At 42.0% G+C, this 127,810-nt stretch overlaps 4 protein-coding genes across 13 annotated transcripts; 1 reads left to right on the top strand and 3 right to left on the bottom strand.

Moving 5' to 3' along the window:
• Window positions 1-4,698: 4,698 nt before the first annotated feature.
• Window positions 4,699-7,623, bottom strand: nfil3-6 (nuclear factor, interleukin 3 regulated, member 6). The gene is made up of 2 exons (XM_044050023.1): window positions 7,364-7,623; window positions 4,699-6,587 (listed from the first exon to the last, which is right to left on the bottom strand). The coding sequence occupies exon 2, from the start codon at window positions 6,499-6,501 to the stop codon at window positions 5,278-5,280; it is 1,224 nt and encodes a 407-aa protein (XP_043905958.1). The 5' UTR covers window positions 6,502-6,587; window positions 7,364-7,623; the 3' UTR covers window positions 4,699-5,277.
• An 18,056-nt stretch (window positions 7,624-25,679) lies between these two features.
• LOC122784768 lies at window positions 25,680-32,768 on the bottom strand. Of its 3 annotated transcripts, none has more exons than XM_044050101.1 (4): window positions 32,699-32,768; window positions 29,017-31,269; window positions 26,570-26,667; window positions 25,680-25,967 (listed from the first exon to the last, which is right to left on the bottom strand). In XM_044050101.1, exons 2-4 carry the CDS (start codon window positions 31,214-31,216, stop codon window positions 25,866-25,868), a joined length of 2,400 nt encoding a protein of 799 aa, XP_043906036.1. In that variant the 5' UTR covers window positions 31,217-31,269; window positions 32,699-32,768; the 3' UTR covers window positions 25,680-25,865. The 3 variants fall into 3 exon arrangements, with proteins under 3 accessions (XP_043906036.1, XP_043906037.1, XP_043906038.1); XM_044050102.1 differs by having other exon boundaries at window positions 26,582-26,667; window positions 32,699-32,767; XM_044050103.1 differs by having other exon boundaries at window positions 25,680-25,964; window positions 26,582-26,667; window positions 32,699-32,767.
• A 983-nt stretch (window positions 32,769-33,751) lies between these two features.
• Window positions 33,752-57,362, bottom strand: LOC122785188 (paralemmin-2-like). 3 transcript variants are annotated; one of them, XM_044050873.1, is made up of 8 exons: window positions 57,280-57,362; window positions 42,151-42,213; window positions 40,979-41,059; window positions 39,243-39,361; window positions 38,384-38,525; window positions 37,733-37,757; window positions 37,013-37,105; window positions 33,752-35,767 (listed from the first exon to the last, which is right to left on the bottom strand). In XM_044050873.1, exons 2-8 carry the CDS (start codon window positions 42,211-42,213, stop codon window positions 34,890-34,892), a joined length of 1,401 nt encoding a protein of 466 aa, XP_043906808.1. In that variant the 5' UTR covers window positions 57,280-57,362; the 3' UTR covers window positions 33,752-34,889. The 3 variants fall into 3 exon arrangements, with proteins under 3 accessions (XP_043906808.1, XP_043906806.1, XP_043906809.1); XM_044050871.1 differs by lacking the exon at window positions 57,280-57,362 and adding an exon at window positions 49,356-49,653; XM_044050874.1 differs by lacking the exon at window positions 57,280-57,362 and adding an exon at window positions 49,356-49,653 and having other exon boundaries at window positions 37,013-37,093.
• On the top strand, window positions 41,036-110,232 carry plppr2a (phospholipid phosphatase related 2a). 6 transcript variants are annotated; one of them, XM_044050877.1, is made up of 9 exons: window positions 41,036-41,110; window positions 62,568-62,747; window positions 67,750-67,871; window positions 88,021-88,209; window positions 101,008-101,128; window positions 101,679-101,929; window positions 105,097-105,273; window positions 106,443-106,570; window positions 108,354-110,232. In XM_044050877.1, exons 3-9 carry the CDS (start codon window positions 67,803-67,805, stop codon window positions 108,460-108,462), a joined length of 1,044 nt encoding a protein of 347 aa, XP_043906812.1. In that variant the 5' UTR covers window positions 41,036-41,110; window positions 62,568-62,747; window positions 67,750-67,802; the 3' UTR covers window positions 108,463-110,232. The 6 variants fall into 6 exon arrangements, with proteins under 6 accessions (XP_043906812.1, XP_043906815.1, XP_043906813.1 ...); XM_044050880.1 differs by lacking the exon at window positions 41,036-41,110 and adding an exon at window positions 62,261-62,427 and having other exon boundaries at window positions 106,443-106,586; window positions 108,354-108,456; XM_044050878.1 differs by lacking the exon at window positions 41,036-41,110 and adding an exon at window positions 62,261-62,427 and having other exon boundaries at window positions 106,443-106,586; window positions 108,100-108,422.
• The last annotated feature ends 17,578 nt before the right edge of the window (window positions 110,233-127,810 follow it).

Below are 127,810 nucleotides of genomic sequence, written 5' to 3'. Positions count from 1 at the left end.
TATGTTAGTAGGTCAGCTGTTGCATAACAGGACGCTTTGGCTGCCTAGTCACGTTTTTTGTTTCTCTCTCTCTTGGCCCCCTCCCTCTCTCTCTTCTGCCTCAAATCCCGTTGCAGGAGGGGAGACGCAGGGGGAGGAGAGAAGGCCTGAGGGGGGAGGGGCTACAGGCTGCAAGCCATACTCCATACTCAGTCATACATGCCCATTAAAATAAAACTTTTAAATACTGTATAAAAGCAGCAATGGGGCCTCAGCAGACTTCATCCAAAACAACAACATGTGACTTTAAAGTTACTTTAGTCAGTTTCATTTTTCACTTTGTCTTCCTGACTTTAATGTTAAAAGTCAGATTTTAGTCACGTAAACACGTCTAAAATTTAGCTAGTCTTAGTCGGACTAACATACCTGGATTATGTGATTCATAGTCTGATTACTCCTGCATATATACGCTTAGTCAGACTGGAGTCAGACTTGGCGTTCTGTACATGCATCAAAATATCCTCCACGGTCTTTGACCCGGAAGTAGAAGGAGACGACGTCTCAACTGCAGTGTCGGCGTCTTTCTTCGGACAACTCAGCAACTATCTAATCTAATCTGTATTACGATCGACATGCACAGCAGGTGCGAAACATACAGAACCGCAGCACCATCCATCTCACCATTCGCTGACTGTTTTTCATTGACGTAAATGTCAACAGGAAACTGATTCAATACTAGCTTATATAGAGCGATGCTGCGCCACTTATGGAGGCGGAGTCAGACGTACACGGCCAATAAATCTCCGCACGTACACTCGGACACGGCCATTTGTCCAATTGCCTGTCTTAGTTGGTCGACGCCCTTCGCTCGATTAAACTGTGCATGTAAACGTATTGATACTAGCGCTTCAGTAATATTTTGTAAGAGCATTTACGGGGTCAACTGTTTTTGTAAGTGCTAGGTTGAAAAACCCCGGTATTCCCCTTTAAGTTCAGCCAAAGACTGGTAACTGGTGAAGTTAGCCTGGGTTGGTCCACAGGTCATCTAACGGCACAGACAGCTCACTTAATGCAATAAAAAACTAAATATTTAGTATTAGGGCCAGAGTGAGAAAAAAAATTCAGACTTGGAGAATAAAGTCGTAAATTTACGAGAATAAAGTCGTAATATTCTAACCTGTTGTTTTAGAAGAGGAGAGTTGTTAAAATCATGGCCGTGGGAGCATTTCGTGGAATTGTGCTTTAGAATAGGTTTCACAAACAAGGAGGTACTTAAACTTTTGGCACATAAGCATCACACTGTCATAAGTATCAGGACTTTAAAAAGTATGTGCAAAATACTCAATCATCAATCAATAATGACAACACTTCCTATAGAGTTTTGTAGCAGAGATAAAAGTCTACACGTGTGTACAGTATTTTAGTTATGTATCTCCACTGGATTTTTAAATAATGTTTCTCTGCATATGTGTGTGTGAGCAGGTGTTTTAGCTGTTTTCTACCCCATGACCCTTAACCCCCAGGTTATTGTTTGATATATCATTTGAATGTGAAGAAAGAACATCTGTCATCATCAAGTTGGGTCGCAGATGACTTCATTTTCATGGTTTGATTAAGTCCAGGGACTATGTTTTTTTTGTTGTTGAAAATATAACACATCTTGTGACCCCGCCTCTTTCAGTGTCTTACCTCAAGTGATCCTAACCCCTAATTTGGTTGCAATTAAATGTGCTTCAGTATAATGACATGGATGGACGCAAATGATTCCTAAACTCTAATGCGTCTCCACTTTGATCATTATATATCGTTATATGTTGTTATATGCTGTCTTTTATAATATTATTCTAATACATTACCTGACAGGAACTGACTTATTGTGTCCTCGGCAAAAGATCAAATCCTGCGACGCGCACACACGCAAGAAGTCTGTCTGACGTGCGTGAGCGTCTTCCATTGTATTCCTGCAACGAGCCGAAGCTGCTTCTGTCACACAGAGTTAATTAAGCTCGTCAAACTAGCTCCTCGAGACGGAATACAAACATATCGTTCAACTGAGGAATGTGTGTGTGTGTGTGTGTGTGTGTGTGTGTGTGTGTGTGTGTGTGTGTGTGAGCTCGGAGGAGACTCAGACTCAGGCTGAGTGTTTGTCTGTCAATGCTGACGAGTGTAGCACACGCAGAGACTCGTACCTGGAGTCCTGCTTTGGGATTATTTCTGCAATTGTTGCACTTATTTGGAAATGCTGCAACTGTGCAGGTGTTTTCCACTCGAGCTATGAAGTCACAGTAGCTGGTTGGCGTTAGTGGAGCCATTCTGTGTCTTTCTACCGTCCGTTAAATCCATCATTTAGTCTCTTTGTCAGTCCAAACAGCTGTTATCATCTTTTGTGTACACATATGTACACGTAATAATAATTTGACTTCCCTGTCTCGTTATCTGAGTGCAGTGCATCATGTAAATGTACTGACTGAGGCTACTCCGTGTGTCTGCACAGCTGTCTCCCCGCGTGCCGCTGAGGCTCAGTTCTGCTGGGTGTCTCAGCAGATCACTGAGGTGTTTAAACTGGTTTAAGCTTTCAAGGTTTACGTCTGCTCTATCGATGCGTTCATTATCTCCTCTTAGTTTCAATGCTCGTGTGGAGGTAAAGAACGGTGTGTGCTAAGAGAGCAATTGGTTCATCTCCCACGTTTAAGCCCATTATTGTGAAACTAGTGTTTGTGGTGAACACGTTTGACTTAATTGCAACAATTATTCAGTGTAATTGAGTTGTTTTTGAAGGACTTTTTCACCTTTGGCACTGCTGCGCTCGAGTCTGTTGAATACACTTCATTTGTTACCTTTTTTATATTCTTGATTCAGTAATGTGTACAATGTCCTTTAATTTGTAGGGCTGGGCAATTTAGCCAGAAATATCATCACAATAAAAAAAGATTTTAATCAATTAACATAGTTAATTTCTCCATGGTGGAGGATCAAGTGATGGATGGACGAAAGATTGAGTTTCACTCTCAAATGACAGTTAACTGTTTTAATTTTAATATCATATCAAAGTGTGTTTGCACAGTGCATAAACATTATATAAACTGAACCTCTGTTGTGTATTATCAAAGAGAATCACATCGCGACAGGATTGAATCAGTCCAGATTTGTGCCATCATTTCATTCATCTTTGCCTTTCTCCGCCATTCATTCAGAATCCACACCATCGGAGGGTAACCCCCCGAATGTGGAGCTAAATACGGATTCCCATTCCTTCACATCTCTTTGTTTCCGTCTGTGTCTCGAGGAGCAGAAGCATTGGCCGTGAACTTGGATCCCCCTCCCCCTCCGTAAACATACATAAACACTGACTCTCACTCTCTGCACCACTCCCTCTCTTCTTGCACCCCGTCCTTATCCTTGTCCCCACCCCGTACCCGATGTTTTTTTTCCCCCCCTTCCAGCTATGTCTGCGAGCGTTTCCATGGCAACTGGCACACTGCCTGCCTAGCAACAGGCATTATCCCTTTCATTGGAAGCAAAAGGGGGGGATGCGTGTGTTATTTGGGGGTGCATGGGTGTGCGCGAGGACAGCAGCGTGTTGCCGTGGCTTCATTAAATCAGGCTCCCCTCTTCTTCTTCTTCTTCTTCTTCTTCTCTCAGCTTCACACCTGCAGCATCTGCCTCGCCTCTATCTTTCTACTGAGCTTTCTGTTCCACCACAGACTAGAATATGTAAAGTCTCAGGAATCACAAGCAAAAAAAAACAGCATTCATGTTGTTAAATTTTGTAATCCGGTCACGTAGGTTTCATCTATTTTTGTCTCGGGGTGTCTTTTCATTCAGCTCTTTATTTTATGACATTAGCAGATGAGAGCATCATCGCTGTCGCAGAAAAAATGATGACACACATGTATTTGATAATTAACCATAACCAAATAATTGTTTTATTATGAAATTAGATAATTGAATTGTATAAGTGGGTGAGATTCTCTCCCGGAGACTGCTGCAGTCTTATTAAACTGCAGGATGAAATAAAAATTGCAGTGATCTACAGCATGATTTGGGCTCCAGAGCCAAACTTAAAATCCTGTCTTTGTCGCCCCCTGCTGACGCCATATTAAAAATAAACAAATTAGATAACAGCAGATTTACAACAGTTCAGGGAATTGAATATAAATTGTCAAACTGTCTTTACGAAGCATAAAAGGTGGACGCGTGGATCTGATAAACTGACGTGTTGAGTTCTTCGCCTGCAGCGGAGAGAATTAAGGCTGTTATTCTATGTTTGGACGGGTTTTATAAGGACAGACGAGTTAGAGTTAGAGACACACCCTCACCCTCTGTTTCTGTCTGTGAAAAACCTGCCAAGTGCACGTCTCCATTTCTCACTGCCAGAATTTGTCAACACTTATCCGTCAAACCTGACCCCACCCTCATTCTGTAGCAGCATCTCATGGAGACAAATAGGAACAATGTGACCTTTGCTTCACACAATGGAGATTCTAATAAACGTGGACATTTCCATCCTTGAGTGTTTAAAAGCATAATTCAGAGAGTTAATATTATTCACTGAAATAATTACTAGTTTGGGTCAGAATCAGTGGCAGCTTTCAAAAGACTTTCCTTCCTCTTAAATGCAAACACTTTTCTGACTTCTACAAGTTAATCCAATTTGTCGTCATGAGTAAACCGGACCGCTCTTTCCTCGGGTAATAATCGACCTCACCACCACGGACGTGAATGTGTCAAATGTATTTTATTTTTAATATGAAAACACAGAGAGAGTAAATCAGACAACAGTAATGAGATAAGTTTAAACTGCACGGCATGAACGCAGACAAACGGTGAATGTCAATCACATGAAATACAGTGTGTTTCCTACAGGGAAGTCAAATGATGACAAACATGATGTGATGCAGTTTCTGAGGTGAACAAGCTCAGTCTTTGACACCTCACACACTGTCTGGGGTTGTAATAGGCAAATATCAGCTGTGGGAAACTTGTCCAGTAAAATCTAATTACTAAGCTCATCCATCATGATGTTCTGACAGCCTGGAGCTGCCGTCTGCGAGGATATTATGCAAACAGGTTCCATTGCGCTGTGTGCTTTTAGTTGTCACAGTGTAAGACTGTTTTTTTTTTTAACATTCTACTCCTCACTGATTAAGTAGCAGTCGAGATTAAGCCGTTGTTTTTGATAGCAGGTTAAGAGACGACGGTCGTCTGCAGACGTTTAATCGCGGTGTAGTCAAAAATATGAGGTCACAGCAACAACACACAGACTGTTTTTTAGATTTAGAAAGTCCATGTGAGTCCTCAGTTGACTTTGGACATGAGCTGTTCTGTGAAAAGCCTCTTGAGCTGAGCCACTTCCTCACTGAGAGACGTGAGCTGGGACTTGAGGTGTGTGTTCTCATGCTGATACTGAAACTCTTGCTGTCCCGGTGCGGGGCGAGGCTGGAGGCCGTAGCCGGTGGCTGAGGCGTTGCTGTACTGAGGAGACTGTCTCCCTTTTCTGCCCTCGGCCCCTTCCAGCTGCTGGAGCCATGAGCCTTGGGCGCATTGTCTTGCTCCCATTTCCCCCAAAACCTGTCCTTTGACGGTCTCTCTCGGGACGTCTTGTCCCGCTGTGGACAGCACGGGGCTGCGTCTGGCACCGTGACTGTCCCCTGCCACGTCGAACCCGTCGCCACTTCCCGGCGTCTTGAAACGCAGCTTGTGAGGCAGGGTTTTCATCACGTCGGCTTGGTCCGGCTTTCCTCCGGCGAGTCCTGCTGTGTGGTGGACATCAGCCGGGGAGTGGTGGAGGTCGTAGCCCAGGTCCTCTGCTCTTTGCGGTGATAATTTCCCTTGCTCGCTCAGCCGGTCTTCAAAGAAGACGGGGCTGCCCACGCTGGACCCGCCTGGTGTAGAGAATCCAGAGTCCTCTGACATGGGACCGGTGTCTCTGGAGACTCGGGTCAGCTGGCCTGTCTGGTTGTTGTTGGGGTAAGAGGCTGAGGAGCTGGGGAGGCCTACGTCGCCACTGTGGAGATGATAGTGTGGAGTCAAGTTTTGAGTGTTGTGCTGAGAAGCGGCAGTGAGAGGCAAGATGGGAGCGTTGGACGGGTCTTTGACCAGTCCGAAACGGAACTTCAGGGCGAGGAGCTCCGCCCTGAGGCGAGCGTTCTCCTCGAGCAGAGCCAGAACACGGCTCTCCAGGACCATGTCATTCATGCGGCGCTTTTCTCGCGAGCGCTTCGCCGCCTCGTTGTTCTTTCTCCTCTTGTCCCAGTAGCCATCGTCCTTTTTGTCTTGAGGTATGAACTCGCGCTTGCGTCGGACGCTGGAAGAAGGACTCTCTTTGCGTTTGATGGCAGTTGTGCGACCGAGGAGGGAACAAGCCAGCAAGCTGCCGGAGGTCATGATGCACACGGCCTCGTCTGTGAAGGACCGCGACCCGGCTCGTCCTCTTGCACCTCCACCTGGACTCACTGCACGGGGAGTTTCCAGCGTCTGGAGCATGGCCGCTTCCCGCTGGGACTCCTCCTCCTCAAACATCACAACGTCAAGAGGTCCTCACTGTGTGTGGTGCTGACTGCTCAATGCAGGATTCCTGGTGAGCAAAGATGCAGCAACAGTGCCACCTAGTGATCAAAGGGATGGAATCAAAGGGGAGAGGATGGATTTTAGTGGTTACGCAAGAGCTATTACAACACTATTATGTAACACCATTACATCTCTCCGGTGAAAAGCAGAGCATTGCTTAACTCGAATATGGGACAGTGTGTGCACGAATGCAATCCTCATCAGCCAAACAAGGCTCCGCAGCTGCTCGTTAAATACAAACCTCTGTGCTAATGTGACTTTAACCTGCTCAGATCTTAACCTACATGTGTATTTAGTTCAGTTTGAGACCTCATCATCATCATCATCAAACATTCATGAGTTCAGCTTTAATCTGTATAATACATATACATGACTAAATAACTACATAAAAACACACGTTTCCTCAGCTCTGACACTTAAACCCTTTCGGAACATGTTGACCTGACCTCCAATCCACATCACTAATTTTAGACTCACGCGCATCAGTCTGACATACATTCACCCGGTCTAGAGTTGCAGCTCTACGCTCGGCGTGACCTATATTTATATAATTTATACAAACTGGAAACTTAGTGTACGAACACGAGGGAATGATGAATTGATACCTTTGATACCTTTGAACAGACCATCATCTCAAACTATAGTCAAGGAGTTTAAAGTCAATTTAAACTTTAGATATCAGAGAATGTTAAATGTGTGTTTTTTTTTAAAAAAAACAAACAACAAAAAAACAAACATTCTCTGTTGTTATTAATTAGCACAATAATAATACGTTGTCCGTCGTTTCAAAGAGAATAATAGAAAGCATCGTTACCTGTGAAGACTGATGACTTCTGTCCGCGTGTTTATTTTTAAATGTAGTTTGAATTCTCTCTCTCTCTGTATGTGTGTGTGTGGGGGGGTCTCTTCTTCTGTGGCGTTTGTCTCCGCGCCCTCACTTCATATCAGTGCGTCAGTGTGTCGCACCTCCTCTCTGCTCCACTTGGAATGCTGCACCTCCTATTTGTAACGTCGAGTTCAGGCCGGGACGGAGTCTATCCTCGTATGAACCAACAGCGCTCTCTTCCTCCCTCTCTCTCTGTATGTGTGTGTGTGAGAAAGCGCCTCCTTCTGTGACTCACCCCCTCCATTAACCCCGCCCGCTCCTATCGGCTTTCACAACATCGCTGTTCATCATCATCATCATCATCATCACCAACATCATCTGACCTCACTCGCCCCGCCCCCTCTGACAGCATAATCCTGCCATAACAATTAGATAATGTTGCGCCTCTTGTTTCTCCGCAGATGCTGTGACATTTCTTATACTTTTTGAACCTTCATTTGAATGCAGTGATCAGTGATCAGTGATCACCCTCAGATTCATACATTCATCACATTCATCAGCTTTGAAACTTCATGACTCAACCAATTCAGGTTCTTTTGTGGACATGTATGCTTATAGGTAACTGTACGCCCTACACACACACACCATATAATTCCAGAACATTACATTGAACAACATTCATTCTCCAGGAAACCCGTAACCCTTACCTTAACCATTACAACTAATTGCCTAACCCTTACCCTTAAAGCAGTATCCTTAATCCTCAAAAAGCCCATTAAAGTTAAAGTTAAAGTGTGGAGCAGCCAAAATGTCCTCACAAGGTCAATATGTCATCACAAAGATTAGTTTGTTTGACAGTTAGTCCACACAGCTTATTTACGACACACGCACTCACACACAAACTTTAACTGCAATAATCACACCATGTGATTTGAACAAATCAAAGGTGTTGCATTTTTTTATATAGTTAGTTTAGTTGAATAATGATGTTGTAATAATACTCTTTTAAAAAACCCAAAGGTTTCAAAGTGCTTCACAAACACACATTAAAAGACATAAAAACAGAAATGTAAACTGTAATAAAATAAATAAATTAAAAAAAAATATATATATATATATATTCATATTTACTGTATATAGTTTTACACCCAATGTTTAAAAAACGTATGTGGAAAAGCTAAATTGGAACAGGAAGAGCAGGCAGTTTGGTGTCTCAGCAAAGATGAGTTTATTAAATAAAAGTGATGTTTATGTGAGGTCGTTGTGGATTTGTGTTATTGGAATTTTATTACAAGTTTTACAGGGAGGAGCCAAAGGTATTATAAAGCCTTAATATTCTGTTGTGAGACACAGTAAAAGGATTTGTCGGAAATGCACTGTACTGTTTTTCGTAATAACAGAAAATGATTTATTTTTATTTTTAGTTTCATAATGTTTTGTTTTGTTATTTCTGTATCACAATGCACCACTGTAGTAGAACACAAGCAGTGCCACAATGCATGAGCTTAATTTATTTTAGCGCTTTCATTGTGCTAATGAAGTATTTACGTTAATAAACTACTAAAGCAAGGGATCGTTTGACAGGGGGCAGTGACAATGTTGAGAAAGCATGAGGTGAACAAACGGGAGGAACTGGAATGGAGGTTCCATTACAGGTTCATCTGGTCACAAACTGTATGTCACAAACAGGGTTAAGACCTTTTTCAGGAAATTACAAAACATCCTATTTACACACCTCATCTTTTCTCTCTAAAGCCAGATTCAAAAGAAACATTTCAACCCTCGACTGCACAGTTATACACTGTATTCTTAGGGGACATATGAACACTTATCTTTAAGGCTTATCTGGAATGCTGCTACACAAACATGATGCAATGTGTCGTTTATGAATCGTCTAATTCAGTTTAAACACAAAACCACACGTCTAATACAGATTTAAAACCAGATTTAAACAGCACTTCTGTGGCTTGCGGATGTCAGCGGTCCTCGCCTGTATCAGTTGTATCCAGAGTTGCATTACACAACATCTGACTCATTGTTACCCTCAGTGTGTGTGTGTGTGTGACTGGTGCATAGCAGTGTTTTTGCTTTAGAAAGACGGCACCGGAGCGTTCAGGTCCTGTTCAGACCTGGCGTTTAAATGTGTCTCCTGTGACCGCCTCGTCGTTCACATACACACTGACATTATGACTATTTACAAGAACAAAATGATCTTTTTAACGTATTTGACTGTACACACGCGTCTGCTGCATATCCAGCTTTTAGAAAAAGTCTTATTTTCCTCTCTGAAGCCAACCTGGAAGCAACAATATATCAAATGCAAACCAGAATATTAAACAAAATGAGATTAGCCAACTTCTCCCTTGATTGATAACATCAGTAAATCATTTCTTCGTCAGTAGATCCTGAAGTCAATTTTGTAAACTATGTTCCCGTTTTGACAAAAATAACTGAGAATTCATGGCACATATGAGTGTGATTGACAGCTGGTATTGCTGGTATATTGATCGATCTTGTGGCACATATGTGAACCCTCCTGAGCCAGTGCCTGTACAGTAGATGCTCCGAGCTATTTTGATAAACGATTTTTCATGATTAAAACGAGATTTCCGATTGTTTAAGCTTCTTAAATGTGAGTATTTTCTTCATTTCTTTGCTCTGGATGACAAAGTAACCATTAAAAGTGAATCATTTAGTAAAATAATCGTTTGTTGCAGCTCTACATGCTTTTCTGCCTTTCAGCAAAGCCCCGCGAGTCTTCATTCAATGTTAGTTGAGTTTTACAGAAAGTAAGCAGGGGATTAATTGGATTGTCTGGCATTATAACATTTGATAGACTTGTCAGTCGGCCTGGCTCGTCTGAATCTGCGACTTCTAATATGAAAGGAAGATATGACACTTTATTGAATTCAAAGGGTTTCATTATCTTCGTATGGAAATGGTCCATGCAGCGGTTTCCCTTGCTTCCAGTCATTATGGTGGATTAGTGGTTAGCACTGGCCGTGGGTAACACTGTTGCCTCACAGCAAGAATGAGCGGTGTTTGATTGAGCGACCTGGCTGCTGTCATATTTACTGTACTAACACAGGAGCAGTAACCAACAAAGAAGGGATGATCAAATCAAAATTGCAATTTGAAACAACGCAAATAGCAAATCACAAAGGCTGCAATTTAAGTATTTAGTTTTTTCCTCTATCATCTCTTGAAATAACAAAACGTAACTCATACAATTGTGCAAAGGATTCATGTTCACAAGTTTCAAAAGTATTGTATGGCATATGTATTTATTCATAGTCACTGTTTGACTAGAAAACAGTTTTTGCAAATCAAATTGCAATTGGAATAAATTCTGTATTTCACAGAAAGCCCACGGGACTTATTTAAAAATCTCAAATATTATACAGAAAGTCTGTCCAGACTACACGTGATTCATTTCTAAATCAGTTGTCACTAAAAAAAACAACCCACCATGATAATGAGATTAAACTTCAGTCATTTCCAAAAAACTCTTGATGTGTCAAAATGTTCCGATTAACATTCACTGTGGAACTTTCAAGTAGCCTTGTATTTTTCTTTGTTTGAAAAAGGTTGGAAATATTCACCAATCATGAGTGCAATCACATTGTAAAAGCCCATTTCATAATAATAATAGACCTTTGAAATCACAGATGCGGTGATTCTGTGGTCACATATATGATGCGCTCAAAAGAGGAAAACAGTGCCGTGTGAGTCTGGCTCGTGCCTTTTCTTTTTTTTTGTACTGTGCACAATAATAGAGCGATGCTTATCTGATCCCCGGAGCAGCGCGCATATGATAGAAGCTTAGCGACGTCACTGAGCTGCACCGCATTTATTGTAACTCTCTCTTTGTGCAGCCACAACTTCACGCTGTCCACGAAAGCTGCTCAAAGTGCTTTAAATGACGTGTCATTCGGGCTTAATTACCTCCTTGGATCACTGGCAATGTCACAAACAGCAAACACACCCTGCTGTGGTGCACTGATGTTGTTTTTAGGGCAATAATGTGCCGTGAAAGGCCAGGCCTGTGCCTGTAGACACACTCTGACATGACTGATGGGGAAATTACATTAGAAGTGAGTTGCCTTTGTAACCCAGTGGAGTGTGTTGTGCTGTCAAAGTGCCAAACGGTCTCTTTGTATAAAGAAACCAGCACTGAGTGAAAGCATGAACGATACTAAAACTGAAAGCTGCACTGTGTAACCTTTGGGGATTTGTGTTAGTGTCCTCTGCACCTATAATTCTGTTTGGTCTTTGTGAACAGAAACAGATCTGACTGAGGGAGCATTTGTGTGTATACAGCAGGATCTCTGGGGCGGGTGGGGACAGAAGAATTCACTTTTCGTGGACACTTCTTTGTGTTTTCAGTCATGCTCCAACCTGCTTTCGTCTCACTTTACCAGTGCAACGTACTTCTGCCCCCATTTGTCCTGACATAAAACAAATCACTTTGTTTTTTTTATTTTATATAAAATAAACTGCCCTGATCTGCCCTGTCCTGCCCTGTCCTGCCCTGATCTGCCCTTCCCGCGCTGTGCTTGATGTTGCCGGGCGTTATGAGATGGAAGCATAATGAGAAACACGGAGAGAATCGTACGGAGGTGTTAGGCTTTATCAGCATCGTGTGAACTCTTGACTGCAGTGTAAACCAGGGGTGTCAAAGTTAGAAAATACAAATACAAATATGCTCAAACAAAAAAGGAGTGATGGATTCATTGATATTATTATCTACTTCTCTGCTGGTTCTAAAGCAGGCAGCCACTTTTCATTTAAATCATTTACAATCATTCTTTGAAAATTGAGACTTCTGAGGCAGTGGGAGGATGTAAAGTAAGCCAGGAATATATTAGTGCTGTCAAAATGAACACATTCATCACTGTGATTCATTTCGGGCCTGTTTCTAGCTTAGTGGGGGACCTGTGTGACACGCTGTTTGTGTGTTTTGATGGAGAGATTTCTAACATTTTAGATGATCCGCAAAAGTCCGTCATGGTAACCTCGCAAACATCTGAAGTTAAACCGATTTAAAGAAGAAAAAGAAAAGATAATAAAAGGAAAATAACAATCCTGTTTACTTTTGAAAGTACGAACACATCCCAAAACAATATAATAAAGAAACAAAGTGGGCCAAGCACAAGATCAACAGGAAATAAAGAAGGTTATTACTTGGAGTAAAAAACAATCTGTTAATTCATTCATAACCAAAGAACAATCTGTGAATTATCTGACATTTTATCGTGATAGAATTGATTTATAAACCTTTTTTTTTTTTGCTGTTTCATTTCAAATCATAATATACCAATATTCATTATGTAGCAGCAGCCGCAGCATTATTTTGTTTACTTCCTGTAGCGGCTGACCTTTGACCATGAACGCCACCACACTATTGAAAGAGGAAAGCGCCGTGATGTGTCTCCACACCCACTCTGACTAAAGATAAATGTGGACAATGATGCAGCTCAAGTCTACGATAAATGAGCGCTGGAGTGAGAGAAATCGTTGCAGTCATTTACGCTGAGAAGTGTCTTTTGTACGTTCTTTTAATGAAGTCTCTCAAGTTTGGCCTCGAGAGAGAGAATCATCACAAGAGAGTGTCTATGTTCAAAGATGTTATTTAACATTAAAGATGTTTCGTTTGTGCTCATTTGACATTAATTACACTGTTACAATTGTTGCATGTGTAAAATAGAGTTCAATGAGGTGCTTTTTATTTCCGTAATAGGCGATTTCCACATGTCAGTTTGATTTATGCAACAGGAAGTGAGTTTCATCACGCACCAGTTCAACTTTTGAAATGTGTGTGTTACACATCGACTTGAGCAAAGAATAGATTTCAAAAAAGGACACAAACAACAAAGGTCAAATGACTTCCATCCTTGTTTGGAAAGATAGGAGACAAATCCAGATCAGTGATTCTTTCAAGTGCATTGACACTTTCCTCACACTGACACTGTTACAAAGCACCAGTGAGGATGGCGCTGCAGTCAGTGGACAACAACACGAGTTCAACCAGTTCAAGTTGAATTCTTGAAATTCTATCGCAGGCTCTTATGGAACGGCTCACCTTGCAGCCTTGACCTGCAGTGAAAATAGGGCAGAAAAACCCTTTAAACCCCGGAGCATGTGCTCCACACTGCACAAACGTCTCGTGTCTCAAGGCAGTGTGAGTTTCAGCCACGCCAGAAGCTTAAAAGCTGTGAACAACACCGACACTGAGAAAACTATTTATATAAATCAAGTGAGAAGTTGGCCGTTTTCTTTCAAACGCAATTTAAGACGTTAAGTAATACCAGCCTGTTGCAATTCAGATTTTATACTTCTATTAGAGTTAATATTTTGATCCATGCCACATTAGTTTATTACACACTGAAGTTTATCATCAATATCTGTCAGGGAATCTCAGACTTATATGCGTATAATTAGAAGTAAATCATTAAAGCTTCTGCAGCAAAGCTCCATCACCATTGTGTAATATCAGAGGTAATAGATCTCCGGGTTTGGACGATTTATTTGAAATTCATGACTGATGTGAAAACCCCGGCTGTAAACACAGCTGTTTCCATCACAAACACTTAAAGTCTCTCTCAGAATCATATTTCACAGTATGGTTTTATCATCGCGGCTTCTTTCATCGTCCATCAGCTCCTGGGTGAATTATATGTGCAGCAGCAGGATGGACATCAATAATGATGAGACTGTTTACACCAGGTGACCACGTCTGATCAAAAAACGAGTCCGGCACAAATGTGTTAGCCAGAGTTACGTAAATGTTCCCTGTGGGGAAGGAGAAGCTGCGGCTGAGCTTAAAATACACCGTGAAGTCGACGACCACAAGGGAAGTCCAGAGAGGAGGACAGGGGTGGGAGGAGGCCGTCACTCTGCTGACACACTTAGCTGCTGCCTGAGGAAGGTGACGTGGGCGGCCATCCATTGCCTTGAGCTTAATGTCACCTGTCAGAACGACAGAGTCTTATTTTGTTTACTTTTTCCCTCTATATTTTGTTTCCTCCTTTGAAATGTCCTGTGAGCGCTTTCATGTTTTACTTTGTCATCGATTAGAAGAAAAGTCCCCGGCGTGGTGACACAGTGTGCGGCCTCATTACACCTGTCACGTAACGTTACCTAATGTAATAAGTGGTGTTGTGAAAGAACAGACGAGCTGTTGTGGAGTTTAAATACGGCTTTTCATCCACGTTTACCACGTTAAAAAAAAAATTAAGATCTGCTGATCTTTTGAGTTCCATCTCACGCTGCTCTTGTTAGATGTTTTATTTGACTGACAAATGGAGGAAAAAAACAACAACAACAAACATCAGAAGCTTTTTAAAAATGTTTTCTTTCCTCTCGTTAGAGTCGAATGAGAAGACGCCATGTTCCCCGTCTGTGTCAGATATTAAACAACAGACGAAGAGGAATCACTCACCTGGCTCTGTTTTAAGGTAACATGAAAACACACAAAGTCGTAGTTCAGGGATAGTCAATTATGATTTAAGAAGAAAACTTTCCTCCATGGATCCACAGGACCATCATGTTAAAGATGCTTTATCATTTAGTTATACATTACAATTCATTCATATATATTGAAGTCAGTGTATCTGTATCTGCACTGTGTGAAGTCAAGGACGCTGTAATTCAATGCCATTTAAACAATGTTTAATTTTTGAACTGCCAAATGTAGTGGGTAGCATTTATAAATGTTTTTTTTTGCTTAGTTTCATAGCACGTCCACCGTCTCAGAGCAGATGAGACTCAGCAGTTTCGAGCTTCCTAAGGGAAGAATGAACATGAAATTAAAACTCAATGACATGTCGGTTCTGGCTCCGCCTATTACTAACCCCTGGTGTAGTGTGAATTAAAACTCCTCCGCTCACTCCTTCCTTTGTCGACCTCCATAAAGCAAGACCCTTATGTAAAATGATGTAAAAGCCTTATTCTTAGACTATAGCCAAAGAATGTTTTCTTTTTTTACACTTATGTAAACATATTCATGTAAAAATATATAAAATCTCTGACAATAAACCCTGCTAAATATTACACAATGGACATTTAATACTAGCAAAATACAGCACACATTAGAGAATAAACACTTATCTGTACTAGATTAATTACTGTATTGTCATTGTAAGGATATAAAACAAAATTCAGAATGCGATACTTACGATCTTTCGATTTCAGTGCCGATGTATGCATTTGAGAGAGCTAATTAAGTTAAAATAACAATATATTGCACAATAACACTGTGGTCAGCACATGGAGGTGCTGTATCGTCTCATGTTGGGAGGTTTTTAAAGTTCATTGCTCAGTGTGATTACGGCTCGGGGGGAACAAACGGCTCAGGAATGGCGTGGTGCGTGTTTTTAATGGATCTGTGTCTCTTGCCAGAGGGCTTAACCGTTCATAAAGGGCGACGGGCTGGATGAGAGAGAGTCTTTGACGATGTTACGTGACTCCTGCAGCCAGCGACAGGTGATGATGTCGTTTTTTGAGGGCGTCCTAACACGCGACCCTCATAACAATGTAACCTGTAGTGAGACTTATTTGTAATCTTGTATTTTTGTAATCTTAATTAAGATTAATGAGCTGGTGGTATAGTTTCATATGTTTGTATGGATGCTAAGTCTTTTATTCTATCTTGTTGACGCTCCCTTTACTTCCACATGTTTACATTTACAATGCAGCTAAAGAGAAAGTCCTGGTCATGAATCACCACAGCTGCAGCTCCAGCAGCCTCCATCTAATGCCCATACACATGAAAGATGTATTGCAGTATCTATAAATAGGCGATGACTCAGATTGTTTGACTTGGGGGGGGTTGTTTTATAACAAGCTGTGCATGTGTTTTTTTGAAGATTGGCTTCTTGATCGATCGTCGATCGGCCGATCCTCGCCTGTTTGACCTCAGTCGGCTCCAAACTCTACCAGCAGCCATGTGACGCTGCTTTTTCTTTTCATTGAACCTCCATCAAATAGTGTCAACACAGAAGCCACCAGCTGCTCTGCTCTGTAATCAGACAGAATGTCAGCATCATTTGAGCTCTGGCTTGCGACACATCCAGGGAAAACATTTGGAAAGGAACTCAGACTGACTGTGAAGCAGAAGCCAAGAAGCCTTAGACCTGCTTCCCTACTCATGCTTCTATTCTTGGGATCTGAAAATGTCGTCACGCTGTTGCCACAGCAACCACTTTTGATGATTTTGGGCTGGGTGGGTGGGTGGGGTAGCTTATGAAATGCTCCTAAAGCAAATGACATATATTAGAGGGGACTTGTCTCTGGAGAGTGTGAGAGGATGAACAGGTTGTAACGTTTAAAAAGGAATGACATAGATATAAAGTCATATGTCTGCTCAGATCTGTCAGAGTAACTGACACCAGAGAGGACGGAGACAGACTCCTTGTGACATAGTCATTCTCCTGTTTACCCAGAATTCAGAGCAGTCATGATCCGATTAGTCCCATCTCCTCTCAACATGACAGCCCCAGGTGGCTTTTCTCTGTGTGGACTGTCTATGTCCCGACTGTGTCTCCAAGGGTTTTCCCTGAGCAGTCGGGTTAGGTTAAAGCTGCAATACGCACATTTATTGTCGTTGATGTTATTATTCTGCCTTTGGACAGAAACGGTGTCATTTTTTTGTATGCTGTGTTTTCAGATTTGCATTTGAAAATGGGCTCTGCCAAGCAAAACTATCAGACCTCACCATGTGCGTAAATGTGAATGCCATCTTCAGTTTGACCTTTGACCCAATGAATTTATGATGGTACTCAAAAGGTAGCCTTTAATCGGGGCAGAGAAAAAACACTAAAACCCTCCGCTTTGTCTGACCTCCTACTTTTGAGTATTTAACTTAATTCACCATGAATACACAATAGTGTCAGCATTATCAGTTCATAACGTGTCTGAATGTTAGTTAACGGAGACGTGCACCTGACTTGACACATTGCAGCATGAGGACGTGCCTTAGGTGTCGGAGATAAATACCGTAACATATTGGCTTTGTTGTCAGGAGGATGACATGATCGCGCAGGGGTTGGGACAATTTAATTTGGACAACAAAGAGTGTAAACACAAGTTCAGAGATGTTATGTAAAATGTGGTTATGTAAAGCCTGCTGTGCGGTTGCATAATGTGTTTATAATCAGAGGGTAGCACCGATATAGATGCCCCACTTTCGTGTTCCTTGCGGTATGACAGTGACACAGTGTCTTGAGAGCTCAGGGTCATCGCGTCTGGCCGAGGGTTTCATGTTGTTGAACGGCAGCCACGACAACAGAGCTCATTTACTATGACGAGGAGGAGGTGTGTGTTTTATTTTGTTGCAGCTGTTTGTGGTGTGAGTTTGTTAGTTTGTTAATCTCTCCTTCTGAAACACCGTCTATAAACCTTGTCACGCAGAGTAAACACTGAGAAACAACGCTGTCACATCTCCTTCTAACCCACAGGCTTTGTGCGTATAATCCGTCAGTGTGCCACTACACAAATCACATGAGACGCTCGTGTTTTCCTCTTTTTTTCTTTCTGTGTTTCATAATCTTTGGAGGATTTTTATGCAGCTCCAAATTGATGCGTAGTTTTATTTCACAATGCCACTCGCAGCAGCAGTTAAACAGGTTAGACAGTCGGGATGTAAACAACTCTACGTTCATCACAGACATAATTAAGACAGTCTCTCTCCGTTGTTAGTCAATGGTAAAATTTGTGACTTTTCCTCTAGTATCAAAAGTAATAACCCAGCCGAGTAAATGCAGTACACCCAAGACCGATAAACAACAGTGTTTATCTGTCTGTCCTTTCAGATTTGGCACAAATATTGACTTAGACTTGAGGGTGAACTGTTTAGCTTGTGAATTCCTCATCTTAAAGAATGCGTCGAGAGCTTCTTTTCAAATGTGGCTCAAATGTTCACGCGTGGATTAACTGCGCAGACGTATGTCGTCAAAGGTGTGGATCTCAGTGGCCTCACAAAACACGTTGAACACATTGAACCTTGAACATTCAAAACGTCCACGTTAAGAGGCACGGGCTGCTGATGGAGGGGGCGGAGTCACGTTACTCAACACCGCACACAATCCGAGCGATTGCCCCACTCTTTAAAAACATGTTGTCACTAAATGCAGCTCATATTTGAGGCATGATATGAATGTTGAGACCGGTTGCCGGGCAGATTCCTGTAAGAGTATGTAAGAAAAGCTGGTCTGCAGAGACCGACGTGCTTATTTTGTTTCCACTTTAAAACAATGTCATGTCAGTGATGCACACTATACCCTGTTTCTGTTACTAAGGACAACATAATGTTCCCCAAAATTGAAGCTAAACCCCACCTCCTTCATGTTAGCACATCAGACAATGACCAAAATAAAAAGACAAACCGTTTCAGTATTTATTGATAAGTGACTGTGCCAAATGTGCCTGCATCACCTATTTTTGAGATTGTTTTACCTTCATTTTGGGGAAGTAGAGTCAGTGTATAGTCAGTGTACCAGGTAATAATGTCTTTGCATTGCAGCGTACAGTTACAGGTGGAACGTAAATCCAACAGAGCAGACGTTGATGTTCATGTTAACTGACACGACCTTCCCACAGTGAGCAAATCAACTTCTTGGTGGATTTCACTTGTGAACAGGGCTTTTGTTAGTGATGCAGTTACAAAACCAACCTTGTGGTTTGTTAAAAAAAGTAAATAATCATCTACTGAGGGTTCTTTCATTTCGATGAAACGCTTGCATAATGAAATTCATATCAGTCGAACAGTCTGAGCGGCTTCCTCTGCACTTCCTCTGGAACATCGCGACCTTTCGTTTATTCCACGTCTTGTTTGGTAAAGTTTGCGTCGGGCTGACCTTGGTCAGAAAGGAGCTGCAACCTCGGCTGTTCAAGCTCCTGTGACCGAGTCATGTTTCCTGAACTCCCCACTGAAAACTCGCGCACATTAGATGATGAAATGTTTTGTAAAGCACTCGGGAAGGATGGTCAGGCAACTTAATCACCCGCAAATTATGATCCGACAAGGAGAAGGACTAATGTCTGACTCTGTCATTATCATTAAACTGATGTTAATGAAAATGAATGCCCATAATAATAAGAAAGTTACACTGCTCCTAAAAATCCAAGGGCAAAACTCTGCTACCATGAACAGACCGTGAACTTTTTTATTCTGTCATGAGACTTAGATTCATTCTAATGTAAGAACTATGCTGCCTGTATTTTCCCGTTTATGTAACTTGCAATAAGCACTTAATCATAACACTTGAATCCAATTTAATATTGGAAATATTTTTTAAATTTGTTTTGATTAATTTCCACGACAAATACAAAAGTGAATTGTTTTTTTTTTGTTTTTTTTAACAGTTAACATTTTTTTCAGTTCAACATTCACTGAGGCTCTGTTTCCCGTATGTTTATATAACCGTAGACTGCGTCCTAATCACAGCAGTGCTGTATATGGTGGATTGAAGAGCTCGAGCAAATCTTTTGAAATCCCGAAATAGAACGGGGAGGCAGTTCCGCAGCGAGGCCGCGAGCGAGGCAAACCCTGCAAAAGGGCTTTTGAATTGTTGGCTGAACGGGCTTTACTTGGACTGATGCTCCGAGCCAAGGAATCAGGCCAGCGAGTCCAGAGATGGAAGAGAGACATAAAAGATTAGAATCTTATTTCAGTAAGGAGGATTTATCCCTGGGTGACCACCGAAGGTCCCTGTGGCCTTAGATCACCCTGCCCGACCACTGACCTGGAAACAATGATATTAGATAATGTTTTATCAAACCATTACAGGCTGTAACTCAGGCAGCAACAGTGAGTGCAATGTATCTAATTATAAAATCGTCTTTAGCTAAAATTATCAATGATACTTCATGTGCAGGTTTGGAAAAACAAGGATTTCATAGAAAAGCCAGTGGTTAGGAGCTCAGTCAGGAGGATATTCCACCACACTTTGCTTTGAAGCTCTGTGGAAAAATCAAAGTCAGTGCCCTGGAGAGGATTTGGAGAATTGGTGGATGTCATATTTGTATAATGCATTTATGGGTTTATGTCGAGCAGTTTAAAGAATTCTAACTTTAACCATTTCACCAACTTCAAGGCTACTAATGAGATTAAATATTACTGGACAAATAAGTACATTTACTTCCACTAAAGTGATAATTACCCTCATTATTGCCAGTGTTGTTTCAAAGCGGATGTTTTCTGTAGACACAGTAACCACGCTAACCACACATCCACTGTCCTTTGGAAAACAAACAATTCCCCTTTTTCCCTCCACAGAGGAGAATCCCTCTTCCGGACGTGAAACACATGTTGTGCGTAAACGAGCAGATCAACAACAAAATTGTGTTATACGTCATACAATTATGACAATAATGATGATATTTGATAATGCACCACAGTACACATACAGCAATAATAGCATTACAGTTAGCAGAGACGGACACAGCATTTATAAGACGAATAAAACCGGTCCGAGCACAGAACCTTGTGGGTTACCATGACAAACTTTGTTTCCTGAAACGTCTCAGGAGTCGTTGCATGATGGTGAGCTAGTTCGGGCGACATAGCTGCGGTAAGTGCAGTCTTCAAAGGTCACGACCTCTGAAGGGTTGGTCATGATGCTGTTTAACAAACTGACCCTAGATCCAAGTGTAGGCTAATAATACATTTATCCTTTAGCGTGAACTTCCTTTTTAAGATACTTTAATATAATAAAGTCTGTTATGTGGTTTGTCCACGTTGTTGCTCTAAGTTACAGCAAAGATCATATGACACAGTCACTCTCACTCTGTGTTTGGCTACACAATAGACAGCTGAAATGTAATTAGATAAGTATGAATTTGTTTAAGTTCCTTAGGGAAATAAAATATAAAAAAATCTTATTTGAAAATAATTGTGTTTTCCAGTGAGTGAGAGCAAGAGAAAACCTATGACAAAGACACAACAGTGATACGTCTCATTGTGCAAGACTGCTTGATATCATTGCGTAGTGTTGTAGGATCATGGAATTAGACAATTGAGTTTTCATTGTGCAAGAAGAGAGAGAAGGAGGGAGGGCGGGAGGGAGGGAGGGAGGAGAGTGAAACGGAATAGAGGGGTTTGTTGAGGACAATGGCTCAACTTATCTGAGCAGTCTGAGCTCTGTTTATTCTGTCTTTACCTCATCCTCTCGCTACCCAATGTTTATTCATTCATTTCACATCAGTAATAGGAGCAGAGGCACGGGCAAGTTCCACAGCCACAACATGTCCACTGTGGAATGTCCTCTACTGTATATGGACACTTTATGAAAACACACTTGAGAGGAGGGAGAGTATTTTTATGAGATGATGGAACTCACCGAGTGAGCACAAGGACTCCTTTGTCAAAAACCACCTATCATTTATCAAACATGTTTTTTCCTCGTCCTAGTTTCCTAGAAGTTTGAAATGAAAGCGCGTGTAGTGGCTCGCACTGTTGCCTTGCAGCGAAAAGACCCAGGTTTGTGACCCGGTCTGACTGAGGACCTTCCATTCACTCACGCCTGTCCTATTGAGAGTCCTATTGACCTAATCCCCATATTGCATGTATTTGGACAGTGGAATGTTCTTCAGCTATGAGCAGTTGTGATCCTTTTTATTTTTATTTATCTTTTCCCAGATTTTTCCTGATGGAGTCCACTGGGGGCAATATAGAATGTCCTATTAACAATGAGCAATGGGGATTGGGTACCTTGCTCAGGGGTACCCCCAGGTATTCGCCTGGCGGGGACTCGGTCCGGCAACCTTCTGGTCATAAGCCAAGTTCTCCGTACAGTAAAATTAAACACACAGAGTAACTAGAAGTATAAAATACTTCCTTTGTCCTGGAGGTTGTAGCAGAGTCATTTATGCAGATGACATTGTCTCTAAATTCAGCATCAGTGTGAAAGTGAGCGGCGGTTTGTCTCTGACTTTGTGACCTGTACCAGGTGTGTCCTTCCTTTTTGGTCCAGTGTCAGCCGGGACTGGCTCCATTTCCTCCTGCGTCCCTCAAACAACAGGCAGTACAAACGATGAGAAGTCTCTGCTGTACCTGTACCGCGGGTGGTTTTCTTTGGCACACGTCTCATCTTCAGCTCTGTGTGACGCGACTTTGCTCGTTGGATTGTGGATGGGGACTCGCTCTGGAGCCCGGAGAGAGTTCCTCGATGACGGGTCCTGCCGATGGGGAGTCAAGTGGGAGGGAAGAATGAGTCATCCATCATCTGTCCTTTTATAGATTCAGGTTCTTGCCTCTGGTGCAGAAGCGAATCAAACCCCCGGGACGATGTCTGAGCTGTCACCGTTCTACTCTGTCATCAGGACCCACAGACAGACAGACAGACAGACAGACAGACAGAGTCTCTGTGTCTGAGCTCCATTTTAATATTTCACTGCTGTTTTTGTTTACTTCTCTGTGTTGTTTTAAATATTTTAACTGCCAACAGTTAGACTGAATGAGACAACAACGACTTAGATAATAAAGGGTGTCTCTTTGCAATTTTCACACAAGATATCTTATCAACTGCCTTTGTAATGCATTTTTTAAATTGTAAAGAGACTTGTTTGGACACCCTGTATAGAAAACACAGTGAAGCTTTGAACAGCAGCTTTTATTGTGACCTGTTTATACGGATTCTCGTGAACGGCTCTATCTGAAACATCTCAAGACGTCACCACCCATGTGTTACTGCAGGAAATGCTCCACTTCTGTGAAGTCAGTGACTAATTACAGGAAAAGTGACTGATGTTACACAACTACTGCAGGCCCACAGTACTGTCACAACATGCATATGTTTACCCTTCAATGAAATGACCTCTTTGTACAGTAACAGCATCTCTGAGCGTCTCTTTTACTCCAACAAAGAGTTCAACAGACGTTTTTTTTTACTTTGATTAAAGCTATTTATTTCCTGTAATCATGTCCACAAGAGTACACCGTTGCTTTACTGTCGTTCTGTAATACTTTCCTCAAGTTTTTAAGGCTATAGCGCCCTCTTCTGTTGATTAGAAAACACACTCCAAAGATGTTAAATAACATGTTTTTTTTATTACAAATTTAACAAACCACAGCCTTTTTCATCAATCAAATAATATTACAGCGTTCACACAATGACACAGCACGACAAATGCACACTGTTGTAATACTGCTTTAGTCATTTGATAATATTAAATGGAAGGAGTTTATACACACTCATTTTCAACTATTAAGCCTTTGTTGCATAATTTTTTGTTTATTTTTCCTTTACAATAATGTATATAATTTAGTTTAAATGTGCTGCATAAATAAATAGCTACAAATACACATACTTTTTTTCACATACACATACACATACTTAATTTCTTTAACCCTATAGACTGTATATGCAGGAAGTCACAAATTCAGTGAATTCAGATGCCACTGGCTGCAAAAAGAATTAGTTTGAATGGAAGTCTATGGGAAAATGAGCTTACTTCTCACTTGATCTATAGTGTCAGTAAATCTTTTCCTGAGGAGTTAATGGTCTCCTTCACTAATTATAGCTCAATTACAATTTTTGTAAATGATGTTCCCATTCAAAGGAAAATAGATAATAAACAGAATACATATGAGTGGACACCAGTGTGATTGACAGCTGGTATCCAGGTCAAACAGGAGCCTGGTTGCAGGTGACCTCTGTGAGTGTCTGATTTTAAACAACTAAATAACTTGGTGATGTCAGATAGCAAATCTCAAAGCCTCCAAAAGGGAGTTCACATGTTTCTAAATTCACAGAAATGCCTCGACATTTAATCGAGATACACTTATGGCCATCGTTTGGGAGTTCTTGCAGCTTGTTCTTGACACGTCATCTGGGCACAAGTGGACGTGGTTAATGTGGGAATGTCTTCTCAGGAGTTTTACACTTGAGTTTCTCATGAAGTATGACGTGTCCTGACCAGAACTAACTCTGTTCTTGCCATTTCGAGATTAAGAACACATGTCTCTGTTCTTTCTGAGTACGTACAGACCTTTAGACTAATCCGCTCTCATGCCAGCACAAGACTTCCAGGTGTCTTCTCTGATTCCTTCAGCCTGACTTCATGTTCCATCACTCGCAGATCAGTCACAGGACAGTCAACGCGCTGCTCCTTTATCTTTTTAAATGAGTTGTCATTGAGATGAATGAGCATGCGTGGTCGTCTCTTAACGGCGTGAGATGAGAGGAGATGCTGAGGATAAAGATAGATGTCCCTCATTACAGTAAATGCTCAAACTGTGAATTTGTAAGCCTTCAATCCTCGAGTGATTCATCCTCAGGGTTTGATTTGCCAGATTCAAAAATATCAGTTTGAAGATGGCCGTTGAAAATAAATATAAGTATTCTTTCTCATCAGATCAGTTCTCAAAACTCACGGTAAATATTGACATGTGGGATTGAGGGAGGCCATCTTGACACAAGACCTTGGCAAAGAACTGCAGCCCGTTAACGCCGGTGCTTCTAAGCCAGGACGAGCAGAATCAGAGTCCTGCCTCCTTTGGCAGAGTCACCGTTGTGGACAGATGGTTCCCAGACAGACTAAGCTGTTTGACTCGGACTGTTAAGATTAGATAACAAACTCTCACTTGTAGATATGATCACAGGTCAATTCATAAATCTTCAAAATGCTCTCTGATGCTTCATTTACCATGGATAGATTCTTTGTTGATTTGTGAATGAAACAGTCAGACAGTTGAATTCACAGTGACTTTTCTTCCAAAACATAGGAATAAAAAAGACCTGTGTTTACTCTACGACTTCCTTTGGGTGCTTCCAGAGGTCAGTCACTTTAATAAAGCCAAATATTGGTGTCTCACGACCTCAGTATGGTAAAAGAGTGTGACCCAGTCTGTTGTTTTATAGCCGTGACGCTCTGGCAGCACTTCTCACTCCACGAGCAACTTTCTTCATTTAGAAAGTCATTTAAAGTTGCCCTTTACGCCCCTAATGATAACCGTTTCCACCACAGGAGATGTCGGCTCAAGCAAATATAGAGACAGTCTGGAAATGTAATATCAGGCTTCCATAAAGTGGAGTAACTTACAAGAGGCAGGGAAGTAGGAGACTCTAAAAATATTGTCTCTCTCTCTTTTTATTACCTTGAATAGGTCAAGTGCACACCTGTAATGTCGCTCTATTGTTGTCTCTGTTAGACTTTTGTTGACTCTTTTACTGTTTTTTTATATAAAGTTAAAATAGCTTCACAACACAACCCCAGAAGATTATACAATATAATGAATAATACTAAGATGCACACGCCACATGTCATTACATGTTGGAGTGAATAAAGGATAAAAATGATGGAGAAAGATGGAAATAACTTTTATTTTCTGCTAAAGAGCATCATATTTACCTTGTTTCTGCCATATAATACTAGTATTTTTTAAAAAAAAGCATATTTGACATTGGTGATATGGATGTTTCTACAGTCACGTTGCAGATAATTATGTTACATGTAGTGTTAAAGACAATGGGGGGTTAGAGAGTCGGTGTCAGTTATTTTTCTTTGACGACTGCCCATTGATTTGGCCGGATTCCCAGCGCTGCCACAGTGGAGACTTCTGACCTCCTGCCCTGTGAACTTTTGACTCCTGCTGTGGAATAAGACAGATGAGATGAGAGTGGGATTAACACAGGGATTTAAAGACACTGAAAATGCATGATATTTAAAAAAAAAATCTCCAAACAACGTGCAGTAAAACCTCTAAAAAAAGCAGTGTATATATATATATATATATATATATATATATATATATATATATATATATATATATATATATATATATATATATGTGTGTGTATATATATGTATATATATATGTGTGTGTATATATATGTATGTGTGTATATATATGTAAAAAATAACATAATAGTCATCATACCGAACCTCATTGCATGTATGTATTTCATGGCACTTTAATAAAATTCCGTTTTTGTCACATGTAGACAAAACTACTTGAAAACAGTCAGTGACCACAGCAAGAGCAAAGTTTAAAGTCAAATAAAGTAGAGGAAATTCTCTAAATGGTATTTAAATTGATCTTGTGAAACCTAATGTACAGTGATAACACTGTGAGAAAAGAAACTTTATAATAATGCCTGATCCTTTGCAAGTCATGTGACGATACGCCCGTGTCCTGTCCTGTGCTCTTCACAAAACAAATGAAGAAAAATAGACTGTTTACACTAATCAAACCTGACACATCACCTGTGGCTGCTCAGATTTCCACTGGTCTTTCTTGGAGGGCGGCGGCCAAACCAGTTCCAATTTCCCCCTGGACTGTCGTCTGTCATCTGAGGACGGGAAGACGAAAGGAGGGGAAAATACAGGCAGCAGTTTTGCATTTATTTATTTAATTAAACATTTAACATCTTTGACTTAACCCTTAGAACACAGAGCATTTCAGCTGCTTTTTTTCCATTACTATTAAACATACAGTATATACAGAGCGTATAAGAATGTGCAATATGAGTGTCTTATATCATTTTTTTCATTGGAAATCTATATGTATATTGACTAACCATATAAACAAACCAGAGCAGAAAGTACTCATGTTTAAAATCCGATTTGAATTTGTGAAATTTGGAAATGCGCAGTTCAAAGTTCACTTGGTTCATTTTTATGAAGAAAAATGAAAAGAAAATAACGTCTATTTTGTGACTTCTGCATAATTATCGCTACTTTATATCACTACTAAAAATGTGATATAAAATGAATCAGAACTGACTCAACACATAAGAAGACGAGAGAAACACATTTTGTCAAGCCTGAATATGTGACCTATTATGGTCACTATCATGTTATTATTGTATCATAAACTAGTAAGTTCACAGACTTTTTCCCCCCGACATGTAACTTTAACTTTGGGCTTCAGCCATTTTCTTATTGTGAAAAAGAACTTTCAAAACTTCCAAAAATGTAATTAGTATTCTTTCAGTGCGCTGCTTAAATGTCTCTGCGACTCTATCACTGTGTATTTGTGTTCTAGAGTTTCACTCCATGAGTCGTAGGGATAACACAGTCGAGCTTCTCTGACCTTAATACTGAGTCATTTCCTTCAGTTTAGTTCAGCCCAGGCACATTCTGTAGCTGTTACATGTGACTTCATCATCTTCACCCCCAGTCATCCCACACATCATTATCCAGCAAGTGGAAATGCTGCACTATACAGTATAGTGTCAGACTCCTTGGCTGGCTGCTCTATTTAGTCAGGTGTTCGAGGCTCTCCTGCTGGGTAAATTGGCAACCACAGCAGACAGGGAAAAAAACAAACTTTCCCATTATATACCACATCCCCCTCAAAAAAGTCACATCACAAGTCGTTTGTATTTATGCAACAATATAACCTGTCCCTGGTCAAGCTGTGCAGACAGTGGACTTAGCGTCATCACCTGCTGACTCAGATCAGCCCGCAATGATTCGCTCTTAACCACCAGTGACAGGGTTGACACTAAGTTGTTGATAAGACTCCTTGGATGCTCATATGTAGAGGCATTTGTTATAGTGCTAAGGCTGAGTATCAGACGGCTGACAAAGGATAAAGGATAAAGGCCGTGGATAAAGGACAATGCAGGTTAACCAAATTGATCTGCATTGTGCCCAAAGTTGCCTGTTATATCTGTGATAAAGCAGGTGAAACAGCATCATATATACTGTAGTTGTGAAAGTTTGGGCCAGTGCCATGAAAAAATCACAAGCGTCACCTGCAACCAGACACTGATACCAGCTGTCAGTGTTAAAATGTGTTATGTTTTATTTTCCTTAACATTTACAAAATCGTCATAGTGAAGAAAAGCTTACTGACTAATGATCAGGATTATTAAACATTAAAGGAAAATGTTGACGTTATAAATCAAGTTAGACGTCGGCTCATTTTCCCCAGAGTCGCCTCCTGGTGGTCACTGTATTTTGACTTCCTTTTTGGCTTCATCCAGCAAACCAGAAGACAGCATCCACTTTTTATAAGTGGCCTCTAGATAAATGTATTAAGTTTAAAAAGTAAAATACCTTTCAAGTAGGCACAGAAACAAGTAAATCATCACATGACTAGTTTACCAAACCACCATTTTAATGACGCTTTTCCATTATACAGTTCTAGCACTACTCGTCGTTTCACATTACTCCATAGTACTTCCTCAATTTGAGTTTTCATAGCATGGCTGCATGAAACTGCTGTGACATCATTTTTTACGCGACACACACAAAACTAGTGACTTGTGAGTTTTGGTGTACTGAATCATTAGAATCAGTTAAAAAGATTAGTTCCCGCACTAACTGAAATACGGCTCGACGGGTTGTGATCCGGCGCTCGATCACTGACTTCCGGCAGTGCTGTCGCTGAATACACCAGACTCCTCTGTTACAGTAAATGTTGAGATTTTAGAAACATTGGAGATAAGTCTTTGTTCGGTTTGATTCTTGTGTCTGACGTTGCGCTCGTGACTCTTCTTGTGACGACACTCTCTGACCAATCCGTGGTCGGCAGTCTGTTGACGTCGCTCGCTTGGAACCTCGTCAATTAAAAAAAGTACCAGGTGCTGTCACTAATGGAAGAGTAGACTAGGGTTGAGCCAGAACTGTATAGTGTGAAGTCATTTGTACCTAAATATAAAAATACCTTTGTAAACACATCACACACTAACCTGGTAGATGCATCTTTGCAAACTGTGACTTGTCTTCCTCTTGACTATTCTGCCTGTCCTCTCCGTACAGAGTGCATCTCTGTCTGCGTAGCTCCTCCTCTCTCTCTCTGGCCTCTCGGATGTCCTTCTCTACCTCCGGCTGCAGAACTAGAGCCGGGCGCAACTTGAAGAAGGGGTTTTGTTGGAGGGTTGGAGATTGTCGTCTTGTGTTGCCCTCCCTTGTTTTGCTCCTAGCTTCCACAGCTGATGTAGGGACCTCAGTGCTTATGGAGTCCATGCTTCTGTGCATGCGTGGATGTTTGTCTTGTTTTGGGTACGGGGATAAGCGCGTTTTGTCTCGTGAGCCTCCAGTCGGGCTCTTTGACCTTAGGTGTTCGGGACTTTTCTCCCCCTCAGAGGGGGCAGATTCAAACAGCCCGAGGGAATGTGCTGTGGTAACCGGGCAACTTTGAAGACAGAACATCTCCAGACTATGTGTGCGCTCCAGCACGGACGGATAAACATGGCTTTTTACCAGCGTGGTCGCAAGTTTCCTGTGCCTCGCTGGCCCCTCTGTGTTATCCTGCTGGAAAGCCTCAAACAGCAGTTTTGTCTCCTGTAACTGGCGGACTTCCTCTTTGCTGTACAATCCTGGGATCTTTCCCTGGTTCACCAGCACCAGTTCTCTCTGGATCTCCTGGCGTATCTCCTTCTTCATCTTCTGCTCAGAGAACTGACTGACATCACTGTGTGCGGGCTGGTCAACCTGACAGGTGAGAGGCTCAAGTGAGATATTGGTCTTGAAGGGAATCTCCAGCACATCTGGATTATCTGCAAGATTGAACATACCCCCGGCTCTCTGCAGGTTTTGCTTTGCCTGGTTTGCCTCTTGGATCTGTCTCTCCATCGAGGTTTCAGCTGTTGAATATCGGTGTTGGGCAAACAGATTAGGGATTTGTGCGGTTTCATGCAGATTCATAGGAGAGCAATCAGCAATCTGCTGATCATCATCCGAGTTATCATCATCATCCTCTGCTCTGGTAATTATCTGGTCCTCTGGATGTCCAGACGTTTCTGTTTCCACCAGGTTCAACTTTGCTTCCTCATCCGTAACAGTGTGAAATGTCACCTCCCTCCTCCTGATCCCATCAGTCAGATTCACTTCTCTTGCTGTGAAATCATCCACTTTCCTCTCAGACACACCTTTTTCCTCATCTCCTTTTTCTTGTACGTCCTGTTGCTGCTGGAGAAGTTGCAGACGTTGAAGCAGTTGCTCTCCTTGGTGGAGATCTGTTTCTATGTTCTTGCGTTCATCTCCGTGCTCTCTTTTCATCACCATCCCTACACAGTCTTTAGAGATGGGGCGTTGGCACTCTTCTGTTTCACTGGTGCTGCTCTCTCTCCTTACCCAGTCACTCTTTGTCAGGTTATAGTTTAAATATACGATGTCAACATGCTCTTCATCTTCACTGGTCACCTCTGTAGGAGTCTTTGGGTCCTGTGGCTGAAAGGTTGCTGAGTCCGCCTGGTTTTGTTTGCAGACCTCTGTCTCAATATGACCACAAATATCCTCAGAATTGGGTACGTCTTTTGGATATTTGCCTCTCGTCTCCTCAGTTTCTTGTCCCAGTTCAATGTTCCCAGATTCTTCAGTTGATTCTTTGTCTCTTGAAGCATTACCCTGATGATGCTTTCCTGATGGATCATGGCATGTTGCCATCAGAGAGCCTGTGTCCTCATCTGTTGGTGGAGTGGGGTCCTTGTCCTTGACGTCCATGGACTCCTTAGAACTCTGGGCTGTATTTGCTATCACTTCATTTACCTCGTTCTGTGCTGCTTGGAACTGATTCTCATCATGATGCCAGCCTAAGCTGCTGGGATTAGCTTTAGCCTCTGTGGCGTCTGCCACATTAGAATGGGTCACACTGGAATTATTGGCCCTTGCATCTGTGCTGCCCTCTGCTGGGGCAATAGAGGACAAAGGGGGAGGAGGATGTAGTGAGTTAAAGACGTCATCTGCACCCTCAGCATCCGTCACACAGCAGTGCCTGGTGGTCTCTGCTTGGGCAGGGGGTTTGACTGTGATTTTGTCTTGGGGACTCTCACTAGAGGTCAGTGATGGGGTCTCTCCGTGGTCTGCCTCCAGACCGCAGTCCATTTTCATCCACAGACCACCGTGATCTTGGGAAACCAGGCCAGGTCTGGGATTGCTTGTGTTCATGGTGTCCAGACTTAATCAAGCTCTTAAGAGTGTTTTCTTTTACTTCTCCCTTGCTTGAGTTTAAAGAGAACATTTTTAAGTTTGATACCAAAATGCTTAAATAAATATTCAACAATACTCTCATTCATTCATCCATTCTAGTAGAATTAGTTGTAATGATGAACTGCTGAGTACTCGGGCCGGAATTAAGTAAAACCCACATTTTAATTGACTGAACAGATTTAAAGCTGCAGTATGTAACTTTGGGTGACATTTTGACCTCCACCATCATGTTTTTTGAGAAGTAGATTAATTTCTGAAATGTTTCTTTGTGTTTTCAGTCAAACTCCAACTCCAACCTGTTAGTAGTCATCGCTCTTATTAGCACAGTGTTACTGTTGCCTCTGTCTGCTTTGATATGATTTAAATCACTTCCTCATTGTAGCACGTAAACACTGCTGAGCAGCAAGAGATCTAAGCACCCCCTCAATGGCAATGGTTTGAATACACGACAGCTTTAAACCAGGCCTTTAATGAAATAGACTAAAATAGATTAAACAATTCCAAGTATTAATTCAGTATATCTACAGTCTTTATTTTACATTGTCAGATTAATAAAAAAAACCTTTCTTTTTCCCATTTGGTCCTTTGTTCTGTGAACTCTGGGAGATTAAATGATGTTTCCTTTGTTTTTGATCAACCTGTGCAGCTACTGTGTTGTTTTAGTGACTTTTCTCCCCCCCGCAGTGACCTAGTACAGCCGTGTCTGCTGACAAAGGGAAAGCGTAATCGGCTTTTCTCTTCTGTCTGTTTTGGCATGCACACTTTGTTTAATGTGTACTTGAATGTCTGAACACTCACTCTCATCATCTCACAGCCTGCCTTTCAAAATGATGCTTTTCCATTACTCTTTTTCTTTCTTTTTTTTTTAATCTGCATAAAGCACGAGTGATCAGCTTCGTAATTGCTGCATGGATTTTATACTTTCACGGCATGGACACACCGCGCCGTATCACTGACTGCTTTCTTTCAAAATGAGTTCTGCCTAATCAAGTAATGTGGTTGTCTAAACTGCAGGCTTCAATGGACGCGTCTATATTTACACCTGCAATTCAGGATTATCATCAGCAGCAGTAGCAGCACCACCACACTTAATATACTGTAGAGCTTAAGCAACAGGACATATTAATGGGCTTTAATGAGCTTAACCTGTTAATTCCTTCCTCCTTTCAAGGAACTTTTTCTCTTTGGTTGTCATTTTGAAGCTTGTAAACACAATTTTATAGAAATTGTTCTCATACTTTACTCCACTAAATTCTATTCTGCATTATGTGATAAAGGCTATTCTGTTCTGTCGTACCCGTGATGTTTTCCTGCTACAACTACAGACAAAGCTCCACTCTGTGAACCTACAATTCAGCCAGAGATACAAACGTGTGACAGGAAAGAAAACAAGTGTAAAGCAACAAAATTAATGTAGAAGAAGAAGAAGAAGAGACCCACCTGATATTGTCGCGGCAGCCATCATTCTGTGTGTGATAGAACTAACCGCAATGGAAATATGAACGATGCAGCTGATGATCCAGCTTAGCACCTGCACCTTCCCGCCCTGGGTCATGTGAACAAACAAATCCTCTTCTGTGAAATGGTGAAATGATGCTCAGCACTTCAACTTTATGACAATTGAATGTTGTAACTTCTATCTGGTGTGTGAATTTCAAATTGTGACTACAATAATTAGACAATGTACTGTGAAGACCTCATAATACATCACATTCTGTTAAATAACCATATATTCCACTTAATATATGCTGAACAGTGACATGGTGTCATACTGGATGTGAAAGAGTCCAAACTGCCCCCAGTCTTTTAAATGTAGGAACAGCAAAACAAACAACAGTGCACAATAACCCTGTCCATACAAATATACAAAATAAAGGTATTTAATATATAATATATAAAGGTATTTTTATTTAATTGTTAAATATTGTTTCCAGTTCCATGTTTTTCATGTGTTTATCCCATAAGTGGAATTATGAGAGGGAATTTCTAATCAGAATCCTAAGAAGGAGAAGTAGGTTACACAGGTTTGCATCTGTCTCTCGTTTGCTATTGTTTGTGTAGAAGTGTGTTAAAATAACAAGGGCAACACTTGGCAGGTAGTCTTTGATCCAGTTATGCAAGACTCACTTTCAGGCAATTAAAAGGAGTTTCTGTAGAGGTTTTTGCTGTGATGCAGGGGAAATAGAATTCCCCAGAGGGCAGGGTCTATGAGGAAAAACACCAGGGTCTTTTTTTAGTTTTTTGTTTGAAGTGTTCATCTAATTATCTCTGAAATACTAGACGGCTATAATCAAGACTTTAGTTTACACTAGCAAAAGCAATGCAGATATGTCCCCTCATTAGAATGACGGGGGTGAACTATTCATTACGTGCACATTTGCTTGTTTTGAATCTCTTGGTCTGTGACCTGTTTTTAATCAGCTCCGTAGACGCTCTCAGTGATACTGATCTCCTCATTTAAATCTCAGCAAGAAAACGAGTAAGAGTGTTTGCCACAATGTTGAACAATTAGTTTAATGAATTTGACACAAAAATACATCCGACAACATTATCGTGTTAAACTTCAGGCACATAGTTGAATACGAACTCCTCCTCATGACTTTAAAATAGCACCGACAGCCGTGTGTAGTCATTAAAAAAAAGAAAAAGTTAAACATTAAATCTCCGTGAAACAGATTATTGTTAGAAACATTCATGCCACAGTGTAAAAAAATCAAATTCTTTTGCTGCTCTTGTGCACTTTTCTATTCCTGGAGGAAAGAAAAGTTAAACACATTGAGTTTTTTTTGGCTGATAACGCACAGAGCGGAGGTCTCAAACTCGTGGCCCATGGGCCAAATGCGGCTCCTCAATCGATTTAGTGTGGCCCGTCATTTCATATTAAGTTGTAATGGGAAATGGCCCATGACCTCCTCTACCCGTAGCTAGATTATAGACAGAATACAGTAGTAAATATGGTTGTTAGCTCTAGTCAGAAACATTGAGCATCATTTTATTAATAATTATACATTAGGTTGTATATATAAATGTTTTTAATTGATTACATTTAACGTAAAGTTATCTATATGAGCTTGTTTAGTGTTTTTATTACAGTTGTTTAATTAATTTTGCATCATAAATGCCTTTTTATTGTTCCATATCATACCAAACAAACTTTCTGTGAAATATCATCATGAATATCCTTGATTTTAAGCTCTTTTCCCACATAGTTGAACACTTCTTCTCATGACCAGACTGGCCCCTCGTTGGCTCTCAGGTCACTTGAGTTTGAGACCCCTTGTATACCGTGTTTGTCCAGAGGCACAGAAACAAACAGAGGATCCCTTGCAGTGAAATGTACTGCATGTCTTGCAGGACTGCATGGTGAAGTTCTCTGTGTTGTCCACCAGGGGGAAGAAGTGTTTTTTAACAGTGCCTCAGAGCTGCAGACAGTCTCCAGCTGCTGCAGAGATGCACAACATAACAACAGTCTTTTCTTTTGCCAAAGTGAAGTGGTCAGCACTCTGGGCCAAAACCATTGTGAGACCACACCATGAAGTGGTTTGTGTACTCTAATGTAGTGCAGCATATGTTCTGTTTTAGAAGGCACAACTTAGTGTTGTGTTGAGGTCTGGTGAGTTGAGTCAGTGTCTTACATGACGGAGCAGCACTGGCAGGTCTTACGCTTTGTTGTGCCCTTTCCTTGTTCTTCAGCTTTGTCGGGTGAAGAGGATTTCTGTGATTTTTCCTGACCACATGTATCATCCTGGACTTTAACTTGCGCTCCATTTCCATCCAGAGGAACTTCCTGAAATACTTCATCCTTGGACTCTTTCCCTGCCTCCTGCTCTGCTACCTTGCTTACAGTTGGTGGAGCTGGAGCAGATGTCTCATCTCCTAAGACATACTCTTCTCCATCATCGGTGATCATGACTCGCTCCACAGTGATCATGCCCTCACTCCCGTCTTGGCTGTTTCCCTGGTCAACTGTGGCGTCAGTGTATCCCAAGAACAAAAGAGTGACTGGGCCGTCCTCTAACTTTTGATCCTCGATGTCATCTACCGTCACTGCTGAGACATTCCTGTCATCTTTTTTATCTTTCTGGTTCCCCACAGTTGCAGCGCTGTCATCTGTGCTCAGCTCAGCCTCTACGACGTAGCTTCTGGAGCTGTCGAGCTGCATAATCTCTTCTGTCACTGCATGATGGCCAGAAAGAGAGCGCTTTTCCCCTGGCGTTCGGCTCGCTTCTACAATCTCAGTCTTCATCTCCGCCTTGCTCGGCACGACTGTGACTTCATCCAGCAGCGCTTTCATCCCGACGCCGTCAATGACGTTCAAGATCTGGCCAAGCTCTTCGTTTGAGGGTTGACCGTCTGGGCCTCCGACGGCGTGGATACTCATTCTGCCATCATCAAAGACCGCGTGAGCCCTCTCTGTGCCACCTGGTGTGGACACGGGGGCCACCGACCTGACGACAGTCGCCCCCGTCTTTGGATCTCTCTCGACCTGCACTGCTACCATTCCCAGGACTGCGAAACAACAGACAGAGCAGAATTCAAATGAAGGTAACATGTAATGACTGATTACATAAAGGTCGAACTCTAACACTTAGGACGCTTTATTGGCATAATTTTAATATATATGTATATATATATATATATATATATATATATATGTGTATATATATATATATATATATATATAAAAGCTTTAAAACTGTAGTGTGTAACTTTTTGATACAACGGTCAAATGAGTCCATACAAAGCTGATTAAGCTCCACACGACTCACCCTGAGTTTTGCATGGCTACATTCCTGCACCTGCACGCAGGAGGTAATCTGTCTTTATGTCAATATAGACGGAAGCAACAGCAGCATTGTGCTAGTAAAGTGAGACGACGGGTTGCAAACAGGTGTAAAAACACTTCTTTGTGAGTGAAAACACAAAGAAATGCTCATAAAACTGAATTCTACTGCTCTGGAAAACCCGGTTGTTATATACTTCTTGATAGTTTTGCTTGACAGAGCCCATTTTCACAGCATACAAAAAATGTTACATTGTTTTTGTTCCTGAAGATAGAAGATTAAGATAAAATAGTTTGATTATTTAGTCTTTAATACGATATGCTTTACAGAGGCTGCCATATTTCTACAGCGACCTTCTGAAGCAGAAGTTTACTAAGTAAACAATGGGAAAAAAAGAACGATAACCCGACTGATGTGTGAAGGCCACTGCGAGGGTGAGAAGTTCTCCACATGTCACCAATTCTCACACAATCTAAAGTCATTTGCTGTCATTTGCTATTTATTTATTTTAAATCACATTGTCTTTAAACTAAAAGGTCATCAGTGTGACGGTAAATCCTAGCTCAGAAACAGAGGTTTGTTTATCTAATGGGAGAGGACACAGTGCTCACAATACAGTCAAATGAATAGAAAAAATTGTGCTAAGTATAACTTTGCTCTGAGGACTTCTGTTCCATCGTTAAGTCGTACCCTGCAGGCTCAACCTGGACAGAGGAACATTAAATAAATGGATTAATACATAATGAGACTGGAGAGTCTATTGCACACAGCTGGAGAGTTTTATGTCCTAAAGTCCTGTTTGTTAATATTTATACTGCCACGTCATTATTACAAAATCAGATGGAGACGAAAATGTCAGTGAAGGTTCAGTTCAAACCACCTCAGTTAAACCTCTGGATCCCCGGTGCTATTTGTAACCCAGTAAATGCACATACACTATTATATAGCATCTGCTTTTCCTGTGCCTCACCTGATCGGCCGTCCTGCCCACCGTCAAGAAACATCTGTTTTTCCATTTGTGTCTGGATGTGCTCCTCAGCCTTTGTAGTCACTGTAAAGAGAACTGACAGTAAACACAGACAGAACTGATATTATAATCAGTTTTTTTTATTTAAAAATCAAAGGAAGGAGTTTGGCTGATGTATAGTTCAGCTGCAACTAACTCGATTAATCTGTCGATGAATCGTTTGGTCCATAAAATATCAGAAAACCTTAAAGAAATGTTGATTGGTGTTCGTCAAACCTGGAAATGATGATGTTCTCAAATGTCTTGTTTTGTCCACAAACCAAAATGATTCACTTTTAATGATTTCTTTGTTATCCAGAGCAAAGAAATGAAGAAAATAATCACATTTAAGAAGCTTAAACAAACGGAAATCATGTTTTAATCATGAAAAAAAAAAAGATTCGAACAGATTAATCGATTATCAAATAGATTTCGATTCATTTAGTAATCGATTCATCGTTTGTTTCAGCTCTACATTGGATATATGATAGAGTCAGAGTCGAGCCGTTTCTCAAACATGGCTCCGTTCTGTCACGTTGATTTAAATGGCCATTCTTCACGCTCAGTATTAGTTATGGCAAATTATCATTCGTCAAGACAGAACAGATTCTTCCTGAGTGTGACAGAGAAGAAACCGAAGCTGATGGCGAGCTAACGACAATGAAGTGAACTCTGACTTCCTACCTCGTGCGTCCTCGTCAGTTGTGGCCTGTGGGTGAAAAGAGATAAGTGTCAGTGCCGTGCGTGGTTAGACGCACAGACACTGCGTCACTACTGAGTTTGCAACTTTCAACACATGCCTCCCACCCTTTCCGGAGGCCCTCCCCTGCAGCTCGTATCCTGCCATTAATATTTCACAGTCCTCATCGGAGGACACTTCAACCGAGCTCCCATAATATAAAGAGGCACTGAGATTGTTTTTTTTTATATTCACGATACATAATTCAAGGTACTTGTATCCCACTTGTACAGACTATTTTGTTGTAAAGTGCATGTATTTCATAATTATTCAACCATTACCAAAGAACCGAGCTGTGGCTGGAGGCCAAATTCATTCACTGACCCTTATTTTTATATTCATTAATGAATAAGTTTGAGTTTTTTATATGTTCAGCTTCGAAGGGAGGATTTCGCTGGAGGACCACGGTACTTTGTTTGCTGCACATTTTAAATCTGCTGCCTCCACAACATACAAATACTATTGGGTTATTTATGCAGCTAGAAAACAGAGTTATTAGGTGAACTTTGCTGCTGTATGTGACGAAACTATGCAGAAACTGCTGCTGAACTGACGTTGTTTTTATCTCTGACTATAGACACGTCTGCCTATCTCACCTGATAGGAGTTGTGTGTTCTGGCTGTTGCTACACAGCTGACCAACTCTTTCCTTTCTTCTTGGGAAGCTTGTTCCTTTTTTCTGGAATCAGCTGTCTCTTCTTTCTCGTCCTCGGGCGTCTTTTGACTGTTTTCCTGTTCTCTGGATAACACACGCACACACACACACACGCATTGACACAGACTTAGTCTTTGTTAACACAAAAAAATTGCAAATTAGAGCTTGTAAAAACGAATGTACAGTATGTTCTATAATTCATCACGTCATCACAAGCGTCAGTTGGTCCTGTAATTGTCAATAAACAATATTTAAAAAACTGTATCGTGACTAAAACACTGTGCTTCAGGTTCCATGTTTAGAAATCAACGCTCACGTTCCCTGTGCCCTCCTCAAATTTACTACCCACTGGACACCTTTGTGACAAAAATGTACACACATACAAAAATCATAATACATTTTTTCAGCCTTTTATAAATGAACTTCAGCCCTCATCAAAATGATCAAATATTCAATAATTTTCAGTATTTTAACCATTTAAATGCCAGTTTAATTATTTGAATTATTCATTATTTATTAAAAAAAACCTACAGAAATGCTTAAACTGGAACTTAAGGGGTTAAAATCCTGAAAATGATTGAATGTTTGGTAGATTTGAGTTACTTGTGAAAGTGATTTGTGAAAATCAGTAGAACAAATATTCATGCATGTTGCTTTTGTGGCAGTTTTTGTAAAGTGTGCATTTGTGCAAAAATTCACGCCCACAAGCTTGTAACACAGCCAAAATGATCAAAAAAACATTACATTTGATCATAGTCTGCCTATTACTGATCTCAGAGAAGCTGTTAAAATGTGTCTCACGCTGATGCCTGCGTGTCCTCTTCCTCCTGCGGCAGGGGACCGGTCCGAAAGCTGTCGAGTGGAAGGAGGACAGGAGGTCGGGTAGTTTCACTAAGCCACTGGTCCCTCAAGTACTTCCTCTGAATGAGAGGTGAAGGAGACAAGAGTGAAAACTAAGACGACTTCAAGCTTTTCATCCTCAAACAGTTTACAATGATTTTTTTAAAAAAAAAGCTTATATAATATAAATGTATATTATATTAAAGGCGGATGGCTGCTGTGTTTCTGTGCCAGTGTTCCCCCCCCACTCATTCCTGTGTTGAGCGCCACCGTGAGGAGTGGTGAAGTAGTGCTCCGCGTGAGTCAAATGCTGCATCTTTTAAATACCAACGTCAATATTTGGTGCCAGCCAGCATATTGATAATTGTGTGTCATGATTCATTCAGCACATCTGCTGCACTGTTACTGTTAGTGAGCGTTCGGAGTGTTCAGATGTGCACACCAAACCTTCTGCCTGTGTGGACGTAAAACAGAAGCAATCACAGAGCAGACACCTGTGTTATTTTAGCACCTCTCCGTAGAACAGTAAAGGCCTTCTGCCAGCTTGTGTCTGGTTGACAGTGAAAGGGATTTTACGGCTCTGTGACATGCAGACATCCTGCTCCTGGTGTGGAGATATAATCTGTCGTTCATGTCCAACTCAGATTATATGAGAACATTAATACCACCCTAAAAATGGAAATTTCTGAAGATCCTTTACTTTCACCTTCTGTCCATGTTTGTCACAAACCTGCAACTGTGCTGCTCTTCCATCATCATCATCATCATCTTCTCACAGTGCTTTTATTTGCTGTGGAGATGCTGAGAATACCACCACCACCAGCAGCTCTCCTTTTAGTTTCTGAAGTATTGAGGGATTCTGCTTCATGTTTAGCCCCCACTAAGATGAAAGAGGTGTTGTTGTGCCTGGTGTTTAGTTTTATTCATTTGCATTTCGACTGCAGCTTAGATGGCGTGTCCATGCTGTAAATGATGCACACGCCCCCAAGGCAACACTTGGTTGTATAAAGAAGTGTGTTCCATGTTTTTTTTTTTAAATGTATTTATTTTTTATTTTTGTGGGAGGCTGTAACTGCATACATGATGCAGCCTTGGGTTATTGGCAACAGCATGTGTCCTATAGGGAGCCACCGTGAAGTAGATAATGGGATACATACCAGCTCAGTGCGAAGAATCCCTGACAGACGTTAAAAAAACCAAAAAAAAACCCAACATGCTCTGAGTCTTTCATCACTTCCTCTGCAGCGTCGCTTCCTTATTGTTTTAGCACGAGCAAACACAAAGTGCTAAAAGCAACTCAAGTTCAGCACACGTGAACTGAACTGAAACAGCTTGCTTATGTTACTGGGCAAAGTCCAAGTGACCCCTCCCAGAACACTTGAGCTAGACGTCACCTAGTGAAGATGAGGGCGGGGACACGGCAGTGGTCAATTTTTAACATGAAACAGCTGGAGAGACATAAACAATGGAGTGAGATCACAGCCGAAATGTTTTCAAGGCATTTAAGAGTGCCTTATCTTTAAAAAGAATCTAATATGTCTTCTGTTATGTAACAAGTGTAAGTCCACTCTCATGGTATGGCAAAGTTAAACCTATATTTATAATCTCCATTAGATTATGAATATAGTCACGTGCACCGGCCGGATTATTCTGATGTGTTGCAAAGTGAAAAGGTCGAGAGTGCTCAGTTTACAAACCTTTGTCTGGGCCTTTTTCAACCACTCTTCCTCTGTCTCCCTCCTCAGCTTCTCCTCTTCCTCCTGCTGCTGAAGCCTCTCCTGTTGAAAGGACCAAACGTTTTTAAACGTTTTTTAAAGACATAAAGTAAGGTAAGAAAAACCCTGGGATCCTTTAATGTTGTGATGAATGTTTGGAAACAAATCTCTCGTATAAAGCGCGATAAAGTTTACTTCTTGACCGCGCCCACCACCTCCGCCCCAATCACAGGCTTCTTTTACTCTCCTCACTTTTCCTGTTGCAGAATTCCACACACCGTCTGTAGATTATCAGCTGTGTCCGTACTTCAAAGCTCACAGAGACAATTTATTCCACTTTCCTCACAACGGTAATCCCCCGTATTCTCTGGCAACTGTCTTACCTCTTAACAGCAAACTGTCACGGAACTTGAATTAGTCCAAGAAGTCATTGGTGATTGTGAATTATGGAGCGACCGCTGCATTTTCTCACACTAACACCAGACAGAAGTTGGTCCGAGAGCTCTGCCCCTGCAATATGTCGGTGGGTTACACCCGCTTTTTAATATATTTCTTTGGTAACACCCCTTTGCAGTCATGGTCCCAGAGGACAAGGACGACTTCTGCATGAAAGCAGAGAACTGAGATAGTTGGGGAGAGGGAGAGGGGGGTATTTTTAGGGGACGTGACCGGCAGATTAAAGTGGCAGATACAGCTGGCAGAGAGCAGGGATGCCGAGAGAAATAGTTCAATGACGCAGCACATTGTGCGCATGCTGATGCTGTATTTGTACTGTTAATGTAAGCTGTAAACATGTTGTGCTCCACCCCAGGCCTTTGCTGTCTCTGGTGAAGTGGTTCACTTGTGTTAAGGCGGATTTCTTTTTTTTTTACTCCGGAGAGAGAGGTCAAGCCAACTCCACTCAGGCCCTCAAACCTTTCATTACACACACCGGTGATCACTGGCCACAAAGTTAACTGGGGAATGTTCTTTCCGCGCTGACTTCAGGCCGTGCACATCAAGTGAGATTGTTCACTCAAGTGTCACTGTTGGTACGGCAAGATTATTTTTGACAGGAGGTGAAAGAGCGTGTGGCTTTAAGGCTGACTAAAGTAGAAAGTGGAGGGGGGGGCGGTGGTGGGGCGGGGGGGTGGATAAAAAACAGAAATTCTCACCGTGATGACTCTCAGCCTTCGTTGGTACTTTTCTGCTTCATCCATTTCTTCCATGCTTTGCATCTAAAACATATGAATGGGTGGAATTTTCTTTGAATGAATGAATTTGTTTATTTTGTACATTTGTACAAAACCATATTGTACATATGAAAATATGTATGTGAAATAAAAAAACACAAAACGAAATGAATTATACACGTACACATATCTGTACAGTACTGTGCCGTTTTAGCAACGCTACAATGATCATACAGTATAGTGAACAATAATAATAATAATGTTATTGATAAACAAAGATGTTCTCTTCAGTCTGTAGAATAAGATTTGTATAAATCAAGACAATAATGAAGCAAAAATAATATTTTGACACACTTTTGTGTTAAACAAAAATATTGTGCCTCTTGCGATTGCAGGAAAAAAAAAATTGTAATATATAATATATATAATAATTGTAATATTGTAATTTCGATGAAACTTTGATTAATTGTTCAGCCCTAATATAGAGAAATGTCTACTGTGAATAAAGCTAAATTCATGATCATTAGCATTTGGGTTGGATTGAGTTAAACTCATACAACGGCATGTCTTAACCTGCATTTAATGCACATTAATACAGAATCATGCATGTATATAGTATATATAAAAGATTTGGAAATTCACTTAATCCCGGACAAATAAAGTTGTGTGAATTGAATTGATTCGACCCAAAGTGCCAGGAAACAATATAAAACACAATCACCCATAAAAACCACAGCACAAGGACCATTAAAAAAAATAAAGAAATCATACAAAAGATATACACGTGAAGTGTCACGTCCATAAAACCTTTGTTTTCAACCAGAGATTTAAAAAGTAAGACGACGTCGGCGTATGAGACGCCAACATGAGGATGGTTCTGAAGCACATCTTCAAAGAAACAGCCACCTGCTATTTTAGTCTATTGATTAGTGAAGCCTGAACAGTAGTGTCACATGCCACGCTGAGGTTAAGTAGCACTGACACAGATCAGGTCATAGAAGCCCCGATAACTCTGACGTGTTACTCATGCAGCCTTCAAAGGAGGACACGTTTAGTTTTAGTGGGATTTAAAGTGTGGATTTGTGAGATGTTTCTAAAAAAAAAGGATTTTAATTTGTTGTTGAAGTTAATATTTTGCAGTTAATCATTTACCAAGATCTAAGGACTGTTTTTATATGATCAGCATGAGAATAAAGCTTCCTTGGTTATTTTTCTCTCTCTCTAGCCTTATGTATTGACATTTACTGCATTATATAAGCCTGACTGCTATCCTGCTAAATTTGTAGCACTTTTTTTACTCATAGCAGGGGTTTTCACACAAGTTCCATTCAAAGGGAGAATCAGTATCTTCTATCTTTATCTTCTGTGTAAATACAAATGGATATAGTTTAAAACATTCTGTTGTTATTAAATATCTTTGGATGAAATGAAGGGACATCTTAAAGCTGGTAAAAGTGTTTCATTAAAGCTAGGACCCTGAAGCGGTGGCTGAATCATAGACTGTAACAAAAATTCAAGTCTTGCTGTTTTCTCACTGAAGCCAACCCGGAAGCACTGAAGCAATATATGGATCAGTCACAAGGGGGCGACTTTACGATCTGCAAAAAGACATCCAATTTGGATGTAACTCAGTGTGGAAACTGATCCTAATTCTCACTGGAGTTACGATTTTAGCTTCTTTTTTTTAGAAGACAATAAACGATAAAGCACAGCACATATCAGCGGACGCTGGTGTGATTGACAGCTGATATTGTCCTGGTTGCAGATGATTATCTCTAAAGCCTCTGGTTGCAAAACGTCAACTTGGGCGCCCCCTAACCCCCCCCCACGACCCCAAAGACCCACAGAAAGCAGAAGGTGACGAGGAGCGCGAACATGGTTCCGCTATCTCAGAGCTGCTCTCTGCTCCATATTAATGAGGAGCCGACTTCGAAGCATTATTGATTGATGGGGAAGCGGAGCAGAGGAGGAGGATGGAGGATGGAGGAGATAAAAAGACCGTTGTGTACTACATAGATATTGATCAGCTCACACCAGCCCTTCAAGTCCTTGCCAAGACCCGTCTCACACAGTCTCGGCGTGGCAGAGAGTCATTGTGAGCCGGAGATAGCTGCAGCTCACATTCCTCACACATTTAACTTGAACTCTGAACTTCTCTCCCCACAGTCCAGCCTCTAATGTGCACCACAGCTCCACCTGTTGAAAGCACGCGCACCTGTGGCCTTTTTTTTAAGTATTTCACTTTCTCCATAAGCTTTACATGTGTAATAGTGTGGTTCATAGTCTCACATACACATTTCATCAAAGCCTCTCTGTACAAACGTTGTCTCTTTGAAGCTCAAACCCTCTCTTAGATGTATAATAATTTACCGTTAATGACTGTTTGTTAGTTCACCAGAGATTAGTGTGTATCTGCTCCAGGCTGATGAGTCAGTCTAACCTCACATGTCCTTTTCATGTTTGGAAATGAGGTGATGGACAAACTTTGTGCTCTTTTCTGACATATTACACATATGCTATCATTTCAGCCATAAGCACGGACTGTGTATGAACATGTATGTGGTCTATGGTTTGAAAAGTGAAGCTCAGTCAGTCGGACGGAGGTCTCTGGGAAAATGAGCTTGAATTATAACATCACTAAACATTTTCCTGGGGAGTTAATGGTCTCAAGCACTAGATTTGGGTCCTTTTTGAGTAGAATATGATGTCAATTTTGTAAATTATGTTCCTATTTAGAGGAAAATGGATGATAAAAGTGTGGCTCATATGATTGAAGAGGAGCCTGATGGCAAGTGATGTCTGTGAATGTTCTGGTTTCAAAAACTGACATGGCAGTGGTCAAAAACACTGACTGTACAATGGTTTAATATGGTGTTTATATCAATTTTACACGGAACATTTCTTATGAAACATTGGTGTGATGCAGCCAGGCCTGAAAGTAATGCTACACAGCTTTTTTACAAAATGATGATTGGTCTGTTTGTGCTGTTATTATGCACTCAAACACGTTTGTTATTTTCCAAGAAGTACACTTTTACTGTATGGTCAAGCAACATAGTGTTGAAATGTGTGTTTCATTACACAAACCGTGAATTCTTGAATTGAAACTGATGGACACCCAATATCTCTTTGGTGTAATCTTTGGCACCGTTTGAACTGAAACAGTAAAAGTGGGATTTAGTTTTTAAATTTGTGTGAGGGCATTTTAAATTATTGATATTTTATAGCTCGTTTTCACACTTAATAATTTATGAATCCACATATTATAGTATTGCATGGAGTTTGCATGTTCTCCCCTGGTGTGCGTGGGTTTTCTCTGGGTTCACAGTCCAAAAACATGCAGATTTGGGGGATGAGGTAAATTGAACACTGTAAATTAAATGTGAGCGTGAGAGTGAGACTGTCCTGCATTAACAGTTGAGGATTTTTCTGATTAGTCGCTGAATAATATAGCGGTTGACTCTTACGAAATATAGCCTTTACCGTGACATTTTCTTACTTGTTATATGTCATCTTGGCCCTATCCCAACCTCACTTCTTCTCCATACCTAAACCCCTCTTTTCCCCTGAAAATGAATTGTTTCTTGTACGTGATTCACTTAGAAGCCGTCTCTGCTTCCACGTTCCTGAGATTTCTCTCAAAATCCTCTATTGTAGTGAAAACTGCGGGACTTCTAGCTTAGGGAATAGTTGCCGGCGTCAGCTTTTCATTGGCAGCCGGCCCTCAGTACGTCACAACCTGCATTAACCAATTGATGAGTGAGTTTCCTTGTTCACTGTTGTCTTTCAAACCCCAATCGTACCGAGTCTAGCCGACTGTTAGGTGTGAAAACGACCCGTTCCCACTTTAATGCTCATTTATGTTCACATCCGTTTCTGCTGCTAACCACACTCTCAGGTTTGTTCCCCAAATTAAATTCTGTTGACTGTGAGAGTTTAAATACAAGTTCCTGCAGCTATAGTCTCCAAAATGGAGGCTGTTAACACAACAGATGAATGCCTGTGATTGTGAGATGGATGTTGCTGTAATGTTCATGTGTTCACAGAAATATGTGCGGGAATAAAAAAAACAAGAAAACGGTCCCAAGTCAGAAAAGAGCACAGTAGGAGGTGCAGGGAAGAGCAGTGGAGACAGTTGTACTCGTGTTACTTCATCTCAGAACTTTGTCACTGTGATGAGATTCAAAGAACAAAGTACAGAGATCACAGGAAACACAAAGCTCAAGAGTGTGCGACACACACACACACACACACACACACAGAGCAACATCCGCGGAGGCCACAGGTGGGAAGTCTCAAGCATCTGTGTGATATTTGAAGCAGGAATAATGAGATGCCATGTCTGTTCATGAAGGAGTCGCGTCGCTGGGAGATTTTGGTCTGTTTTAGTATGTGAAAGAAGCACAAGGTCACTGTCTACCCCGAGGGAAGTGCTATCTCCTCATGACAGCAGCCTCAGCCTCGACACATGACTGTAACGACACACATGCACTGTGCCTCGCAGTGACTGAATATGACTCTGATACTGTACGTGTGTGTGTGTGTGTGTTGCCTAGAGGTTAATGAGATGAGGAAAGTGTGACAGGGATGCTTGATGTTTCATGGGTAGTGCAGCCAGTGTTTCACAGACACCATTATTCTCTTGGTCGCCCTGTGGAAACAGGCTTCCATTATGGATGATAATGATTTCAGATTATGCGATGATGCCGCCCGAGAGCCAAAACAGCTCGATGACACAAAGGGCAGCGTTTAATACGATGAGGACGAAGAGGTCTCAAGTGGGAAAGAAGACAAACAGATGTGGAGTTCCACAGAGTTTCATGAACACAGCAGAGAGTCTCTGTGCATGGAGAGCTGTAGCACAATATTGTTATGGTTAAACTCATCATTTCCTGAGGAACTTATCTGTTGCTTTTGCCAAAAAATATGATTGTATTTTATTTGTTCATCCTGTTATGTTTGCAAATGTGGGTGTGTCGGTAAATAGTGCTTAGAAACTTCCAGAACTGATCCGGCAGATCTTTACAATGTAATCCTGTTGGGTAATGGATTATATCTGCTAAAAGTACGGCTTAAAAAAAGAAAATGTTGTTGGACACACTAGTGTCTTTTACTCAAAAAAGATCTATGTCATTTAAAGGGAATGGAATCTTGAAAATATGCTTTACCGTCTCAGACAATCTCTTTTTTTTTTGAACAGAAATGTTGTGGTGGATAAATATGACTTCACAGAACACACTGTCAGACGCTGTACTTGCAGCCAACTAGAAATAGTGCCAGAAAAAGTAGATTTAAGATAGATTTCTGCTCATTTGTATTTGGGGGAAAAAACAATGTTGCCTTTCAGGGCAGGACGATCCGAATACCCAGGTCCAGTCGGGCCCGGATCAGCTGTTCTGATCATGACCTACTTGGTTAGGTTATCACGCGTTCGCCTAGTGTAAATGTGACGTACGTTTAAAGGAAATGGATAGAAACACGATGACAGCAGGAGCAAACACTGGCCTGGAGGCAACACAGTTTTCTTAGAAGAGAAATGGTAAAGAACTCTGGATTGTAGGGCAGCGGATTAAAGGAATACTTCACCAATTTGCATTTAGCTGCTAGAATAGGGGTAGTATTTTTTAATCTCAGTTTCCCCTGAAGGAGAGAAAGAAATATCTTCATTCTTTTTTTTCGTTACGCTAAGTGTCACCGGTGGGCGCGTAACAAAAAAATGAATCCAAATCTGTGAAGTATTCCTTTAACGTCATCCTGTCTTTCCCCCTGTTTATTTAACACAGCAGCAGCATGAACTGCTGAGCCTGTCGCTTCTTTGCAGAAAACAAATGAAGCAAAAGTATTGTTTAAAAAAACATGATGTAGGTTGGCACATACTTCATTTCCCAGAATCCCTTGCTTCACTCTCTACAGTTACTACCTCCCTGCAGGGACGGCCCAGCATAAGAACGTCTGTGGGTTTGAGTGTATCAATATTTTAGTCCTGAGATATTTAATCTGCTAAATAGTGTGATTACATTTGACAGGACACTTTCTGTGATGTACTACGATTCAGGCAGGAACACTCTTGTCACCATTAAACATTCATCGCGACAAAATACAGTGAGACTTGACGCTGACGGCGCCGCTCCTTAAAAGCCTCCTGGATTAGCCCTGCAGCATGTTGACACAAAACTGGGAGCGCGACGCAGGAGACGCTTGTGGACGCTTGTAGACGTTCAAACCAAATGGACCACCTCGGTCATAGAGTGGCTGTGGCTGTGATTGAAGCGTGACTAACAGACTGCAGTCAGCTGACTGTCGGCTGATTACAGCTGGGGTGTGTGACTACTGTGTCCTGCATGAGTTTAAACTCACAGCGTCGTCGCGTTGGCTTCAACTTGTGACAATTAAAACAGCTTCTTGTTTGTTCTGATGATTATAGCAGCGCTGTTCAGCAATAAAATAACCTCCACTACCAAAATAAGTGTTAGTTGCAGCCCTGATATACACACTTGTAGGGTTGATGGTACTTTTTGGTCATTGAGAACACATATGAACCTTTTATACTATGACATGTGACCTTTTCTCTGGTAGTTTCATTAACAGTGTTATTGTAGGCAACTAAAAAGGTCAGCGTGATGGCCTCAGAAAAACTCTTTTTCTGTCCCTGCACAGACACAAATATACACTATTTAAACAACAACAACAACAACAAAAACAACTCATATTTTTACATACATACATATTTTTCCCCCAACCTCCCACACTGCAGTGTGCCCATATACCCCAGGCCGTCCAGCCCCCCTGCATGAATGTGTACATTTACTTAACATCACATAACATTACATTACATCAGTATTCATCCAGGTATCAGTACTCTCTGTCCTGTATAATATGAAGGTTCTGTTGTTATTTTAAGCCTTCAAGGACTTCCTCCACTGTCAGATGGGTTTATTTCTGTGGACTTGTCATCTCGCTGCACAGATTGTGAGTTCTCGCGTGTGTGTGCGCACACATTTATTTGTATTTGTTACCTCTGTAGGACCTTTTCTGGCATAAGCACTGACCAAAACAGTCCTAATAATAAGGTAGAACCTAATTTACTACCCTATGCAGTACCCTAAGGAGGATAGCTGTGTGTGTGTATGTGTGTGTGCATGCTCTCTTCAAAGCCCAGTGTGCAGCCTGGTGTCAGTGCAACTTACGTCATCATTGGCTCAAATCATTATCAACGACCCGGCAGACGAGGCTTCTGCAGATGGCTGCTGTGTGCTCCGCTGCCTTGAGCTGCTCTGTCAAGTACTTGTTAATTAGAGAGAAGGGACGACCCTGCAGAGTGCGTGTTTAAACTCCTCCCTTCTATTACAACAGCAGATCCGTGATGAGATGTCGATGATGTTGCACAGTTCTTCGCTTGCGTTCTCCGCTCGCTCCTCGGCGTTCATGCATTCATTCACTAATGTGCGCTCTCTGTTTTGCTTGGAAGAAATGCCTCGTGAACAATGTGTCTCATTTTGTGCTCGAGTCAGTTCTGAAGTGCAGTGTGAGGACAGTGTGATAAGTCTGTTTAAGGGTCACAGGGCTGTACTAGGAAGTGAGATTAATGGGTTAGGGAAGTATATGTTGAGTCTAAATGTCATAGTGTCAAAAAGTTGGCTCACTTTTAATCTGGCGAGGTCACCATGGCAACTTCACTTTGCAATCAGCTATAAAAAGCACCACTCTTTCATGAATCGGCCTCTTTGGACATGCTTTTACCTTTTGTTTCTTGTTGATTATAGATTTGCACTTGTTGTAAAGAGAGTATTCAGTTCCACAGCTCTACAGTGTATCAAGTTAGAAATAAATGTGAGTATAACTGCACTTAGTTGTCAAATGTATCCATATGTACAGTACTGTATATTGGCTATATTATTTACAAATTACCGACATCGCTTTCTTGCCTTATTTGCAGCAACAGTGTTGTTTTTTTGTTGTAATATTAGGTTATTTTTTAATTGCTAATAGCTTTTTACTATAAAAACGTGTTCATCCAATGTGTCTTACGCCCGTTCTTATGTGAACACGCACAGAGTCACTTCACTTGTGTATGTACTGTGTATGTACTGTGTTTCCACTCATAAACTGGTAATTATAAAAATGACTCATACTCCAGACCTCCTTTAGGGGTCGCCACAGCGGATCATCTGCCTCCATCTCACCTTATCCCTCGTGTCATCCTCTGTTACATGAGAACCATCTCGGTGGTCTTCCTCTTCTCTGCTTTTCTATTATTACTAATTCTATTATTGTCATTATTAGACGCACTTCATATACGACAAATGAACAAATGAGTGTTGCTTTGCAGTGTAAGCAGTTGTTGCCAATGCTGCAATAGTGACTTTTCCCACCAGAGGAAGGTTTGTGTGCAGCTGCTCAGTAGATTAGCCAATAAAAGTAGCTCCCACAGACCAGATTATCAATTATTGATCAAGAAAACATGCATATTTGGGGATTAGGCAAATTGGACACTGGATTTGATGGTAGGTGTTCACCCTATGTCAGCTGGGATTGGCACCAGCGCCCCCTATGCCCCTCATGTGGAAGATAAAGTGATAGAAGATGAATGAATGAATGAATGAATACCAGAAATATATTTTCTACCCCAGCTTTAAACTGCCCATTCTCAGAGTTTCTCAAAGTCGTCTGGAGTTATCCATGTTCTGTTTGCTTGATGCAGAAAGAAGCTAATCGTTGTGCTAAGTCGCCATAAGCCAGCCGTACCTCTCTCTGGGATGTTTCCTGCTCGTGGGAAATCAAAGAGCTGCTGCAGCCTACACATTACTATCACATGCACACACATTCACCCACATTCTCCAAAGGAAACATATGATCTCACCAAAATGTGCACACATTGATCCGCCCACAAAGTAGCCAACGTGTACAATGTGCAAGATCGACAAGGCACACTTTATGAGCAATTATGAAACATTGTCTGTCTGTCCTCCCACTCTAACTGCAGCTTGAGCTGAAACACTGGCTAATTCATGTTTATTTAAAAATAAAACATGGGACATGGACACATGCACATGCTATCTCTGTGGAACTATCTCATACACATACTGTATGACATAGAGAGACAAACAAAAGGGCCCTTTTTAATTTAAATTGACTTAATGCCATGAGTAAGGTCGCCCTTCCTCTCTCCCTCTGTCCTTCATACGATATCTCTCTCTGTCTCCTGAGAGCTGGAAGAGATCAGCGATGTTATAGGGTCACACTGCATAAAAAAGGATTACCATTACTGAAGGTCAATATAAGGAACTTTTTAAAGGAGGTAGCAGGAACAAGCCTGTGCTGGCACATTGAATAGCTTCAATGCAAATGAAAGACTCCCATTGTAGAGGCTTGTTCCATATGTTTTAATCATCTTGACATGTAGTCCATTTTTTTTTTTTATTTCTTGTTACTTTGTCTAGTTTACATCATCTTCAAAGTGCAGTACTGTTTGCATGGCAACCATCTTCAATTTCTATATGAATAGAGTCTCTATTCATATAGAAATTTAAATGATATTTCTTTGATGTGTGTTATCCAGTGTGGAGTTACATCTTCAAATGTAGCTGTCTGTGGTCTGCGTGACGGAAATGTTTAGCCACGGTGAAACCAAAAGCTAAATTCAGCATTTTAACAGCCTGTGCAGAGCTGCTCTCCACTCGCTCTTCTGCCAGAGGTGCAACAGCCAGACAGGGAAACCATGTTCTGTGAGTTTTAATGCATCGTCTCAAAGACAGAAAAGACAAGTTCCACATCACAGCCATGTGCATACATCTTATACAGATGAAGCCAGCTGTAAGTGATCATCATGTAGAGAAGTTGGCTTGGCTATAATAAAAATATTTGAGGATTAAAAACGTCATTGTTCACAAAAATTATTCATCTCAGGCAAAAAAAGTGCGTCCCACTTCATGCATGTTTCAGTCTCTGTACATTTTTATTCAGTATATTATCAAAACCTTACTATAACACGACAGAATGACAAACCAATTAAGATTGTATTTGGAATTTCCCCATAGATCACTGTACATTGTGTTTATAAGGCTCATAAAATAGCATTATATGGCAATTTGGTGATTATAATGACCTCACTAATAAGCTCTCGTCTTTCTTCTTATGGATAAATACTGATCTTCAATCCACCAAATATCAGCTAGCATCAACGTTTTTAAGGGAAACAGCCCTCAGATCACCTCACAAGTTCTGCCACATTTCCTTGATTGGCCGTTTTTGATGTAAAACAAATAACCAGTGAAAATGCTATACGTGCCTCAAGTCCATCGCAAAGTAAAGTGCTCTGTCACACGTAGCCTCTTAATCTCAAGAAACAAGGGATTAATTTAAGAGAATCATCTAACTTCTTGGCCCTGAGCTAATTAAAAAGTGCAAGAATATGGCAACGGGCCTGTGACCCATTTTTGGATCCAGCCTTAACCACTGATCTTCAGAGAAATGTGCTGTTGCAGGGGGATTTATCAGCCAAAGGGTGAATTAGGTTAATTAAATTTAGGACGAGGGAGATAACGTATCCTCATGCAGTCACTTCTAGATGCAGATAATAAACTTAAGCAGGTTTCAAACTTTCAATCATGATGGATACACTAAATATTATTCCAGATAGTCGATCAGTCATCTTAAGTATTATTACACTGCAATCAGCTGGTGAAACCAAAGTTAAGACCATCATTTATGAATGGATGTGGCGTCCATCAGGGTTTAATACTGGGTCCTATGCTTCTACATTTGCATATGCCTCATAATCTTATCTTCATTATGTTTATGACATAAACGTTTATAATCAGACAAATGTTAGACACTAACCATAATAAGTTCCAGTTCCTACTATCGGTCCATTGAGCTGTCACTCCAAAACTCAGTAGCCAATCAGCAGGCAACTTCCTAAGGCCCGCCCACAGTCAGAATCCCAAACAAAAAAACTGCGGTACAAAATGTATATTCAAACAATAAAATACAATATTTTATTTAAGTCCTGCTAGTTGGTGTTGCATTACAATGTGTGCTGTCTTTTGTTTTTGCATTTTATTTGTCATTAATTGATTTGAATTGAACAGCAACTCCCATGATCCCATGCTGCTTCATGTGAATCAAACTAGGTCCTCTGTTACTGTTTTGAGAGACTCTTAGCAGCAGAAATGATGTACTGAGCGTTTTAACCCAGTTAAATCACTGCATGAATGGATGAACTTCTTTCAGCTCCACCAGGACACAACACACACTGTGTTATTTTCATACTTATAACCACACAGTTCATTAATCTGGATGTTGTCCTCAAACCTGACCTTAAAATCTTAAAAATAGAAAAACCTAAAAATGCACTTGAATATGGCTCCAGTACTCGAGCAGTTTTATCACTGAGTCAGCATGTACTCTGATTGCACATTAAACATCTGAATGAGTGGACAGTGATTCCATAAATGTGGATTTATGAGGCCCACGCTGACCATGTCTGTGAAAGTAATGGTTCTCTGGGACAGACATGGCTCATAAATTATTCAGAGGAAAAGAGAGGGGAAAAGACAAAGGATGAGGTAGATGTATCTATCTGAGGTGATGAACCTGTTCTTTGTTAGTGTGTAATTATTATCTGCAAATAAAACAAACAACAAACATCAGTGCAGAGGTTTTGTGTCCCAGAAGCGCCCATTCATCATACCGCAAACCTGATTCACCGCTGCAACCTGACAGCTCATTATGTGCCGGAGACCACGGCAACACTCGCTTCTCTTTCTCAGCCTGTCAGTTTGTTTCCTTGCACAGTTTTTTAGCTGCATGATGGACACCAACAAACTGCAAGTATTAGCTTTGACAGAGGCGAACACGGGAGTGTTTTTGGAGAGTAGTAAATATAGAACTGGGTGGTCCATCAGCCTCCCAACCCAGGATAATAATGCAACAGAGTCAAGCAGGTGTGGAGTGAGGAGGTGATGAGAGGAGGTAACGCCACAGCAACGACCATCATGCACAGAAACTAAAATCTGAGCTTTTCATGAACAGTTTCCATGAATTGACTGAATGTGTTCTATGCTCTTAATGACTCCCTCCTCAAACTATGCTCAAGTTCAACGGCTCGACTAATTAAGTTTGTCCAGCAATGAAAACGCCATCGTCTCTAAATGGATGTCATCGCTCCCTAATGGCGTGATTCCACTGGTGCGATACGACTCGGCACGGCACGGTTATTTTGCTTTTCCATTAGTGATTACATTTTTTTAGTACGCAAGAATCAAAGTGAACGATGCCGAGCTGTAGATCAGTCAAAAGGACTTCACAATCCTGGAAACGCGAGTGGCATCAGAAAACCTGGCGCTTTATTTCAGTTCAGTGACTGTGTCAGACGGAGTCTGTGGAGGAAGTACTGAACAAGTTTTCAGGTTTAATTAACTGATTTTAATGATTTAACTGCTTAACTAATCACTAGTCACTTGTTTGTGGGTGTGTAAAACGAAGTCATGGCAGTTTCATGCTGTGATGACTCCGCCCATGCTCAGGAGGTACTATAATATATATTATAGTAATGGAAACACAACCAAACCGTGTAGAGTCGAGTGGAGGCGAGGCGGTACTATATAGTGGAAAAACAGCATAAGTGGGTCTTATTACATCCTGTAGTTAAAATTAAGCAACCTCTAGTTACTGTTATTATTTCAGGAGTCTACATCAAGTGATGTTTAAAATAAAAATAATAATAATAAAAAAATAAATATATAATAAAAAATAATAATAATAAATAAAATAATAAAAAAATTAAAAATATCTGGACAAACAAACTTTGACTTGTTTTAACCTAAGTCAGGACAATCCAAGTGGTTTTTGTGTCTTATTCTGATTATTCTTATGAATTTGATGCTGAAGCTCTGGTTTGTGGTAACTGACCTAATCTATGCTCCAGGTGAGAACAGATCTATTGGAGTTAGTACATTAGAAGACTGCCACCCTCTGTATCATCTATCACAACATCTAGCCGGTGTTGTGTGTTCTTATGCACTTCACGAGTATGAAGTGGAATGTTAAGACGTATGGGCAAGAAACCATGTGGAAGATGAAATGTATTGAGTATAAAACCCCTGACCTACAGCTCAGTGTATTTGACCCGTCGGCCTGGATGATAGCTTTTTCCTCCTGTTTTCAGTCTTGCCTCGTGTCAGCATTACTAAGTTGTGACGACTGTAGGGGCATTTTAAAGATTCTGTGCAGATGGAGCGTGAAGAACTACTCCCTTCATCTCACTCCTTCTCCCACCCATCCTTCGAGTAATCCTCCTCCCCCACTGCTGCACATCCTACCTAATGAGGCGCTCTGCTTCAGCATGTGGGTGTCTCCGCAGCCATGGGCACCAATCTGGATGGCTGTAACAGTAGGACTCTCGGCACGCCGCAGATTTCATTCCCTCTCTCTCTCTCTCTCTCTGTGAGATGCTTGCACACAGCTCCAACATGCAGAAACATGTCAACAAATACAGGTGAATGCGTCCACGCACACGGCGCCGATGTTTATCCAACTTCACATTTAGAAAATAAACAACTGTTTTTCCTGCATCACCATATAGATATTTTTGCACTTGATGATTGAACAGTAACTGGGAAAGTGTGTGTTCTGATGACACATAATGTGGAGTGTCGATTCCCCGAGCAATCCCATCATGCAGTGGGGTAAAATGAGATATCGAATTCATGGACTCACTTGGATTCTTAAAGACGACTGACCCATAGACTTTAATGTCGTTAGTAACTCTTGTGCTTTCTCATTATAGAGGTCTGAGGAACTGTCTATCACAGTTTAATCAGCTGTGAGTTATTATACTATACTACTGCTACGATCTACTTAAACAACACTGCAGTCGACCATGAAGATTACTAACTAAATTAACTATTTTGATCATCCATTAATGGGTTTGAAGCTTTTTTTCATGATTAAAGCAAGACTTCTGATTGTTTAAGCTTCTTAAATGTGAATATTTTCTTCATTCCTTTGCTCCAGATAACGAAGAGATCATTTAAAGTAATTCATTTTGGTTTGTGGACAAAAACAAGACACTCGAAAACATCATGTCCAGGTTTTTTTAACGTTCTCTGACATTTTATGGACCAAGCGATTGCTCGATTAATCAAGAAAATAATCGACATATCAATCAGTTACAAAAATAATCATTAGTTGCAGCTCTATTTTACAGCTTAATAGGTGATGTAAGGAGGAGGGTGGCCAAAACTTAAAAAAAATTCAATGTTTCTTTAATCATCACCTCATAAAATCATCAAATTATTTTTACGATCTGAAAATGTAGATGCAAAAACAGATTGTGTGTCAAAACATCACCTTTCTCTTTCTAATCCTGGCCACAACAGATGGATTATCACACAGACATGAGAGGAGGAAACAGTCAGAGCAGCTGACAGCAGCAGGTACAGCACGTAGCCACGGCCACAGAGAGCTGACGACAAATTGGTGGCAGCGGTAATGAGGATGATGACAGTGATGCTGATAGGTTGTGGTGGTGGTGATGATGATGGTGGTGGTGGTGTTGTGCCTGGACTGTGGCCAGTATGTTTAATAAAAGCCGCCACACTAAATAGGCTTCTTGTGCAGTGGGTGACAGACAGACAGACAGAGAGACAGACAGACAGAGAGAGTGTCCTAAGGCGCTCTGTCTCCTTAACAGTTGGGTCGAGTTAAGTGCATGGTCTGAGGTCTCTGTTGTTAGTTCATGTGTCCACTGGTGGGGATGTATTGTAAGTCACCCATGAATGACTTGTTGTTTACCCTGCAGACTGGGGCTGCATATAAAACAGCTATTTAGGATGCAGACTGTAGTTTCGGTTGCACCACCACCGGTGTTTGGCCCATTTTACCCCATTTTGTACTGTTTTTAGTCTTTGACATAATTTCTTCTCCATTTGAAAAGTAAATTTCCTGCAGTCTATTCCCCCCCGAACTCAAATTAGTTGAAATAAACTTGTCCTGAGGCTCGAAGGGTGAGAAATGACAGGTTTTTGCTGTCGTGTCTGAGCTTGTTTGTGGGGATGGAAATGTAAGTAGTCCAGCAAGCGACGAGCGATGGTAATTAAAGTGTCTTACCTTTTCTTATTTGCAAGCAGTGGAGGTCACAGCAGATCGTCGTCACAGATTCAGGCCTTTTTGGAGTTCCTTCACAGAACAAGCTGAGCAAATTCACATCCAGAGAGCAGTGGGTGTGTTTGAGCCTGTGCTCTGTGTGTACGTGTGTGCGTGTGTGTGTGTAGTTGGGGTTGACCAGAGTGTGGTGCTGCACACTCCTGCCATTAATAAAGTGAAAAGTGAAACATTCAGAAACAGGATCTGGGGGTAACTGCTGGGGAGGTAGCAATGGAAACCAGTAAATGCCACAACACAACCACAAGTAGTACGTCTGTGTGCGGCCGCTTCTTTTTTAAGCTGCAGGATTGGATTTCCCTCTGTCAGGCTTTAAAATAACCACCACACACACTACTGTGTTATTGTATAGTCTACACAACAAAATGATTCGAGAAGTCTTGTATTTTTGATATTTATTATCATTGCAGATTAATTGTACGTACGCTTGTGTATTTATAATTATGTACATTTTATTCCTATGTTTTCCTTGCTAATATCTAAGTAAATATTTATGTAAATGTATACATTTACATATGACCCTCTGAAGTACATGTAATGAACCAAAACAGCCGTTATTTCTGCTGTTTGGTGCCGTCAGAGAAATGTTTCCATAGTTTAGAGAAGTTAGACTGGCTAAACTAGTGCAGGGAAGTGGAACACTGTATTTGTCTCTTTTCCACTACTTTATTGTTGGTTGTCATTTATTTTCTTGCAGGTTTGCTACCTGTCACTTCCATCACTTTGCAGTGTCACCCATTGAAATAAGCCGCACTGGCCCCACCCCCCAGCCCGGGGTTGCATCCATTTGCATCTCATTACGGAGCGATCGCTGCCCTCCCTCCATGTTCTCTGCTTCAGGACCCCATCTGGTGTGTTCACAATAACATGCATCATTTCCCTCCGTGCCTCGGGGGGTTTAACGCGAGCCTCCACGTACAGGGGGACCACTCCTCTTGATCCCGTGTAAAGGGGGGTGGGGGGGGGTGATAATAGCCAAGTGTGGCTCGGGAAATCACATCACATGAGATGAAATTTATTTCCCAATCACCGTGAAAGAGTAAAACACCTGCTGTGCATCACCGTGATATTTGCATAACCTTGCCCACATGCTGTTATGTTAATGGTCTGCCTGTAATGGCATGTTTCAGACAGCGAGAGAATTCCTTCTGACAAACACAAAGCACGAAACTCCTGAAATAAGAGCGTTCACAAACTCCTGACAACAAATAAATAGCCTGAAGTCATTCTGGTGTCACACTTCACCTGCAATACTGTCAGAAATCCTGGTCTATTATACAATATGATGCAATTGCTATTGTTTTCACATACTTCTTTTTTTTAAAAAATGTTTATTATGGTAGAACGGTGGCGTGTTAGGAACAACCTGGTTATAGAATAAACAAAAATAATTGCTGATGTTCGCACAGGATCAAATGAAAGGCCGAGACAAAGGAGAAAGGATAGTGTAGGAATGTGGTCCTTTGTTGTCGGGCTGATTAATGAACTGCCCCTGTAGACTACAACTGGAGCCCCCGGCATAATGATACTCCCTCTGTGTGTGTGTGTGTGTGTGTGTGTGTGATGGGGGGTTGTATTTGAAGATCTGTGCAGGAAGGACTTGTGATGGGCTGGAAAGTGGACATTAAGGTTGTGTGGTTGAGTTTGTTGTTAATTAAACGTCATAAAATTGGTACCACTCTCATGTACGAGCCAGCTCCTGGTCACTTTAGCAGCCGTTCCCGTAAAATGCATGAAAAAAAAAATAAAAAAACAGTTGGAAGAAGCCAGGGCTGTTTGGAGGTCGGTCGTTATTAACAAAACCAAAAGCGAGGAGCGGCTGAGATGCCACGGAGGTTGCTGCAGCCAAATTAACTCATTCGACTAAGAAAAGAAAAGATGAGTGCTGATGTGTCGCCGTGCGTGGGTTCGTCAGTTGGCGTCAAAGTAGTATGAACTGCAGATGTCATACAGCTCTGAGCCAGCAATGAGCATTTTCTTCATCTCCAGTGAATCCCACTGAGGCACGCTTTAAGCAGAAGGTGCTGATCATCATTAGCATCCGCAAAAGTTTCCTTTTTTTATTCATTTCTTTTGGTAGATGTGCCCAGAAGAAGAAAAGGTGCCTGCCTCTAGGGGGGGGCAGTCCATCGTGGGGACACATATAGAGACAAACAACCATTTACTCTCGCTCTCACACCCATGGTCAATTCACCTAATTCCCATATGCATGTTTTTGGACTGTGGGAGGAAGCCGGCGAACCCAGAGAAAAACCCACGCACACACGGGGACAACATGCAAACTCCATGCAGAAAGACCCATTTAATGAACTTAGGAGTGCATGTATGAACACATTATCAACATCAACACTTTTTTTAATCTGACTCGGCGAAGGAGAACTTTCATCTGCACTTAGTTCTTTGCTGCTGCAAAGCATTTCAACCCGAGTGCATTTGTGCCCCCAGCTTTCGTCCCAACTGCAGACCCAACGTCTTGCATGAACGCACATTTGATGTCGACACCGAATTGATCATTTGAATTATTTAAACGAGACATGTACAGTGGCGGGGGGAAAGGTAAAGGAAGGCATCCAGCTGTGAGGCTTCTGTGGATGCCTGTATTCATGCATATATACAGTATATAAGCATAAATGGATGTATGGCCTGAATGAAAGACTTCTTTCTCTCCGTCACTTTCATTTGCCCGAGCATCTCCTCCATCCACCGTCCCTCGCCCTCTGTTTTCTTTCTCCGGGAGTTTGGAGGATTTCCATTGTAGGCAGGAGCCATCAGAGAGAGAGAGAGAGAGAGGGGGGATGGACAGAATGATGGAGCCGTGTATATGGCTGGAAGGAGAGTAGACCCATGGGACTGGCATCCGCTGTGCTGTAAACCATAACGGCCCCATAACAGGCAGATTTCTCATTTCCACGACGCTCGGGCCATATCTCATCTACAGCGTGACAATCCCACCGAGACCCACACGAGGCAGGACGGCACACTCAGCGGTGGAGGAGGGGAAATGGGAGGTGTTGATTTGGAAGGAATGTGAGAATGGTGATAAGATTTAATTACAGAATATTTAGGAATAGAGCTAAAAAAAAACTTAATTATTTCCACACGAGGACTGTGGTTTTTAGGCTATTGGATTGTGGATTTGTTATTTTCTCCTAATTCTTTTTGACCGTTATTGGTGTTTCTTTTAGAAGTATTATCATTATATAGGTCAGAGGCTTTGTGCACATAGAAGGGCTAATGTGTCTGAGGTAATGCTATATTAATGAAGAGCGGGCAAAGACAGAAGCCAGCGGCAGCTGGACGAACAGGAAAACCTGACGTTAACCTCTTGATTCATTTAAGACCTCGGGGTCCGTCCTCCTCTTTAATGTGTGCATTATAAAACAAGTGAGTGCAGCAGCTCACCACGTAACCCTGAGCTTCATCTACAAGAAGATGTGAACCATCAGTGTTGTGAACCATCAGAAAGGCTGAATGAATGAATGAATTTTGGAATATACATTAATCATCAGTGACACAATCTTTTAATGACATTACTTTACTCTCAGAAATTCATATTTAATCCAACTGAAATCCAAAAAGAGGACTTGTTCGCTGGATGAACGTGTGTATTAAATGTCAAAAGTCACGTCTTTCACCCCCTGAAGGAGCACAGGCCATCTGATACGACTGTAGGCTTTTCTTCTCTCCCTCTCTCTCCCTCTCTCTCCCTCCAAATGTCATGGCGATGATTATCCAAATGCTGACATCTCAGTCGTTGTTTTGCTACTGTTAAGGAAAAAGTCACAGCCGTCGTTGTTTGTACACACAAGTCACAAATGATCTGAAATAAATAGGAATGTTGGAATAAGAATAACCTGCAGATTATCTTAACTGGACACTCTAGATTGACTGTAGGTGTCGATGTGAGAGTGAATAGTTCTTTGTCGACACGTAGACCTGACACAGTTTTTAACAGCCGGGCGTGAGATGGTGTGTTTTTGTCGTCATGACCTGTTTGCGTTAGAGTTGTTGGCAGGTTGTCACGATGTTGTCCCAGCTGTCATCCTTCACCTCTCACACACTGACGTGGCAGTATAGGGCGAGCGCACACACACACACACACACACACACACACACACACACACACACAGGAGATGTTGCAGAGACGACCAATGACTGAACCTCTGGAGTCAGTGATGAGTTAAGTCGAAAGATCTGAGACGATGCCTGACATGTGCACAGTGAGGCAGCATCACAGATTCTGGCGAGCAGCGTGCCACGCCTGATATATATCATTAGATAGTGTATCTGGTCCAGATGCCTGGATTCTTGGTATCTAGGGAAGGAACCTTGAAAGGTGCCTAGTTTGTGTCTAGTTAATATTGAACACCAGGTCTGCTTATAAGAATATGTGAGTAATTAAACTTAAAGTTGGCTGAAGATTAGAATTTTCTCTCACAATGGGCTCCACTGTCCAGCCTGAGCGGCTTATATCTATCCGTCTACCCCACACACACACACACACACACACTTACTCACGTACCAGCTCAGACCTGCGATGTTACATGTGCTCCACGAGAACTAGATCAATAGCACATTTCATTAACCCATATCCAGAGTGAGCTGGGCAGAGCTGGAGGCAGGGAGCAGGAGCATCCCTCCCTATCATCTCCTCAGTCTGCAGCATCCCTCCATCTCTCCCCTTCTCTCTCTCCTCTAATGTTAGGGTCAGGTTCATGTCCTCTATGTCCACTCACACAGAGCAGGGAAAGGGAGAGGAGGTGAGGGATGGAAGGAGATAAAGGGAGAGATGGACATATAGGGTGAGAAGGGGAGGGATGGAGAGGGAAAACCACCTCTGAATACAAATGAGATGCCCTCCCTCTTTCTCTCTCTCTCTCTCTCTCTCTCTCTCCCTGTCTGTGTGTGTGTGTGTGTGTCTCACACGCGGAAACAATCTTACTCCCTCACACACATGTTCTCACACACACACACACACACACACTCTCTCTCCTCTGTGTCTCCGTGTTGGACCAAACAGAGCACAGGAGGTAATTCTAGCCACTTAATTTATTAGTCATTGGTGTTTGTTGGAACAAGCCAATTAGAGGAAAGGTGAGAGAGTGTGTGTATATGTGTGTGTGTGTGGATGATTCGGAGACAGAGACACTGCTGCTGCCGCTGCTGCTGCTGCTGCTGCTGATGATGCTGCTGCTATCTGTTTGTCTGCTCTCTCGCGCTTCACTGTGATACAGGAGGCAACAGGGGAGAGGAGTGGAAGGAGAAAGGAAGAGGACACGAGGAGGGGGAGAAGGAGACAGACAGCTGAGTGGAGGGAGGTTTTCACACCACTTTACCATCATCTGATCTGACATGGCCACCGCATAGGAATCTGGTGCCACGGCAACCGGCAGCTTGGCGACGAAGTATCTGAGGTAAGGACGAGATGGATGGATGGATGTCAGGTTTTCCTAACCTGCCCCCGCCCCATCATTTCATCCATCACATGCATTAGAAGTCACTGTTTTACACATGTCCACATGTGATGTGAATGCTGGAGGGTCTTCAGCTGTGAGGCTTCCTCAGGTCTTTGAGTATGTGGGTCTGTGGGTGTGCATGTTGTGGTGGTGGTGGTGGTGGGTGGTGGTGGTGGTGGGGGTCTCTGTCTCTGTGGTATTCCCCAAACACAAGTATCCAGTGCTGGGTAAATCCTATTATTATGCTCCTGCTCTCCACCTTTACTTTGTTATAATAACAGTATAGAGAGAGTGGGTTGTTTGTTGTTTGTGACTCAACTCATGTGTGTTGTTTGTATTTGTTGCCTCTGTGTGTGTGTGTGTGTGTGTGAGGAGATTGACAAGTGTGAGTGAACACATGAATATGGTAAAACAGGTGAACTGACTTTGAGATGTGACTGCATGTAGAAACATTCATGCTACACACACACACACACACACACACAGGCACTCACGTGTGCTGTGGGATTTAAGGGACTCTGACAGTGTCAGCACTAGGCTGAAGGTAAATGGGATTCATTTTAGTGGATGAAACCACATCTGCAGTCATATGAATAATGTCCAGGCTGTGGCAGAGTTACATTTACTGTAGAGACAGAGGAAAGAATGATTTACTGACAGTTTGCATTTGAACACTGCATTGCTGCTGCTGCTGCTGCTGCTGCTGCTGCTGCTGCTGCTGCTGCTGCTGCTGCACCTCCTCTGATATTCCTGCTGCACCCATGTCGATTTATGCATTGAGGGATATGTGATATGCAGGAGGATTGTAAAATAAGGCAGAAATGAGCGACAAATCAAGCATGATTTTGACTGCTGGGCTCAATTAGTGTGTGTGTGTGTGTATACTGTATGTCCTGGGGCAGAGTGGTGGACAGCAGAGACAGGGGACAGGACATGTGGCCACTTGAGACTCTATCCTTTTGATTGGATTCCTCATAGCAGCAGAGGATTGAAATGACGCTCAGTCAACTTTTCTGCAGCTCGTCTTCTCTGCTGTAAAACTGACCTTGTCAGGACCCGTAGAAGAATAGCTGCACAAACCGTGTGTATGTGTGTGTGTGTGTGTGTGTGTGTGTGCGCGCACGCACATGTGAGTCTTTGTGTTACAGTGCTAATTCAACTTTCCTCCCTCTTCTCCACCATTTTGATTTCAGTTCACACGTTCTTTTTCTGAGCTGATCTGAGTCTGTTTTGTTGTGTAATTGTGCCACACCAAACTACACACACACACACACACACACACATACATCTGTCTGTCCAAACATCTCTGTCACTGTTGACAGGTTAGTTTGATTTTCCCTGATTGATAGATAAATGATCAGATTATGGCCCCTTTTCACTTTGAGCCTTCTAATCAGATCAGAACCATCTGGACTGCCTCTCCTTCCACAAATCTGTGCAGCTCATCCATTGTTGTCCAACGACCGCACGCCTGAGGAGCATGTTGTGTTACTTTTGTTGGTATAAAGCAGCGCTCTGGATCAACTAACGATTATTCTCAATTAATCGTTTGGTCCAAAAAATGTCAGAAAACCTTAAAAATTGTTGACCTTTGTTCGTCAAACGTGGAAATGATGACGTTCTCAAATGTTTTGTTTTGTCCACAAACCAGTAACAATTGGAAATCTTGTTTTAATTGAAAAAAAGCTTTGAACCGTTGAATCGATAAATTGTTTCAGCTCTACTCTCCTGGATTATTATTCTATGTTCCAGTTAGTAGTTAAAGTGACGCTCTGTCACGACAACAGTTTGGACGCTTTTGTTTCTATCTTCAGGAGTTAACTGTGGGGAAGTGGACATGATGTGACCTGGATGACTGAGAACCTTCACAGGCTCATTTTTATTATGACATTTGGAGAAATTTGAGCTCCAACATTCGTTTTTATCCGGCTTGTTAACGTTGTCTTAACAGCTAGACTTCCAGGTCCAGGTGAAGAACATGTTTGTAAAAACTTAACCTTTTACAAAATGCATAAAATTGCAATTTTGTTCATAGGGAAGGTCTTTGCTGTATTTTTCTGTTTAAAATAACATGCTGTTTTGTGTCATTCTGCAACATTAGCCACTGATAGACCTTCATGGTGCATGTGTTTATGAATCAGCCAAGCCTTATACACCATTTGTGATATCTGCCCATTTCACGTTGGATCCATTATGTCTGAAACCTTTGAATAACACCTTGGCATCACTTGCAGATATTTGCAGCCTGGTTCACACTGGATGTGTGGCATGTGCTGCATCTTGCTCGCGCGTGTGTTCACGCCGGCTGTGTGTGTGTTCACAGCTGCTATGTTTTGCATTTTAGAGAATCTGTACACGTCCTAAGAAAGTTCAAAAGACATAATATCGCTGTTTTTCATGTATCCAGATTCTGTTAGACACTTTAAACTACTGTGAGAAGTGTACGTTTTATTTCATCATGCTGGTAGAATGTCAATATTATTATCAATAAATCTTCTCTCCGTCTATTTTCGCTGGGAGCCGCATGCTCCATACAAATAAGCCAGAGCCTAAAAGTAGACTCAAGTCTAGTCAAGTCAGATTTATTTACATAGACCAACATCACAAACACAATTTGCTTCAAAGGGCGTTACCGTCTGTACAGTAGGTGACCCCCTCTGTCCTTAGACCCTCACATTGAGGGAGGAAAACCCTTGTATGGGGGAAAAATGGGAGAAACGTGAGGAGAAAAGTGCAGCAGCAGTGAAAACATGATGGAACGTAGGTAACCAGGCCTCAGAAAGAACAATTTAAAAAGGAACAAGTGTGTTTTTTAGAGCTTTTTCATGCTGACAACTGGTGAAAGTGAGAATATAAAACCAGTGAGAGTGAACAATGAGCTCAAATTCACCATAAAGCTCTTTAAAGATGATTGACACTGCAGAGTTTAGGTGCTTATTCTTGCATGTTGGAGAAGTTTTCTTTGCCCCGACACACCTGAGGCACATAAACGTGTCGTTATGAGTGGACCCTGAATCAGGTGTGATGGAGAAACGGTGTTTAACGGTGAAAGGTGTTGGGTAATCACTGTGATTGAATCCTTCCACATTGTTTTCCCGTCGTCATTTCCATCTATATTCACGATTTCAGGTGTCGAGGGTTGTTTGTGTTGTTGAAAGGCAGTGACAAGTTTTGCTGCTACTGAAGGAATGCATTTACTTCCAAAGCCATAACAAGAACTGTATCACTGAGAATGATAATAAGATGTCCTGCATACTGAGCAGTGCATTCTGGGACGCTTCTTTCCTCACACCCAGTGTGAACATGAACGTGTGCGTGGGACAACTGATAAGTCTGCATACACCCTTGGGAGATGTTTTTATAATTCCAATTCTTTTTGGCAAAATCATCATAAGTCTCTCGCTGCCTCCTCTTCCCCTCCATCACTCAAGTGGCTTCTTCCACAACACAGTTTCATCTTCAGTAGCTGTGTGTCACACTGCTAACTCACAAGTCATACATGTACTTTCTCAGCCTGTGGCTCTTTGTTTCGCTGCCTCCCACTAAGACAATGAAACCCAAAACTCTCCATCTGCTGCCAGAAGAGAACGATTTATCTCCGTTTCCCTTTTTTCTCACTGTTGGTTTCCGCTACCTAAGGCTTATGTGTGTTAGCCCTGACGGCTACAACTTTTATTGTGCACGCTTGCACACACACACACACATTGTACCCACCCTCTGTAAAAGCAGCGTTAGTTGGCACATTGTGTTGTTGGGAGGTTCTGCTAAGAGCTTGGCTTCATGCCTTATTCATCCCTCAGGCCTAGTCTCTCCACCAGCGTAAAGGAATTAGGAGGAAGAAAGCTCCCCCTGCATGTAACACACCACTCACCAGAAGAATGGAGGTCAACCTGTCAGAGTCTGAGAAACAAAAGAAAGTCTGTTCTCTATCTGTTCTCCATTTGAGAGCAGGTGATTGCAGCTCCTTATTGGACCAAGGTCCTGGAGCACTACAACTATCAACAACATATCACATGAGTTATCTCTGTATTACTTCACATCCTGTGTATAAAAAGTTTAGTTTTCACTTCTTTACATTGTTTTCTTTGCGTTTATAAGGAGAAATTATTGTCTCTCATCAAATAATAAGTGTATAGAGCATATACAGTACATATATGTGTTGTCTCTGCTGTTTTCCTCTACTGATATGTGTTAATGAATATCATAAAGTTAAAGTAAGTGATTGTTTTAAATAATAATAATTAAAAAATTAAATAATACTTTCCTTGGGTCATGCCCAACCCTTCCAGACGTTCTTTGATGTTAGTTCTGCAGTTTGTTTTTTAAATAATAATCATACTAACAGTTTAAGATCAGAAAATATGTCTATTTCCTTTCTGGTGAAGATTAATAATGATAATTTGCCCAATTTGGCAAATTATGTTGTTGTGTGAGTTTTTATTTTTTGGAAAATATACACTATGGTCACATTCAAGAGTTTTGTTGTCATGATTTTGTCATGAGGTTTTTCAATAGTCAGTAAATTCAACACAACAGAGTCAACCGTTAAACTTCATGTTGTGATTTTACAGGTTAATCTCACCTGTAAAATATCATAATAGTATATATCATAGCATAATATTTAAGACATAACTAAGTGAGCTGTAATTAAATGATCAGCTCCACCTGGATCATGTCTGTATCCATAAAAACAATGTGCAGAATTGATGTATTTGTTTGTTGTTGTGTTCTGCATCAAACCCTAACAACATTAAAACAACTTCCACGACTTGAACAGTAAATGAAAAAGCTTTATCACTTCATGGAATATGAAATATGAATAAATAAAACATGATATCAAGTGAAACTCAAGATCCATCCAAAATGAATTTGGTCCTGATTGGATTCCACTTAATCTGACACTCTGGACTTGACCTTATCGACGAGTGCTCTAACCAGACTGTGGACCGCTCTCTTACAGGAGAAGGAGACAGAGAGCTGGACAGACGGACGCTCGGAGGAACGCGACGAGGGATGGCAGCGGAGGAGAAGCCCGGTGTGAAGAGCAGCAGCTCCATACTTCCCTGCTTCCTGTTTGTGGAGGTAAGAAACATGGCCATGATGACATGTATCGCTCTTATTCAAGCATAATAATGTTTTGATTCAAATAATTCTCCTCCTGGGCATTCAGTCTCGTTAATTATTGCAACACTGATATTTCAACTCTAATTAAACAGAGAAACAATTCACACTAATAACAAATGAGAATAAACCAAATCTATAGCTTCATAAATATTTACAAAGTCCTTGAAAGACCACATATCCTTTGCATTTGTTTCGTTTATGAATGAGAACATGAACAATTTCACTGTCTCTGCGTTTGCTTGCCACAGTTTTACAGAATACGTGAGACATAAATATCATCGATATGAAGTCTGTCTTCAGGGAAGTTGAGAGAGAAAATACAGAGTTAACACGTCAACGTGAAAAGTGTCTTGCGATAAGAGTTTGAAGTGAAGCCACAATGAAGCAACAGCAGCTTTGTTGAACTGATGCTGAAGATTAAAAGATGGGTTCGTAGTATATTTAGGTTGGTGTAGTGGTCTGCACATCATTTGTCTTTATAACCGATTGCTGATTTTTTTGCACTGCCAGTCAACATTTCTGATGACTATTGCAGAAAAATAGATAGATAATGTGATAAATATTGTGATTAAATTGTTGCCGACAATTGTTGATACTCTGTGCTGGTTCCTCTCTCGGTGACATCACAGCAGAAAAAGCCTTTGTTCCTCTGAGATTTGACTCAGCTCCATGCACTCTCCTCTCCTCTCGCCTCGTGTTTCTACAATCACCGCTGAATGTTCCGGGAGTTTGGGACGGCTCGGCAAACACGCTCTGCGTCGCTGACATTCCCGCTCCAGCACCAGGGGCGGCCGAGGCTTTCGTAAAGTGGCTGCACTTGTTCTGTGGAGTGTTGAATGCGTTCCAGCGTATTTCCACACAGCATGATTCATCGAGATGGTAGAGGACATACAGAGTGGTTTCTCTGCAGTCGGCGCTGTAGGCTTTGGAGCTGTGTTGAACAGAGAAAGCCAAAGGTCATTGTCTGGTGCAGACAGAGATTCAACCTCTGTGGATAGCATGCCCGACATTGTGAGAGCAGTCGGACGGAAGACAAAGGCCAGTGAGGTTCCAGAGCGTTCATCAGACTGTAACTGAGGCAGAGAAATGCAGCAACTTTTATCTAATTAGACTTCAAACAACACTCAGCACTTGAACGATGTTCTTGGCCCAGTACAAGAAACCACTACCCTCGGGGCTGATACGCCCCCATTCAACTTGTTAATACAAGGTGTTTTTTGGTTTAGATTGTGGCTAGATGCTAGTATGTTAAGTGCCTGCCTTTAAAATATTCAATTCAGTCCAAAAGATGTACCGCCTGAATTTTACAATGGTTTAGCCACTGTTGTCTTGTTCCTCTGAGAACTGGCTTCTTCGATTGTTTTTGTCTTTAAGATGAGGGTGGTAACTATGGTACGGAAGGGGATTAGGGCCAAAAAGGAAAAAAAATACTTGAGTTCTGACTTTCAACTCAGAATTCTGACTTTAAACTCAGAATTTCCAACTTTATTCTGAAAATTCTGACTTTGAACTCAAAATCTCTGACTTTATTCTCAGAAATCTGACTTCAAACTCAGAATTTCTGACTTTATTCTGAAAATTCTGACTTTAAACTCAAAATCTCTGACTTTATTCTCAGAAATCTGACTTCAAACTCAGAATTTCTGACTTTATTCTGAAAATTCTGACTTTGAACTCAAAATCTCTGACATTATTCTCAGAAATCTGACTTTTTAAATTCAGAATTTCTGACTTTAAACTCAAATTAAAGTCAGAAATCCTAAAGTCAAATTCTTAAAGTCAGAATTCTGGGTTTAAAGGCAGAATTCAATTTATTCCTCTTCCATACTATGGCACTTACTGTGGTCATACTGAAGTTACACACACACACACACTAGTAATTCAACTGGACTGGGTTTAAGTCAGACTGACATGTTCACATGTATGGTTTTAGTCAGACTAACACAATAATTATAAAGCAAAGGTTACACACTGGAGCTTTAAATCTATATTACAATAAATGTCAAATTGAAGCTTTAATTAAATCATATTGCAATCATATATACTGTATATAATCCATATACCAGGGATGGAATTCGGTGTCAGTCACTATCTTGGTCCAAATCACTCATCACATCAGATGTCGCACAGATTAAAAAGTTAAAATCCGATACGGTCTAAAAATCCTATATGTCGTATGCTTCGCTCTGCACCGACTGTAAAATTGTAAATAAAAATCAGCAAAATCATTTTAGCTGAGTCATGTTTGGGCTGTTTATTTCTTCTTTTTGGGAGAATGATGAGAATGATGTCTTTGAAGTGACAACTGTGTTCTTCACAGCTTCATGAATAGTCTAAAATGACTGGTGACACACAAAAACGTGGTATCGTCCCATCCCTACTATACGTATATGTCTTTTAGATCATCATTAGTCATTATTTACAGGTGCAGATAATTGTTTCCTTTATTATAAATGATATCCAGTGAGAGTTTTCTCGTAAATCTGTGAGCACAGTGAGAACCATACTTGTTTACATACCTGTTTACACCCCCAAAGCTCCTGAAATATTACAACTGTATTTCCAAAACTCATTGCAGTCATTTTTTCATAAAATTCACACACAAATCTTCCAGTCCAGAAGAACCCACAGTATTTGGGTAATGAATTAGATCTTATTGAACTCCTGGAAGGGTTTTATAATTGGCCACTGGTGCAAAATGGATGGTTATTGTTGTATTTTCGGTGCACTTCACCTGAGGAGGTCTTACCTGTCCACTTACTGTTCTGCAGTGTTGTGTCTGCTGTTCCCCAGACAGCACCACAATACAATATTTACACAAACCAAACGTGTCCATGTGAACCTGTGTGTGACACAGTGGTCCCTTTGGTTATAATACACTGGAAAAGCTCTCCATCAGGCCACTCGGCCATATGACTCCCACACATCAGCTCTCAGCTCTCAGGTCTTCCCTCGCTGATGCTCTGTGAGTGTGTGTGTGTGTGTGTGAGAGTGTGTGTGTGTCCAGAGAACAGAGGCCAGCAGCTGTTACCTGTGCAGGGCAGCGAGCCACGATTGCTTCTGCAGTCAAAGGAAATGGCGAACAATTTGTTAACTATGCAGATATTACATTTTGAAAGTTAGTTATTTAAATCTTGAAGAAAGTGTCCCGTACACGTAACATTGTGTTTGTGAGTTGCTCAAACAAACCTTTGGAGGATTTAGTCAAGAAGGACGTACACACAAAACACATACCTTAGTGAAATAAAATATATCATACTTGCTAATACACAGTTAATGGGTAAAAACACAGTTTTAGGCTGCGTTCACACCAGCCCTTCCCTAGTTTGTTTGCTTGCTCGGAAAGTCTGGTTCATTTGGGGAGGTGTGAACTCTGATGCTCATCAAAGAAGCGAACTCTGGTCCGCCTAAAAACGCGGGTCTCGGCTCAATTAAAGAGCGATCGCTGGGAGAAGTTTTTAAATGAATGAATGAAGCAGGAGAACAGTTTAGGAGACGGAAAGGAGAAGTTTCCATGGCATGAAGAAATAGACGCCATACTTGGCACACGACCAGAGGAATACTGTATGTTCGTGTCACTAGAGTGTAGCGCACTGTTAAGTGTGAAAATGACCAGGCGTTGTTATGTTAAAGCTGCAATACGTAACTAGTGGTGATTGTGTTGTTGTTTATTTGAAGAACATTATTTGTCCTGCATCTGTAAACAGGCCGACCCGACTGAAGGAGCAATATCTAAAGGTCGTACTAATACATGAATAAAATGTGCATGCATATGTTTACAGAAGCATATTTTGAGCATCCGTCTCAGTTTCGTCCAGCTGATAATTTGTCATTTTTTCAATTACCTTAAAGAAGCTGGTGCCTCCGCAGTGGTGTCACATGATGGATTGAGAATTGAATCGTCCAAGTGCTAAAAGTTATTATGAATGCTTGATGATATTTTGTATTGAGTCTTATTGTCTAAATATCCCTGCAGAGTGGACATCAGTGTTGTTTCCCGAGGACGTGCAAAACATGTTAAAAATGCCCAGTGAAAACAGTTGTGATGCATTATTTATTTTTTGCAGCGTTTTGACATAATCGGACATCTCGATGCAAGTTGAAAATCAGGGCGCTGAGTCACAGTATGAAATGGGTTTAAAGGAGTCAATGTCATTATCGATGCTGTTGCTAAGCAGAAAGCAACATCACAGACTCTCTCCCTCTCCCTTTCTCTCTCTTCCTGTTTTGTAAATGTGCAGTGTTAGTGTTAATCTGAAATTTAAGATGCTTTTTTTTAATCTGGAATATGATGTGTTGTCTTCCACATCAGTAACAGGAGTTACTTTTTCTTGGCTGAATATAGAACTGTAACAGGGTTTTATGTGTGAAGCGATGAGTGAAGATCATCACACACACACTGATGAGGTCACCTGATATTTCTGTGTGCATTTGGTCTTCTTAAAAGGAAAAAAAACAACAAAACTCTGCTGCTTCTGCTGCTGTTTACACACGATCGCACGTCAACACCCTTTTGCTGCAGTCATTTAACCCTTCATCCCTCGTCCACTATCACACCCTGAAAGAAAATCCACAAGTTCCTTTTAGCTATATTTTACCAGTATTGTGATGTTTGGTGTCTCATAATAAGCTTGTGATGCTCAAAATAGTATTTTCCCCTCAAAAGTAGCACCTTTTTCTGTCGTTCTGTTTGTTTCAAGTGTATTTAACTCAGTTTTAGTTTTATAATTGTGACACTCTTCTCGATTTAAGTCACACAGCAGCTTCAAAACCTTCTGACGTGTCAAAAAAGCTTGTTTCATCTGAGATATGACTCAACACAAGATGTTTGTTATATCAAGTGTGATGAGATATTTCGACTAGAAATGAGAAAAATCTGATTTTGAGTTTTTGCAGTGTGCAAGTACATGCAGTATACTTATTCTAGTATGCAGTAAACTTATTCTAACCAAACTATTTTCATTTTAAAGCTATAATACAAACATAGTAATGGTTTCTGTCTAAAACGATCCTTTCTTAATGTTACACACTGGATCTTTAAATGGAAAAGATGATTCATTCAGGTCAGTTGTGATATTGCGAACAGCCATATGTGTGCGTGTGTGTGTCTGTGAGATATGACAACAATCCATACCAACGCAGACGGACCTGCTCTTTCATTCAATCCCCCCACCTCATCAATAGTTACCATGGAAACCAATCAGTCAGACTTATTCTCCGTCACCACTCCCTCTCTCCCTTTTCTTTCCTCTGCCTGCTATCATCCTCCGTGGCCTAATCACAAGTCACAACCTCTTCTATCAGTACCCACTCAGCCATCTTGTTGTGTGTGTGTGTGTGTGTGTGTGTGCGTGTGTGTCTCCTCTGTCCCCCTCCATTTTGATCCGTCACTTCCCCGTGTGTCAGTGCTCATCCCTTGTATCTGACTTTGGTGAGATTTCACCCCTCCAGTCCCAGCTGCCCACATTGTGACACCATTATTCATAGAATGCTGTTAGGTCTGTGCTCTACAGTGTAGTACAAGAATATCTTCTCTCTTTTCTGCTTTGAATCCACTTTTGAATCCTTTCTCAGCCTCGGAGCAGAAATGATGATGATAGAGATCAGATTTTTCCTTCAGCCTTAAAAGTGTTTATTTGTTCACTGGCATCTGGTGCCACGCCAGTGAAACGTGCAGTTTAAAAGTCATTTCAGTTTAAAGCTTATCTGCTGTGTACTCCAGTGGTGACTGCAGCTGTCTGTTGTGAGGAGTCTCTGATGAGGCACTTATCCAGACCAGTGGAGGGGCCAACATAAAGCCCCACTCCACCACTGTAAACACATTTTTACAGATCTGCATATAGAACACGGCCACCGTCATGTGTCATGTGTCCACTGTGACCTTTTCACCTACTTTCTTTCTTCTTCCACCCGAGTGTGAGTCAGTGTATTTATATATAAATCCCAAAATCTGTAATGCTGACACTAACAAGCTCTATTTTATGGAATAGCCGTGTAATGATCGTACTGGTGTTTACTCACAACTGTGTTTGGCTTCACAGTGAGTGAAGAGCTTTGAGATTAAAGGTGCAGTATGTAAGAATTGCACACTAAAATCGAATGGTGAGGAAGGAGGACTCCTCTTCTTCTACTCTTCTACGTGGCCTCTGTAAAGCAAGACCCTTGCCTAAAGTTCATATAATTAGCTTATTCTAAGGCTGCGAACACATTTGTTAAACATTAATATAAACATTACACTCCTTTAAGACCAGTTGAAACATTTGATTTACATTTTGCACTGTTGGATCTTAAGAAGTATTTCTTCAAAATGCAACAAGAAGAAATGGGAGTGAGACAAAACAAATTTGACTAAGCAATTTATTGCAAACAACCATTAAACTGAAATAGGCTGTTCATCAGCTGATCAAAAGTTTAAGACTGCAGCCTAAATCTTTACAAAAATGTGGATTCAGTTACAATCCATTTCTTCTTTTTGCATTTTGAAGCACAACTTAGAACCCTCTTAAGATCCAACAGTGCAAAATGTAAATTCTTGCAATTTTTCAACTGGTCTTAAAATTTTGATCAGGAGTGTTTATTTAATTTCTGTCAATAAACCCTCCTTAATGTTTCACGCTGGACTTTGTAAGTGTTCAATTTCTCCTTAAATATCAGTTTTAACATTTTAACGATGCAGACGCAGAGATGGTCAGTATTTCCTGGGGAAAAAATGCTTCAATTGCATTATTACATATTTTTAATTCATAAAAAAAATAAAATAATCTGAATGTGGTCTGTAACAGTCACATTAATCTTAAATCTGTATCGACATCCACGGTTTCATCCCTATGATATATAGTGATTGTTATCGTCGTTGTATATATAATAATGATTGTGCTTTTCTTTTATACTACTCCTCTACCTTTTTCCACGTCATTCAAACCACAGACCGTAACCACAAATTATAATCTGTAAAATGAAACGTTTATGGACTCGACGTACATTTCTATAACACTGTACGGCTGTTAAGTGTCCGGTGTATATATCAACATCACATTTGTCACTGTTAATGGTCCCACACTCTGCCATTCGCTCACAAGATTCATGCACAGGGGGATCATATATTTTCTATGGAACGTGGAATAAGATTTAACCCCCTCCCCACATCACTACTTCACAGTCCTTATTATGTCAGGCTGAGCTTTTAAAAGCTTTATTATGAGGCATGCAGAATGTTCACATGAAATAATGGTGCTGATTCATGACGTCGTCATCTAAATGCTCTTAATCCTCCGGAGTTACATTTTCAAATTATAGAATTGGATTCTGATCATTTTTAGCGTGGAAAAATGTGAAATAAAAAGCTTTTTTTTTTTTTTTGCTGCTGCAGCTCCGGCATTATTTTTTTTACAAAGCTGAACATGCACTTGAATATACCTGATATAATTAAGGAACCAGAGCATTGTCATTAAGAGGAGAATTGTTTCAATGCCTCCACCAGAGGGCACTGCTGTAACACAGCTGAAGTGTCCCTCACGAGCTCCGTCAGCACAATCATCACTAACTTTCTCTTCCATTGATTCTTTCGTCGCTTCATTTGAACTTTTAACACGCGTGTGCAAACGTGGGCTCATTAACGCCCGAACAACACGCAGCGATTGGAGAGACACGACACATCCACGTGTGTTTAGGTGCATCCTCTGTCTCTATAAATAGGCCGCTGTGTGTTTAATGGTGGGTAACACTGTGGAAGCTTCACACCTGTCAGCGGAACTCTCCCCAGGCAAACAAAGACCACCACCACCACCACCACCACCACCACCACCCATCCCTGTTCATCACACATACAGTAGCTGAACGTACAGATGTTGCCGTCGCTACACTCAATATTACTATAAATATTGCTAAATATCCACTGGATGGAAAAGGCAAGAGTTGGGGCTCCGAACACATGCGTGTTCATCATCTGTGAGTCGTGATCAAGCACGTGAAACGCCAGCAGACTCTTGTTTGGTTTAAAGTCGACAAACATCCTAAACAGGAGCAGCTGTTTGGTTCTGGGCGGCGGCTCCAGATTGAGTCTATGATGCAGAACGAGCCCGAGAGACTTTCAAACCCCCACCGCAGCGAGGCATGCGCTGACCTTTTCTTTGTTTCCACAACTCACGTTGTTTTTTTTAAGCACATTTTTTTCCCCCCGTCTGAATATAAATTCTTATCGTGGCTTTAATTAGCCGTGATTTTTCACAACTTTGTTTTGCGACTTTATTGGTTTGGCTGTAACCGACGGTAACGGGAGAGAGTTGTGAAGATGTGAATCTGTGAAGGTCACAAAGCCATTTTTAAAAGTAACAGTGGGTCAGATGAGAATGAAGGCCTCGCCTGTAGCTGTGGATTAAAAACATGTTTAGAGATTAAGTGTGTGAGGTGTGAGGTGTGTGTTTTTTTACTCTACACAGACAAAATTGTTGAATTGTTCTTTTTTAATCTTATTTTATTATATATTTTTTTTATTCTTATTCTTATTTTTATTCTATTCTCTTTTTTCACAACTGAGCTGTGGTAAATGTATGTTTCCCCCCTGGGGGAGGAATAAAGTCAATTCAATTCAAATTCAAAAGAGACAACCCTCCACTCTCACAGTCACACCTACTCTCAATTTAGAGCACAGGTGTCAAACTAGAGGCACGTGGTCCACATCTGGCCCGCCGTGCAATTGTACTCGCCCCGCAAGATATGTCATGTCTCACACTAATCAAAGTTACCCCGACGATAAAGTAAATAAATCAAATGTCGACTTTGAAAACACAGCCGCAACCAGAGGAGGGATTATAAGGGGGGGCTCATTTGTATTTGTCCCCCTCGCTTTTAGCTTTAAATATCAGATTATTGGCTAAATGACATGTGATTACAGGTCTGTATGTGCTGTTCTACCGCCCCTGATTTTAGAGTGTCCAATGTACCTAATCCCTTAATCTGCATGTGTATGGATTAACAAACTATTATTTCTTTTGAGACAACATGTTGGCGTAAGTTTCTTGTTTCATTACTTTCCGTCCACAGCAGAAAGAAGCTTTGAGTGCCGCGTTGATTTATCGAAGCATTTCAGTCGATATGATGAACTTGTAGTTTGTGGACGAGTGTTGACAAACCAGTCAAAGGCCGACGCAGCTCACACAGGATTATTACTTGCTATCCAAAGTAGTAAGTTACATCACTCGTCATATTACTGTGCTGCTTTTGTAAATACGATGAAGCGAGCTCATTCAGAACGGTCTTTTTTGTAAAGATTTCTGCCTTACTATGTACAGTGCCATAAGATAATGAATGTTGTGATTTGGCGCTGTACAAATAAGATTGAATTGAATTGAATGTACAATAAGTTTCTTCTGGAGCTAAATCCACGTTATTGACATAGAAATGAGAACTGCAAACATGACAGACTGTCAAAGCAAAAACAAAATGGGTCATATTCCTTCATATATAACTTACACATCATCATATGATCTTCAATAAGACATCGAAAGGACAAAAACAGTCAAGTAATGTATTACTTTGCTCGGTCGTTGTAATATTATTTTAATTTTTACCTTAAACTACTTCTGGGTTAAAGGAATCCATGCATTCACCGTTCTTTCTGAAGCACAAAGTAAAGCAAACGCTGTTGTGCTGCTGTGTAGTTTAGCACTCTGTGACTCAGGGCAGGTCGTCTTTGCTGCAGTGTAATCTCAGTAGTGCGAATGAATGCACAGGGTTTCCACACAGTGCTGTGTGCATTGCAGGGGTGTGGATTTGACCACGGTGAAAAGATGCAAAGGAAAGTGGATCCTCATTGTTATTACTGTTTTAATATGATGTTGAAAAGCCATTATGAGGCTGATGGCAGGGGATGAAATGAGAGCAACATGAGAGGTGTGTGTTTTTTGGTTTTTTATTTTAAATGAGAAGAACAGGACTAAACTGGAGGATGATTAAAGCGACATTCCTCTCATCTTCTCCCCTTTCAGTCCCGTTTTCCACATAAATACAGTACAAAAGCTCTCTTCATGTCTGTTGTCACCTCACTGGCCCATAAACACACATGCACTCAGAGAATTCCAGGCCAAAACTCTCACAGAAAACCTCTTCTCCCCCCCCTTTGATTCACTCACCTCATCCCAAGCCACTCCCTTCATCCTCTTCTCTTCTTTCTGCTTTCCTTTTCTCATGCCTTGACTTTTTTAAACCTTTCCAATCCACAATCCTTATTTTCATTTTCTTATAAACAAATCACAAACCTCTGGGGGTCATTTTAATGTGAAAAGCATTTATTCAACATCCCGCATCTATTTATCATGTTTTGCTCATAGTATGGATGTGGAGCAAAAGCCACCCCTCAAATATTATTGTTTTCCCGTCGCTGTGTCTGTCATCATTTAGGAAACATGTCAATGATGCACATTAAGGGAGCTTTAAAAAAACTTTAAATCATTATAGGAGTGTTTTTTTTTTTATATACAATGCTAATCTACAAACCCACACAGTTCCAAAAACTTATGGTGAGCAATTACATTATCTCCTCTGAAGCTGCAGTATAGGCAGGAGTGTATGATTGAAGTACTAACATTTATGTCATAAAAGCTGTAAACATAACCGATGAGAACATGTGTGCCGTTTGATCACTGGATTTACATTATGCTGAAAGGTTATGATGAAATCTTTATTTATAATGCACAAATAATGCCTAATTTACCTACATTTACGTAATGTAAGTTTAGTTTCTCTGTAAAATGTAGCTTAACAGATGCTAAAATGATTCACACCACAAACCCGGTTAAAATATAATTTTTAATTGACCCCTTACACTTTATTATGATTATGATTGAATACAGTTTAAATCAAAGTTAACAGACAAAAAACAGTGCTACATACAACGCAATGAGGCGATAATCCTGTTTTTATTTTTTCATTTTTCAATGCAAACCAATCTTTCGAAATCCAAACGAAACCCTTACTCCGGTTAAAACCAGTCTTGAGCAAAATAACATGCACTGTGTCACAGCGGCTGCTTCTGCCTGGAGAAGTAAAAAGAAAGACGAAAAAAAGGTTTCCCGTCTTCTCGGTCTCTACAGGGAGCCTCTCTTATATTTGGAATGATAGATTAGAGATCAGTCCAGATCACTGAGCTATTCCAACGCCTGCTGTGAAGCTGTAATTAGCACTGACCGCCTGTCACTTTCCACTTCACAGTGGATAACCCACGTTAGGATGACAGAAATCTTTCCATTTGAGTGCAGGATATTTTCTTTTGTTTAATGATGGGTGAATAAGAGGCAACAAGGAAATACTGTAGTACTATGTGGGGATATGTGAGTGGGAGTACAGGGTGTGGGTTGGTTTGGTTGCTGCACTGGCAGCCTCGATGGCAGGTAGGAGGTTTTTGGCTGAAACGAGTTGAGGAAACAAGACTCCAACTCACTATAAAATAACACAAGGTCACACTCCTCAGTGGATGTAGATGTAGCAGAGGAAACCTCGATCCATCAGTGGGTCAGAAACTGTGTTTCTCCTCTTTAACACAGAAACAAACGTACTACATCATCATGTAACCAACAATTCAATTCAATCTTTATATATATAAGGTGCAACCACAGCGATCACTTTAGACAACATTCACACGGAGGCTGTGGTGCCAACGCCGTCTGAGTCTGGATGAGAACCAGTGATGCTGTTTTTGGAGTCGTCTTAGCGACACATAAAGTTGTGCATCAGACGTCTTTGGAGAGCTTCACACGGAGGGAAATACGAGGCAACACATGGACTTCAAAAAGAAACCTAACATAATATGTTATAATACATTTGAAGACGTGGTGCTATAATACTATATTCTTTAAAAAACAAAAAAACAACTATTAACCCTTTAACACCTCAAAATGTCCAATGTTCTTTTTTTTTTGTTGCTTATTTTAACCAGAAAAAGCCAGAAAATTATCCTGTGAGTCCTGTTATTTTCCAGAATAACTTTAAATATCTGGCAGTTATTTACAATTTACTACACGTTAAAATACTGTATTAAAAATGTACAATGAAAAAACACTGCAACAGGATGAACAGGATAAAACATATTTAAAATAACATTTGTTTCAGTCTTTGTCTCAGGCATTTTTTCCAACTCTCTCTTCTCTAATGACAAAAACACTGATTCACCAGCTTCCTGCAACAGCACGCGTGAAATTACCGTAAAAACCACATATTGGTTTTGACGTGCAACTTCTCAGCTTTAATACAGACCGTTGCGTAGTTACGATAATGCAAAGTGCTCTTTTACAAACGTGTCATCTGTGATACGCTTGTGTTAAAGGGTTTAATAAAGAAAAGAAAATGAGAAGCCAATATTATATAAATTCAATATTTCTTCTTTTGGTCCAGACTGTCTGATATTTACTTTAGCCCAAACTAATAACTGGTATAAAAGCTGCCTTAAAACACTGTCCAGACCTTATGACAAAATAAAATGTTTGGACGGAGACACAGGAAGCTGTAAAAACATTAAGCAGTAGAAAAAAAGTGGAAGAGAAGCAGGAATGAGCGCGTTACCAGGTCCGGCCGTATCGTCGCGTCATTATATCATGAGACAGATTCAGAGCTGAGGATTTTATGTGACGTTGGTGATGCTCGTTGTTATTCTATAATCAACCTTCCAATGGCAGAGACTAATCAAAGGTAGACACGACTCACATATGAAGACAGGAAATACAGATACAAATCTTTACTGATGTAACATAAAGACATGAAACTTGAATGATTCATACTTTAGTTTGGGTGAAAACAACTTGAAAATGATAGTAGTGAGTATTAGGGCCGAACTGAAGGGAAAAAAATGTAATCTTTCGAGAATAAAGTTGTAATATTAGAAGAATAAAGTCGTAATATTAAAATAGTCATAATTTTAAGAGTATAAAATCCTAATTTTATGGGAATAAAGTTGTAATATTACAAGTATAACGTCGTAATATTAAAAAAACACATTATTTCACTTTATTCTCATATTACCACTTTATTCTCATAATATTATGACTTTATTCTCGAAAGATTTAAAAAACATAAAAATGTTGAGTTTGGCCCTAATATTCCGTCGTATAAGACATATTGCTAAACATAAGGGGATTCCAGACATAATTCCCCTTTGACTTAACTTTATGTGCGGTAAATATCACTTATAGCTGCTTTAAAAACGCTTGAAATGCTACCAACAAAGAGTTGGCACTATCTTGCTGAATATTCTGGCACGCTTATGCAGATTTAGACATCTTTCCATAATCCCTCTCAGTCATAGAGAGAGAGTGAGGGAGAGAGGGAGAGGGAGAGAGGGAGAGAAAGCTGTCAAAAAACCATGCGGTTGAAGTTGCACAGGCGCCGTCGCAGCCACCTACGGTGACTGAGCATGAAAGCGTAATCGTCTTTATTGTCATGTTCAACATTCGACAAGCTGCATCACAGTCATCACCTTTGATGCTGTCAACACTGGGGAATCTGTGTGAGGTGGAGAGAAGCAGAAGCCTCTGTCGGAACAACAAGGAGGAGGAAGAAGAGAAGAGAAGAGAGGAGGAAGAAGAGAAGAGAGGAGGAGGAGGTGGTTCAGTTTTTCCACTTTTACCCGAGAGCTTTCGCACCTGTTCCTCATCACTCCCTCCTTTCTTGTTTCATTTACCTGAAACACAATCACACTCCATTCCATCCACTGTCCTTGCCTCATCTTCATCATCTCCCTTATCTTGTCCCACCTCCTTATTGCGCATTCACCTTCTCCTATTCTTGTTTCTTATTCACTTCTTTCCTGCCTCCTTCCTTCCACTGAGTGTCCTCCTCCTCCTCCTCCTCCTCATCTTGTCATGCTGGCCAGGTGCAATGTAGCGTGCACTGAGAGCAGGCCTGTTAATGGACAGCTTGCGCCTGACGCCGGACCCCTGTGCCTCGTCGTCCTTCTGCTCCAGATCCTCTGTCCGTACAACACAAAACTGCTCTTTCTGGAAACACGGCTTTAACAGCGTCCAGGGGCCGGAGTCAACCTCCGGAGATTAAAGCGAGAGAGAGAAAGGAGGGAAGACGCAAAAAGAAAGACAACGTGACACATGTCAAAGCGTTATGGCTGCTACAGGGAACATTTTAGCATAAATAATCTTTTATTTTTAACTGAAGTTCTGCATGTGGTGGTACATCTGTTTGATTTAAATGCAAACAAATTTAAATCATTGTCAAATAAGTTCCTGTGTTGTGTCCGGACAGACTGTAAGCCATGCTCCCCCAGTCAGGTCTGATAGTTTTGCTTGACAGAGCCCTGTTCAGGTGAAAGATGCAGCGTACAAATAGCAAACAGACGTGAGTCAGCTTTAACTCCTAGCAGTATGAAAGTGTGCTTATTTTGCTCAGTAAAGGGAAAAACACGAGAGCCTCTGTGTATGTTAGTTTTTAAATTTGAGACAGCAGTTTTATAAAATCTGATGTAAGACTGTACCAACATTTGATCAATATGAAAGCTATTTCACCATCTGCACATGAATACGAGCTTATGTATCACTGAAAACTGAAGAAATGACATAGGTGTTTTACTGTGGAGCTGACTTTAAAAGACACTTCTTAAATACTGCATTATTGGGGTACCAATAACAATACTGAGCTTAAAAATGACTGAAAAAAGTCATATACCACAGTTCATGTTGAACTATCTATGCCTTTCACTTATTTATAGTTTTCTAAATTTTATTTTAGGTCAAAATCATCTTTAAAACTGCATCACTAGGTCAGTAACTGGAAATGACACAGAGGAATAAGTGTGAAACCCTCTGTTGTACACTAACAACACTCTTATAATAGACACAGGTCTATATTTAGATGGTCATCATTAAAGAAACATGCCTTTACATGAATTAAGTATTAGTAGAGATAATCAAATATGACTGATGCTGTAAAGCTGTCAAACACTGATAGTCATTTGCACCAGCAAATTAAGGATTGTGTGTGTTTTTAAAAACAAAACAAATCCAGGTTATGGGAAAAGAGGGCAAGTGATGCTACTTTCCAGGGCAGCTCACTGTGGTCGGTCCCTCACATGCCATCGGCCGTTGCCGTGACTTGTACAGACGGGGGGGTTGAGGCGGTGACTCTGAGCGGGACAGTATTTAAAGGTGGAGAGGGGCACAGTGACATTTCTGCTGTCAAACATACGGATAGAGATCAGGTAAAAGTGAATAGTTGTTTAAGAAAAGAGCAGAATCTCATCAGCTTGTGGCTTTGGGAACATGACGGTTCAATTCTCTGACCTTTCTGCCACCGGTAATATCCAACTAAAGTATCACATGTATCACATGGAACAAGCTTTGACTCGCTGATGTTTTTACTTTATGTTCATACTCATACTAAATGGGGCACTGGAGACTCTGTGGTAATGTCACACACTTGATGTACAACCTGTGATGTTCCCTTTACGTGAGTTAAGTCAGCAGGTTTGTCGTTCCGCCGTAAAACATGCGTCCGTGTCAAAAACAAAATTGACTGATTTTGTCCAACACTTAGTGACAAATTGAAACAGTCAAACGTTGCCTAACTGCATTGTGGGTCTGTAGAGCTCCAACTCTATAACACGCCCACTGGCAGGTAAGAACATGGCTCATCCCATTGACTTATACAGGAGACGACACATAAATCAGGCAGTATCTCAGAAAAACTTGTTGTTTTCATCATAAAAGTGAAGATTGTAGATTGTAGCCATTGTGCCGGGATGCCAAAACAGCCAGAGACATGGACGGGGAACCACTTCCAGGCTCTTGTAAACTTTCAGCGACTCTCTGGAGGAAAATGAAGGGAAGTTAATCAGGAAGTTGAAGATGTCAGGATGCTGCAGGTCTGGAGTAATGTCCTCTCCACCTGTTTCTAAACTCTTAAAAAGCACGCGGGGGCATTATAAGGTTCCGCTATATATTCACTCTGTCACTCGATCGGTCTCTGTAGATGTAAACTGTGCAGTGAAGTGTCAGCGTGAGCAGCACACAGTGTAATGTCAATAATTGCAGACTTGTATCTCAGTTAGACCGAGTCCATTATTTACCCAGAGTTAATCCGATGTCTTCTGTTTGAATGGTAACACTTTCACACATTAACATGTGGCACAGTGGCCAATCTTCAATCTTCACTTTTATGATTGAAACAGACAAGTGTTCTGAGATATTGCCTGATTTATGTGCTGTCTACTGTCTAAGTCTACGGGATGAGCCATGTTCTTTACCTGCCAGTGGCGTGCGGAGCTCTATTGTGTTGCTTTGCTCACCCGGTGTGCGTCAGAGGTTGAAATTGTTCAACTTTCCCAGCCTCAGCCAATCAAATCATGTTTAATGGCACGCTCAGAAATAGGTCAAACAAATTGTCCTTCACCATGAAGTCAATTTAATTCAATTAATTGTCCAGAAAACCCTTCTTAAATAAGTAGTACAGTAATGTGTCATACTAGTATAACGGAAAAGTAATGCAATTTAAAGTACATGCTCGTAATTATTGTCCATTGTCTGTTCATTCATAAAGGATTGGTCTTTATCTCTGATGAGCACATTTCACATCACCTCAGTGAAATCAACGAGACACTAATATCCTGTGTGACTCGTTCCACTTACCCACACTCTGTGGAAGGAAGTGAAGCTTGTTGGAAATATCCGCATACCTGGAATAATTGAGTTAGATCTCAGTTGGCGTGTAATGAGGCGAAGTGTGGAAATGGCTTGATAACCTGACGGCTGCGAAGTGCGATGTTGTTGAAGTCGGGCTCCGAGGGCAGCGGTGACATCCTCTTAGAAGGTCGGGAGCAGACGAAGACGCGCCGATCAGGCAGCTTCTCGTCTGCCCGTGACAGCCTCCGACATGACTCGCTGTAATGTGACCTTTCATCGCGATAAGCCGCGAGTCGTCATTGCCATTGATCTGTCCTTCTGTCGCTGCTGTAGAATAAGTCAGCGTGAGATGCTGTGCTCTACGTTCCCCGCTTTTTTGATTAGAAGAAAGGGATGAAAATAAAATGCAGTCTCTAAGTCAACATCTCTACATCACTGCATTTTTATTTAAAAAGAAAAAAAACGAAGCATAATTCCTGCTCTGCATGTACTTGCCCTCCATATTACCCCGGTGTTTTTGAAGTTTAGATTTAAAACTCCAGGATGACAGTTTACTCAGAAATAGAGACATTTTTTGGAAACAATGAGGTGTAAAGGAAAAGCTTCATTAACACTGACTTTCACTTTTCTAATGCTGCAAAGGAGAGAATCATCTACTCCCCTGTTTATACTAGCACACATTGGACCACTTGAACCCTTAGACAAAGACTGGTACACCCCAAAAGACTGCGCACCTCACACCCAGAAGAGTAACTTGGTTTATGCGCTCCACTGCAGGGAGGAATGTACTGACCTGTACATTGGAGAAACTGAACAACCCCTTAAGACGACGCATGGCTCAACACACGAGAGCAAACTCCGCAGGAAGTCAGGAAAACGGACGCTCTGTTGAGAATATAGAAATGCACATTTTGGACAGAGAAGACAGATGGATTGAGATTGAAATAGAAAAAAATCCATTAGATGGGAACAGTGGCCTGACGGAGGGTGAGAGTGCAGAAGTGGATCCAAGTGATGGTGCAGGGGAAGTGGGTAAAGGTGAGTGCTGGGACAGAACGAGGCTCTTGGAAGAGCTGGGTCTTCAAGAGCTTCTTGAAGATAGACAGGATGTTCTGGGAGCTTTCAGTAGGTCATTCCACCAGCGTGGAACGACACATGAAAAGATGTTAGCAGTTGTGTGATAGTGTGTGTTAGTAGTCTGGAGGTAGATGATTTTTGTTGGAGGTAAATGCTGTTTGAAAATGGAAAAACTAGTAGTATGGTCCAAGTACTAAGCATAGTTAAATGTAAATTAAGGTGACGAGAGAATGTATTGAAAAACATCATATGAATGGACATGTGACCCGAAGACCCGAAACCTGGCGATGCAGACATTCCCCCTGCATCATCAAAGTAATCTCGGGGACATTATTTAAAGGTTGAAATCCTACACTGTGTCGCTTTAAGGCAGCCTCGTGAATTAGTGGTGTTCCTTCAGTTTAACAGTCCCAGGCATGAGTCACAGAAATGCAGAGGAGGAGGAGGAACGCCAATGTTATCAAAAGAGAAAACAAGGTAAAGCTCCATGAGTCACGCACATATCAAAACCCTTCCTCTGTCGGTCCAAGCAAGCTCACCCCGAAAACCTCCTATCAGGTGCACAAGTGCACGCACACATGCACACACACACACACACACGCGCACACGCACACTCACGAGCACAGTCGCTAGCATTACCCCAAACAAAAAGACTGCTCTTTACCAACACAGTGTGGAAGCACTAAAAATACTAAGTATTGTAAACCCAATTTCTCGGCCATCTCTTCACCATGACAACCGCAGACAGCAAAACACATCTTCCCCGAGGGAGACGCAGAAGAAGTTCACTTAGACACAAATAAAGCAACAAATACACATGTCCGTGTATGTGCGAGTGTACATACTGTATACTGTGTATATACACATACTGTATATACGTATGTTTTGAACGGAATGATGTAATTGAGAGTTAACGATCTTTCAGAAGCATAAATAAACCTTGTGTCATATTTTTTCGATATGAAACAGGGTTAATTTTAACTTTAATTAGGAATCCACTTTATTTAGATTGAAATGAGTCAAGGTTCTGCTCATGTTCAAGTGTAAGTGATGGAGGACACACTAAGTCCTTGACACGTTATTATATATATATATATATGTTATAGCACTGCTGTCACAGTAAATGTATGTTAGGGTTGATCTTACAGATGTGGGTGGAGTTACGTATGTCTTGGGTCAGAGTGATGTGGCTGAGCAGACCAACACTACATCTATCTACGTTTATTCCCATTCCATGCTATCTGATCACATGGTGCAGGCAATTTAGAACTCAAACACCACCTGATCTTGGTCCTGATGTGGCCCGTGTGGTGCCTTCTTATTTTAGGATGATCTGAACAGATTATCTGGCCAAATTATCCTGTAGTGTGAGGTCAACATACACGATTTTAACCTCAACAGTTTAGAACTTTTTGTTCAGAACTGTAACTTGTACACAGACAGTCACTGACGTCATGTTAAATCCCAAATCCCTGAAAGTGTGTGGTCCTGTGTCTTGACTGGATCTTTAAACTGGAAAGCATAATCCAAATAAAAGGTTTATTCATAGATTGAACTTTCGATCCGAGGTGTCATCAGATGTTGGCTCTTGCCACACACACATACACTCACACACAGGTTTGCACAGCTGTCCTTTTAAGGACATGCATTGACTTCCATTCATTTGGACAGAAAAGCAAAGCCTTAGCCCTAAACTTAACCATAACCAGTTAATGTCTCAACTGAACCTAAACCCTGAAACCAAGTCCTGACCCTCAGATTTCTGAGGACCAGCCAACATGTCCTCCCAACGTTCAAATGTCCTCACAAAGACGGGTGTTAGACAAAATGTGTCCTCACAGCCCACAATCATGTTCGTGCACACACACAATCCACAAATACACCCACCGCTCAACAGTAGATTTCATGAGTGCTTGCAGCATAAAGGCTGCTACCCCTTTCTCTCCCTCCCTCCCACCTGCCTCCCTCCCTCCCTCCCTCCCTCGCTTCCTTACTCTTACTCTCACTCGCTCTGCACTTCAATGTTTTTGAAGCTTGTGGTGGTGGAACCCTCTTTTATTCTGTTTTTTTTGTTCATCTCTTCGAGAGACAAGCCTCCTTGCAGATTATCTTTTGTCTTTCTTGTCTTGTTATCGTTCCCACACTCTGTTTTGCTCTCCCCACCCTCCCTCTCTCTCTTACACTTCTCTCTTTCTCACCCTCTGTCTTGTTACAAACACAGAACCTCTCCCTCTGTCTGTCTCCTGCTCCATAATTCCTATGCATCATCCTGTGGCTGAGGGGAACAGGGACTTGATACTCCCGTCTTCCTCTCCTCCTCCTCCTCCTCCTCCTCTACCACCTCCACCTCTCCCTTCTCTGCATCACCTTGTGTCCTCTGGCTTCCTAACGGAGGGATAATGTTCTATTTCCAGCTGGTGATCATGGCTGGGACGGTGCTGCTGGCTTATTACTTTGAGTACACGGACACCTTCCCGGTGCACATCCAGGGCTTCTTCTGCTATGACAAGACCTTTTCTAAGCCCTACCCCGGTCCAGAGGACGCCAGCAAGATCCCGCCGGTGCTCATCTACTCGCTTGTCACAGTCATCCCCACACTCACGGTAAGAGTTAGAATTAAGTGTGAGAGTAAATGTGGAGCGATGGAGGGACACACTTCTGAGGTTATAAGTGTGTGTGTGTGTGTGTGTGTGTGTGTGGACAAATGAAAGAGTTGATATTTGTTTGATTTGTTGTTAACGTCTGAGTTCTTATGATGTGTTGGTTCATGCAGACGTGATGAATCACCTCTGGTGTTTGTGCTAATCTACACAGAGGTAAACCCTTATTTTCTTGACAGGCAGCGCACGTGTGTGTGTGTGTGCGTGAGTGTGTGTGTGTGTGTGTGAGAGAGAGAGCATGCAGTGATGTCAGTGAAAGGGTCATTTGAGAAACAGAACAGCACAGACAGAGTCAGATGAAAGAAAAGTCAAAGTCAGTGCAAAGGTTGGAGTTGGGACAGAGTGACGATAGCGTGATGGCAGCAGAAAAAAAAAACTAGAGATAAAAAAGACGACGAGACAATTTGTTGTGATTCAACTGTTGTTTTCTCTGCGTTTGTTGGTCGTGTGTGTTTGTGTGAGGTTAGATGTTTCGCCCCAAGCGAGAGCGAAGGCAGTGAGCGTTAAACGCAGAACACCTGGCACTGACTCTGAGCACAGACACACACACACACACACACACCTGAACACCTTACTCTCCCAGCACAACACACACACACACACAACCCCACGGAACACAACCATCCCACAGCCACAGTTACAAAGTAGACCAATAACCTGAGCAGCATCACAAGCGCTGGAAAACAAAAACACACACAAACTGGTTTACATGCAGAGAGAGGTCACAGGTTATTATGGAGTTTCTCTCACAGCCACAGTTTAGTTCCCGTACTGTATATGAAGGATTGAATGAGTGAATATGAATCGATAAGTATAGCACTTTGTGCGTTTGGAGCAATGTGGAAAGCTTTATCTATTTTCTTTTGATTTGATTTTACACTTCTCTTGTGAGGAAAAGCTTTGGCAGCATCAGTGGTTTTAACAAGTGCCCCACGATGACATATGGCCTCAGTGCGTATGACACGAGCAAAGGAGGGATCCAGGTGACGCTAATACACAACAACAGAGTCTGTGTTTGGCGGTGGATGACTCATCACACTTTAATACGCGTCTCCTTTCCAACCTTTCCCTAACTTTAACCAGGTGTTTATTATTCTAACCTTGAAGAAGCAAATTACTTCAATCAATTCAATTTTAATAGAGTTGACGACAAATTAATTCCACCAAGGTCATGAGAAACTTTTCACTGTACAGTCAAATCAGGTCCAAACAGTCATGTGTCACTATGATATGTCCTGTCATGACAATTAATTTAGGTTATTTTGAACATGTCTTTGAACATATGATGATTAAAAAAAGCAAGAATATCACGGTATCGTGTGCACAGCTCCAAATGTCACCCCCGCTGGCCGTCATGCCATCGGAAACACAGCTGACTGACACCCAGCTGGGGTTCATGATGAGTCATAGAGAACAAACGGTATCACAGCAAATGTTAGTGGTTTTGATAGTGGAACCAGATTCAGGTCTACAGGTTGACTGACTTGTCCGTCCTCTTCTTCGTTATGATGAACTACAACTGTCACCCTCATCCTGGTCTGTGATTGGCTGCGATTTGCCCAAACTGTAGTGTGAATTATGCTTTTATATGACTTGGATCCACCAAACCCTCACACATGGTCTTGAAATACTGTCGTTGAATGGATCTGAATTGAATCCACTTATAAAGTGTAAATGTCACTCCACTCCTCATTGATTAGCACTGACCATGGCCTTGCCCACAGTGTGAGATTTGGATGTGCGTCCATCTACTTCAGTTCAACACATGGTGGTAACGTCTGACACACAAGGCGCAATCCCATGCTGCTCTGTGCCATCAGAGCAGAAACCTGGGCCTTCCATTGAACTTCCAGTTCACTGTGAAACTGCAGCAGGTCAGAGGTCATCAGGTGATGACGTGGTCCATGCAGGACACATTGGGTGCATTCAGACCATAGATTCTGCATAAAAATGGACATTCCAGTCTTACGCAGCCTCGCCATGCGCCATGACAGACACAAACATCTCCAACCAGGCACCTGTTGGAACTCAATCTTGCGATTTAGGCCATGAACTGCTCGGGAAAATGTTTCTCCATCCATTATCTACCGCTCTATCCTCCACCGGAGGGTCGCGGGGGGGTTTAGTCCATCGCAGGGCCACACATACTCCTATGGTCAATTTAGAGTGACCTCTTTACCTAATCCCCATATTGCATGTTTTTGCACGTTATAAATAAAGTGTGAAGTAGAACCTCATGTTTCCATAGACTTTCATTCAAAGAGTCGCCCCCTGGTGGCTAACTGCTACTTCCATCCTACTTCCAAGGCTTTATCGGGTTCTTGTGCACAGTCTATGGTTCAGACCTGTACTGAGTGCACTCACTTTTCCAATACGGCCATCACATCAAAGATCACGTCTGTGTTCTCCCATGGACAAAACAACATCTTAGATCAGAGACGTTATTAGTTTATTCAGCAACTCTTTTCTCACAAATATGGAATGTTTTCCATAAATAAAGTTTCTGTTGATAATTATGTGCAGCAGTTGCACTCTTTTAGCACCGAGCAGCTGTCACTATAGTCCAAACCAAGCAGACTTGTAAAGCTGTGGCGGCTCAGCTTTATAAATGACTCTGGGATACTTTGATCTGGGTCAGAGCACATTACACTAACACCAGCGAGTCTGTCTTCTCCCTGCGCTAACAGAGGTGTCGGGGTGTATAACAAGCAGCCAGGTAAATCCCAGCACTAACTCCTGGTGACTGAACCCATCTGGTGAGAATGAGGTTTGCTGCTGTTTTTTTAGAGAAGCTTGATGTCCTTTTGTCTAGTGAGCTGCAAAATCCAGCATTTGGGGATGAAGTGGCTGCAATTCATGTTCAAAAAGAGTTTTGACCTCCTGAATGGTTTTTAATATGAGATTCGGATCTATTGTTGTGTTTGTGTTGCCAAGCAACCATGGTAGTACCACAGGGGAGGTTTTTTTTGCATGCCCTAATAGCAGAGAATCCTACAAAATGGCATCATATTACTGCTAAAGCACAGCCAGTATAGCTGCAGACTACAATGACATGAAGTGAACCTGCCACAGTGAGTCCTGTATTTGGGTCAACACGAAAGTCCTCGGCGCTCAACTATCTGCCGTCTCCCACTAGACGTCCCAACGTCTAATTACAGACATCAGTCACTTTTAGAAGATTCAGCATAAAAAGGCAATTCTATGAGAGACCTGATAAGAGAGCGAACATCTCCTGACCGCAGTCTGTCGGTCACATTAAATCCAACATGTTTGCACATGGAGATTCACTCATCATTAAATCTGTCCACGGTTAGGTACGCCTAATTCAGTCGAGATTGTGCAGACTTTCTTTCCTTTTTATCTGACTCATTTTTGAAAGAGAAACTTGTGTTGTTAAGAGGAAGAGGTGAAAACCTGAATTAAATCAAGTATGACTCATTTTCATTTTATTTTTGTGACTTGAAGACTTCAAATTCACTAAGAACACAGCAACACATTCATTGTCTACTGCTTGTATCCTCCACATGAGGGTGGTGCGGCCACTGGTGGCTGTTAGGCAATAATACTTGTCAGTTATCCACCGTGTGGCCACACATTTCATTATTGGATTTTTTTTTTTAAAAAAAACAGCTTAAACTCTTTTGTCTGCTTTGATTTTAATATATTAATGTTGATAGAATTCTGCTGTATATTTTAAGGCCTAGGGATACCAGGAGTAACGTGTGTGTGTGTGTGTGTGTGTGTGTGTGTGTGTGTGTCCTCTTCCTCATCTTTCCCAAGAAAGCCAAAATAAGTCAAAAGATTGTAGTTTTATTAAAAGGTTCTCTTCAAAAATCTACCTAACTTAAAAACAGGGGAAAAGAAAGATGAAACAAAAAATGGCCTCACTCTCCTACGACTGCTACCTTAACTTAAAAATGAATAATTTCTCTTAAACAATTTTATAATTTAATAGTTAAAAAACTCAAAGGCAAAGAATCTAGTTGTCTCAACACTTAACACTGTATCCAGCAATGTATACACACACACACACTACAACAATCTTCTGTCACATTTCAGCAACAAAGGTTTCGTTTAATGATGAGGAGGAAGAGGAAGGAAGCCAATTAGTGACACGTGGCTGCTGTGATCCAACACCACACTCACACAGACACTCTTAAACTGGTGATCATAACAATGTCCCAAATATACACACAAGTTTTATTCATCCATGAGCTTTTTGAAAGTTTTTTGAGACTTTCCCATTCAGCCAATCGCTAAACTTCCACCACCAGTGACCTTTATGCCATAATGTTGGTTTATTCCAAGCCTCTCCCTCTCTCTCATCAACACCTCCTGCACCTTTTCAAACTTAACGTGCTATTTCTGACCTTTCCTCACACCCGTGTTTGTCTCGCGTTCCAATTAACACATCACATGTGAACTGGGGCCTCTCGACTTGTCTGCACTTCGACCGACGGGATGAGAATTCTGTTTCCTGCTCCTTACCTCAGATGAAGAGGCAAAGTAAGAGAGTACCTTTCAGCTTTTCCACTTTTCATCAAGTTATTATTGGTATTATGTTTGCAGCAATCCCACTAATGAACTGCTTTATGTTAAGTGAGTTCGGACCAGTGATTCTATAGGCTACATCCACACTCCACACACACTGCTCCGGATACACCCGTCATTCACATTATACAATTTCCCTCCCTAAAGGCTGAGGCTGTGTTTCAGTATGAATAGGCAAAAACACTGAGACCTTTGGAAATGATGACACAGTTGCAGACATTCTCTTCCTGACTGGTTCTTATCAAGAGCCGTGACTCCACTATCTCTGTTCACACTTTCAGTTTCTGTTTTCAGCTTCCTGTTTACATCAGCATGCACACGCCATGATAATATTTGGCAGATTATACCTCTCCCCGTCCTTTTTTACTTATTGGAATGCCTTTAAAGAACCAATACAACCCATGAAATGTACATTTTCACTTGCCAGAAAGCGACTGCAGGCCTGACCTTGCAACCTTAAGGTATTTTCTGGCTCAATATCACTTGATTTCATTCTTGAGGGGTAATATTTGGCAGATTATACCTCTCCCGGTTCTTTTTGCCCATTAAAATACACTTAAAGGGCCAATAGAAGCCATAAAATGAACATTTCTTTCCAAAAGTTAGTTGCAGCTCCAACTTTGTGACCTGAAGGTTTTTTTCTGCCTCAAAATCAATTGTTTGGAGATTGCAAACAATTTCAATATTGTGGTTTTCCTTTGCCCATGTGCCCATTACGTGTTTGGTGTATTTCTGTGGCAGTGTTACAGCGTTCAGGCCTGGGAGGGAGAGAGATAGATAGATAGATAGATAGATAGATAGATAGATAGATAGATAAACTACAGCATTTAGAGTCATTTTGTGTGTATGGAGACTTATAAACTGTCTGTCTCCATGTGGCTCAGTGTAGATTCCCAGCGACAGCCCTGTGAGTAGTCACCACACAGATATATTGTGCCTCTCAGTTTTCTGGGACGACACACGTTACAGTTTTATATATTATATTATATATTATAAAAGGGAATTCAATCATTAGAATAACAACACGGTCTCCAGTGAAGGATGGAGACTCGTAATCGGTGAAAACCGGAGATAAAATGATACTGTGCCATAAACAGTGTCTCTGTTTCAGTCTCATCTTTAACCTGAGAGCTGCAACATGTCCTCCCCTCGCATCATGGTGAGGTCATAACGTCACTGAAGTGACATTAAACTGCACTTTCTTTCACCCAGAAGAAGCGTGACCTTGCAGCCGCCCCAGAAGAAAACTCTCGCATTCATGCACAATTGCACGACCATGGATCAATGCGTGTGTGTGCGTGCCTCTGTCTTCTCTCTCTCTCTCTCTCCCTTAAGCTTTTGCCTTGCAATTTTCTGGGCTGTTCATCTTTTCTGCACCATATTTCATGACATACAGTATCTCCCCTTTGCCCTCAACCCCGACACTTCGATAAAGATGTAAGCAAACTTGGCCAGAATGCTGCTAACCCGGGTTAATGAGACAGATGGCAGGGTGAACTCCATAGTGTGAGAGAGAGAGAGGGCAGGCATCAGATGCCGTGACACTTGCTTCCATGGGAGCATATGTGTCAGGGTGAAGGCTGTTTCACCTCTGCCCTTTAGTCTGCAACGGCAATGGCAAGAGAACTGGAAACTTAGGAACAAATGAGGGCTGTCTTGCAGAAATTACAGCTGGATTCAGTTGTTTGTGCATTAGCACCTGAACTCGATCTGTATGAAGCTGTTTCTGAGACCTGAGATTACGACCTTCTTGAAAACTCGAGTCAAAAATCTTGATATGTGGACAAAGAGAAGATAAATGTACCGATCAGACTTGCAGCCCATCAGGAAAAAAAAGATGAAATCACCGCTCCGAGAGAAATCCCTGAAGAGACACTGATAGGGATTCTATTCATGGAAGGAGAGAGAGAGAGAGGTACATGATGTTTTCTTCACCTCACAGTAATGAGGCTCTATCTGCTCTTCATATCTGTGCTGCTAATATCCATACAGAAGTATAATTTAACACAGTCTGCACAGGCCCCATTCTGCCTGAAACACAGACACAGCTCCCATCACGATAATCACCCTGTAAAAAGCCGAGCACAGAGTTCCATTTGGTCCGTGCATCATCGAACGCTCTCTTTGTTCCATTTTGTCATGTTTCCTTCTCTCAAGCGCCGCCTTAGCGTTTCCTCGCTGTCACACTCTCTCTCTCTACTCTAACTCTGCCTGCGCTTCCCTGACGGGCCTGCAGGCGGTTTGTGGCATCAGACGTCTGTGATGGAGTGACACATGTAGAAAGATCCAGAGTAAGAGAGTGTGTTCCATGCTTTCCTGATGCCTGTCGCTTATTCGGTGGTTTTGAAGAAACCTGCTAAAACAGATCAGACTGAGTCTCTGTGGTCATTTCTGCGTCTTATTCAATCTAACGGAGAATGGAGAGACACCCTGGGCGGTCCTGACTGAGTAGTGGACTGTCAAAATGATCTGTTTTATTGTTTGTTAGTAGAGTGAGTGAGGTGAAAGGAGCAGGTTCACTTGTATTTGCCCTGATGATTTGTTTAAATGTATTATTATATTGTTAAATATAATAATTACGGAAAAGGAAAATGATTTGGATGGAGTCCCCTGTGTGTGAGGCACTGATTTGACATTTTGCAAGATACACTTCTTTTTTTACTTCCTTTCCTCATGAGAGCTCGATTAGAGAACTGATAACACTCTCACTCTATTACCAGCACTAACTTTTACTGAGCACAAGTGGAAACCACCACGTTCAAGAATAACCAATTAGCACTTTGTGTCTTATCGGTGTAAACTGCAGGAAACTCAAGTGTGATAAAGGCAAGTTGTGGTTTTTGGTGAAAGTTTATTTGTGGGCGGTGCACAGGCGACATATCTCAATGTGAACAAATGATAATATCACTGGATTAACCGCTGCATCACTTCCTGTGAATCTTGAACAAGGAAAACGTCTGCAGAGAGAATGTAGAGGAATTAAAACGTCTGTTGGAGATGAAAATAACTGCAATTACGTTCAAGGACTGGGTTTGATTTCATGAAAAAGGATTGCACAACTTCGATGATGTCATGGGAATGTGTCTGCGATCTGGGTACCTTGTTACGTTGTGCACACACCTGGCGTACGATGCATGCTGCTATTTATCCTGGATTAGATCTTCCACATATTCATGCTCAGTGCAACCGAGGAACACCGGATCTCTCCAGACGACCCCGTGTTTAGTGGGACGGGAGCAGAGAGTGAGACATGAAAGTGAGACATGAAACAGCCAGCAGTCCCACGGATGCAGATTTTCTAAAGGAGGAAACGTAACAGAGCAGATTAGGAAAATGGGGGCATGAAATTGCGTTGGGTAGAAATGGAAGGGGAAAGAGTGAATACAACCTACTTTTTTCCTCCGCTGAGAAAAACACAATGAAAGGTGAAAGAAGAGCGGGGATTAGTGACGCTGCCGTTCCAGCAGGTTTTGGAGTAAACGTCTTCAGTGGACTGATTCTCAGCAGGCGAACCACGCTTATGAATGATGTCACTTGCTGTGAATTGTCGTACATGTGTTTGCATTCCTTTATACCTCCTGCAAATCCCCGAACAATTGCAAATGCATTTGTTTGGTTTTTTTATTTTGAAGCTTTGCACGGCGCCATGTCCGCCGCTCCCACACATGCTGCTGTGTTTCTTCTCCCTGTACTTGCAGTACATGCCGTCTCCTGGGCTAACGGGCTCCTGTTAGCACCTATTTCACACAGTCACAATCCCGGTGAGAGGCGTGTGTGAGTGAAGGCGACGGTGATGCACTCAGACAGGATGCGGGTGTGTCACCCATTAACCTGGAACTCACACATGCACCGCACTGCAGAGACGGAGGTCGCTGCACACGGCGATCGGATGACGGCATGTTAGTGGCAGCTCGGCCTCTCTCTGTACGTTCCTCACTCTTGTACCAGAGCTGCGACGCACTTGCATTCGTGTACATACATGAGAAAACCTGTGTCTCGCCGCAAAGGCTTCCTGCTGAATCATTCATGAGTCATCAAACTTCACTCGTTCGAGGCTGCATCGCCGCTGAGACGCTCAGAACCGTCGTAGCCACAGCCAACAGACTGACAAAGAGCTGTGGACACTTTACAAAACAAAACAATACACACCTTTTCAAAAACAAGTACAATACATACATATATATATATATATATAGTGAAGTGCTAGTGAAGTAAGACTGCTGCAAACAGGTTGGAGTATGACTGAAAGCACAAAGTTTCAGAAGACAATTCAACTGCTTCCACACAAAACCCACGGCGTACACACTTGTTGTCCGCGCCTGCTGCTGCACTGCAGTCACACACACACACACACACACACACACACACAAATGCTCCCTCAGTCAGGTATATATGGTAGTTTAAATTGCTTGACAGAGCAGCATACAAATGATGTTACAGTTTCTGTTTGCAAAGGCTAAACAAAGGCAGAATAACATTTAAAACATCAGGATAGCACAACAGACGAGAAGTCACCCTATGGCGTATCTTTTAAATATGAACCCTTTGACAGCGTTGGGTCAATTTATGCAATTTGTCAAAGTCTAGCTGGTGTTGTTTTTCCATCACTTTGCATCTGTTTTGTCTGTGTTGTTGTTTTTTCCCCTCCATCATATTGTCACTAACACAGACTGAACAGTGCCAGTTGCTTTTCACAGAAGGGAGAACTAATGGAGGCAATCTGCATCTCCAGGACGCTTGATGCGTCTCTCACAGCTTTTATTGACATTATTACCACAACTGAGTCACATGGCAGTCGGTGTGTGCCTCATCCATCCTCGCCTCTCTGCTGAATAACCTCAGACAAACGTCTGAACACAGAGGATGTGAGCACGTAAATGCATTAAGTCTTTTGTTTCTGCGTTTTCATTAATCACTCCTGCTCATCCTGTTCCCTTCATTCCCCGAATATCAACGAGTACAAACTCAGAGCCAATACTCGCTGACACAAAGTGAGTTCTGATAACATTTGTCTTTATTTCCATTTCATTTCTCACATAAGTCACGTATGTAATACTTTGTCCTTATTTTATCCGCAGTCATCGTCTCTACATCTGCGTTTTATGATTACGTCTGCGGACTGGGTGAATGGTTTTATGTTAAGGAATTATAATCCGCTCATCCCCAAACCCGCAGTAACAGCCTCATCATAATATTTAACTGTGAGTCCTCGTAGGAGCATGTGTAGTTTTAGCACGGCGCTCGAGCACATCCCACTGCAGTGGGGAGAGATCATTTAAAAAAATATTGGTTGGAAAAATGCGCTACATTATTCACTATCACGCCATCTACGCATGAATAATTGATTTCTGCAGTATGACCTTAACCACATCGCTGTTTTACCTTCCCCTATATTGTTCCTTTTTAATTTCCCTGCCTTATAGTTCTGCTCCCACTGTTTCACTTAAACCTTAATAAACTCTTACACCCAAAGGCAGAATTAAGGCAAACAACTTGCCTGTAAACTTTTGTTTATGTAAAGTTGTTACGACTAACTAAATCAATCTGCGTTAAGAAAGTAAGAAAAGAACTGGGCCGACAAATGAAGCACGTAAAAGACTCTTTTACACTAAATCAGCTGTTGTTAAACTGGACACATGGAGCAGTTCTTTTGCTCAGTTTTCCCTTTAACCAAGCATGTCAGGAAATTACAGAGGCCTTGGTAAACAAGAAAGAATTGTTGTCTTTTGCTTTTGGTTTATTTGTACTTATATCATGAGGGGATGGTTCTCTGGCGTTCTGTCCGGGGTGTACGTATGTCAGCTGGGATTGGCACCAGCGCCGCCTGCGACCCTTGTGTGGAGGATAAAAGTGGTAGAAGATGGACGGATGGGATGGATGTCTCTTAATAATTGAACCCATAATTCATCAACTTCAACAACTCCATGCATTCTTTACTAATCAAATTCTAATCCATAGAGAACTGACTCTGATGATGTAGCAAACAAATGTCGTTTCTAGTCAGGCTTCCTTCTTCTTAAGAACGATAAGTGATGAGTTGATGGTGTGGAAAGAAACCCCGGGACTCAGGACACAGGACTCGTACTCAACAAAAGGGATTTTATTAAATCATTAAGTCAGACATCAGACCGAGCTCTGCAGAAGCTTGGGAGAATGTGTTCCTGACGAATCTCTGAACAATTCTGGCCCCGATGAGCTGGACCACACTTTTTAAAAGTTATCTAACGTCCTCTTCCTGTACAACACATGATCGTAAATATTAGATAAACAACAACAGGTTTGACATCTGGACCACTTCGTTCCAATATAGGAAGTATCTGTGTTTCTTCAACAAGTCTTATCCAGGACTGGCCCATAAACGTGTTGTAAAACTGTTCAAGGTAATGCTCGTGACCCCAAAATCAACCCCAATGAGGAGTTGCCTGCTTGCTTTTCAATCCATTGGAATACTTTGGAATATTTTGGTTTTTTACTACCTGCTATGGCGAACTTCCAAGCGAGCTGAGCCGATACGATGGGTGACGTTGGTCACAGGAAGAGGAAGAGTGACAAGAATCAAGCCGAACAATGCCGAACTTTAGCTCAGTTAAAAAGACTCAACAATCCTAAAAACGTCGGTTCATCTCCAGCATTTGGCGAGGAAATGTCTAAAATCTCAACATTCAACAGAGGAGTTGGGTTTATTTAGCGGCATCACAAACCCAAAACCGATTCTAATGATTCAGTTACACTGAAAACAACAAGTCACTAGTTGTGATGACCCCGCCCAAATGGAGGCGGTACTATTATTGTAATGGAAACCAACCAAACTGTGTAGAGGCTGAGGCGAGGCGAGCTGGGACCATGTCGTGGAAACACGCCATGAGATGACAGAAGGACGCTGTGTGTTGGGAGTAAAGCAAAGTGGAACAGTTGAGAGACTTTACTACAGACGCTGTGATGAGTATCATACACAGTAATTCCCCGTGAATAACAGTAGTACAGTAGTATGTGCTTGTAGTGGAGTCATAGTAAATCCACCCACTGCTTTACAAGTTTTGAAGAGCACTCGTCGATGAATGGCACCACCTTTATCTCAGAGTCCGTGGTGGACACACGCTCACAACCTCCCCAGACCAGCACTCGTCCCCATGGAAACAGCCACTGTATTTTTTTAATTGCCCTGTAAATGCTTGTCCAGTGTGAGTCTGTGCCCCTAACAGCTTGCATCTGAAGCCACTGGTTAACCCCCTCCCCCAAAGCTTTGATTTCATGGTGGTATTAGAGTGTTGAACACCCACCAGAGTCACGTTTCACTAATGGAAGAAAGCACTCAGCTGGGCATGCACTTCACAGCACTGCTGCACTGACGGGGGCCCGTGCATGTGATCAACTCATTTGCTTAAAAGCACGAGAAATCATCATGATTGTGTTTACTTTGTGCGTGTTTCTCTCCAGCCAGCACTGACTGACTTTCTCCCACTTCACTGAGACGACAGTGATTCAGACATGGGGATGATTTAAGATGATGGGCATATCTCTGTCACAGAGCTTTAGTCGTTAATTGCCGTGGGCTCGCGACGTACAGATGAATGTCACAGTTCGTTAAAAAGATCATCAGCCTGGAGCGGCGCCGCTGTTCAGTCTCGCGGTCGGTGAACTCGCCGTCGTCCCACTGGAACCTCCTGACAAACAAAACACATGTGAGCTCCCGGTTACAACACTGTTAATACTGAAACTTGAAGACAAGACTTGAGTTTACGTCTTCATCCAACCACAGGATTAATCTACCGGGAATTATGAAAGTCACCATTAGAGGGTCAGATACTAAGTTGCCTCCCCCGGAGAAAAATGCACCAGCCACTAAATCCAGAGCGATGATAATATCTTGAGGTTGTAGAGACAACACTTCCATGGCTTAATAGCTGAACTACAAAATGGGATCAGCGGCGTTTCTACTCATGTCTCGCATCTTAATGCTGCTGTTACATGTCACTCATTAAGTGATTAACGGATTACTGTCGTGCGTTAAAGCCCTGGCTGTGCTGTAGCTGTGGGAGGTGCTCTGTTGTGGTTCATCTCTGACTTCTGTGTGTGGTCATGTGTTTGTTTGAGTGCTCTGTTTAGATGAAACACAACAATAACCTGAGTCCACCACATGTACATGATATAAAACACACAGTGTCCTCTGTGCTTGCCTCGTGTGCACAGATCCTGGTCGGAGAGCTGTGTGTCTTCTTCAGCAGGACAGAGGGAACGCGGGAGAAGACCATCGTCACCGCAGACTGCTGCTACTTCAACCCCCTGCTGAGACGCATCGTACGTTTTCTAGGTGAGCGCGGCACTGCTCTTTACAGACTCCTCACAGGACTGTGAAAGGTCATTTCTTTGTGTCTGTGTGTGCGGGTTTGCCAGGAAGAATTGATGCAAAGTGAAAACAGACTTAAATGTGACCTGCGACATTTCAGAATGTCCCTGGTCGAGCTCTTCAGTGGATGATAAACTGGAAATGATTGTGATCTTTGAAAATATTAATCAATATTATACTTCTTGCTCCCGCCCCTGTGCTGTTGCTGTATACACACAAATGCTCCCTCAGTCGGGGTCTGATAGTTTTGCTTGACAGAGTCTGTTTTCAGATGAAGCATACAAACAATGTTACATTGTCTCTATTCATAAAGACCAAAACTGAGGCAGAAAAATCTAATCAACAACAAACATCACCAAAAGTTACGCACTGCACCTTTAAACAGCCTGAATATGTATAGACTGAATTGGCTGAGATGAAAACAATACAGATGGACTGTATGTTTTAACTTTATTTCCACTCTCTAACCCACTGTATTCCACTTCCTACCTCTCTTTATTCCCATATCTAACAGGTGTTTACGCCTTCGGCCTCTTCACCACCACCATCTTTGCCAACGCGGGTCAGGTCGTGACAGGAAACCAGACGCCTCACTTCCTGTCCGCCTGCCGACCAAACTACACAGCGTTGGGCTGCCAGTCCACCATACAGTACATCACAGAGCGCCGCGCCTGCACAGGCAACCCACTGACTGTCATGACGGCACGGAAATCCTTCCCGTCGAAAGACGCAGCGCTCAGCGTCTACGCCGCTATTTACACAGTGGTAGGTCGGATTATTTTCTGCACAGATTTCTGTTCATTTTTCTTCTGAATACAGTTTTGGTTTCACTTTTAGTTCAGTCAGTGCGACTGAATATAGCTTTTTCTTGACGAAGAGAAACAATCAATTTAAAGGAGAACATTCCGAGAGTTACAGATAGCTTGATATTAATCTGATGCATTTAAGGTGAACACAAGTTCACAAAATAACTGATTTGTAGGGGCGGGACTTGCCATAGACACCACGATACAATATTATCACGATATTTAAGTCAAAATACCATATTATCACAATATTTAAGTCAGAATATGATATTATCACGATATTTAAGTCACAATACAATATTATCGCGATGTTTAAGTCACAATACGATATTATCATGATATTTATGTCACAGTGCGATATTATCATGATATTTGTCACAATACAATATTATCATGGTATTAAAGTCACAATACAATATTATCACAATATTTAAGTCACAATACAATATTATCACAATATTTATGTCACGATACGATATTATCACGATATTTAGGTCACAATACGATATCATAATATTTAAGTCACAATATGATATTATCACGATATTTAAGTGTCACAATAAATATTATCACATATTAAAGATATTATCATATCACAATACAACATTATCATGATATTTAAGTCACAATACGATATTATCACGATATTTTCATAATAGGATATTATCACAATTTTACAACACAATACGATATTATCATTTAAGTCACAATACGATATTATCATGATATTTAAGTCACAATACGATATTATCATGATATTTAAGTCATAATAGGATATTATCACAATTTTACAACACAATACGATATTATCACGTATTTAAGTCACAATACGATATTATCACGGTATTTAAGTCACACGATATTATCATGATATTTAAGTCACAATACGATATTATCACGATATTTAAGTCATAATAGGATATTATCACAATTTTTACAACACAATACGATATTATCACGGTATTTAAGTCACAATACGATATTATCACGGTATTTAAGTCACAATACGATATTATCATGATATTTAAGTCACAATACGATATTATCACGATATTTACATTACATTACATGTCATTTAGCAGACGCTTTTATCCAAAGCGACTTACAAAAGTGCATTTAAACATTTGGGTACATATAAGAGGTAGAAGTAAGTAAGAGCTTCAAGTAGAACAAACAATTAAGTGCTAGTCATAAGTGCGATGTACAAGTTTTTTGTTTTTTTTTTTTTTTTTTTTTTCGTCTTAGTCGAGGTAGAGTCGGAAGAAATGTGTTTTTAGTCGGCGTCGGAAGATGTGGAGGCTTTCAGCTGTCCGGATGTCGATGGGGAGGTCGTTCCACCATTTGGGAGCGAGGACAGTGAACAGTCTCGAGTTCTGCGAGTGCCTCTGCGATCCTCTCAGTGAGGGGGCAGCGAGCCGGTTTGTCGATGCAGAGCGGAGTGGGCGGGCTGGGGTGTAGGTTTTGATCATGTCCTGGATGTAGGCTGGACCGGATCCGTTTGTAGCATGGAACGCAAGCACTAGAGTCTTGAAGCGTCATAATAGGATATTATCACAATATATAAAAACAAGCAAAAGGCATAATGTTTTAAAAGCACTTTGACAGAGAACAGGAGCTGCTCTGTGCTTTGAGCTGCTGAACTAAAGCATCCTGTGTAGGACTTTCTGATAAACATGTTTTCTTAAATGGCTTTTCTATTTTAGTAAACAGAAGTAAATGTTTCAGGAAGTTCAGCATGCTCTACAATGACTCGTCTATTGGTTCTTTTTTTATACATGTAACCTTTAATACTGTAGCAACGCTGCTTATTCAGATGACCTTACATCCAATCGCTATGTGTGGTCACTGGTGGGAAAATCCACTCAGTGCACAAAAAAATGAATGAATCATGAAGTGAATGAATGAAACTCTTGTGGCTTGTATTATTCATACAAATGGGATTATTTTTTTATGTAGGCATTTGTTTATTTGCTCCAAACAGACAATGTAAAAATGTGTTGGCTGTCGAGCAGCTTATGCACCGGCTGTTATTTGAATGTGCTCCTGCTGTCGCCATGTGAGCGCAGACATGGACCTCATGTCAGTCATGATCATAAACCAATGATTAATCCTTCACTGGATGAATCCACAGCTATTTTGATCATTAACTATTCATTTTGAGTGAGGTTTTTTTTTTTACATTAAAAAAGAGGTTTTCCGATTTCAGAGTTCTTAAATGTTTTGGTTTATTTGCTCTTTGCTATATTTAATTTGGTGGCTGAGGTTTGGGAAGAACCCGTCAATATTTTCCATTATTTTTTGCATTTTACAAATCGAGAAAATAATTCAGGGATAAGAAACAGTCTTTCTTGTCGTCTATGAAATCCTTCTGCAGTAGCAAGCACCATGTTCCCCACTGAATGAATGCAATAATGTCAGAAACACACTGAGGGAATCTTCTTGTGATTTCTGTGGTCAGAGGTCGAGGTCACTGTGACCTCACACCTGAGTGCAATTTATCATCAACGCCTGGAGGGAATTTCATTACATGAGGCACAAACGACCACTTGGACTCATCAATGAACTTATTAGTTTTTTTATTATTATTGGCACAGGTCACCTAAACCCATTTATTCCACCATAGGATGATATAGTTGATATAAGGTAATATAATACAGTTTATTAGAGTCACAAATCATCAGGATAAGTAGTATTTTTTTTTTTCAGCTCCTTTAAACCCTCCTGCATCTTGTGTTTCTTTTAAATTTGCTTCCAAAAAAGTGACATACAGGGTTTTGATGTGGGGTTCAGGTCTAGGTTCAGGTGTACCTAAATATAGATGTCCGTGTCAGAATGCGTCAGCCTCAAATTTAAAAGAACGGTTCAGAGAGCATCATTTTTACACATGGATCAGTTCAGACCTTCACCTTACTGAGAGTCTTTGGGATGTGCAGGCTTCAGACTTAATGCAGCCGTCCAACTCGATCGTTAATACAAGTTACTTATTGAAAAATGACTGAAGCCGTGGATTGAAAGTTGCATAAGCTTATTGAAACAATGGCTTGTGTGTGTGTGTGTGTGTGTGTGTGTGTGTGTGGATTCTTTGTGCCCCACTGTGTGCGTGCTCTCTTCTTTGCCTTGGCACAGATGTACGTGACGCTGGTGTTCAAGACCAAAGGCACGCGGCTGACCAAGCCCACCATCAGCCTCACCCTGCTCTGTCTGGCCATGCTCGTGGGCGTGGTCAGAGTGGCCGAGTACCGCAACCACTGGGCCGACGTTCTGGCGGGATTCTTCACCGGGGGATCCATCGCTGTGTTTCTGGTGAGGAGAGACGAGTGAAACATCGCGATTTCTACGAGAAAACACAAACATGGTGTCCCTCAAGGCTTTCAAACACACCTGATTCAAATAAATGGATCGTTATCAGGCTTCTGCAGAGCCGGTTGATGAGCTGATCATTTCAATCAGGTGTGTTGGAGCAGGGAAAACATGGATAAACATGCAGGGCAGTGGATCCACAGGACCAGGACTGAGAAAAGCTCACATAACTGTTTCACTACTGTTTTCATCAACTTTTTAGTTCTTTGTGCCTTGTTTTCTCTGGTTTCCTGCTTTATTTTGCAGTGTGTACCATGTTTTACTTATTGTGTTTGCCTTGTTTACCCCTGCCTCCTTAGTGTATTTATCCTCTGTGTTCCACTCTGCTGTGGTTGGTCTGTGTTGTGAACCCTGTTCACTGTAGCTCTGTCCTGGTTTGATTGGTTCCACGTACCCACTCCTTGTGTTGTTACCTCTGTTCTCATATTTTTACCTTTATCCTCATCTCTTGCACGCTGGGTTTGCTTCTTTTAACTTTTTATAAGGAGCAATTAGTTTAAACAGATTATTTTGTAAAAGAGCCGTGTTGCTGGTGCGGAGCCGGACATACCTCAAAGAGGAGACATTTCACATGTAGACAGGAATGGTTTCAAACCTATCACAGTTGACCACTTTGCATAAAACCACATCTGCTTCATTTTAGGTTGAATATACCAAGTCTGACACTGTGGTGCTTAAGTCCATAATTCAAACATGTTGTCTTGTAATTCTGATGTTTGAAATCCTTCATTATGTTTCACATAAGTTGTACAAACGAGACGAGCAGCTCCCGTGTCCCCAAGAGCTAAAAACATTGATTTCTCTCTGCTGAAGTTAGTGAGTTCTTTACAAACGTACGTCTCCCGTCAGCAAAGCCTGTCAAACAGCAATCACAGGCAGCACACGGGATCTTAAGAGATCCCACTTAAACTGTCTTTAATCAACCATTTCATCAGTGCTCAGTTTGCAGACGGGTCTGTGCTTGTGAAGTCGGTGTCAACGCCTTAAACCGCCACACTATCCCTTTATTTTGTAAAACCCAAATCCAAAAGTTCCCTTCATGCATTCTAAAGCCGAACCTGGATCGCATCTGTTTGCGTTTCTAGCTCCTCCTCTTTGACTCTGTGTTTCAGGTGACGTGCGTGATTAACAACTTCCAGCAGTTGCAGTCCAGTATCGCTCCACAGCGCCCCCAGCGCCCCGAGTCCATGCTGGGCATGCCCATGGTGACCCTTCCCTGTGTGGAGAGTCCACTCGAAAAGTTAAGTGGTCCTCAGGTAAGGGGCTGGGGTGGATGTGAGGCACGGCTGTGAGGGGGGAGGGAGAGGGGGAGAGATACTCGTGTCTTAACCTGAATCCATCGTCCTCGTTTTCTGTTTTTTTTTTCCCCCCCCTAAAAGAAAAAAGCGTGCATGCTGCAAGCTCCACCTGCACCTCCAGTGATCCCTTTAAATCTGTGCACAAGCAGTCCTTGTAGTAGGACGATAAGACGCTGCAGAGATTTGTTCTCGTGGTTTGAAATCCGAGCTGTGGTTACAGTTCAGCCAGGAGACAGAAATACTAACTCGACTGTTGCGTGATCCTAAACCCTGCGGTCTTTCACACGTCCGTGTTCAGGGTTTAGAGATTTGCTTATCTTTTATGAGATGAGTCAGCAGTTTCAGTGTCGCTTTAGATTATGTTAAACTTTATCATCCGCACTTGTGGAAAATCCTTTCTGGCTCCACACGGAGAAATGCATTAATCACGAATACAAAACATTTATTTGAAAAGAAAGACACTTTCACAATTCATCAATTTAATAACACCTGGTACAAAAGATTTCTTGTAGTCATGGGTTTTAAAAAACGTTTAAATTTGGGGTGCAGTCACTGTGTTTGTGACAGTAGCAGAGTAAAGTGATGGCGACGTGATGTTTGCTGCGTTCTCCATTGTTTGAGCTCTTTGTTTCAGGGAGAACAACGTTGTTTTAAGAGCTCTGAACAGTTTCGTGCTCAATGTTTGAACATGATTTCACTGGTTAACACTTTCTATTTCAAGTATTTATACCAAGCAATATGTTGACTTACCGTTTGTCACAAAAATCAGATGCCAGAATTCGTCCGAGGCGTTTAAAAAAAGTGAAAATTCATAGCGAATTTGCCGCTGACTTCTTCCCATCTTCTCTTCAGCAGTGCAGCGTTTTCTAAGACATCTCCTCGGGGTGGATCAGCGGTGTCATGCCGACCACATATATAAAAAGTGGACGCAGTCTTCTTCATACGTCACACACGTGCTTTATCATCTATTTTCCTCTTAATTTAGAATAGAATAGAAATGCTTTATTCATCTCCAAATTGTTTTAACATAGCAGCAATACAATACAAAAAAAAATATTATAAACATAAAATGTAATATGTGCAACAGTGGGAAAAAACTAGTGCAATAATAAAGGAAAGAAAAAAGGAAATTTACAAAACTGACATCATCATCTATGGACCAGGATCTGAAACTAGTCAGGAAATGTTTATTAAATCAAGTGAGAAGTAGGTTCATTTCCCCATAGACTTCCATTCAGAGTCGCCCCCTGGTGGCTTACTGCTACTTGTGTCCAACCTCCTTCAAACTGAAAGACTACGTCCATTTTTATATAGAGTCCATGGTGTCGTATGTCCACGTCTGTTTGGAGGAACATGTCTTGCGTCCTCTGTCACTGTCACTAACCCTCACTTGACTGCCTGTTTTCCTCTGTCTCCCACCTTGCCTCTCTCCTCTCGATCTGCTCACTTGTTCCTCACTCTTCTCCTCCAGCATCCCACACTCTCCTCCTCCTCTACCCTCTACAACACCTACGTCCAATCATTCTGAACAACTTTGACTCCTTCTTGCCCCTCCCTCCCCCCTCCCTCCATCGTCTCTTGCCTCATTTCTGTTTTTGCCCGTCTCTTCTTCGCTCCTCATCCGCATTGCTCTGAATTTTTCTTTTCTTCACTTCTTCTTTTTCCTTCACCCTCTCTCTCTCTCTCTCTCTCTCTTTCTGTCTCACTCCTCTCTTCCCCCTGCAGACTCCGCGGGGATCTCCGTTCTCCGAGATCACATGACCATCAGCCCTATCGGTTCCCCGCCACCCCCGATGTCCTCGTTCCGACTCGCTCCATTTCCAGCGAAGTCTAGACCAATCGGAGCAGCACTCGCCGCACTGCGCCGCCCATCCGGCTGGGCGGTACGCGACACTGCACCGCTCCTATTCCACCCAGGTCTAGGCCCATCATAGCCCACAAATTACACACACACACACACACACAGCAGCTCTATCCCTGGGGAACCGATAGGCAAACTCTTACGCAGACTTTCTCTGTTGCTGGACTCTGAGTAAAGTAAATCCTGAACTTTCCGTACAAAGTCAGGTACATATTTGATTTTCTTCTTCTTCTTCCTCTTTTTGCCATTTTGTACTGAAAGACATTTTTGTATAAACGGTCATGTGATGCTTCAGTGGTGCGCTGGAAAAAGGAACGTGCATCACACTGTGACCTCTGAGAATGTCCACTGAATATTTATTTATTTACTCACACAATTGTATGAATGAGTCACTCCACCCCCCCCCACCCCCCCGTCCCACCCATTTGAAGGAGACACATGCTGAAAGCTCGCGTCTCGGCGACGGTGAACCTCCGGTCCGTCTCCCCGGACGCAGCTTTGATGTGAGCTGTCAGGAGGTTTTGCCTTGTTGGACCAAAGAAACCCCCTGAAGGATATTTGTGCTGCTGAGATTTACCTGTGAACACATCCTTTTAGTAAACCATACAAACACACACACACACACACACACACTGTCTCTTTCTCCCCTTCATCTCTTTCTCTCACCCTCACCTTATCTCCTCCTGTTTGTGCACACACACACACACACACACACACGGTGCATTCTGAGTTGCAGTGCCCTCGTCGGCTCCACATGAGGTTTACTCAGATCAAAGGATTCATTTCATATCTCTCAGCAGAAGCAGCAGACTAAAGCAAACAGGATGAAAGTGAAGACATCTTCACTCGGCTGTCCTCGCCACGTTGTCTCTTAGACGCCCAGAAACACACATTTTTATAAGACAAAGCCGAGCTCCCGACTGCAGGTGGCACCACAGTGAGCCCAATCACCGCGTTCAGGAGCAAATATTTTGTGTGTTTAATCCCCTCGAGACGAGAAGCCTTCAGAAGAAACCTTTTTCTATCCGTTTCATTCACCGTCGTGAACTGGAATTACTTTCTGTCCTAATCTGAAAGTGCTGTATGTAATGACTGTGATTCATCTCATGACGTTTTATCCATGGATTTATTTATCGACGTGTACATAATCTGGATGGAGTGAGCGCCACGCGCGGCGTGACGCAGTTTTGCTAAGATTTTGATTTGCACACAGAAATCCATGTTTTTTTGATAACTTCTCTCTTTCTCTCTGTGGCGTTGGTGTCGTTGAACTATCACTGTGCTGTGAAATGTTTCCCTCTGCTGGATGACACGACGCACACGCACACACACACACGTTTGACAGAGCACATGTACAATGACACACATTCATAAGCCCCGCCCCTTAACTCCACTTTCTAACAAGGAAACATTTGTATCATACTGTACATAGTTCTTTTTTTGTATCGAGAGTGTGATTTTCTTTTCTTTTTTTACACAAGCTTCACCACCACTCAAGAGGTCGTCTGTTTATGATGATGATGAAGGAGAAGAAAACAACCACATTCACTCTTTACTGTATATCACTCTCAGTTTTCAGGTCACTTCAGATGTTTAAAATGTAATGAACCCAAAACATTGTATTTAACTCTCACGTACAGTTGTCACAACTCCAGATACATCGTTGTGGTTGTTCAGTCACGTATGAAACCAACAAAGCGAGCAAAAATACATGTTCTCTTGTATTAAAGCAACACTCCGTAACTTTTGTTGTCCTAGCAAACACATTGTGGCAGTTTGAGTCTCTGACTATCATTCATTTACACAGTGTTTGTGTTACTTACATGCTACATAGCCACGTTAGCATTCAGCACGTGGGACTGGACACCGTAAGAAGAATAGTTTCGTGTCACTGAATTTACAATCCGTTAGCTAGCGTCGTCCGTCTTTATCAACACAGTAGCATCAAATCTGGTCCATATGTTGAGGTATTGGCCAGGGTTACCAGCCATTCCCTAAAGGAATACTTCACCGTTCTTGTATTACTACAATAGGGTGAGTATTTTTGAAAAATTGTGCTTCCCAACCCCAGTTTCCCCCGAGTTGAGCAATATCTTCATTCTTTTCTTTGTTACGTGTCCACCGGTGACACTTGGTCCTGTTAGCATGTTAAAAACTGTTTAAATGATTAAATGATACAAAAATACTCACTCTGTTGTAATAATACAAAGCTAAAACCATGCCAGGAAAATTATAAGTTAGTTCACTAATGAGATTTGTATGAAGTAAAATAAACCCCTCCCCCTGCTGTCAGACCCTCATTCATTACTATCACTTTTATATTTTATATAGCACTTTTTCATAGAAACTCTGCAAAACTGCACATTTGATTCACCTGTGAACGTGTGCATTTTGTGTGCAAAGTAAACTGAGTCATTTCAAACCACCACTTTCCTTATTTTCTTATCAGGACGTTGGCAACTCTGGTATTGAACCAAAACACTTAACTGAAAAGTGCTAAAATGCTTTACTGAGTTTACTGAGAAAGTGTGTGTGTTTCCCACTTTCATGTTAGCTTTCACTCTTTCGTCTGACAGCAGTGTGGTTTGGTTGAAAGGCAATTAGATCCCAGATGTTTAGAAGATATGATATTTGACTAATGCCCCCTTTTACAAATCATACTGTATTTGTGTTTGCTTACCTGATATTAGCTTTACTGACTCTGTGACCATACGTGTGTCCGTTGATTGAACAACAAAAGAAACTTCTGAGCCAGTAAATGCTTTTAATGAGAACATCTTCCACCTGGTTCTTTTGCACTGTACTGTAGTGTAGTGTATGTGCAGCAGCCATCAGAACTGTGCTGGGGGAACAGTGGAGATATGAGCGAGCATCTTGTACATGTGAGAAGTTTCATTTGTGGTGATATTGTGTTGCCGGTGAACACACGCTGGACAAACATGCATATATGAACCTGTGAGTCAGACGCGTGACCTTTGCTGGATGTCATCCCTTTGATCCATCTGTGCTTTCTAGTCTGTAATGTTCCAGTCAAGCAGAAATAAACCATTTAAATGACATCATTTGAAAAATAAGTTCAAAAGAAGAGGGGAAACCTCCTCATTTGTGCAAAATCTCACACTGAAACAACAAATAAACACCAAAACAGCCAGAAGAAACATCCACGCATAGTCGCTCTCCTCTGATGTAGCTGTCATCGCCGCAGCACTACTCTCCTGTAACGAGTGGAGCATTTTGTGTTTTCAGTCAAAAAACAAACCCAGTTGACTGATGTCAATTATAAAAGAAAAAGCACCGACCTCCCTCAGATGTTCAACTCAGACACAAAACACTTCCCTTTGATCCTGTTGCAACAAACCCCCCTTGTTTTTGTAAAGATTAGTGTGATGACAATAAAATGGATATTGTAATAAGAAATTCTGTGTTTGCTGTTTGTTACAGTCTTCTGTGCACAGATGTCTGAACTGTAAATAGAGCTAAAGATAAGGTAAGGAGGACCCAGAGATAATGTACAGTCCTAAAGGAATACTTCACCGATTTGCATTTAACTTTGTGTTACTAGAATAGGGCTAGTATTTTTGTAAAAAAAATACTAGAAAAAAGTATTAGAAAAATGCTGCTTCCTAACGTTTCCACAGAGTGGAGAAATATCTTTATTCGTTTTTTTGCAACGCTAATTCCGCACTTGGGGGCCGGGACCTCATTCACAGAATGTAAACAGTGTCCGCTTGTGTTGTAGTACTCGAGATCGGTCTTGGTCTCGAGACCACTTTTTGAAGGTCTCGGTCTCGTCTCGGAATCGACTGCATTTTTACTCGGTCTCGGACAAAGCGGACCCGGGATTTTATTTCAAGACCGGTCAAGACCACAACTGTGGGGATATCAATAAATTGCCTGTGGATTAACTCTCGATCTTGGTCTTGTCTCAGCCTCGACCCCTCAAAGTCTTGGTCTAGGTGGTCTTGACTACAACACTAGTGTCCGCCATCTTTGCTAACAGGACCAAGTGTCACTGGTGGGCACGTAACAAAGACAACTGAGGTTGGGAAGCACAATTTTTCAAAAATACTACCCCTGTTCTAGTAATACAAAGCTAAATTGCAAATCGGTGAAGTATTCCTGCTGAAGTTCAGACTGAGCATCAGAGGGAGGAGGAAATGTGCTTTAAGTAGCTCTGAACGTGGCGTTGTGTCTGCGTTTGACTGTATCAGACACATCGACCTGCACAAGTGTCCATTCAGTGTGCACTACAGCGACAGGACGTTAAGTTGTGCAAACAAATGAATGAGTTTTAGCTCCAAAAAAGACACTAATCCTGCACTTTATAAAGAAATGACTGTCAGCTGTCACAAACTGTTCCCACTCACGATGAGTGGTGAACACATGACACTCACTGCTCACAATTTGGACCCAGCACAAGACCTGTTGTATTCTGTGACAGGCTCAGCAGTGCCACCCTGTGGTTTAGTGCCTCCTTACCCGGCCGCACACGCAAGATATACCTGCTGCAATCTAGATAACAATCCGTCTTCAAGTATGAAATGTGATATCAGTGGTGAATTCATACAGTCTGAAGACGATCATAACTCTCCCCCACGAATGAATGAATGAATGAATGAATGAGGAAAGAGAAAATGTGAGTAATCCAAGTGACTAACACTTTATAAATTTATAATAAAAAACAATATTCTGGAAGAGTCATGTGGAGGAAAGGATTTGCCACGATTGCTCTCCAGAGATTATGCATTTGCAGGTTTAATCCACAAGATGGCAATGTACATCATAGACATTTATCTTTATTTATGTATGTATATATATATATATATATAGACATGTGTGTGTGTGTTGTGAAGGGTCCACAGTTCTAACAGCATTCACCTCGTGAGACGTCTTACACAAAGACGTCTCACGAGCTGCGTCGTGAAACGAGACGAACAATTACACAGCAGCTAACGAGGTGAACCGCACCTGTGTTCACTAATGAGACACAACGACATCCATTTTCTTAATGTCACAGATAATGGAAAGATCTGCACATGTCCTTTGCTCTGCTTGCCTGATTTCTTTTTTTTCCTCCTTTTTAACTCATCTGAGGAATTTTTGTGCGCCCGTAAAACTCGTGGAACACAATCGATGAATTACACCGAAATGCTGATCAAAGACGCTTTACAGTACAGCTGACACTAATTGCAGCCAGGGCAATTCTCTAGACTTTAGAGCGAGATGCACCTGCAATTCCTAAAAAAAAAAAAACAACCTCTGCTTGACTGAATTTAAAGGACCACCAAACATCCCAGTCAAAGAGGTTCAAAGGATGACGCCGTTTCCTTGATGAAATCCCACCTGCAGCGTCTTTCTGTCTGTCTCTCTCTCACCCTCTCTCGCTGTCTCTCTATTTTTCGTTCAGGCCTCATTAGTGTGAGCAGCACAACTCCCCGTGTTAGTTTGCTGGGAATTTTAATTCCACGGCGTTCGTCTCCGCATGCCAATGACGAGCGATATCTGGTCATTTTAGGTCCTTTCACTTTCAACCAGCGAGGTTGTTTTGGTTTTAGAGGCAAGCGTGAGCGGTGTGAACAAACGCTTAAATACTGAGCCGTTCACAGACGAAGCTGCGGCGGAATATGAACAAAAGGTTATTTGATATTTGATGTTTAAAAAAAAACAAACAGTACAGCACCATAATGTAAACCTTATGGAGGACCAGATGGAGCCTGTACCTCAAAATGTGCGACTAAAACTCTGGCACTGGACAGAATACGGTGAAGAGAAATCATTGTAGCACTTGTTTGTTAATTGTTAAATATTAACCTTGATATAATGTCCACTAAAAACGTCTCCTCTGAGCTACGATGAACAGACACTGCAGGCCTGCCGAGCCATGGATTTCTCACATTTGTGCGATGTGTGTTTGTAGTGTGATGCTCTATTTAAAGACTTTGGAAGCGACCGTTTTCTGTTTTTGTTTTGTGTTGCTGTCTCTATATAAAGCAAAGGTGTGTTTGTCAATGTAAGCTGCTGTGTGTATGTCTGCAGGGGTCCACTGAGGTCCAAGCGACGTCAATTTTGACCGTCGTGGACTCTCCTTTTGTAGTATGAATGGAACTGTGGCCACATGCGCACATGCGGACACATGACGACCTGAAAGAGACAACTCTTTGGTTTAAACGTTGACATCATGATGTCATAACTGACTGCACAGTGTAGAGGCAACTCTGGCGGATAGAAAAAACACCATCTGCATTTGTATAGATGGTGTTTTTTGTGATGGCACGACCTGTGGCACACATTGGCCGCTTCATGTGATACGACACGCGTCGTCAGCTCCGAGGGGAAAGTATCCTCATGTCCTTACCTGCGTCTCTCCGCTGCTGCGTTTGTACAACAGTGAATAAACAGAAGCCACTCGGGACCTTTAGCTGATCCCACATGCTGCAGCCGACAGTATTTCAGAATGTGCAAACGTTTAATATCAAAAACATGAGTTGTATTGATGCTGCACTCTGATGCATGAATAATCGAGGAGAAGGCCCGATGTTTTGACCTCCATCTGCAAGCACACGGTCATATATGCACCCGTCGGGTCACTTTTATATTTGTCTCACTAACCTTTGGTTCTGAGTCCAGTCTGGAGTCCTTTGTGTTTGAGTCACTAAAGTAGAGTCCAAGTGGATGTTGAGTGTATAAGTTGAGACTAAAATGGACTCCAGCGCTCCACTATTTATTGTGTAACTGCAGTTGGGAGCTAAATCTGTGGAAGAAAGGTGTTCAATTCCTCGATTCCAGGCGCACACACACACACACACACATTTACACACGCGTGTAAGCCAGACTTTATCATTCATTCATTGTGCAACGTTGCAGCATCATAACAAACAAAGTCCAAGTCAAGTCAAGAGTGTAGTCTGACTCGAGTACGACACTACCTCCCTGCATCGTGTGCATATTTAATGCATGATTCTTCTCGCATACGTTCAGCTAATGTTATTTTAATTAGTCTGCTCGCTATAGGTAATAAAGTCTAATCTATTCATTATTACCAGCTACTTATTTCAACTGTCAATATATGTCTGAAATCAAAGATTCATTGTAAAAACATACGTATAATTGTGTATCATGGCGGCTTGTTGTCGTGTTTTTTGCCAGATGGATGCGTGAGATCACATCCTCTGTTTGAATTCTGCTCATTTTCCTCCTGACGTGTAAACGTCAGCGCTGATTTATATTCTCCGTCCTGTATATGCTGAGTTCTTACGGCAGTGCGAGCGAGCAGGTGGCAGATGAGGAGGAAAGGCACCAGAGAAAATCTATAACAACCAGACAGTGGGACATTCCCACCCGAATCTCAAATTCTACCCCACTCTTGTCACTGTTGTCTTCTGTCTGCCGCAGTACGGGACTTGTTTCTGAAAGCAGGCGCTGAGAGTCTGAGGCATCACTTTCCTTCTGACAGTTTGGAGGTGAGGCACAGTCAGCTGAGGTGCTCCATTCAGGAAGCGGCACATGTCATCATCATCATAGTTAAGTGGAGGAGAGACAAGACGGATGAGTCATGATGGGACAGACGGAGACATAGAGGGGAGGGAGGAGCGTGTGTGTGTGTGTGTGAGAGAGAGAGAGAGTGTGTGTTGCTCGTATTGAATTTGTGTAAAGTATAAAAGCAGGTGTAGAGCAACTTCTTATGTTTCCACTCCTCACTGCCCAACCCTTTATTCTTCTTTTTCTTTTTACACAAGTAACACCACACACACAGATACCAGATGTCAGCTCAATATTAATTTAGTTACATTATAATTGTTCAGGCAGAACTACAGGCTGACACAATGAAATTACACATAAGCGTGAGTTATTGATTTTGTGTTATGTGCAAAGGGTGTGAAATAAATTGAAAGTATTACTATAGCACTGAGCAAAGTGTGCAGCTCTGACAAGAACATAATGTATACACTTAAATTGTCCCTCTAACATGACCGGCAATTACAGATACCCATTGAAAAGCAGGAGGATTCAATCAGGCAAAGCTGAGACTCATATCCAGTGGTGGAGCGGGGTTAATTAGTATACTTGACTTTAACCAACCATGCAGGATGTTGAAGGGTTGAAGGATAGTGTTTGTTTAGATACACGGGCGCGGTGTCCTCAGATAATGTCTTCATTAACTATTGATGCACTCACACACACACACACACACACACTGGCAGGCTGATAGCCGCTGTATCTCCTCCAGCTTATATGCTGCATTTCCTCCACCTCTACACCTTTCCTCTCACTCTCGCTGTCTGTCTTTCCTGCTTTATCTGAGCCTTCAAGAAACTCTGTAAACCCCCAACCACACACACACACACACACACACACACACACGCACACACACACACACACAGGTTTTTCACGCCCTGTACTCTCCTCTCTTTTTTTTTCTCCCATCTTCCCCTCCACTTCTCTCTTCCTCGTCTGAGTCTTCATTCTCTCTCTATTTCACTTGAACATAAGCGCAAGGTACACACACCGCCCGCCCATCCTCCCTCCCTCCCTCCCTCCCCTCCACCACCACCACCCCCTCACACAGCCCTTCACTCCTTGCATTATCTTTCCCGGAAATTGCATTTCCAGCACAGCCAGGGCCCCATTATGAAGAGGGAACGACATGCTGTAACCTTTTTAAAAAGCCATTAGTGATGCACCTGCCCTCCCCCTCCCCCACCTCTCTCCTGCACAGCACCCACCCTCCGGATCCCCAACCAATCCTCACCGGTCACACAGTAGCTGCTCCAGCCCCTTCTTCTCCCTCGCCTCACCCTCCCTGACCCCTCCCTACCCTCATGGCAGCTGTAATGTCATTAGGCTGTTTCTATGGCCATTACTCGGCCAGCTCCCCCTCTGCTGCTCCCCCAGCTGAACACGGAGCAGATGCAGAGGGAGCAGCACAGGCCAATGGCTGCTGTGATAAGTGAGCAGGGGTCAGATGTAAAGCAGGGTTTGTACCCGCTGGATGGATGGATGACGGATGATGGATTAATATATGCATTGATGGACGTGCTGACCGACTCATTGATCTATGCAGTGATAGACAGATAGATGATGCATGAATAGATGAATGGATGGATTCATTCATACACGAATGCATACAGTATATGCATGTGTGGATGGATGGATGGATGACTGCCAAATGGACGGATGGGTAGACACAATACATGGATACATGGATAGATGCATGCATGCATATATGCGTTGATGGATCTACTGATGGACTCATTGATGTATGCAGTGATAGACAGGTAGATGATGCATGGATGAATTCATACATGCATGGATGGATGAATGATTGCCAAAAGGACAGATGAATAGACGCATAGCTAGATGCAATGATGAATGGGCGGATGGATGATACATGGATGGATGGACTGGTGAAAGGATGGATGCAGTACAATGGGTATTGATGGACCCATCGATGGATGGAGAGTTAGATGGATGGATGGATGGATGGATGGGCAGAATGCCAAAAGGATGGATGGATGATGGACGGATTAGTATGTATGTACTGATAGACGATGCAATGATGGACGGAGAGATAGGTGGATGGATGGATGAATGGGTGGGTGGACAAATAGATGAATGGATTATCAATATTTACATTGATGGACGAAATAATGGATGGATGGATGATGGATGGATTCATGCACGTATGACTGACTTCCAAAAGGATGGATGGAAGGATGATTATGCATTGATGGATGCAATGATGGACATTCAGATGAAGAGACAGATGATGGGTAGATGAATGGATGCTAGATTAATATATGCAATGGTGGGCAGAAAGATGATGGATGGATGGGTGAATGGACAGACGGACAGATGATGGGTGAATGGATGGACGGATGATTGATGGATGGATGGATGGATGGCCGGATGGATGGGGACAGGTGGTGGATGGACGGACGGACAGATGATGGATGGATGGGGTAGAAAAGATAGGAATGTGACAGGGAGAGGAGAAAGGAAAGCAATCGATAAAGGTAAACAATGAAGTGTCTCTCTCTCCAGTGGTGTCCCTGCTCCCTCTTATCTAAACACAAACAGTGAATGTAACAGCAGACCTGTGTATCACACTGGGCACGTGCACATATGTAAACAGTCACAGTATAAACGAAGCCCACAGCAGCAGCAGCAGCAGCAGCAGCAGCAACTTGATACACAGTCGGTGGTGAGCCTTGTCGGAGGAGCACTGGTGTTGTTGTTGTTGTTGTTGTTGTTGTTGTTGCACTGTCATGTAGTGTTGTAGTCGTGGACCACACTGGCTGCATTATCATCCAATTAGAATGCAGAGACGAGCCTTGGAGAAGAGTAAAGTGGGGAGTGCAGTGCCACAGAGCAGCCAGAGACACACAGGGAAACACAGAGGGCTGAGAGAAGCCAGGCAAACAGACACTAAATCCAATTGCACGAGCAGGTTCCAGGAAGCACAGAGTGACTACAGGAGGAAGAGGAGTTGAGGAATCAAGTCTTTCCCCCTTCCTCCTTCTATTTCTTATAGCTCATGACAGAGCCGGCTGCTGTAGCCTTAATGCAGTGGCTCTATAACAGAGCAGGCCTACACAATGCAGCTCCAGCACGGCTCTGCCCACTGACGGACTGTCAGTGGGATGGAGGTGCTGCACCACACCGAGGCATCACAGTCAATCCCAGAGGAAACAATTCATATAAAAACAACCCTGTGCATGTTTTATGATTCCGCTCACTTCATAAAACCCCACTGTCATACCGGAGCAGGTTCATTAAATTAAGAATGACACGCGCTGTACGACCCGAATGTTTTCTACCAGTATCGTAGACGACTTTACATTCACACTGTTATTGTCATCCTGGTTCTGAGCTATGTATCGATCAGAGCTGCATGAGATGTTCAAGTGGGTTTAAAATGATGACCGGAGCTGCAATTAGGTTTGTAATCCTCCTCCATACAAGTCCCCAGTGTCTACTGGACAATAACAGGCCCTGAATCACTTCACTGTGAGTCACTGAGGGCACCTCCTCACCCTCTATCTATCTATCTATCTATCTATCTATCCATCTATCCATCTATCTATCTATCTATCTATCTATCTATCTATCTATCTATCTATCTATCTATCTATCTATCTATCCATCCTCTTCTTCTGTTGTTAATCTCTCTCTCCACCTCACCTCATCCTCTCTTCATCCCTCTTGCTCTCTCCAGACACTGACACCAAATGCCACAACAGACGCCCCTGTGATCGATACCATGACATCATCAGTGGGCTGTGGGGCGAGGAGCTGACCTGAAACACACACTCACTCACACACTCACTCACTCTCTCACACACTCACTCTCTCAATATTCTAAACGCATACATTAAGGCCACAGAGACTGAGCCAAGCTGAGCTTCCTCACACCAACCTATATAACCTCTACCTTCCTGCTGCTGCTGCTGCTGCTGCTGTAAATCTGACTGATGACAGGTCCAGGACCTCTTTCACACACACATAAACACATGGACACATACTGAGCTAATAGAAGATGAGGACATTCCCCTTGAGAAAGGTGCTGAGAGGAGGCCGGGATGATGAGATGTAAGTACAGTCAAGACAAAGCACTCTACACTCACAGACTGTTCAAACCACGCTGCAGCTGTCATGTTTGCCCTGCTTCACACCACTTATCAGGATTATAGAAAAACCCTAAGATCTTGTCCACGACACACACTCACTGTGTGAGGCCGAGACGGACCGAGTGACATCCACTCACACGTGTCGTCTTCTGCTGCTTATGCCAAGTGGCTTCAGTGTTCATGGTCTTCTTGGTTGGTGGTTATCGCTATCATTTCAAGTCAGTGGGACCAGTCTCGTCTGACTTCTGGCAGGAACGAGGCATTTTTGCCCAGAGAACTGCCACCCACTGGATATGTTCTCTTTTTTGGACCGTTTCTCTGTCAACTCTAGAGATGGTTGTGGGTGACAATCCCAGAAGATCTGTAGTTTGTGAAATGCTCAGAACAGCCCATCTGCCACCAACAACCATGCCATGTTCAAAGTCTCCCAAATCACCTTTCTTGTGCCACTTTGGACGATCTGCACAGTTTCCTTCATTTTCCACCTGCTCGTGGCTCCGCCCGGCCTGAAAATGCTTCATGAACATGAAGACATGTCCAGTGTTTCTCAATGAAAATAGTGGGCCTGATTTAGGCCTGTGCATTTTCAAATATTTCATTTCAAGATTTCTCAAATAAGGCCACACGGTCGGTGTGGTGGTTAGCGCTCTTGCCTTTGCAGCAGGAAGATCCAGGTTCGAGCCCCTGGTTGGAACAATGGAATATGCATGTTCTCCCTGTGTGTGTGTGGGTTTTCTCCGGGTTCTTCCACATGCAATAATGGGGATTAGGTAAATTGGTCACTCCAAATGGTTCTTGGTCTCTATATGTGGCCCTGCGATCGACTGGCAATCTGTCCAGAGTCTACCCCGCCTATTGCACCCAATAATACCCTCCTGTGGAGGATAAAGTAGTAGAAGAGCTTCTACTGAAGATGGATGGATGGATGGATGGATGGATGGATGGACTTCAAATAAATACATTAATTTCATTTACTGCTGGAAATCCAAACACCAACAACCAATGTCTTTTTCTAAAGTCCCTTAAATCACCTTTCCTATCCTTTCTGATGCTCAGTTTGAACTTCATGAGGTCGTCCTGACCATGTCTACATGCACTGAGTTGCTCCCATGTATTAGATAGTTGTACCTAATAAAGTGGCTGGTGAATATATATCTGCACTTTGGTGTAAAGGTGGCTAATTGTCAGAAGCTGCGAGCTGGAAGGCTCCAGTCTATTGCTGGACGTCCAGGATCAAAGAGCAGAGGAGGAGTCAATATCCATAGAGCTGCAAGCAAACACCTCCCACTCTGTTTAAGACAGCTGCAAAGGGGGGGAACTTGGACTCTGCAGTACATGCCTCACTTTAGACACAAAGAAGAATGGACTGACTCAGGAACACAGGAAAAAGGAGGGCGGGGCCGAGATGGCATAAGACAACTTGTGATTTCTTTTGTCGATCAGACACATGTAAATATTGGTGCTTAATGATCAGCTTTCATTTTTTCCATCTTTTGTAATGGCTGCCTGTTGTCTATGAAGGACGAGACAGTTTGACAGTAACTGATGTTACCGTGTTATTATTTAGGATTTGAAAACAGTTCTGTTTTCTTACCACAGCAGGATGTTTATTTTCCCCCCCAATGAAACAGAAACAGGCTGCAGTCAGAGTGAGGCTGCTCTGAGGAGGAAGCTCTCAGCTTTTTATTGGACTCGCTTATTGCCAGTTATGCTATTTGTGTGGACTTTTAACTAGATGACAGAGGAGGAAATGCTTGATGTATTTAGCAGATAATTCATCCATTTTCAGAGCTATTTCAGAGAGCAAAATGTACAAAATGTACCTCGGGTCATTTGAAATTACATTCAGCTATGTTTCTGCCGAGCAGGAAACGTATTCATTACATTTTCATTACATGTAGCTCACATACTCTCTGGGCTAAGAAGTCACTCGAAATGTAGTGGACAATTTAAAGACAGCTGTGTGGAAATTTGTTTTTTGTATTACGGTCTGTGGATCGGATGAAGTCGCCACGTTTGATTCATGCAAATCAGTGTTCGCTGCTTCTCCACTGAACAGACTGGACACCAACTGTCGCTGTTTGCATTCAAAGTATTTACTGACCGCACGGTCGTATAGACCTCAGACTTTGATGCAGTCCAGCAGAAATCGAGCTCTAAGTCATGTTTATTACTACACCTATGGACAACTTCAGTTCAGCAAATTATGCACTCAAATATCTGATGTGTTTTTCTTTCTGTGTTCCAGATGAGGAACAACAAAGTGGAAATTTTCAGATTTTCTGAACGCGGTTACAAATGTTCCCTCAGGGTGATGTGATGTGATGCTCAGTATCATTCAAATGGAGTCAATCATCGGCATGAATCAGCACATTTTGTTTGCTTTTCCATTAGTGATAGCACCTAGTACTTTTTTTTAGTTCCTGCTCTGATGAGCGAGCTGAGCTTATGTGTGATGTCATCAGACTGCCGGCCACTGATTAGTCAGTGCTACATCACTGGAAGAGTCATGAGCAAGACGTCCGACACAAGAATCAAAGAGAACCGTGCCGAACTGTGCTAAGTTGTTAGCACCGGATGTTGTTTGCATCATCATTCCATCTTCCTATCATCCATGAACTTAAAAATGTCCAATTCGTCAGCCTGACAGCATAAAATCAGTCTCCGTGTCAGAATTTCGCCATGTTTTTGTCAGCTTTGTCTTTTTCCTATAATTTTGAAGCCAGTGTCTGTGTCACCACAGACACACAAACAACGGAGTGAACTTATTTCACAATGGCTTGAATGAAAAGGCCATTTGTTTGTGTTGAAAAGTTGCACGCTACAGCTGTAAGTAAAAGAATGGAGTCAATTATGCAGTCTTGTTTGGATACCCAAAAATATCTCCCGCGACCCATCTGTTGGTCCTGACCCAGTCTGTGGGAATGACTGATCCACACTATCCAACTATACAATGCCTGGCCCCGAAAAAGTCTGGCCCACCTGGATTTAACTCGGCAAATAGATAACAGCCTTCCACAGGATAATTATTGCAGTGATTGATATGTTTCAGCTGGCAACAAGTTATTCAAAAGACTGGAAGAAATATCCTCCTGAATATGATGTTATTATTTTTCACGAGGGTCAAATTCCCGCAGGGGTCCCGCAACAAGTAAACAGAACCACGCAGAAACGACCAACATTTGGTTAAAAACTGTAACACATAATCAAAACTTGAAAGGATAGTGATGAATCATCATCTTTGAGGGGGTAATGTGGTTAGATAAAGAATCGGAATGATCGTGATTCAACGTGTGAAATTAAATCGTAAAAAAGAAAAGGGCATTTTCTCCCAGGGAAACTGGATATTTTCTCTTTTCCAGACCAATCTCTGTAAACCCGAGAGATGGCTTTGTGTGAAAATCCCTGTAGATCAGCATTTACTGAAATACTCAGTCCAGTCCGTCTGGCGCCAACAGCCAAAGTCACTTATAACACCTTTCTTTGTCGTTCTGACGCTCGCTTTGAATATCAGCAGGTTGTCTTGACCATGCTCGCGCGCCTAAACGCTGCAATGTCTTTTACTGATTTAGGTAGTTGCATAAACAAGCAGGTGTAGAGGTTTACCTAATGAAGTGAGTGTTAAAATCTCCCTGACACTAAAATATAGTGCACAAAATTTTAATAGGCGAGGCTTTTCAAACCGTTTTCACACAGCCAATGTGAACTTAATTACCTATCTATAAAATCCGCTGGCAACAGTTTGCATTTCAGCAAAGTAAAGGTTGAGGTGTTTTGTCTCCCTCGGTCTTAAATCAAAGTACCACCGTTTCTAAAAGGATGAATTATTTCTCACCGTAAACTGCATACATGCAGTGTGAAGAGGAGAAATGGTAGCAACAGTAACTTGGAGGGAACAGGGTTCGGCGTGGACTACAGTTGGTCGAGGCTGCCTGTGCTGTTATGTGAGAGATGTGCAGCTCGGAGCCTCTGGTCAGAGTGATGTAGCGCGGAGCCATTTCAGCCTGTCACCCTCAGCCTGCTGCCAGACCAGATGAGACCAGGCAGCAGGAGCGAGGTGGGGGGGGGGAACAGCATGGTGTATCACACCTCTCCTCCAGCTCAACTCCGTGGTCTCCCCATGTGTCCTTACATGTACGGTTGCATGCGATCTGTGTGTCTTTCACTTTTATCTCCCCTGTCACTTTCGTGCTGCGGGCAGACCGAGAAGGAAAAGGCAGATTTCTATTCTCAGTTTGTCTCCTGTCCCTGCCCACTGCCATCCCATAATCGTGTCATAGAGAAAGCGAGGTACAGTCGCGCTGAGCCTTTTCTTTTCTACCCCTCGCTCGCTCAAACCTTGCACATTCAGAGTGTGTGTGGTGCAACACAGTGAAGTGGGCCCATTCAGCTCCTCCCTGCCTGAATGTGCGCGCTCACAGTGAATTGAGCTTGACTTTGAGTCCCCATGACCCACCTTCCCTCCATCCCCACCACCAGCACCTCCTCCTCTTCACTCACTCACTCACTCACACCTCCTCCTCCTTCCATAGCAGGTGGCGCCACTGGCAGCAGGGCAGAGAGGAGGCTTTGATTCCTAAGCCAGTGGGCTCAGTGCATATTCAAACTAGGGCCTTTTGTTTGTGTTGCTGCGAGGCCCGAGTCAGACTTGCATGCAGAGAATACAAATCAGACCTTTGACAGGAGCAGTTAACCTGCCGCTAAATATAGCTGCCCTGGGTCTGAAAGAGATGGAGGGAGCACGGGGAGCGATGGAGGGAGCACATAGGGCGGGAGCGATGTAGGGAGTGAACAAAGGAAGAGTACGAGGAGAGAAGTGAGCATGGAACATATAAAAAGGAGGAGTGGAAAGAGAAGCATCTCTCTCTCTTTTTTTATATCTCAAGAACATCAAGGATGTGGTGGAAAAGTATTTATAGATGTGACTGCTGAGCAATGCAGGGATGTATGCAAAGCCAGTGTGTGTTTGTGTGTGTGTGTGTGTGTGTGTGTGTGTGCTGAGGAGGGGGCAAAAGAGAGAATAAATAAAAAACACTGTCTGAGAGTGAGGAGCACGGTGGGGAGAGTGGCAAATGAAAGATAGGGAGAGTCTGTTTAATAAAGCAGCAATCTTGAGGGAGCGAGGGTGAGTGAGAGAAGGAGAGGGAATGAGAAATGTGCTCATACCACAGGGATCTGAGCAGACTGCAAAAGAGGGGGAGAGACAGAGAGAAGACAGAGAGGAGAAATTAGAGAACCAAGGAGCCAAAGCAGCCAGGGAGCAGGACAGGCACAGGACTTAACAACTCAGCTGTCCTGTCCGAGCCCTTCACTCACGCCCTGATTGATCCCTGAAACCACCAGCTTGCCACCAGGGGCCATCTTGGCTCAGGAGTGACTTCAGCAGTGGGATAAATTGTTGGACGATCGTGTCCACGTGGGGGAGACGATCCACGGCGAAAAAAGAAAGAAAAGAAACTCGAGTTTGTGCAAATTACACATGCGTCGAGGAAAATAATCGAACCCGGAGTGATTGACAGGCAGCATGCAGCAGGATTATGTAATACCAGAGCCGTATCAGCCGCAGTGATAGATGGTCAGATATGGTGTGGGTTAGTGTGTGTGTGTGTGTGCGTTTGGCGGCTCTTTCCGCCCAGTCTTTCTGATATATAGCAGATCCGCCCTCAGTGTCAGCCCAGTAAAACCCTGCATCCTGATACTATTTGACAAATAATGAAACCATGATGAATGGTGGCGCAGTCCCACAGTGTGCCCACCTCGTCAGCTATACTGAGCTATTATGCAATGATGGAGCAACACCTACTTCCACACCAACACCATCACCACCACCACTACCACTACTACTACTACTACTACGACAGGAGCATTCGCCGTCTACTTCCACTGCTACCCAGGGAGCTGGGCTGTGTAATCCCCGGCAGATAAGGCGAGGTTTGGAGAGATTTGGGAAGCAGAGATCCCGCTGAAGCTGCCAGTCCTCTCGCTGAGGAAATTCAACGGCTGGAAATCCCATGGGATTGGATTAGGATGGATATAGAGCCAGTCACTGAGAAGTTGCTGTCAGGGAGCTGAATGCTCACAGTGCACATACACAGATTGTGCCCCTGAATAGGCAGGCGCTGAGACTTCCTTTACTTGTGCATCAGGCAGTAATGCACTTACCGGCTGTCCATCAGCTCCTAGTATGCGCTGCTGCTGCTGCTGCTGCTGCTGATGAAAAAGAAAACAATTATGAAGAGGGGGGGAGGAAAAAAAAGCATTCCAAATTCATGCACATTTATGATTTAGTAGCATTGGAGGTGGAGCCCAGAATTAATAACAGAAAATGTCCATCATTTTAACCAGAATTTAAATGCAGTACCATCTGTAGTTTTGAAAAGTTAATTAGCCCAACGTGCAACGTGGTCGTGTTCAGGGCAAAAACGGCTCCAAAGTGGAGCTCTCCAGGCAACCTGCCAAGGCCTAATGAGTGTCTCCTGGTGTGCAGGTTTATCATGTGAAGACTTTGGTGAAGGTTACATTTGAATAATTTCCAAGCCTTAGTTAGAGACTAATGTGGTTATTATAGCGTAATGGAATCAAGACGCTGATGAGCCAAAGGAGAAAACTAAGGCAACACAAAGTCCACTGCCCATAAAAATGAAAAGCCAAGTTGATGATGGACTTGCGTGTGTGTGTCGCTTTAATGTCCTGACACGCAGTGCGCTAGGTTAGCGGAGCAGTCATGGCTAACTGACTAGCAAGACTTGCTAAGGTTGCTAAAGCGATGTCCGCCATTGTTGGGTGCACTTTATGTGACATAAAAGAGGGAGAAGGACCTTCACTGAGATCTTCAGCCGTGTGTGATAAATGTACTGTATATGATCTGATTGGCTATAGCACCTTGGCTTGTAATATTTGCATATTGTGACTGGACGAGGCTAACGCTCATGCTGTCACTTACAGCTGACTCACATGCACACACCGGCGGCATCAACTGAAATGCTTCTCATTCACTTTGCTGGACTTTTGAAATGGGTGAATTCATTTCAGGTTCACTTGAATTCTGCAAACCAAAAAAGTAAAATTGAAATGCTATGATAAGTGTTTTTATTTACAGTGTAAATGTACAAATGAAATTGGAAAAAACACACAATTAAAATCTAAAAAGTTCCTTCACAAAATCTGCACTGAGGCAAAAAAGGCTCCAATGTTGTGTTTGTTTCTGCGACTGTCAATCAAAAATTGGTTCCGCCCTTCAGACATTTCCTCCAATCAACATGCAGAAGCCGAGCTTCCCTGGAAGTGATATTTTTGCCGCATTTGTCCAATCACCGTCAAGCTCACTGCAGTGAAATAAACCTACTCTCTGTCGTCCAATAGCAGGGTTTCCCAGTCCTGGTCCCCTTCCCTGAATGTTTTAGATGTTGCCCTGCTACAACACACCTGATTCAAATGAATGGGGAATTATCAGGCTTTTTGCAGAGCTTGACGATGAGCTGATTTGAATCAGGACAACATCTAAAACATGGAGGGCAGTGGGTCCCTGAGGACCAGGATTGGGAAACCCTGCAGTTGAGGCTGCTACGGGAAAATTACGTAAGACGATCCGTCGTTCCGCGCTAAACTGCTAGAACACGTTCTAATCAAGTTGAGTGTTGAAATGTGAACACAACACAGTACACATCTGACCACAGTTCAGAGGGAGCTGAGCT

This window comes from Solea senegalensis, linkage group LG19 (genome assembly GCF_019176455.1).
Source record: "Solea senegalensis isolate Sse05_10M linkage group LG19, IFAPA_SoseM_1, whole genome shotgun sequence".
NCBI lineage: Eukaryota > Metazoa > Chordata > Actinopteri > Pleuronectiformes > Soleidae > Solea > Solea senegalensis.
This window is presented reverse-complemented; position numbering and strand designations above follow the sequence as displayed.

What these genes read in the sequence shown, in the direction of transcription:
- nfil3-6 (XM_044050023.1), bottom strand. Translation starts at nt 6,501, where the DNA reads ATGTTTGAGGAGGAGGAGTCCCAGCGGGAAGCGGCCATGCTCCAGACG.
- LOC122784768 (XM_044050101.1), bottom strand. Translation starts at nt 31,216, where the DNA reads ATGAACACAAGCAATCCCAGACCTGGCCTGGTTTCCCAAGATCACGGT. An exon ending in TGCAAAGATGCATCTACCAG is followed by an intron (nt 26,668 to 29,016) that starts GTTAGTGTGTGA and finishes TCCCGTCCTCAG; the next exon opens with ATGACAGACGACAGTCCAGG. An exon ending in AGCCACAGGTGATGTGTCAG is followed by an intron (nt 25,968 to 26,569) that starts GTTTGATTAGTG and finishes CTTATTCCACAG; the next exon opens with CAGGAGTCAAAAGTTCACAG.
- LOC122785188 (XM_044050873.1), bottom strand. Translation starts at nt 42,213, where the DNA reads ATGCAAAGCATGGAAGAAATGGATGAAGCAGAAAAGTACCAACGAAGG. An exon ending in TGAAAAAGGCCCAGACAAAG is followed by an intron (nt 39,362 to 40,978) that starts GTTTGTAAACTG and finishes CCTCTCATTCAG; the next exon opens with AGGAAGTACTTGAGGGACCA. An exon ending in GAACACACAACTCCTATCAG is followed by an intron (nt 37,758 to 38,383) that starts GTGAGATAGGCA and finishes TTTCACCCACAG; the next exon opens with GCCACAACTGACGAGGACGC.
- plppr2a (XM_044050877.1), top strand. Translation starts at nt 67,803, where the DNA reads ATGGCAGCGGAGGAGAAGCCCGGTGTGAAGAGCAGCAGCTCCATACTT. An exon ending in ACGCATCGTACGTTTTCTAG is followed by an intron (nt 101,129 to 101,678) that starts GTGAGCGCGGCA and finishes CATATCTAACAG; the next exon opens with GTGTTTACGCCTTCGGCCTC. An exon ending in GTGGAGAGTCCACTCGAAAA is followed by an intron (nt 106,571 to 108,353) that starts GTTAAGTGGTCC and finishes TTCCCCCTGCAG; the next exon opens with ACTCCGCGGGGATCTCCGTT.